Source organism: Bactrocera latifrons, unplaced genomic scaffold (genome assembly GCF_001853355.1).
Source record: "Bactrocera latifrons isolate USDA-ARS-PBARC rearing strain unplaced genomic scaffold, ASM185335v1 scaffold_47, whole genome shotgun sequence".
NCBI lineage: Eukaryota > Metazoa > Arthropoda > Insecta > Diptera > Tephritidae > Bactrocera > Bactrocera latifrons.
This window is the reverse complement of record NW_017537123.1, coordinates 77,711-216,915: the sequence shown is the minus strand read 5'-3', so window position 1 is coordinate 216,915 and position 139,205 is coordinate 77,711. Positions and strand designations below refer to the sequence as shown.

Here is a 139,205-nt window from a genome sequence, read left to right as displayed (position 1 = left end):
CATCGTTCACCTTCACCTTGTGGCATTACTTTTCTCGATGTTTGCGGGTTTTACGACTGTGCGGTGTTTCCGTTATCACTTTTGCTACAATACATCAATACACTAGGTCCCATATCGCTAAGCGATGGTATGAGTGCATCATCAATGTACGTCATCATTTTCTTTTTTCGTTATTTTCTGAGTGTACACTGTGCGAAGCATATTGCATTTACACTGTACATTTTTTCTTCGATTTCAAACACTTAAATTTTGTTAGGCCAACATATTTTACATACACTAACATTAAAAATACGAAATTAAGCGATTATTCAAAATGAATTTTCTATGAGTAAAATGAAAATAGGTAATATGCCTTTGGATTCACAGTGGTCAAATTAGTTGGGAATACCTCTATTCAAACTTTGCACTTAAAGATGCGTTACTATGCAAGTAACTAATGGTATCTATGTAGATTCAAATGCGTTTTCATCGAAACAAAACTTTTAGAATTTGTTACAGTGATAACTTAAAGGCAAAAGATCCGATCAACAATCAATCAATCAATCAATTATGCCTGTTTTGTAGATAATTCTTCATATATATAGTGACGTATCAATGTTTTGATCTTGTCAAAAATCGAATTTTGGCATCCTAAGAAAGTTAATTTTTTTTAAATAATCAACAAAAATAGGTCCACAGTAGTTACATCAGGTTATTTTACAAGTACAAGTCATCAAGAGCAGAGCTTCTAGACGACGTTTCAAAAACATGCCCTGTATTACCTGTGTATTTTTCTTATTTTTTAACAAAATCCATATAAAGCACAGTAACAACATAGTGCAACATACCAAAAAAAGAGAATGCTGTCTCGCCACTTCGATAAAATAGGCGTGCGTGCGCACACATTTTTGCATAATACCGTTGAATGTTGAAGTATTGAATAAGGGGTACAGAAACGAAAGACAGAACGAGAAAATAGTTGTGTATGCTGCAGTGGATGTGCACACAAGTAAATTGAAGGTGCCGCTTACGAAAGTGGCTGTGAACGATTGACTGGGCTCATGTATGGATGCACCATGCGAGAGTACTTATGTATATATGTAAATTTGTGTATTATTAGTTTTAAGGTTGGCAACAATAACTGTTATCCTACGGTGTTGGCAATCAAAAAATCAGCTATTTGCTAAGCTCAGCGTCGAACGGATAGCGCTGGCCATCTCAGGCGCACAACAACAGTAATCTTGTAGCAGCAGCAGCAGCCGTAGCCGTACAACAAAACCTGTGCCATTAGCAACATTTTACTGAACGGTTCATTCGGAATTCTTATATGTACATGGCGAAGTGGAGAGGGGAAAATATGAATATTATCCAACACACATACATATGTATATACCTGTAGATTCATCCATCTAAATATGTATACACATTGGATGAACGGGAATGCGTATTTGCGTATGCGCAAAAAATATGCAAACCATGTTGAATAGGTTGTTGTTGTAGATTTACTGGCTCTTGAGATTTTTATGAAACAAGTTGTGTTTTTTTAATTTTGCTGCATGTTGCTTTGGCCATTTGGATTCTAAAGGATGTGTTACGTACATATGTATGTATATGTACATACATACAACTATGGACAGAGATTTTGCACACTTGCATTGATCATCGTTACTTTTAAGAGAGCGATATTTTCATGAATTTGTTATTAGCAGATCAATACTGCTTCTGTCGCCTCTTTAAATGCGTGGAAAATAGCCGTTATCATTTCCCTTCAGATACCGTTAATTTGTTTTTGTTAAATTTCGTCATAAATTCTTTGGACAATGATTTAGCGCACTTATAGTTTTCGGTCATTAGTTGTGTTTGGTCCAACAAAGAATTAATCTCAGTTGTAAACTTGTATTCAATAGTTTTAGTAATATAACAAATTTTAATAAAATGGCTAGGGGGAAATACTGTTCGATTGAAAAAAGAAAAATTATTTGGGACCTTTACAAAAATGGCACAAATCAAGTTAAAATTGCTCTAATAGGGAAATGTTCAAGAAAAATGGTGTACAATGCCATCAAAAATGTTAAGAGTGATCCAAATTTGTTAAAACAAAACAAAGTTCGTAAGGCACCCCCTCGCAAAACAACCCCCGCGAGGATAAAATAATTCTTAGAAAGTGTAAAGCTGATCCTTTCAAATCCTCACGCGCGATTATGGTCGAAGTCAATGCAGAATTGGACTTAAAGGCGTCGAGTAGACTAGTATGAAGATGTTTAAAGGAAAATAATTTGTATGGACGTGTGAGCAGAAAAAACCGCTATTATCGAAAAAAAATATTAAAGTGCGTTTGTCATTCGCTCATAGCCATAGATCAAAAGATTTAAATTTTTGGAAAAGGATACTTTTTACGGACGAAACTAAAATAAACCGGATTGGTCCTGATAGTAAAACATTTGTACATAGTGAAAAAAACCAAGAAGTCAATCCAAGGTACACCAAAAAGACCGTAAAGCATGGGGGAGGAAATTTAAAAGTATGATGGTCGTTTTCATGGCGTGGAGTTGGACCCCTAGTAAACATAGAATTGAATATGGATAAATTTGCATACCTTAATATACTGAGGAATACAATGGAGCCATGTCCCTATGATATTATGCCTGTAAACTGGGTCTTTAAGCATGACAACGGTCCCAAGCATACAGCAAATCTGGTAAAAAAAAACTGGCTTGCGCAAGAAAAAATTCCACTTCTGGATTGGCCAGCGCAAAGTCCTGATCTAAATCCGATCGAGAACTTGTGGAATGATGTCAAAGAAAAAGTTGGGCAGAGAAAATTTAAAAATTGCGACGAACTTTGGGCAGGAGTGCAGGATGTCACTTTGGGCAGATGTCAAAGGTTAATAGAGAGCTTGCCACTCAGATTTGAAGCGGTGGTAACGAATAACGGTCACTCCACTAAGTATTATCAGAGAAATTTCACGCCACGTGTTAATAATATTTATTTTTCTTTGCTGAGCTTTTAAAGTGCGCTAAATACTTGTCCAAGCCAATTTTGACTTAATAATGTAAACTGAACAAAACGTTGTATTTTTATAATAGAAAAGTAAGAAATTTTGGACTACTTTAGTTTTCAGTGAGGTAACAAATAGTTTTTTTTACATTATAACGATTCTACTATATATTTAACATTATTAAGTATTATATTTCACATTAAGAAAGTGCGCTAAATCTCTGTCCATAGCTGTATATATGCCGAATTGTAGAAGTAAGTGAAGGATGCCATTACAATTGCATCCTTAACGAATTGGTCAAGAACGACATGTTTTAATTATACCGTTAAGTAGATTCACTGGTATTTATTCTAATATCCTCGAATCCACTGAAATATTTATAATTGGATATGCACTTAATTTTTGCGTGACATATTAGATCATCACCAAAGTTGATGTCTGTGTTTGTGGAGATAACAAATAATGAACTAATAATGTGCTTTTATAAAAAGCAAACCAAGCGAATAGCACGTTACTTCACACAATAAATGAATACTTGTATTTATGTGAATTTGTATAAATTCGCGTATTTCATAACATTCGGTCAATGTGAAGTTCATTGAACTTTCGTCATTTTGCGACCAGTAATATTATTTATCGAGAAATACGCTCTTGTCAAGAGTTATACATCATTTGTTCTCCTCATGGAGATAACGGAAGTATTGTTGTTAACAGAACCTTGTGTCAGCCTACAGTAACTTCGGTATTATTCAGAAGTCGGCGATGAAAATCTAAATTTGCCGTGTCTTACAATCCTACATCAGCTGGATCTTAAGCCAACATGACTGACGTTCAAGTAGTACTTGTACTAGTACAAGCTAACTGGCTGCTGATTACGTTGGCGTTAGTCGGCTATGCTTAAAATTTTAAGTATGAATATGTATTGCTAATGTTATCATTATTTTCAATATTTCTACTGCTCGTAAATTGCCTTTTGATATGTTCGGCGCTGATGTAACAGTAATTTTGATCGCATTTTTTAGTGCTGTTAATATTGAAACTTTTCCTTTGGCAATAAAACCTCAAGCACCTGTTCACGCCACATTAAGGTGAACTATTAATTCATACACATAATTTGATTTGCCCAATTTCCACATCAAACTGGAACATCATTTGTAATTTTTATCATAATGTTGCAATGCAGTTGCAAACACATTGTTGTGATATTACCGATTGCTTTTAGCTCAGTTTGAATTTGGTACACTTTAGGCTCTAAGTATATTGCCAATATAAATATAAAGAGCCATGAAAATTTATTGGTTTATGCTCGTTTAGGATTGCCTACAGAGTGGAAGCTTAAAGCCCAGCCGAGTAGATTTTCCCCATTTAAACAACACGGGAATTTACACTATACGTACACCCTAAGCATAATACTAGATTTCTTTCCTCTTTGAGTTCATCAAAGAAGATTTCTACTACATATTCCATTTTTCAGAAAATGTATCCAATGCTTTAACTGTTCTTCTTCCTGAAACTAATTCATAAAATTAAATTATACATCAATGAATTTGCCTAACTCAACTTCAATATTGTGATGGGTATTTCCCCATTTTTATAGCTTTTAAAGATTTTCCCTAACCGTTGTTAAAGTTTTGCCGTGCCCACAGAGCAATTACTTCAGAGTACAAAACAATCATACTTTTTTACTTTAACACAATTCAATTGCTGTTTTTTCAGTTCGTCTAATATACGAGCACTTAAAATTTTTCATATTTATTATGGTCTATAATTTTGTAATAGTAGCCTTGCGAATATTTCCTTGAAAATAGATACGTTTACTCTTTCTTTCGCTTAAATACTGAAACGCAATAACCATGGAAGTAAATATGTACATATACACCACACATGCATACATATGTACATACATGTTTGTATAACTAGATCCATTTGTAACGATGTTTGAGCGCTAGTCAGCGTAATAATAATAGTTACGTGATGACATGAAAAGAATACCAGCAAATGGGAGGAGCTTTCAAAAGCTTAATCCTCTCTCTGCATCTGTAAATTATATTTTTGACAGTTGATATAAGTATATAATCAGTCCTATCAAAAGTCGAAAATGGCAAGCAGATTAAACATTTTAGGAAACGAGATGTGATGACGAGAGAAATTGGTGTGAAAGGCGTTTTACTTCCAATTAGGTATAGGACCTGCACCTGTCTATAACATACATATGTACATGCAGTCCAGTCCCTCTTGCATATGTACATACGTATATATAGTGGCCACCTTCCATCGTCATTACAAATTCAGTGCAGAAAGTGCAGGTGTACATTCACTAATTGACATGTTACGTTCTTCATGTGGCATGCGGCACGCGGCATGCAGCGAAATATTTATGCTAATTAATGGTCGTTACCTCGGTAAATTACGCATGGCAAATGTAAGCGAAATGATTCTATTAGAATGTGGTATAAAAGGCAAGTAAACAACCAGGATGGACCTGTTACATACATATATGTGTATTCGTGCGGTGCCGGATTCTCTCGTCTACCTAGCTGTAATATTTGGGCCGATTAGCAAATCGCCACCGCCAACTGGCCACCGCAAAGTGTTTTATTAACTGCTGATAACAGCCGCGAGCTCATTCAAGATGATCTCGCTCTCAAGCAAAGCAACCACCAGCAACACCATTGCCAGTCATAATTCTTATCTGACCAACCACAGCTATACTCATTTAAAACATACCGTAAGCAAGTTGCAAACCATTTTGGCGCCGTACCGGGTGTTGAAGGAGATGTTACGACGTGGTGAAGCGGTTCAGCCTCCCCATACTTGTTTGTATTATTTTCGATCTTATATACGGTAAGAACTGGAAATGGAAGAGCTTGCAGGCAATGGCAGCTGTCTAATTGTTTCTATTTCTTCGCATAATTTTTACAGTTTACTTGGACTTTGGCCGGCGAAGCGCGATGCAGAGAATCAACTGTACTATTTCTATAATCTACTGATTATGGTGCTTTTTAGCTTCTTTATGGCAACAATCATTTGCGATCTATATGAGGCTAGCAGTGACTTTGTTTTATTGGGAGAGGATTTGGTGGTGGTTTTGGGTGTAAGTATACTCTTGCAGGTACCTTTACATGGGCTACGGATCGCTCCTCGTAAGCAAACCAGAGTTTATAATGCATAATATCCACAATAAAATCATATTACCACTAAGATCATTGTAGATAGCGATATTATATAAACCAGTGAACTTTTGGCAATGAAACTTACAAAAGTATTGCAGACCTACGAGAAACGTGGTAACATGGCAACAATGGTTGTTTATAGTTAGAGCGATTTTTGCTGTGTTTTTGTTTAAAGAGACGGAAGTTTTTCCGTAGTATGGTCTAGGGCGTTATTGTTTGGGTGAATACTGACTACAAAAGTGTGTAGAAGCTGGTAAAAATGTGATAAGCGACGCACGTTAATTTAATTTATGCTTTCAGCTTTATTTGATATTTTTCAAAATGATACTCTTCCGAATGGGAAACGTTGACACCGATATTATAATTAATGAATTCGATGCCCTTCATATTAAACATGGTAGGGGATTAAGTGAGAGTCCTCGAAACCGACGCATCCTTCAGTGGCGAAGAAGCTTCTTTTTCGGTGAAATATGTTTCTTCTCTGGTTTTTACATCCTCAGCCTATTGCTTTTTGCAGCTATGAGCCTACAACCGCTACTCTCACAACAAACACTTCCATTTCGATGTAAATTCCCTTTTGGATTAAATGATCCGGATGAACATCCAATAGCTTTTGTCTGCGTTTACTTTTTTCAATGTTTTTGTACACTATACATGTTAGTGGCCATTGTAGTGATGGATTCGCTAGGTGGCAACTCCTTTAACCAGACAACATTGAATTTACGCATATTGTGCGAAAATATTCGACATTTGGGAATCGTCGCTGCTGGTGCTAGCAGCTCAACTTCCGAAGCGGTTGCGTGGAGGGAGTTACGAGAGGCGGTTTTATTCCATCAAAAAATTATTGGGTATGTTCGAATCATTAATTCAAACTCTAAATATTTGTGATATTTTCTGTTTCAGTTTAATGAATCGTATCAATCAGACGTTTTATTGGAACTATGTTTCGCAAATGGGTGCCAGCACTTTCATGATATGCCTCACGGCCTTTGAAGCTCTTTTGGCGCAGGATAAGCCAATGGTCGCCATGAAATTTCAGACATACATGTTCTCCGCCTTTATGCAGCTATTATACTGGTGCTGGATGGGTAATAGGACTTATTACGATGTAAGTTGGAATGAATTTGTTACAGAGACTAAATGTTTATCTTAATATATGAATGGTTAGTCCATGGAAGTAGCTACTGTGGCCTATGAGATACGTGCATGGTATGAGCATTCCCCTCTTCTGCAGCGACAATTAATGTTCATTATTAAACGTGCTCAGAAGCCTTTGGAGTTTCGTGCAAAGCCACTTTTTGGTTTCACATTCGCGTCATTTACTAGCGTAAGGAGTGCTTGACCGATGTTATTTCGTAATGCACAACTCCTAATTTAAATGTATTTGAATATTTCCAGATCTTGAGTACATCATATTCTTACTTTGCTTTGCTGCGCACTATGAGTGATTAAAAAATATCCTCTGAGCGCAATTCATAAAAAAAAAAAATAATAATATATTAAGTTGTACAAATGAAGAGTCTATATACATATGAATATTCACTGATCCAATTAAGTACACATATTGCTAGTCTTAAAATGCTGGGCTTTACCCGTATGCCGAATATATTTCTTCATCATCAGTGGCCCACTACTACGTTGCAAATGCGCAGTTACTAACAAAATGAATAAAATTGATGGTAAAATACTAGCAATTAATAAACACCACTTTATTGGTAGAAACTGCAACAACGCAACTGTCAAATTTTCGCTGCAATGAACAGATATAGGAATTATATACTATTCTTCGAAAGTAGACATACATTTGACATTTGACTTTCCGCCTCCAATAGAGAGATATTCCTTCTTGCCGTTATTTTAATGAGTTCCATAAAGGTTACTTTAACTGGTTCAGTTCGATCGATAAAGTTATACACTTGAACGCACGAGCAGATGGTGCACTGTAAACCCGTTTAAGCTGTGCCGCAGGGATGTTATAATATGGAACATTGACGTCATACATGTTACATGAGGCGTAACAACACACAGTTATGTGGCTGGCATTGCCGCTATGATGTCCGCGAGCGATCACCGGCGCAACATTGACGGCGACAGGACACCGCAACTTGCAATACCGCACATTTAACTAGGTTGCAATTTCAGTATTCAGTTATTCAAATACTCGCTTGTATGMAACCATGGTACATTTATTTATAAGCTAGAATGGTACATCCTAACGTTTTTGATCTCACCGTGGCGGTGGGCGCAATTTCAATTCAACAAACCGTTTAACCAACATACCAACCAATAGAATAATACAGGGTATCCAAATAAGATGGGTATTTGATGATGATTTTACGCTGTCTACGCCCCGATGATTGGGTGAAGTGTGTGGTTGATGGTTATCTTAATAAATTAAGTCTGTAAATAGAATGATAATCCCTTCACCTGCCCAACTTTGGTAACTTTTTATATACCTTCAGCGACATATATAATGCAGGTTATAGTAGTATAATAATAATAATAGTAATAATAATAAAAATAATAATAATAATAATAATAATAATAATACCCAACGATTACCCTMCTCCCGCCCAACCGACGCGCGGGGCGCAATCCGCGAACGAGCGGAATTAGCCGAGTCATAAAAGGCAAGRGAGTTTTAAGCGTYGCGATCTTAAGCTGCTCAGCTACAGAAACAAAAATTTCAACAGATAAATTTAAGAATTAGATTAGAGTTTATAATTTTTAAACGTTACTTGTTAAGAGTAGATAAAATATTTTTTTTAATGGTAAAGAGAGAATCTGTTAGATCAAATGTGCTGGAATGATAATTGAAATCGTGACATATACGGTGGAATGGTTCGTTTAACTCGAAATTTGTTCTAGAAAATTTTATAAGCAAAGGTTTAAGCTGCCTGGTAGAGCGAGCGGGAATGTTAAAATTAATATCAGACAAGAGAKRTRDGCTRYRGACTGACCCATTGATGAGTTTTACAAGAAATATTATACCAAGCATTTCCCTACGACTAGCGAGTGTAGGGAGATTTATCAGTTATAAACGGTTAGTGTAAGGGTAAGATTTAAACTGGAATCCCAATGCAAATGATTTAAGGCAAAAAGTAAAATTTGTTTTTGAACGGACTCTATTTTCTCAGAATGAAGTAGACATACCACGGAAGCATACTCTAATATAGGCCTCACCAAAGATGTAAAAAGCATTTTCGTGGTAAGCGGATCTCTAAATTCTTTAGACCAACGTTTAGCAAAACTCAGAGCACCTTTAGCTTTAAAAACCATGGAAGATGTGTGAAGATTAAAATTGAGTTTGGGGTCCATGGTTACTCCCAAGTCAACAAAACTGCATACTTGCTCCAACCGTAAGTTTTGTATTACGTATGAAGTAGGGTCTACAGATCTACGTGAAAAGCACATCGTTTTACATTTTTTAAGATTCAATGGCAAGTCATTTCTATCACACCAAGAAACTAGGTTATTTAAGTCTGTTTGCAACTGACATCTTTCACTATTTGAGGTGAATTATTTAAAAAGTTTTACATCGTCAGCATATAATAAAACGTTTGAAAACTTAACAACAGATGATATGTCATTAATAAATAACAAGAACAGAATTGGACCAAGATGGCTACCTTGAGGAACACCTGAAAGAACATTGATTATGTCGGAAAGAGTATCGTTAAATATGACTTGTTGAATTCTATTACTTTATTCAAAATAATTGAGTGGTTTACTTTATAATATTATTGCAAAAATCATATGAAAAGGGGTTATTTGAATATAAGTCTGAGTAGGTTCCGATTATTTATCCCTGCCCTTGTACACTATCTTAACTGTCGTTTTTGAAACACCCTATAGATAAATGTACAACGGCAGTGGCAATTCACATTACCAGTGCGAACTGCTGACACATGTCCAGCTGAGTCCGCTGTCAGATAACTTTTAGTTCGAACGGAGCCAAGTGAACTGTCCGCTCAGAAGACTGTGGTCCAGAATCGACATTAGTAGCAACGAGCCAACCAATCAACAATTCACCATGCTTTTCGCACTCATGTAGCTGCAGCGAGCTTTTCCCGTGCTTGTTTCTATTTGGCTTAAAACATTTGTTTGGTTTGTGGTCAATTGTGGCCACAGTGATGCTCTGTATTTCTTCAGAAACGACGTTGCCATGGTCGTGGGTTTATTGAGAGCAATTGCTCCTACCACATATCTCTTGTTTTTATTTTAACCATGTTTACCGTCACCTTTGCGTAGCGAATAAGTGTGGAGTAGCTGCTAATCAGGAATGAACACACTTGAATAAATATGCCAGTGTGTTCAATTGCTTCTCTGCGATGCAGATTAAAAGTCATGGCGTGTATTTGTTATTGGTTGTAATATACTCGAATGATATTGAAAAATGCATGCATAAATAAATTATGCTGGTTTTGGCATGCCACAGTTGTTTGGTTATTATTGCCTGAGGCTTGCGATTTGTGGCTTGTGGTAGTTTGGCGGTACCCATAAACGCCGACAGAACACCTTTATAATAAATTTGCCTTGGCGGCGAGTTCGATCCACATGCTTTGACAGCTGCTGCTGGGATGAGATGCTCGTAATTCAAATTATACGAGTAGTTTGTGTATGAGTGTCATTTCAAGAGTAACTATGGGTTCTTGAATTATTTTTGAATTTTCTATATATTTTATACCGTTGTTAGGCCACTGTCAATATGAACAGTAAAACGGAAGGTTCTTATTCCTTTCCCCGTCGTACAGTAACCGTTTATTGAAAACTCCTGCCACTACCCTTTGCAATTCTTATGAATCCTGCCTGCTGAGGTAGAAGTCCACAAATTCGTCTACATCCATTCAATTTTAACTTGACCCCAATAAAATTAAATGTATAGCCGCTAACATTTGAAGTTAAATTAAAAATATTTCTCAAAAAGAAATGATGAATTTAACGAAATCAACCAAAAATTTTATATTTTGATCTGACTCAAGACTCAACAAATAAAAACGGTCTCACAGTTATCCTCTCTATTGACTCCATTAAGAAAAAATTTTCTTTTGGCTCAAAGCAAAGAGTAAAATGCGGCAAATATATTCCATTGTCTGAAAAGAATTATTCACACATACAAACAATGCTAAGAAAAGCCCACAAAGTGGAATTGCCGGGACGAAAAGCGCCGTTGTGCCACAAATCGCTGATACAGTTGTGAAATAATTACTTCGCATTTACAGCAACTCGGCAGATTGTTAATGTGTGCAACAGCAATGATGTTATTGCGACATGTGCCACCGTCATTGTTTACACTTTTATTGATGACAAATTAATATGTGGCAAAGAAATAAGAGGAAAACGCTTGAAGCTGGTCCACCGGCGTGATTGCAATACATATTATATTTATGTATATATATATAGCAAATCAGTATTTTAATATACAAATGTGCATAGATATATGTTGCAACAATATTCATATTGATGTGTTGAACACAATGAGCGCGATAGTCTTCATTTTATGCTTTTATTTGTAAAATAGCGTCAGGTTTGTTAGAGCTTTGAATAATTTTACATTTTACATATTAGTGGCATCACCACTCTTCCTCATCTCTCTACTGTCAACTCTACTGTCGTTGGCAAATATAAAGATATATTGAAGTTGGCGAGAGCGGCAACTGTCGGCCTGCAGTTGTGTAGTTGTGCAGCTGTAAAAATGACTGTGTCCATAAGAACTTGTGTATTTTACTATTTGACAGATGTCGTTTGCAGCCTGTCGCACTCATTGTGTTCAATACATGAAGCAGTAGTAGTGCCAGCGATTACTGTTGCAAATTAAATTGTCTTTAGCTCGTTTGTGCTCCCCATTGTATCTTGTATTGTACAGCTCATTCCTTTCATAAAAGATGTTATTGATCTTTTTGTTGACATTATGCTACAATATACATATGTATGTACATACATAAATGGTGATGAATAATGTAAGTAATAGCAACCACAATAACAAGAGTGAATGCTGTTGGATCAACGGAACATGTTATCGCAATAGTACTCATTTCTTAATGGTGAAAACAAGAAGAAAACTTCGAAGAAATAGAAAAGTCACAAACTATGGCAAATTCAACGAGCTGACACATTTTTTCATGAAAAGTTAAAGAACTATTGATATGTATATGTACATGTATGTTACATACATATGCACATTCAAATGTGTAATAATAAAGTATTTTATTCCATACTGAATATTAATACATATATACATCAGAAAGTACATATATGTATGTACATCACATATGTATGTATGTATAAATATGGTATAAAGTCGATCTGTCTATGGAAAGTAATGACCCGCCTTCACTCTTTTCTGGTGCCAAGAGATATTTTTACTTGGAAAAGAGGTTGTCAAAGTTTCATTGTTATACATATCTCCCTTATTGACCGATATTTTTCGTGAACAGTCAGCCATGGGCAACAAGGTAAATACATTTCATATCGAGGAGATAACTAATGATCGGGTTTCGGCCATTTTTAGACGTGATGCCTTGAGGCACTATGTATGTAAAGTTTTATTTTAATAACTTCATTGGTGCTGGTTTATATAATGCAAAATGGAAGAACCATTTTGAATGTAATGTGCGTTATATGGATGTAGTCGTGGTTAGAATTCGCTTACAATTAAATATCTCCAATTTGGTTGAGTCGTTTCTTAAATTTAGGATTTTCTTTAAACATTTTCTACTATTACGATCGCCGTGGCAAAGTACTGTTTTGTATTTTTATAGGTTTTCGGTTAATGACATTTCGAAAAGTTAAGGGATTTCGAAAAGTATGATGCCATAAATGAGAAAGTGAGTAATGTGATCTCTAAATCTAGATTGATCAAAATCGATTTCAAAATCCGTCCATCCGAATGTGCCCATAGAATAATTTTGTTCAAATTACTTTAATTCCGTTATAAATTAAGTATGGTCACTTTTATTTCATATTTATTTAGAACCGATGGTTAATAGGGTCAAGAAAATTGTGTCAGTCACTGTAACAGCTACGTCAACAGCTACGGCTTGCTAGAAACATTCCATTTAATGGTATCGTACTACTATGATAATATCATCATCATAAAGCTTAGTTATCTTTGTTGTAAAAATATGATTTAGTGTGACGAATATGTTATGTTATTTTCGTATTTTTAATCAACATCAACTTATTTTTTTATATTTATAATAATAAATAGATAAACAAATATGTACCATTTTAGTCGACCACTTTTTGCCATTTTTCCGCCAGAGACATTATTTCATCAGTGTAAATCGAAATTTCGAAATTTCCAGAATAGAAGCGAGCGAACCATCGTTAGTCTACACGCTACACACTTATATGTACATCATCATCTCCGTAAACTTCACAAATTTCTTTGGTGGCTTGCGTGGCATTCTTCTCTTTTTTATAAATTTTTTTTTTTTTTCAAAATATAACGATTTTTGCATTATTTTCATTACTTCTTGAAGAACTGTAACTTTTTTTCAACTTTCTCGAATTAAATTTTTTTTAAATGAAGCTTAAGATGTCACGTTTCCAATACTATATGGCATGCACAATATGATTGGTGGCACTGGAGATATACGACTGCAACGACATCTATTGATAAAATGCGAAAAGACTTTTTCGACTACCCAATATACATATGTATGAAAAATGAAAAGTTGCTGTGAACGCTATCCTTTATCTAATTGGTGTAAATGGGCATAATTCAAGAATTCACTCTCTCCTTCTTTGTATTTGAATTTTTCTCTTAACAACGGTTATTCGTCTTCCACGTGCAATTTTATGCTTTTTTTATTTCACAAGTTCGGACATTGCATTTTGTAACAACGTTTATCAGAAAATTTAGTTATCTTATGGGTAAAGAGCTTTCATTAACATCCAAGAATCCCCAAAACTATGTCGAACAATTTATTAATTCCAGACATTTGCATGTTCAGGAACGCCTCACCGACTTAAGTGGTGCAGCCCATGCTTAACCACTATGCGCCCACTCAATGCGGCATGTAGTTTGCGACATGTGGCAAGCTGATACTTTTTCGTATATAAAGCGGTAAGTGCTCAGCAGTAGAAACAACAGGATCGCCACACGGAGAAGTGCCGCAATTTGCTGTTGAATCATTTGTTGCACAAATGCCTTAGCTGTAAGGGGCGGCGTGCTGCCTCTGGGAACATTTGTTTTGCCTTTAATTGCTCCCATTGGCGTGAGGACACGATAATCGAATACTGTAGACATTGTGCGCCATAAAACTAAACAGCGGCACCAACAACAATACTAAAAAACAAACACCATTCAAGTATGCACTGCTATTGAGTTACTTTATGCGGCAATGCAAAATAGAGCTGGAATGGCATGCTGTCGCTGCTGCTGCTCTTATAATTGGTTGACTGTTGGCAATAAAAATTGTAAGAAAACGCCAACATACTTACATAAAAGCAGGTAAGCAATCAAAGGAAAATAGAAAAATAAGCCAACAAAGTATGTGCAATCCAGAAAGTAACGTTTTAAACCTGATAGTACCGCTCCAGAAAAGAATGCCGCTCGTCGGCGGTGAATAGCATGTAAGCATTCTTGATTTCAGTTGTTCGATTTGCTTAGCCACAAATGCTCCTAGTTTTTGTTGTAATTTTTCTTTATTTTTCTTACGTGACAAGACATTGTCGGCAACAACAAACAACATCTAGACCAGTGCCCAATAAACATTTCGTTTTGAGTCAAATAAGAGTTCATGTTAAGAACTAATTTTCATCTCAAATACCGTATCTCCTCTCTGTAGTAGCAAATTTTTTTCCCAATATTTAACTAACTTGCACTCCAATGAATTAATAGTATAATACATGTTATAGCGTAGTCATATATTTGATTTTTTTATTATATATTGCATGAATAAGAGTGTATCCACTCCTTTACCTTAACCTTATTTTTTGTAGTGTATAGCTGACAATATAACTGTTATCAACAAATCAGAAACACAACAAAACAGATTTCTCATCGCAAGAACAATAGTGTTTCGATGTTTGTTGGGTGTGGACTGCGGCCCGAAAAGTAGAAGTGGCAATGAACAGCAGCTGAATTCCGTCTAAATAAGAGCATGCAACTGGTCTCTACAGTTAGATGCGAACGTGCGAAGGCAACGGCAACTAAGAATGTGCTTTGTGGCATGTCGGTATTAATGCGTACATTACTCGATGCAACAAAAATCATCATCGCATAATACATGCATCCAGCGGTACTTATCTACAATTTAATTGAATATTTTATACGTGCATCTTATTGCAACATTATGAGACACAGCAGCAGTTTATAGTAATCGTAAACGAACTGAAATATTGAATAAAAGATAATATTCATACATGAAAAACTGTTGAATTTGTGAAATTGTCAAGGGCACAGTTAACGTTTGACAGCATGTGCAGGATAAATGCAAGTAGTTTTCATAACATACATGCATACATATGTCAACTTTCCATCTTGTGTTTGATACCGCAAAATAATTAATTGTGAGCGTTTGGATAACTATGGACTTATTGACTTTAGAAGTGAATTTTTTTTGCCATACCGTCAGCAACAAACCATCGATCCATATATTGGGCTCGCTCGATAGTTTGTTTCATATCAAATAATGAGCCATTCACTGCCGTGATTATTAACTCTGCAGTTTCGGTTTTTTCAAAAGCAACAATTGGCAATTGAAAGATATAATATTAATTTCGCTTATGTACTACCTGTACAGCAATTTTATATTTCTGGTTTTGGCAAATGTTGAAATACTTAAAAATGCAATAGCGCTGCTTCGAAGCACTTCTTTCTCTTTTTTCAATAATACCACAAGAAAAAGGCAGAACAATAAATTCTAAGTGACACACAACTAACCAGTTGTCTGTCAAAAAATCAGGAAAACCAGCCACCCAAGACTGCTCTCTCATAACTACGAAAATGTTTTGAAAAACAATAAAGCGATTTTCTATGATTATTTTTTGGCCTTTTTTTCATACAAAAACTTCATTTTGATCGATCAGTTTGTAAGACAGCTATACGCCATATTTATCCGAAATCCGACAAATAAGCAGCTTCTTACAGAGAAAAGAACCGGTCCAAATTTCTAAAAGATATCTCAAACACTGAGGGGCCAGTTCGCGAATATTTTAACTAAATCAACTCAGCTACCACAATGATCATTTATATATGTATGTATGTACATATATACTTCATAAGATCTTCAACGTTTCCTTCTGGGTGTTACAAACTGACGTCATGGTCATTTACTTGCTTGGAAAACCGAATATACCCTGTTCAGGATTAAATAAAAACCATTTTTTTTTCTCATGGGAGATCAAAAATATAAGTCAAATTATGGTTTTGTTATCCAATTTGCTTATTATTTACTAAAATAGATTGCAAATTAAATGCATTTAACAAACAAACAAACAAATTTTTAAGAAAAGACAGTGTGTGCATAGTATGTACATGAACGGATAAATGATATGCATATACTCGTAAACGGTGTATGTATGGGTGCGGATTTAAGTACAACCATAAACTTTAACGGCGTAATAAGGTGACGAAATTATCTTAAGACAAACTACCGCCGCCCTCTTTGCCGTCATGGTCATTTACTTACTAATCGATGCGTTCGAAAATTTGTTGCATGTCGCACCAGTCATCTGGTAGATGCAGCACCTGCGCTTAAAAGTAATTTCGTATGCAGTTCGATGTGACGAAGACCCGACAGTTAATTGGAGTAAATATGTATTTTATGGGGACTCCACTGTGTAATGGCTCATATACATGACTGAGCCTGTGCACCAAGGCACCAACGTGGGAATTAAGCATGCGCGCAGTTAGCCATAAAGCTGCAGATTTCAGGAACTCGTGCGGTTTTTCATCATATGTGAATTGCTCTTGGCCGCAATATCCAATAACCATTTACCATATTAGCATATAACCGAAGGGTGTATAAAGTCCATTAAAGAGACGATCAATCAGAATCACGGCTTCAGTCGCAGCTTCAATACGCAAAAAAGTTACTATTGTCGCCAATATGCTCAAAAAGGTAAGACGTACGTATGTATGTATGTGAAGTGAATTTAATGTCTTAATTTGTGGCGTGTTTTGCTATCGTTACTGAAGGCAAATGATTTGCATGTTTTAAGTAAAAATGCTAAAAATATTTAACTATTACTTAGCACAGTCTTAAAATCGACGGTGTATATATATACCCACATACAAGCATATGTATGTATGTAATATAAATTTCGTTTAGTAATGAATGAATTGTTTTTTACGAAAGCTGATGAGTATGTATGTGTAAAACACAAAACATAAATATTTTTAGCTTTCCGTGGTTATGCCTTTTGCAAACGACTCGCTATAATGTATATGTTATAGTTTATGCATCGATATGAGCTTGAATCTAAGCTCGTAGTATAGTTATTGCTATAATTTTTTTGTTGTATGCGAAGAGTCAAAGAATAATGAATAACCATCATTTAACTATTTGTTGCTGTTGCTTTTATTAGCGCACTTGCCACTTTACTCTAAACATCAATTAATTAAGCCGCAACCATCGTTCTTGCCACTTGCTTTAGTATATTGCTCCAATGGATATTATTGCTTTTTGACTGCTACTTAATGGCTGCTAATAATTGCTATGGCATCAAGCCATTGAACACTAATCACGAATTGGGGAAATGAGCAGACGTGGCGCGGTGAGTGCTCAATGATTCATCAATAAATATATTTGCACTGTGAAGTAATAATTGTGAATATCTTGCAAGAGTAGTCAGTGCATAAGTGGCTGCACGCGCCGTTAATTTTATTGTTGTTGCGATTGGTTTGATAAAGTTGGTTAGAACAGGCGGCTGAGCAACGGTGACTACGTCATTACAGCGGTTGGCCTCGTGCAACAGTTATGTGACACCAAAGGCGTCGACGGTAACAATTCAATGGTACTTGCAACACTGTCATTTCCTCTCTATTGATACTATTATTCTGTACGAGTATGTGCTTGTGTGGTAGAAGTGAATGAAGTTCAATATCTTGCAACGCGCTCTTCCTTTTACAGCTTTATTTATCTCTATATTGAATATTTGTAAACGAGTATGTGTGCGCTTTGAGTTATGATGTTGTTTAGCTATTTTTGCCCCGCTGTCGTGCTACCGACTTGAACATAATTCATGGCGTCTTCTTTAACAGCCGGATTTCTAGAAAATTAATAGCTGGAGGGTCTCTTCCTTCGCTGCGGTATAGCGCAAAATTTTAATTATATGTGGAAGAATATTTCATTCGGAACTTACGACTTAATCAAACTCATACCGACAAATTGTGGTGCAGCTTTAATGAGCCAATTGCGAACTCTATTGATTAGAAATTTAAGCAAAGTGTGACCAGTTACATCATAATTATTTCAAAATCAAAGAAGTCACAAAGCAAAGGTAGTGGAGTGGACAGGAGAGTATCAACGTATGATTTAACTACCTCATATATGGATGTATGTATGTAGGAAAATTTATAACTTTCGTTATGTTATAAGAGCTTTGCTAAGCTTTTAAAATTACATAATGAGTAGAAATATTATTTTAAGTAATATTCAGTTTCCTCATAGAACGACAAACTTTTTTCATCTAGATAATTTTGTACTTACTAAGTACCAGTGCCATAAGCCACGTAGCAAGAGTAGCAAATGCTACGGGCCCCGCGCTCCAACTGACCGTAATTAAAATATATCAATTTAGATGGAGCCTAAAATATCCCTGCATGCTTTAAACGCGAAGAAATTAGGCTATGCTTCACTTCCACCTTCCACCTGAAAATCTAAAACTCAATTTCGTCACGTTAAATCGTAAAAATAAGTAGGATATTTTTTATTAATATCCTTTATTAATATCAAAATAAAGTTTAATTTCTGCCGAATAATAAAGTTGTTACCAGAACGAGGTATTGCGTTTAGGGGTGGTGACGAAATTGTTGGTTCAGCTCACAATGGATGTGGATTTAGGCTTGTTGGAATTAATAGCCCAACGTTTTTATCGCTCAACATATTAAAAGTTATGCTAATAAAGGAAAGGAACATACGTCATATTTCTCAGAAACAACTTGTGAAGAATTTATTCATCTAATTGCATCAAGCATACTTATTTGCGCAATTAAGAAATGCAAATACTACTCAGTTTCATTGGATTCTACTCCATATATATCGCCTGTAGACCAACTGACTCTGATAGTACGATAAAATAAAGTTCTTGGACATGGAGGGCCATACTGCTGAACAACTCGCTCAAAGTTTGCTAGATTTCTTGAGTGATAGTAGCATTAAGGGGTTAGACCCCTAACCCTAGTCAGAATTTTCAAAAAATTCATTTCTTGTTTTGCAATTTCCTTAAGTGTAATATCTTAAAAATATTCTTTGAAAATTTCACGTTGATATTAATTTTTAAGTTATTTTTTCATACCTCTGACTACCCCTAACCCCTTAATATCAAAGATTGTCGTGGGCAAAGCTACGATAATGCCAGCAACATGAGTGGGAAAAACCTCGACATACAAGCCCGAATTAAGAAAATAAATAAGTATGTAAAATACATTCCCTGTCTTGCACATTCATAAAATTTGGTTACTAAGTGCGCTGCAGACTGCTGTACAGAAAAAAGTTTTTTCGATTTCATACATTTTTTTCTTCTTATTACGGTGTCGTCTTACGAATGCACTTAAAGATTCTACTTCAAAAATTCCGATTTTGAAACGGTTATCGGCCACTAGGTGGTCAACCCGAGCTGATGCTACTACAGCACTTTTATGTGGTTTTATCACTATTAAGCAAGTATTGGAAGACATTTTCAATAACATGGATCAAAAAGCGGAGTGTCGTAATATTACCGACTACCTTCAACGATGAATAAGTTAGAAACTGGAATAATGACAATTACGTGGAAATCATTACATGGCTACGTCCAAGCAATGCGATCCACTTTTTCAGATATTGAGGTAAAAGCCAAAGATCCAGAAACAGTCATCACAAAAAATTAAATTACGACAATTTCAGCGGCTCTACTACAATCGACGACTTTGTTGAAAATCAAACACCTGGACAACGTTTCGAATTTGAGATGTTTATTGTCATTATTGATAACGTACTGTCTGCTTTAACTAAACGTATGAAAGCATATTATAAAATTGCTAGTGTTTTTTGAAGTATTTCGACAGCTAAAATCTCTTACAACAGAAGAAATTTTGTAAAAACCCTCTAGTAAGGTCAGTGCTTACAAAGATGATTTAGCGAACAGCCTAGGCGGCGAATTAGTGCAGTTCGCAGTTCTGTTGAAAACAAATGTGGGTACTGTTATTGACAGCAAGAAACAGGACCCTCTGGAACGGCAATATTATAAATTTTTATTAAATAATTCTTTAAATCGTGTTTCCCAAACTTAGAAGTTGCTTTGTGAATTTACTTATCCCTCGTGATCACTAACTGCAGTGGCGAACGTTCTTTTTCAACACTAAAACGCATTAAAAATGAATTAAGGAACACGATAGGAAAGAACGTCTTAATGACCTCACTTTGTTAAATATAAAGCATGACTTGCTTAAAAAAGTCGATATTGAAAGTATTATCTCTAAATTTGCCAATAATAAATTCAGAAAAGTTTCTTTGTAACAATTTGGTTTTATTTAATACCCTACACTTGAGACCCTATAGCAAATTAAGGGCCCCTTGACAGGCTTTGCTACAGACCCCGCGCTAGTTTAATCCGGCACTGCTAAGTACATTACATTGCTTGTGGCAGGCGATAGGATAATGAGGCAGAGAGATGAACTCATCTTCACTTTGGCTTTTTCGATGAGTTTAAGGGACCACTATTTTTTAAGGTTGACATAAATATATATTATAAATACATATATATATATGGGTCATGTCATCCGTATGGATGAAAACAACCCAGCTCTAAAAGTATTCGACGCAATAACCGGCGCGGTAAGCACAGAAAAAGAAGACCTCCACTCTGTTGGAGGGATCAGGTGGAGAGGGACCTAACTACACTTGGTATCTCGAATTAGCGCCAGCCTAAGCAAAAGCAAAATATTCCTTCCCATATGTTACATACCCATGCTCACACCCGTCTACAAACACACAATGTTCGGTGATAAGAAAAGACCCGAAGAAATGGCAATAGCACACAGACATTTGATTACCAATCGAGTAATCGAATGAGTTATTATGGTGTGTCTGCCAGATTGTTGCAATATAAATCAAGGGGTATTATGAATTTTACATGCACATTGATGGCGCAATGTGCACACTTCCACAGCAATTGAAACAGTAGAAAAATTGTTTAGTAAAGCATAAAAGATTAGCAACGGCAAAATTCAGTAGTAATGTAATGTGCAACACCGCTCATCATCTGCTATATCTGCTGTGTCCGAGACTTCATTAAAGCAAAAGGCAGAAATGAAAAATAATTGGGATGTGGTTATACCGATTTGTTTACTTTTACGCATTCATCAATTGTGCAACTTGAGCTAATTAATACGCCGCTGCCCTTCGGCGTTGGAACTATTGTTGTGTCTGATACATTTTCATTATTGTTTAATTTCGTAGACTTATTGACAGGATCCACATAAGTCAAATGAATCAGGATGCAAATGCTAAAAATGCCAGACCCCAATATAACCAATATCAGAATTTTCGAACATCCGGCTGACTTTACTCCATACCCTAACCCGGGCAATATTTTATTAGTATAATGTATGTTAAAGGTATGTAGTATTGACAAACATAGATAAAATTGGATCTACACTCATCAGATGTTGTTATCGTTCATGCCTCTGCACCATGTAGTAGGACGGGAATAATGAATGACTTTTAGAGTTTGGTCGTCGAAAGAGGACTTTACTTGTCAATTCTTACTCAGTTCGAAGGTGCACCTGTTGTCAAGAGTTATTCTGCGTTGGATTTCGAGACCGAAATTGTTAATGGTGTTAATACTGGTTCGAGATAGACGAAATTATCTACGACTTCGAAGTTATGACTGTCAACATGGATGTGGGAGCCAAGTCGCGAATCCGCCGACTATTTATTTGATAACAGGAGATATTTCGTCTTGCCATCGTTCATTATCATACCCATTGGTCTGAGGGTGAGATTTAATCTGTAATTCTGCAGTTTTTACCCATTTTCAACATCACATGATTATCGGTAAAATATGTTCCATATCATGAATTTTATTAATATATCTCACATCGTACCCGTCTTTTTTTTTTTTTTTTTTTTTTTTTTTTTTTTTTTTTTTTTTTTTTTTTTTTTTTTTTTTTTTTTTTTTTTTTTTTTTTTTTTTTTGAAAACAGTCAGCTAGAGGCGAGTTCGACTCTATTTGTATGTATTACGGTACGGCTTAACTCTATGTTTGCAAACTTTTATTATCCACTATTTTGGTTGATTCAGGAATTATGTTCTGGAAAGTGATAGCATCACATGGAAATTAAAAATGTGTTGTACAATTATAAGAAGTAGGAGTAGCTGAAATTCGGTTTAAATTCATATTCAAATAGCTTTGATGGCCATGCAAATTCATACCAGTGCGACAAGTAACATACAATGCTAACTATTTAACAGCACTCTGTAAAGTGCTGCTTTAACTATGTAAGTAATATCTCTTAAGATACATCTTCCGAAATTGTCAATATGTTTGTGGAAACAAAAACAAATCACTATGACGCTCTTCACTAAGCCACAAGCAACATTGATCTGCAAAGAGCTTCCAAGAAAGCTTTCTTTGCCATGTAATGTTGGCGTTGGCTTTGAACGGAGTTTTGGCGATGTTTCGATTCCATTTCGTACTAATATCGTGCGTAGCGGACCTTTCGTTGGTGTACATGCACTAGCTAGCTAGCTAGTAATAGCTAGGTGCCGGCGATTAAATCTTCAAATGCCGCTAGCCGCCGGTGGAATGCTGACATCGAAAAGCTATGATACTTATGTACATACATATGTACGTCTGAATCGGTAGTGCGTTGTGCAAGTGCTGTTCTGTTAGCCTAGTCGTTAATGTCCAAGCTTCGATCTTCCTCACTGTCTTCGTACACACATGAATATGTTTATACACATCTCGTTTAGCCACCGTCTTCGTACCTGTTGCTATTACTGCAGTTGGTAAGCGAGTTTGCCTTCGTTCGTCTATGGGAAAATTGAAAATCTAAGCTCGTCGACTCCAATGTCTATACATGTGTGTGTGTGGACCAATGAAGAAGTTTCAGTCGGTCGTTTTCTTGCAGAGGTTTCGTATTTCGTATTCATTCATTCAGAGTGGTGACGGCGACCTTGACGGACACGAAAGCGCGAAATTTGTGCCCAGTCCGGAATATCGATCAAATAAAATCTATTTTCAAAGACCGAAAAAGTGAGAAACTGAAGAATATTGAATAAGAAGTATACAAAGTTTGAACAAAGCAACCGTTATAGAAAACTTTCAATAATTACATAGTTGGTCAAAGTTTTGGAATTTTGTGAAAAATGAGAAAGTGATTGATCATCAATGAAAACTATTTGAAGTATTCAGGAATAAAAATAAAATAAAAAGTAAAGTAAAACAAAAGAAATAAAGTGAAACAAAATTGAATTAACGAAAACTAAATCATACAAAAAATATTTTTGAGTGGAATTAATGGTCAAATTTAACTGAAATAAAATAATATAAAACATATTACTTACAATTTAAAAAATTTCTCCGCGAATAAAAAAATTCTAAGGTTTTAGACAATGGAAAATCTTTCCTTCACAGTAGCGAATCCGAAAATATTAATTTATTGCTTTATGATCAAAACGAAAAATTTCAGTAGTCAGAATGTAGATTTAAAAGGTTGAATCGTTTTATCTACCTTATTCAAGTCTGAAGTATTTTTCTCTATCAGCCTTTGATTAATTATCAAAAACATCCTAATTTTGTGTGAAATATTTCAAAAACAAACTCTTCTATTAGAAGTAAAAATGGCAAAATGCAAAAAAATTATCCTACTTATCTAAAAGGATTTAAAGCTACGTATTCATCTTAGGAGTATTTTGAATGGTGGTATTTTGAATTCCTTCTAGCTTAATGACAAAATGAGAAACCCCTTACTAAATAAAAACATTTTGTCGAATTTTATTATTTGTCTAAATTTACTGTAAATATTTTAATGAATATACAAACGCAGACATTCGCCCAAACGAGCTCCGATGGGCCGAGGAATAGCATTCGTGTGCCAAAGTACTGTGTTGTCAGTACCCATGCGGATGTTCCTGCCAAGTGTAGTGTCTGCAAACCAATTGAGCTCGATTGTATAGAAACCCCCAGTTCAGTTGCTTGCTTTTTTGCCTAACTGCACAGAGGATACAGGCTCGATGGCTAACCGATTCTATTGCTTTCAGTGTGTTTGTGGCTTGCAGTGCTTTGCTCGAACCGATTGAGTTCATGTAAAAAAGGAATGTGTGCTTAAGCAAATAGCCATCGAACAGATTGCGTTTGCTAGTTTTTAGATGGTAAAAGTAAGGCACTCGAAAAATAGGAATCGAGGGGCACACTATAAACTTACATAATACTTTCGATAAATTGCTTGTGAGCGTGTAAAATAATGTACCCACATATCTGTTACTCATCCGGAGTGTACTGTGGAGGCATTACCCTGTTTGATTAGAAAAATTATAGTTTTTTGAGTAAGTCCTAGCTTTCCAATGCTCATGAAAAGGTTAAAATTTTTTTACATTTGTATGTATTCAAAAATTATCGTTTTTTAGATTCAGCGTCTTAATAATACACAAATAAGAAATACATATGTATGTATATACATATGTACATGTATTTATGAGCTAACATCGCTGTGCTAACCGCATGCTGCTCACAAAGCCAGATTGTATGTGGCAAAGGCGTGTGAGAATGCAACAAAGCAAAGAAATATTTATATACATATATGAATATATAAACAGATACGTGTAATAAATGATGCACCGTAGTGCCGACAGACAACGCAGGCTATCCAAAAATGTACTGGTACATTTGTATGTGTATCTAGTATTTGCTTTTTTTGCACTTATTTTCATGATATCTTTCCTGTGCGAAAAATCCACAATGGAAGAGGCAAAACTACGTTTGGTAAAGGCCAATTGCATTGTTTAGACCCGAGGCACACGATTGGCAATGGGAATTTGGATAATATGTTACAAACAGAAGACAGTTAAATAATTGTGAAAAATTACATGCATTGCATTAATGTAACGCTACTTTAACGGAAAAAAGCTATACTATTTTCACTTTAAGTTTTTATCGCCTACACATATACCTATAGATGTACTAAGGATATCCATACCTCTTGAAAACTGTAAGCGTGAAGAAAATAAACTTGTACAGAGAGCGGATAAGCAACTTTTGAAATACGAGAACTACAAAAAATGAAAAAAATTGTTTTGAAGAAAAGTTTAAGCTCGAAAGAATCACTAAATCATCTTCAAGAAAGCAGCCACTGGTAAGTTTAATAGTTATTTATTTTTAAGAAATGCATTTCTAACAATTTATTTTAATTAATTGCCAATACGTAAACTTACCCCAGCTGCATTTAAGATAAAACAATCCGCCACTTCTCTTCGAAAAAGAATGAAATAATTGAATTAAGCAAACCAGAATATGAACATTTTTATTGTATAAGGTGAAAAAACTAATAAAAAAAGATAATGAAGTATTTCATTTCCCTTTCTTCTTTTTAGCACTGTCGTTAACAGCGTCTTCCGCTTTTTAAAATCTAAAATTTTAAAATCGGTCTAATAAAGCTTGTGTAATTTACTTCAACAACCACACACCATAACATCTACTAGTTTCCCATCGGTGTCTTACTTTTATAATTTTAGCTGCGAGTCTATGCATTCGTCTCCAGGTCTCGGTGGTTATCTGACCCCGATATACATATTTTATTTTATAGTGAACAATACTGTTTATACTCTCGCAACAAAGTTGCTAAAGAGAGTATTATAGTTTTGTTCACATAACGGTTGTTTGTAAGTCCTAAAACTAAAAGAGTCAGATATARGGTTATATATACCAAAGTGATCAGGGTGACGAGTAGAGTTGAAATCCGGATGTCTGTCTGTCCGTCCGTCCGTCTGTGCAAGCTGTAACTTGAGTAAAAATTGAGATATCAAAATGAAACTTGGCACACGTATTTCTTGGCTCCATAAGAAGGTTAAGTTCGAAAACTTATAAAGTATCATAACTAAGCCATAAATAAAGATATTAAARTGAAATTTGGCACAAATGATCGCATTAAGAAGTGGCATATTTGGACGTAAGTTTTTTGGAAAAGTGGGCGTGGCCCCGCCCCCTACTAAGTTTTTTGTACATATCTCGRAAACTACTATAGCTATGTCAACCAAACTSTATAGAGTCGTTTCWTTYAGGCATTTCCATATACAGTTCAAAAATGGAAGAAATCGGATAATAAMCACGCCCACCTCCCATACAAAGGTTATGTTGAAAATCACTAAAAGTGCGTTAACCGACTAACAAAAAACGTCAGAAACACTAAATTTTACGGACGAAATGGCAGAAGGAAGCTGCATACAGGCTTTTTTTAAAAATTGAAAATGGGCGTGGCGTCGCCCACTTATGGACCAAAAACATCAGGAACTACTCGACCGATTTCAATGCAATTCGGTACATAATATTTTCTCAACACTCTGATGACATGTACGAAATACAGGTTAAATCGGTTCAACCACGCCTTCTTCCTATATAACGCTATTTTGAATTAAATCTCATGCCTTCTCTGTATAATATATACATTAGGAACCAATGATTATAGCGGAATAAAACTTTACACAAATACGGTATTTGATGCGGGAGTATAAAATGTTCGGTGACACCCGAACTTAGCTCTTCCTTACTTGTTTAACTTCCTGTCGATCGCTGAGAGAGTTTTTATTTCAAATTTTTATGCAACAACAACATTTTCAAAGTCAATATTCTACTTATATTTCAGTTCATTTGGTGGTATGACTTTTCTTGCTTTTTTTCACTGAATTTGTTGTTGCACTCACCCTCTCCATGTTTACACCTGCAGTCTTTTCGAGTTGTGAATACACAAAATCTAAGGAATCAGGGTTTTTAAGAGAAACTTCATCGAAAAGTAGTCCATTATTGAAATCAGTTTTTTATTTTTCAATCTTAAAAGCTACGTTCATGACTTCAAATTATTTTTGTGGTAAAATTCGATGTTGATCAAAGAAATGGTGTTGCGAAAGAAAATACGGATTTCCTCAAACCCATTAGTGATGATACTCAAAATTGTTAAAAAATATTTCATTTGCAAGAATGCTGCAGTAGAATTGAGAAATAATTGCAACTTGTGTTTAAAGTCACTTACTTTACGCTGGCAAGTGAAATTAGAAATCGAATTCATAATTCTCTGGAACAACTTTCTTCGAATTTTCTTTGCATCGGAATTGTTAGCCTAGCCCTAACATAAGTATTAGCATACACATCTTATATACATACATACATACGTACGTATTCAAATAAGTAGCCAAGTTGTAACTATGTGTTTTCGTGAGTGGACGTGATTAAGTTTGTTGGTGTGGCGCTAAAATGTCGGTCTGTGGCGTAGCACGGTCTAATAAATACAATTTCAGTTTTGTAATTCCATTCTTCAAGCCTTAAATTGTGTTATTTAATTCGCTCGTTTTGATTTATGTTCAATCTGTACAGTTATGGTAAGTGGATAAAAAAATTGTACAAATACTCATTAGTGTACGAACGGTAGGCACGAAAGTTGGGAAATATTTATTCGATCGTCATAGAAACATAAAATTTTGTTTCCGAAAGTAAAACTCTTAGCGACCCGAAAAACGTGTTTGTGGCCAATTAGAATGAATGATTAGTGGCAGTCATAAAACGGGCTTCTATGAAACAGATGATTCATCCTGCTTCGATCAAAAAGTATACTCAGCTGAAATATTCCACTTTATTTTAGCAGTATATTTGGCTAGTTATATCTAGACTTTTAACTTCTTATCTGTTAATGTGTGTATGATCCTGTTTCATTCTGCTGCTAATTGGTTATCTTAATTAAAATTAATGGACGTCTGAGTGAGGCACACTTTTTTTGATAAGTAATTATGTACATACATACATACATACGTACATACCACCACAAAATTCAGTATCTTAAGCACATCCAACGCTTTACAGTTGAGTTTTATAGGTTACTACATTTACTACGAAAGCATTGAATATTATAAGAATAATTTTATATACATGTATAACCTATATGAATATAGATAGCACTAGTTCGGACGCCTTTTAATAGTGGGGAAACAAAAGAAATTTTTATTAAAGAAATATTTTTTCCGAATTTCAATAACATATCTCAAAGGTTGGCCGATATCTTCGGCGAAAAGTCAGCCAGACGCACGGGGCCACAAATTCGATATGTAGAGGCTTGAACAGTTATGTACTGATTTTGACAATTGTAAGACTCGGGATGGCGTACATCAAAGCAACTATTTGTGCAAAATTTCATTTGAATATATTCATTGATGTTTGGTTTGTATGCTGGAAGTGAAAAAATCAGATTAAATTTAAAATACTGTTATATGGGAAGCAGGCGTGGTTGTAGTCCGATACCGCCCATTTCCGCAATGTAACATAGGATCATCAGAATAATCTTATGTTATGAATTTAGGTTTTCATAGAATTTATCCTAAACGAATTCGGCAATTGTAGCTTTAATGGCATGAATCGGCAGTATTATGCGAAAGACTTAGAGACCATTGTAAATAAAATCATTTTACCTTGTATGTGGCTTTAGACCTGACAAATCCACCATAGACCATATTTTACAGTACATAAATCCTAGAGAAGACTCTTGACAAACAGATCGACATCATCTTTCACCTTCTTGTCAATATCAAATCCACTTTCAACAGCAATGAGAACAGCTACCTATTCGACGCCTTGTCTAAATTTGGTATCCCTTCGACTCTCATACGGTTATGCAGAATGGCATTCCGAAATCCATCAGCTGCGTTAAAATCGGGAAGAATCGGGCACTGTCTACTCTAAAAGTTCAATGCTACTGGACTATGCAGATGATATTGACATCATAGGCCTTAACAACAGAGCCATCAGCGCAGCCTTTCCAAACCTTGGAAGGTTCGTCTTGTGGTGAACGCAGGCAAGACAAAGTACCTGTAGGCTACATGCATCGATTCCTCGCATCTTGGGAATTAAATCACTGTTAGCAGTTATAAATTTGATTTAGTTAAGGGCTTTGTATATCTCGCAACCAGCATAAATTCCACCAATAGTCTAAGCCTGGAGATCAAGCGCAAAATTAAAACAATTGTCACCGAAAACCTTTTCCAATATTCTGAACGTTTCGGCACCAGAAATTTGATTCCACACAAAAAGTGAATGGAATTTCTTTCTTGAATAATTTCACTACTCTTAAAAATCGCCGAATGCACTTTATATACTTCAGAAGGACAAGCGTGTACTAAACACTATTTTTATATGACATTCCGTACAGTGACAGTCATACCAACCTAAGAAAAAAAAAATATTTCGACATATCGGTTTTCGCGAAAATTGCTACAGTCTGGAGCCGCCTTTTGTAAGATAATGAAATTAGTTCCACAAGCTTTCAGCAGCAACAAACGAAATCAGGGTCAAAATGCGCTCGCTGCCACTAGGCCACCGCTTTGGTGGCGATTAACACAATTATGCAGTAGTTCTAGTTTCACTTTTCCACCAGCAGATAGACTATCAGAGACAAAGCACTCAACATTTTTGCTTAGACAGTTTTGTAATCTTTTCCATTCTTTTTTTGTTGTTTTTTTCTAAACATAGGTTCATGTATTTATTTTTGGGTTATTTATTTTAAGATTTTGTTGTTGCACATTGTTTATGTGGCGAGTTGATTTTGTAATTGCATTTGTGTGTGAAAAGTGAGCACTTGAAAGAAACAGTAAATATTTTAACCTGAAAGCGTTGCAGCACACAATTGCTACACTTGCCGCATTTAACTGCATATTTAGTTGTTACTACCTGCCAACAGCTGTTTTCCATTGGTGATAGCTACAACGGTAAGAACTTTTGTTGACCAAGCTTTACAAGTATGTGTATATATGTATGTAAATAAATTGCTGGAAGCCCTGTTCTGTTCCTAATGTCGTTGTGGTCGTTGCGTGCTTGGTAGTGTCTGTTTTGCAATTTGAGCTTGATTGCCCAATTTCACACCAACAACCGTGTCAGTTGCCTCACCCATCAAGCTGCCTCAATCGCTGACGCCTCAAGTGCTCTGAGTATTTTCATACACATACGACCTTTGGAGTGGCAATTGTTTAATTACTTTACAGTTACTTTTTTCTACTTTTTCAAGAAGAACAACCAGATTGCAATAAATGTACGACAAATGTGCCAGTTGGTAGTCGTTTAAAATTTTTCAATCTTTAAAACAACGCTTGTCTGCGGTCTCACTAAACACACTTTAATTTATGTTCTGACCCATTTATAAATTAATAGAGATTTATTTGAAATCATTCGGCCAATTAATGCCAAAATCAAATTGTTATCACTCGAGGAGCATGAATTTTTTCCTCAAATGGTCAACAAACATTAGCTGCTGGTTGTGCACACATAATTGCTATTATTATTACAGCATTGTTTGTGTTGAATGCAATCGAATCTAATTGTGTTGTGACCATGTTTGCGTGATATACATACATACTAGTCGCACTCAGTTGCAGTTGTAAGCAATTAAGCAAATGATTGGGGCGGGGCATCAGCAGAGCGTCTCGGTGCAAAAGATCTGAAAATGGGTGTTGATACTTACCAGTTGCAACTTTAGTGGAGTGCAGTAGAATTGAAACGGTACCCAAATTGAAAACAACATATCTATGAATATGTACTATGTGCGAGCAAGCGCGTCAAACAACCACAAAAGGTGCACATAAACAGAGCACAAGCTGCAGCAATACCCACAAATGAAATGCTAACGCAAATCAGGGAATGCGATCAGAATGCATAAATATAATTAAAAAGCATTTCACAACATAAATACATACACACCTGCTAAACCTACCCGTAATTGCCGACTGGAATCTCCTGACTAAAATCGAACTAGTCAGAATGCCATCAGATATTTATTAATGTTTCAAACGTTATTGCACAAATTCGTCTATCGAATCAGTATTTAATAAATAAAGATACTAAGAGTCTGAATAAAATACGTACTTTAATTGTTATTCACAATATACATTGACATTGGAATTTGTATCGAACTAGTATGATACTGGTCTATTTCTGACCAAAATCCGGCAATTGGACCACCATGTGCGGCAACTCCGATCAGTGTTTCCGAAGAAGATATTTTCTATCTGCAATTGGGCGTCTTCTTTTTCAAGTTTGTCTACTTTGACGCAATAACGTTTGTAGGCGTGGGATTGTAAAATTCGAGATGAATATTATATCAATAGGAATATGGATTCACTTTTACTTATGTTTTTGAATGAATAATGTTTTTTTAAGTGCAAGAAAATATTTGCTGTGGTCTTTAAAAATGGAATCAGTGCGAGAGGCAACTGGGGAAATAAGTGTATGGAGCTGACGACATCGGAGGTGAGCAACGATACTTCAACGAGCACATACATATGTGTTTATATACCGTTACAAACACATGCGGCAGGCATACGTCCACTCCTGTCTGGCTGCGTAAACAACGTTTAAAAAATTTTATATTCTCTTATAAATTTGCGATACTAATTTGATACAACTAAATAGGAGACTATTGCATGACCGAACTATCTATCAACAAATTTTGCTCTGTGTGCACTCACAAGCGGAACAGTATTTCCATATTTATATATGTACATAATTACATAATGTTTATGTATGTGTATATCCTATTAGAATTAATCGCATGTACTCGTGTTGTATAATTTTGCGAACTCATTCATATCGTGTAACAGACTTTCGTTCAATGATCCTGATTTAATTACGTTATCTGGAAAGTCGGAATAGTTCAAAAATAGTATGTTCTTTCCGGCAAAGCTAACTACACCGCAAATTACACTTAAATAATTGTAAAGTACTACATACATTATTGTCCGCTGCTAATCTCACAATAGAGTGCAGTGATATTCAGCAAATATTGTTCTGACCAATTATTTGTCTTATTATGCTATTAGCGAAGTCGAAAATAGAAGAATCCTTAATTGATTTATGTTCGATTTTGATGTGAGGTTAGATTTGAGGTTTTTAATTGAGCCGAATACGTCATGAATTAATATCCAAAAATTTATTGTAATTCAATTACATCCTTATGTTTTGTTTTGTGTAACATAAATTATCTTAATTTTTTGGATATATGCAAATTAGAACCAGAAAACATCTTAAATCTTCTCGAAAATAAAATCATCGTGAATAAAAAGTGGTTATAATTTGTGATAGCCAAGTGTATTATTTTGCTAGGTCTAAAATTTTTACACTATAAGTCTTTACGATGGTCACTCATCTCTTCGCTATATGAGCATTGTGAATACCTTTATTGCTACAAAATACCGTTGTATGGCTGCAGTGAATATACGCAACCCTCACAATATGTATTTTTACAAGCTCCGAAAAGTTTCAGAATCCTGAAGCCCAAGTATTTATGTCCATACAAGCTTATGTTCGTGGTGCATGCATCTATGGATTTAGTTGGTAGCCGCGGTGTTAAGTCAATATACCTATTATGGTTAATGTTTTCTGCTAATTTATTCAGAGGGTTTAACCATTGTGCACGCTAATAAACAGTGTTAGGTCGTATGAGTATGTAGGTAATTGCAGTTCTTTTCTTGAATGCACTCGGATGCCCCAAGCAGCCGACCGTTCGGCTTTCGGTGCGGTTCAGTGGCGCTGAGTTAGCTTTAAACGGCGTTCATTCTAATGTGAATTTTCGGCCTTTAATATGCAGGTGTTTAACTATGAATATTTACTATGGGTGCTTGGAGTCGTAAACTGGTTGCGATGTGCAGCAGACGGTGAATAGACCTCCAATTTGCTTTTCTGGCGTTAAATACACATATATAGTATACATACATAAACACGAAAAAAGATCTAGCAAATGAATGAGCAGGAAAAAGTTAAATGCAACTCAACGGTTAAAAACAGTTCAGTGAATTACCGAAGAGGCAACATATGGTGATCACATATTCTGCCAGTGCCCAGCGCATTCATAAGTAATTTTTAAGCTATTTTTTAATTAGCAACAATCCAACGAGCATATGCACATGCACTTGATGTTCAGTAAACTTTTAACCTTTTTGGCTACAAAAAAACGGCGAGATTAGATGTCTTAGTGTAACGCGAATTGGACTCGTTCCTTGAGATTATTCATTTACATATGTGCATTCTAAATTTGAATACACTTTTTCATTTTTCATAGCCTCTAAGTACCGATTTCTCCATCTGTTTGTCAAAAGATTTATTTATCTCCGTGTTAGACGGGTTTTTAAACAACGAGAAGTGAGTTTCCCGACTTTTGCAATGATTGATTTTGTTGCATTGCATCAACAATTTGCGGAACGAATATTATTGTGCGGACACGTTGAAAATGTTTCGGAACACCTTTGGTGATCAAACTATTTCACACAAAAACTCTTATAAGAGTTTCGACGAGCTCACAACGGACATAGACGACGTTAAAGACGAAGCTCGAGAGGACCGTCTAACTCTGTCTGGCAAAATCGTTGGCAAAAGTGCGCTTTATAGGACGGGAGGTACTTTTAAGGAGAACTAATTGAGTTAGAAAAATAAATAAAAAATTTACATTTTATTTACCCTACTTTTTTATCACAGGAGTATATATTTTTTATTTTCTCCGACAAATTACTTGGTATAACAAATAAACTAAACTGTAATGAACAAAGGTGGTAGCTTTCCTAGTGTGTTTCTATTTTTATACTCTCGCAACAAAGTTGCTAAGAAGAGTATTATAGTTTTGTTCACATAACGGTTGTTTGTAAGTCCTAAAATTAAAAGAGTCAGATATAAGGTTATATATACCAAAGTGATGAGGGTGACGAGTAGAGTTGAAATCCGGATGTCTGTCTGTACGTCCGTCCGTGCAAGCTGTAACTTGAGTAAAAATTGAGATATCATGATGAAACTTGGTACATGTATTTCTTGGCTCCATAAAGAGGCTAAGCTCAAAGATGGACAAAATCGGCCTACTACCACGCCCACAAAATGGCGAAAACTGAAAACCTATAAAGTGTCATAACTAAGCCATAAATAAAGATATTAAAATGAAATTTGGAACAAAGGATCGCATTAGGGAGGGGCATATTTGGACGTAATTTTTTTGGAAAAGTGGGAGTGGCCCCACCCCCTACTAAGTTTTTTGTACATATCTCGGAAACTACTATAGCTATGTCAACCACACTCTATAGAGTTGTTTCCTTCAGGCATTTCCATATACAGTTCAAAAATGGAAGAAATCGGATGATAACCACGCCCACCTTCCATACAAAGGTTATGTTGAAAATCACTAAAAGTGCATTAAACGACTAACAAATAAAAATGTCAGAAACACTAAATTTACGGAAGAAATGGCAGAAGGAAGCTGCACTCAGGCTTTCTTCAAAAATTGAAAATGGGCGTGGCGCCCACTTATGGACCAAAAATCATATCTCAGGAACTACTCAACCGATTTCAATGAAATTCGATATATAATATTTTCATAAAACCCTGATGATATGTACGAAATATGGGTGAAATTGGTTCACAACCACGCCTTTTTCCAATATAACGCTATTTTGAATTCCATCTGATGATTTCTCTGTATAATATATACATTAGGAACCAATGATGATAGCGGAATAAAACTTTACACAAATTCGGTATTTGAGCTGAGATATCCCTTGTGGAAAAATTGTCGTKATCGGACTATAACTTTTCAAGGTCCCTGATATCGAACACGAAGAACTCAGGGCCTAACCTAACCTGACCTAATTTTTCACCGAAAATATCGGTAAATCTCTCAGATATTTTCATATAATTCAGAGGGCATCATTTTTATACTCTCGCAATAAAGTTGCTAATAACGGTATATATCGTCAGATATTATATATGGTTACATATACCAAAATGATCAGGGTGACGAGTAGAGTTGAAATCCGGATGTCTGTCTATCCGTCCGTGCAAACTGTAACTTGAGTAAAAATTGAGATATCTTGATGAAACTTGTCATGCGATAGTATAAAATGTTCGGTGACACCCGATCTTAGCCCTTCCTTACTTGTTCTGTTATACTGTACTTGCTAAAGTATAGTATTTTGGTTTATTCCTTAATTTTGCCCTATAATTATGTATTGTTACAATTAAGTATATATCATAGTAAACATTGTTATAATCAAGAAAATATCGTGAAATAATGAGAAACATGTTCAACATGATCAACATGATCAAGAAGTTGAAACTGGTCACATATTATCCGCATTGGTAATATACTTCCTTCCTGTTTTCTTCCTACTGTGTCAAAAATTTAGTTCTTGAAAGTAGAGGTGAACAACATTTTATGAACAACAGAAAACTGATTCTTATCAGAGTCTACTGAACTTCATATGAACTTACGTCGTCTTTTCTAATTTTCATAATCAACTCCTTCTGCTATATCCAACAGCTTCAGTGGACAAAACAATTAAATTCAAATTTTATTCATATTTTTTTAAAGCTGTTAAATTAGGTCCCTTGATGATGCATTTCTTTTCGGCCAAGGCCAATCAGTTTGCAACACTACACCATTGAGCATCGTCGTTTTCAATAGTCCATTCTCATCCTCTACGCCGATGTTACAAACTCATTGGACAAACGATGCTTGCGCAGGCCTTTTTGCATTGGCATATTTGTTGTTGTTATTGATTATCTTGCTGCAGTGTATTTTTCCCATTTGTTTTCCAACAATATTTCTTGCTTGTGCAGTTGTTGTTTACGTTATTATTGCCGCCGTTGTCACAGCAGATGTCAATGCGCATCGCACAACAAGCTCACTTGTGGAAAAAATATGTTGCAGATGTTTGTAAGTTGTTGTTGAAATAAAAGCAAAAAACGGAAACATTTCGACGATGTGCTGCACGTACCACAGCAACAGGTTGCACGTAACGCTTAGAAACGCAGCATCTTTCGTAGCAACGCATGTATGGGCGAGTATGCAACGCATCGCATGTCAAGTAGCCTCCGGCGATCAACAACGTACGAAGAGCATAAAAACGATGTAGGAAAGGCAAGCAAGCGACAGCGAAAAATCACAAGAAAATCTGAAGCCAGCCATTGATACTTGTTTCCATGCCACACATGCATATTGGATGCATATACACACACAAATATACTCGGATTCGTATGGATGCAGCTTAAATAAATTGCCTATTTAGGAGACAAAGCAACTGCTGCCATAAAGAAGAACGTAAATTGCTCAACAATAAATTCCAAATTGTTTGTGAATTGTTGCGCTCATCACAGCTTGGCAAAGACACGGAAGCACACACGTACTAAGCAGATCATCGCAGCACTGTGGAGCAAATGATCTCATAGGAACTTGAGACATTTTGCTGATTCAAATATGAACCAAGTGTTGCCCGTTCATTTAAAGTTCCTATTTACAGTACACATACCTTTAAATGAACATGACAAGAATTCAGAAATCTGGTAAGTTTGGTCTTCAACCAAAATTAAAAACTCATATTCTAAGAAGCTTTAATCAAAGCTCAAAAACTCATGTTGTAAGAAGCTTTAAGCAAATAAATCACCCATTTACCATTGGATTTTTTTGCCAGGCGAGTAATCTAATTTATCATCAACCCGCGGCATACGGTTACACACCTCATGTCAATGTCGTAAATGCTGCTCCTATTCTAGGACCATTATCGCATAGCCGAGGCATTGCTGTCATTACACCGTTATCTAAAATATCAGCTGCTGACACTAAGATATGAATTATCGTCGTTATGGCTGTTGCAATGGCATATCTGCTAGGAAAGGCACAGCGCGCACACTGTGTGTGCAACAGAGCCATTGCCCATCAAATGGCTAATTCCTCTGGCACGGCAGGAGCGACTAGTAAACTCGTCAAAAATGTTGTATACGGTTGACAAGCTGTAAAATGCGATGCAACTGAGGTTAATATATATGTCACTATGTTTATAACAATCTATTTTGTTTTTCAATTTCTATCATTACCGTTAGTCCATTGCAATAGGAGCATTTTCACATACTTACAGTCATTACTTACGCTATCAGAGTAGACACCGCTGATACATCGACGCAGTGGCGCGACGTCATTACGACAAGTGCAGTAATAAAGTGGCAGATGTGGCAGAAAGAAACAATTACATGCGTTGCATTAATGCAACAAATATTTTCATATTCACATTTGCACTTGCGGCATCCCAGTTATGTGCGGGCTGCCACTAATCATACGAGTATGCATGTACAGGGTGGCTGATGAATTTAATAATTATTTTTTTTTTTTTTTTATTTAATCAATCTGGTTAATTTTTGTATTTTTATTTTGCAGATTGACTTTTACATTTAACAAAAATGGATAACTGGGACACTGAAACAAGAATTTGGATTGTCCGCCGCTATCACGCACTGGAGTCCGTAGTTTCGGTTCAAAGAGAGTATAGGCGCACGTTTGGCGGCAATCCTCCGAGCAGATGGACCATAATGAGACTTGTAAACAATTTTGCCGAGCATGGGACAGTCAACAGAAGACCTTACCATCGAAATCCTTCAGTTCGAACGGAGGAAACAATCGCTGCTGTAGCTGCCATACAAAAGAATTCACGTGTTTCGACAAGAAGCTTATCTGCTCAAATGGGTGTAAGCAGACAGTCATTACAGTCAATTATGCACAAAGATTTGGACTTATTCCCATATAAAATTCAAATGGCCAACAAACTGAACGCTGCAGACTTGCCGATTCGCTTGGAATTTTGCCAGAAGATGCTTCAAATGGTGGAAGAGGATGGAAACATGTTGAACTATCTTTTCATGTCTGACGAGGCCCATTTCGATTTAAACGGCAACATAAACAAACAAAATTGTCGAATATAGAGCGCTTCCAACCCACAGATACTCCATGAGACGGAATTGCATCCACTTCGTGTCACAGTGTGGTGTGCAGTTTCATCACGCTGCATTTTCGGGCCCTACTTCTTCGAAGAAAATGGTCGCACCGTTACGGTTACTGAAGATCGTTACTTGACCATGTTGAGAGAGTTTTTCTATCCAGAATTACGCCGAATGAGAATTTCTTTCAACTCTGTGTGGTTTCAGCAAGATGGTGCAGCTCCTCACATAACCCAACCTGTAACCAGAAACACCACATTCCGTTGGCCACCTAAGTCGCCTTTACCCTGCACCTGACTTTTTCTTGTGGGGTTATTGCAAACAGGAAGTCTACAAAGCAAAACCAACATATTTGAATGAACTAAGGCAATCCATTCGAGAAACAATTGCGGCTATTCCTGTCTCAACTCTCCAAGCAGTAATGAACAACTTTTTGGTAAGATGCCGCACATGCATCAACGAGCAGGGAGGGCCCTTAAATTCCATTATTTTTAAAACTAATTAAGGTATATTTAATAAAATTGAATGAGCTTTAACATGAATAAAAGAAAAATGAATTCCATACACTAAACAAAAAAATTATTTGAGTTTTTTAATGTAGCAAAATTCGTCAGCCACCCTGTATGTATATACATATGTAAGTATGTATAAGCGATGCTGGTGCATGTACACCATTATAGACTAACGGCGTCTGTTGCAGACACGCGCATCAATTGTGGCAACAAGCGCATGTAATTATATTCTAACTGCACTTGCGCCCAGATTCCACGCTTGTCGATGAGCGAGATGGCAGTGGTGGCGTCAACAGCTGCCGCACGGTCAGAGAAGTCGCCAGCGGTTTAGACTGGCCTGATTGAAATAAGCACAAAAGATTTTATTTTACAAACGCGTTCTTGCATACATATACCTATGTAAATACATGCATGTGTATACATATGTGTGTAAGTATAAGGAATGGTTTCTTGATAGATATTTTTTCTCAAGAAGTTTGTGAACTTTAATGAGTAAGTATGCGACTAGATAGATTATATCAATCGAATTCTATAGAACGGGGGCTGTAAAATCGAGAATTTCTCATAATATATGAACTTGTGGTATAATATATCCCCCTGGATATTACAAAAATATACTTTTATTATTATGCAATTCTTTCTCTCTTCGTCTTTTAGGTGATTTTATTTTAACAATATTTATGGCTCGAACTCTCCTTGAAGCTCTATACACATTAAACAAAGCAACCTTTAGTATATATGTAATTGTGACGAGCTGAGTCGATTTAGCTATGTCCGTCTGTGCATTTACGAAAGAGTCCCTCAATATTTGAGATATTGACAAGATAAACCTTTACATATTCGACTTGAACATGTCTAGAAAGAACTAGCAACCTATATTTACTTAGTGGCTATAAGTAACATACCTGTGAAGGGTATTAAGTATAGGTTCAGTGCAAACGAAGTTAATCCTTCCCTTGTTTCATGCTAGATTTTCATATATGTATATCTTGACAATTCTTTTAATGTGTCAACGTCAGCTTTTATACTATTTTTTTTATTTGATCATAATTTCGATTATAAGTGTTAAGTTAATTAAATCGAATACAGTTACAAATGGCATTTCGACAAGTCTAAAGTAAATAAAAATATCAAGTATTCAACCGGAGATACGCGTACATAACTGTAGTACGTGTAAGTGCTCTAAATATTCAAGCTATTCCTGATCCCTGAATATAATCTAAGTACATAAAGATAACACTTGATTAAATCTGACACGGATTGACAAAAAGATTACATAGATACTAGACTTCTGAGCTAGTACAAGCTTGCCAACGCTTAACGCATAATTCCATACACTTGTTATAAAAATTTCGGTTTTCTCGGTTCGGTTTAATTTTGCGATCCTCATTCGCTATATTGTTGAATAGTTTCGACGTCATATTAATAAATCCACGTCTCGTTATCAGCAATGATGCGTGATCTCCTCCTCTGCTCTCTTTCTGATACCAACACGATGATTTTCAAACATGAACATAAAAAAAATTGTACAAGTATACAATGGTATTAAAAAAGTATATTTTTTAAGGTATATTCGGTTTGCGCGCACAACTTAAATGAACCAGTCCAAGCCAAATTTGATCATATATTAAAATGTATAAGTTCGCTGTCATAAGGCACGAAGGAAGCGGAAAATTCTGCAAATAAAAATTCATTGACATATACTCGAATTCACTTAACCAATAATTAGTTATCACCATTTAATGGCCATCAAACACCTACCGCTTGCGGTCCAGCCGACGACGAAGAGCAACGGATGCAGCATAGCTCGACTCGATGTTGAATCAGGCACATAGCGTTGAGCTTTTGCACATATTTTCTGTCTACCATTAGAATGACTTCTACTACTAAAGAATTAAACCACAGAATGCTTCTAGCATTTGCCTTGTGCCTAACAGCTTACAGTGCGCTGTTTCAGCAGACCATTTCAATAAACGTAGAATTACGTAATGACGCATGGAAAAATGATATAGCATTAATGTGTGACCGCACTAGACGATTCCAATTCATGAAGCACTTAGAATAAGGAGAGCCTTAGCAAACTCAAACTCCGGCTAACAGCTTCACAGCTAATAATTTTAGCCAGCGAGCCGCATGCCCAAGCGCAAATGTAAATCAGAATGTCGACTCAATCTGGCTACTCGTATTTGGCATTTTCCGTCGGTTTGGCGGTATCGTACGCGCAAGCCTGAGCACACGTTATATAAATTTACGCCAACGATAAACTCAGCGATAAATATGGGGTACGTATGCGCGAATTGCTAATTCCAAGCACATTCACACATTCTGATGCAGAGCTGCCAACTGTAAAGGAATAGTAGACCAAATCCAGGTTCCGTGGCTTTAACAGGTGTATTTTAACATTCGTTTAATAATAACATAAAAGCTTCAAATTATTCACTTATTAAAAGTGAATAGTGTTCAAGTACTAAAATAGTGATAATATTAATTATAATAAAGGATGTGATAAGGAAAATAAAAATCGAATTGTTTGCTCCTAAATCCGACTGCGCTGCTGCCATGAGGAATGTTCGACGGATTAGGCTGAAGTATATATATATTCTACCGCAAGAAACAGGTTAAGATACTTTTGTACTTAAATATACGTTCAATCTATTAGATCTGCAACTTTTGTGGTGTTCAGTAGTGAAGTGTTGCGGTGTTTTTGAAATGAAATTGATTAGCAAATGACTCCACTGTAGACTCTTAGTCCCACTTATCAAATGGCGTAGAACTGTTACTTCGTCTTTTTTGTGCTTCAACATAGCCGTAACAACACCTCCTCGTTGAGACAATACTAAATTTGCTGTGAAGCACATATTCAATAACTCAATGAACAAATATATTCGCCAACAAAAGCCCACTCTCTACAAACATACTGGACAGACGCCCACAATACGGTTCACCAGGAAAGATTGCCATAAAAGTCACGGCTAATTGTAGGCGCGAGCTGCAACATTTCCAGTGCGCCCATAAGCCAGCCGTCGAAAAGCGCCAACACCTGCGAACAGCAAAAAGAGAAATCCATAGTTTCTGCACACTTGAAGTTGGCCAACAGCCTCTACAAGTATTGCTGCCGCTCTAAGCTAGGCTCGCTCGTTGACGGACTAACTGGCAGACGTTTGTGCTGACGGCGTAGTGATTCGCAATGGCAAATCGCGTTGCCAATAAATGAGTCAAAGAGGCAGACAAATGGGCAGAAGGAATGGCTGGCTAGCTAGGTGGGCTGTGTGGGTTTAGCAGTTTCATCAACTACTCACTGCTCTGAGGCCTTCATTGCCACGGGCAATTATTTATGTGGTGGCTGATGTTGCAACTGCATTGCTGACATTGACATTGGTATTGCTTGCCAATTTACGAATAGTATGTAAAGTTATTGCCTTGTGGCAAACACTATTTTGCGGCAAAAAAATGTGAGCTTTCATATTATTGTACGTTCAGTTATTTTTTAATCCATTATTTACCTAGCCGTAGTAGGTCAAATGCTACTGCCTGGCAGACAGATGGGCACAGATGAAATCTAGCCTTAGATGCACTTGAAGAAATTATTAAGTAAACATCAAATTAGTAACGAATTTCCCTGGTTAGCTTAAGATCACGTTATTCAGGCAAATTAATACAATTTTACCTGGGGTTGAGTTAAAATCACAGCCTTATTTGGAAATGTTTTTTAAGGAGAACCTCCTCTTCGAGCAAAATGGGTTCGTTTGATCAAATGTACCGCTGGTAGCAAGTTCGTTGAAACTCGAAAAATTTAAAAATGTACGTTTATTGTTCACGTATCAACCTGCACTGGAAATGTTCGATTTATTTAAATAATTTTAAATTTCATTGGTATGCTACGACAATCAGGTATTTCTACCAAGTTTAGGAATTTTTGACATTAGTTCCCTTCCTTAGCTCAGCTTCTTTTAACCAATAACGGCGCTGTAACAGGGCCCATATAAATCATATTGTTTGGAAATATTTAATAACAGCAATTGACATTCACTTCTAAAGAAAACATTTGCATATACAATATTTCCATTGAGTTAGCATAAAAATTTGACACTAATCCAGTGCCGCACTCTAACTGTTCCTACAAACAATAGATGCGAGAAAATAATAGCCAGCAGCAATTAACACAACAAAGTCAACAAAGCAAACGCGTTTCCACTCAGAGACCAACGTACATACAAACATATATTGGAGGTATACAGCTCCGCGGAAAATAAAAAATCAAAGCGACAACAAAGTAGCAGTGAGCTATCTTGGCATCTCGACCTACTCCGGACCCAATCATCAAAAGGCAAAATTGACCCACCTTCTATTTCGTTCATAACTGTTGCTATCGTTGTTGATTTTGTTGTTAAGCGTAGTAAATCGATTCGTTGTGTGAAAGCTCTAATCGAGCCAGTTCGTCGCTTAAGTCTTTTGTTTGACGAATAACATCTGTTTGTTTACCAGCTTGATCATTTGGTTAAAGCAAAAAAGAGTGTTAAATCGCTTAGCGAGCCAACGCCAGAATATGAGTTGATGAATGGAATTGAGCATAGTGCCGTTAAGACGATGAACAATGTTAACGAACAGTTATGCAGTTGACAATAGTAGAAGAGTTGAAAACAGATTTTTCAAAGAATATCTTAATAAGTACTAGCATCACAATGGTGTCGAAATCAAAATATAAATATTAGAAACAAAAACACATAACATCAATGACGTAGAGACAAGAAAAGTTGAATGATCACTACGGAGAACGTCAACAGAAAAAATACCCAAAACGGTATACGTGAAAGAAGCTGCGATATCTAAGAAGTAGAAAAAGGAGGCTAAACCTTAGATTGAATAAATCCAAACAATCGAAATAGGTGGAAGAGTTATCTTAATCTTATTTTTTCCCAAGTGTCTTCGCGAACGAAATTTAGAACTCAAGAAGCTCACTTTTGACGTAATCTACTCCCAATGTCCATTCTGTTTTTTGAATAGCATAGCAAATTTTCGTTTTATTTGTCGTTGTTTGATGACTTGTTGAGTGATGCTGTCGGGCATTTGGCGTGTGGTACGTGTTTTTTTTTTTTTTTTGAAGTAATTGTTACTTGGCTTAAGTAGTTTGGCTATTCGCTTGGGTTCACTCTGACATTCACTTATTTCTTACTTTAATCCCTCTTACTCAGTTCATCCGAGGTGGCAGTCGCTATTTATGAGCTTGAGCTGCTTATGTGAAAATACCTATGCTTGGACTTTATTTCTGTTCGAGATACGACGTCGTTGTGGCTGCTACTTGTTCTGCGGACTTTGTCGTTGACAATAATCATACTGACAACTTAATCCCATTTTGTTGTTAAGTGGTTAAGTTCTCACTTGTATCGGTTAGAACAATTGTTGGCTACAACCACATACAAAGACGACATTTTCCCGTTTTTGTTTAATGTAGTCAATCACTTAGCAGCACCGTTAGCCTTTCTAATCTCTGTTATTCTATATCACCCGTCCTCAGTTTATAACCAGATAATCTGGTATACAAACGACCCCAACTACAAAGAGATAAAGACAAAATAACCTTCTTTCAAGAAGGGTTGTTCATGTAACAGTATCTATTTTACTCTGCGTAAAAAAATTTTTTTTCTTTTATTTATATGAATTATTTTTGCTTTATTGCGACTTTTTAACGGTGTTTCCATAATTGTGACAACTAAACTAATTTTTTTTTATTCATGGTGCTTAGTCTTTTCCTTTCATGCTCTTTTGATATAACCAAGTTCACATGGGGCTTTTGCTAAAGTTTGGAATTTAGATAGCCTTATCCTTTCAAAATGGTCTGATTTCAAGCGTTAAATGTCTCAAATATCAGAATTTAAAGTTAATCTCATTGGTTTGCAGAAAAAAATTGCAGACAATATTTCAAGCAAAAAATAAAATAAAAATTGTTTTCTCTGTATGAGTTAAAATTTTTAGAAATTGATAAATACTTTAGGGTCGTCGGCTTTAGATAAATCTTCTGAGTATTGTCATCTGCTTCTGATTAAAAAACTAACCGCTTAACCCTACCTAAACACGCTTATCGTATTTACAAAATATAAATATGCACCCAAATTCTTAAAGAGTACCGTATGTCTGGAATTATTCTTTGAATTGGACTTGCCTTACGAGTAACCGTCATTTTGACAGCTGTCGTAACAATGATGAGGCCAAAGTTTTACTCACTAATTAAAGCTGAGCTCTGGAGGTCTTGCTGCTGCAGTTGCATATAAGATAACAGCAAATTCATTGAGCCAACGGAACTTATATAAGATTTTTTCGGGCAACTCGGCTGATTTACCAGTTTGACCGGTCAAATAGCGCATGCAACAAGCAACTTTCGTGCTGCAAATTTAATTGACAACCAGCAATTGACAGTTAGTTATGGAAAATCTCAATATGGCCGGACACGACAAAATAAGGCAGTGGAAAATGCCAAGCCACACCGACTATTGGCCATGCAAATAGTGTCTCATGTGCTTGTAAAATCTGGGTGTTTATCCAGTTATTTGTTTTTGGTGTATAAGTAGTCTGCTAACAACTTTTGTTGCTAATTTATATACTTTTTTGTTTTTGCAACGTCAAATTTAGTGATTAAGTTTAACTTTTTAACGGTCCACAGTGAACGCATCCCAACTGCCACCAACTCGATTATTCTTACTTACCGCAAGCAACTAACTCGCTGGATGCCTGTGATCTTCAATGGGTACCATAAATGTTGGCAAATGAAGCGTTTGAACCGACAACAACTACACAAGTATAAAGCTACTGAGTGTGCAACCGCAACCAGTTACGAGAAATTACTTCGACCGCAGCCGGCTGCCGCCCGCACCGCGTTATTGGTATGAAAGAACAGTAAATTACACCAACAAAATTTTAAAATAATATGGGCACGAGTAACCTTGGCCGTGGTGTAGTGGCTTGGACTTGGCGGTACGGATACTCTGGCCGTAACACCACGACCGCCGACACCAAATATAGGCAGTTGTACAACTGAACTGCAAAATTTAGTGCTGTAATGTAATTGTGTGTTAATAATTTTTGGACGGCGCCAACCATGTTTTTTCATTATACTCTGAACCACGAAATTTGTAACACCCAAAAGAAAACGTCATACCCTCTTTATTTATAAGTAGAATTGATTTAGCTATGCTGGTCTGTTTGTTCATCTGTATATATTCTGCTCTATTGTCAAAACCGCCGATATCGGATCACAATAAGCTATAAGCTGCCAAACATACTGATCGACCAAATCAACGTAAACGTACACTTACATATGTGAAGGGTATTATAGCAGGAGCAGCCAAAATTGACTTTTCTTGTTTTCTACAGCCTAGCATTGTTTTTCCTTTTTATTTGCTTCTATCTCTCCGTTAGTTGGTGAATTACCAAACGCTTGGGGTTGTGCGCCATTAGCCGCTTATCCGTGGTAACTTCTTTTAATCGACACACTTTTAACAGTAGGCGGGTAATTTCAGCTCTTAACCAATTTTTAAGCTGGAGTATGAAAATTTATATTAAACGGAGGTGTTGGCTTAATTCAATTAAAGTCGTGCAAAAAAACGGTAAACATTGGACAAACGATGTTTATAAATTTTCAACCACTACGGAAGTCACTCCTACTTAGAATTATTGCAACCATATACAGATGAATTGATAAAACACCTTTTCTAGGTCGCAATAGTTTGGCTTACTGCTGAAGAAAATTTTAGAATGTTTAAATAGGTTGGAAAGGAATCAATAAAAACTAAAACTAACTAACTAAGTTCCTACAAGGTACTTACAGTATTAGGTCCATCACCAACTCGTCCACCCGTTGACATGCGTTCTTATGAATGCACACGGGTCACATTTGCACAGTATCCAACTTGAATTTCGCATTTGTGGTGTGTTGCGGCCCACTAGTTTGCAGCTGTTGAAAAGCTTTTCATAAATTTTGTTTGCAATATCAATGTAACAGTTACGCAGATATTGCAAAACAAAGAAAATAGCACAACAAGTTAATCCAGAGTCCATTGCGGTAAAAACCAACAGATCAAAATAAACTATGAGCATGGAGCGCGTATTTACGGTACATATAATATGCAGCTTCTCCAGTTGCGCTTACGTTGGCTAGAGTGGTCGGTTATGTTCTGGCTGTTGATGTTGTTGTTGACGGAGTAACTGGTTTGCTTCTGGCATATTTCACCGCATTTTTACTGATTGTACGCAGATTGGTCATAAAGAATTGGTAATTTATGCAATGGGCAGACGACACGCTCTCGCCTCATTGCCCACTGCTGTCTATCATCTACCTCCGAAAACTTAATCTTTACACATAAGCTTCCATATACATATGTATATGTGCGCAATCGAACGCATATACCTACATATATATAAACGTGCGCATGTCCATAAAATTGAAGCCTGCTTCGATTTATACAGAGTTGCGGAAATTACTAATATCATCGCTTACTTTCCGCCTAAAGGCATTTCCGATGGTATTAAGTCTACCTCCATACACTAATCGTTTAAAACTTATGAATCTACCTACACTTACATGTCGCAGGGATATGCTTGGCTTTGTATTCTTAGTAAAAATCCTGATTGGAAAGTGGCAGTTCTTTTCTCCTGCCTGAAGTTAAGTTTTATATCGCGGTGCGCTTTTCAAGATCAAAAGCGTTTCTTCTAGATCAAACGGCATATGACATAAATTATTTCTCATTCCCGCAAATTTGGTTTATCTGACTCACTTTTCGAAACTAAAAAGACTATATTGCCTTCTCTCAATATATAAAATCGTAACAATCGGTTGTAACGAATTTTAAAACTTTGACTTCACTAGCTGAACAGTTTTAGATCTCGACCTTTAAAAAATCTCATGCCTTTCTTGACTCGGTTTTTTCACACGTATGCAAATGCGCCCCTTGCGCTGTTTGGGCGGGAGGAGGGTAATCGTTGGATTATTAATATTATCCAGCAATGCAAATGTCACAATTTTCATTAAAATTCAATTTGAAGATGAAATACATTTTCGTTTTACGATTACATTTAACATCAAAAAGTTTTTTCCAAAGTAATCAAGAAAAAGATTTCATGGAGGAATGAATTGAGAATAGTAAACGATCAATAACAACACCAACGACAGTTGGCAACTGCTGAAACTCTCCTAGATACATTGCTTCTATGCATGTGTGTTGGTATTTAGATGTCCTGTTACGTCGGTTGCAGGTATGTACATCTAAGTGTCGCCACTTGCCCGCAATAAAAGAAAAATCAATTGAGAAGCAATTTCACTACAACATATATAAATGTTGAACATGCAATGCGAGCAACTCGCGAGATGACAACAACAACTATAAATGCCATACGTAAAAGGTAAGATACAGGTGCCAATGGTGCCACAACATCTGCTAACGCTTGGCCAGCACGTTCGATGCAATGCACATCTGTATTGCGAGCGGTAAATGAAAAGTGCCGTTTGGCAACTGTCAACTTGCGCCAAGAGTCGCGTTAATGGTATGTTGCATTTGTTGCAAATTAAACAAACTTGTCGTAAATGCCTTCGCTTGCCATTCCTTGCTACTTTTTTATTAGTGCCTACACATACAATATATTCCCGTTGAGCATCGGAAAATTCTTCATCTAATCAGTAACTGCACAAATTGAAAACTAAAATAGGCAGCAAGCCTATCAGATGATTTGCTGCACGAGTCCTAACACATACCGGCGCATGGCATTGCGGGCAGCTTGTGCAGAAATGACGTAATTAAGAGTCAGCGCAGATGAGGGCCCCCGGCAACCGCTGCAGCTTCAAATACCCAGAGAAGTGCTCTACGTATTCATGTGTGTTCAACCCAACATATGTATATATTATTTGTAGGTATATATGTACATATCTACATATGGTACATAAAAGCTGCAACACCAAGACTGGACAAGCTTGGATACATAATACTACATGTATCCAACATTTTCAGGTTTTGCGCTTATATATGAACCAGTTTTAACCAATATTCAAATATTTTTTCACTCTTGTTCCCTTTTATTTCATGTTTCATTCACACCGCTTTAAATTTTCGAAAATGTTGTTGCGTTACTTTGCATTTTAGGTAACGATATATACTTTATAGGGTCTCCGACGCTTCATTCTGGGTGTTACAAACTTCGTGACAAACTTAATACACCATGTTCACGCTTATTATACGTTGTGATGCTAATTCAAAGAGAAGCACCAGTTAGAAGGGTGACACCTAAAAATAATAAAAAATGAGTGTCTCTAATTGAAAAAGCTAAGTTGTTGTTGGAGCATTTTTATAATTAAAATAAAGTAATTGTGTGTGAAGTTTCTGAGTAGTCTGCACGCACTATCATATTGAAATCGACAAAGCTTGCACTTCTGAAAACCGCCTTAAAGAGCAGCAATAGGCGTTTTTGTTTTTGTTATTTCATGGCACCATCTTTGGCTGCCCCGGTTGATGTACGTATTATAGCATTTTTTCTTTCTGCATTAACCTGTACACCGGTGCACTTCAGGTGGCTAATGAAGCGTGTCATCCCATTTTGCTTTGCTGTCTATTGAATGGTAATGCGCCAATATCTGACCATCGACAACGATGTGGGCTTGGTAAAACCGGAAGGCAATTTAACCATGCATGTAAAGCATTTGCATTAATCTAAGATATTTGCGTATAAATGTTCACACATACATTTGCTGAGACAGTTACTAATTAATTACGGTATACAATTTTCAGTTATTCTATTTACAGTTGCAGAAAATCAGACGCCAATATTATAATGACTACGACTGCTTTATAAACGCAATAAGCAAAACATTTTTACATCACATGCCCGTGCGAAGCAAAGCACATTACAAATATGCAGTGTATTTATTTGACGTTTACGAATGTACTGTGTATTGTCTTAATAATAATATAAATAAGTACTAATGAATAAAATGATAACGAAATAAAAATTAAGTATTATTATATAACGACTAGAACTTAATAAATTACATTTCTTTTAATAAAATATATAAGTAATATAAATTACCTACTTCATCGGCGAACCTTACATCTTGAATATTTTCAATGCAATGCATGCAAAACGAAAATCCAGCAAATATTGACAGCTCATGTGCATGAAATACTGTTTTTATACTTTGCCCAAATTAATGCAATGGCGTTTACGAATATTGTACACTGCATGTTTGCTGCCCAAATTGCATTTTCGAAAGCGTCCTATGTACTACGACTATATAAGTATATACGTTTACGTTAAGCATACATACGTTCGTGATCTGACCAAAAAAGTTAAACGATGTAGTTATTTATATCTAGTCCTTGCCGTCTTGTCTTGAAAAGTAACCTCTCACGCACGCATTACAAATAATATTTGCTTACGAGCGATAACGATCCTTTCATTACACTATCGTCATAGTCTTTCTTACTATTAACATTTCGACATAAAATTTTGACAAATTATATATTTTCCTTTCATATGATTGCAAATCATTTCAGGTGCCCGTCATGAATATGGAAAAATAAATAAATAAAGACAGCAGATAATAAGCTGAAATACAAAAAGGATTACATAGCCTTAGGAACAGAGAAAGATTTAAACAAAATTTTATACAAAAAGAAACTTGTCACAATCGCTAACGAAAATAATAACGAATCTGTCAAGCATCAACACAAATTTGCGGGGTGAGCTATGGTCATGGTGTAATTGCACTGACTCCTCTGCCGCTGTGAAATCTAGAATTAGGAAATTTTCCAAAGACGCATGCTTACATCTTTTAAGGTAATAATTTGCTGTGGCTATAAAATGTTGCCAAAGTAACAAGAATTTACAAATAGATTGCAAATACCTCAGCAACAACCTAACGCATTTTCTATTTCAAGTGACGTTTATGCCACACGCATTGCCGACATCGCTCTTACAGGCGCAAGGACGCAATGTTGCCGGCAACATGGGGCGTGTCCAACATGTAGCAACGGTGTTACTGTGCTTGAGCATATGGCAGAGCCGTGCCACATCAATACTAGAAACTGTAGCATCCAAATCAACAACAATAATAGGGATACGTGACCATCATTCCGCTTTTGTCAACACAGACTATGACTCAGAAACGATCGCAGCCTCAGCTGCACTGGATACTACGCATGGTGGCGAAATAATGGGTGCCACATCGTTAGCCGCAGCCGCCGGGGCTGCAGTAGCTACGGCCAGTGAGAAAGTTACAACTGTTGGTAGGAATAACGTCAACTCGGAGGCGCACAACCCGTTAAACATCGTTGTGACTGCTGACAGGGATATTGATGTCGGTCCCTTTGATGTCATTGTTGACAGTCTTACCGATGATATAAACAATTACGATGCAGGTGACGGTACCGCTGACACGGGATCTCTGAAACAAAGTCACGGAAGCAACGAAATATTCAGTAGCAGCGCCAACTTACTGCTCGAACTTACAGCCAATATTATCAATCTTACACGGCAACATAACGGCGATATCTTCCGGACGATGGGTGAGAATTCATTTTCACTATTAGCTCTAATTGCTTCATCAATACACTTATTACTTACTTCTTTTGTAATATTTGTTTGGAAACTTTGTAAAGTGAACATACTAAGGTGGCAGCATACCTACATATACATATATAGTACATGCGTATATGTGAAATCATGCCAGCAGAAAGGCTCTTAGAGCCATTATTCTATTTTTCAGACATCTACATGCCTACTACTCCCAGTAGTTCATCCATCATTACAAGCTCTAAAATTGGCATTTGAGTTGAGAGATAATACGCTCCCTTGCATTGAGATCTTCAGACAGCAATTCAGAATTTTATCTTTAGCTCACATACATACATATGTACATACATCGCACTCGAGCAGCAAGTCTAACTCTTTCCACTACGGCCACTATTCTCCCTTCATGTCGTATGAACCACTCTTTCAAAAATTTTTTCATATTTCCATATTTTCGAAATACTTCTCTCGATTTAATTTATTGCCCCTTAGTCTACTAGTTAAAGGCCCAAATAAGATTAATGCAATTACGTTTTTGGGTGTTCCCTACGGCACTCAAAGGCAATTATATATTAACTTTTAATATATATAACGATATTGTCTTGTGGGTCTCAATTCCTGCTCAAGCAAAATGAAATAAGAAAAATAATAATTTTTATCACTTAAACTAACGAAAACATTGCTGTGCAAAAATAAAAACATTGATATAATCATGCAAACAAGACAAATCTGAAACTTACTTACGAAAACGTTCTACGACCACATACTAGGAGGGAAGTGACAGCGCGTGGCACGACAAGAAAAAACACTATAGACCTTGTTGTTGTTGTTGTTGTGTGTCGCTTAATACACGTATTTAAATTCCGTTACATTCACACAAAGGCAGCAGCAGCTCCAAAAGCCTCAGATGCCACACCGTACTATAAAAAAAGGACTTTTTTGTGATAATAAACCTTCTTGCTGAGCAGTTTTTCTTGTTTTCCTCGTAACATTACGAGTTGTTCACGCACTTGATAGTTGTTTGTTAGCTTCTCTGTTGCTGGCCCACTCGCTCACAGCCCACCTCGTATGTTCGGAGAGTTGACATATATAATACATCACATATTTATACATACATACATATTCTATTTATAACTAAATGACATTTTGTTAACACTTCGGTGTTCGTTCAACAGTACTGTTTGTTGTATTCTTAACGAATGTTTCAGTTATCATTTTCCTCTTTCCATAATTTTTCAAAAAAGGCGTACACACTTGTAATGCGGACACTTGCGTTGGCTTATCGAGCGGTACGGCAGGCGTTGACGTCTTATCTGTAACTGCTGAAAAAGGTGGTGAGTTCAATACACTTTGTCTACGAAATTTCTCTCATAAAATTATCAACTATTCTAAAACTTGTGTGAAGTCGAAAACGAAGATGACCGCTTTAAATTTAAACATGTACGAGGCAGCAGGACTTTGATACATGAAACGATAATAACCCTAACAGTTTACAATTTCCCAAAGCATTATCTAAACTATTTGACAGCATATGTAACTTAAATTTGTGAAAAAAAAATCCTTAAATGAAACATAAAGAAAATGTTATGACGTCTATTAAAATTAAAAATCGTTGTTTTTAGAAGATCTTTAATTAAGATTTATACGTTCATCATTAAATTACTAGTGCGTTAATGCCTCGATTTTCCAAGTTGATCAAATTTAAAGGACCCTAACGATCACCAAACTCACGCTCCATTGCATAAATAATAGGGGTGTTAGCTTTTGATCCTTTAGTCTTAAGTAGTACCATAAATACTATATGAATATTAGTAATTTTTTTTATAAAATTTATTTACTCTTGATATAGGCAACAGTGGCGCTACAATTCATTCTACGGCTGGAGTCGATCACTTCGTTAGAAGACCCAAATTTCAAAAATCTAATCATCGTACTGTTGCAAGCGAGCCGACTGAGAGTTGCCAGTGTCGCTGCTTACCTTATTTAAGCACATATCGGGAGGACTTAGGCATTTGCGTCGATGATGTTCACGGTAAGTTTACAAATTTCCAAAACTTTATAAATTTCACCGAATATAAGCTTTCAACTATCAAGTAAAAAAAAAACAGAATTTAAAATTAGGTGGTGTAGAATATATATACAAATATAAAACGTTAGACCTCCGGCCAATGTGAAATGAGATCCTTACGACAAGTACGACAAAAAGCATATGCCTACATGGTTATTTATAAACCAAACTGCAAGCATTTGATAATTTTATGCTAGAGCAAACTAAGATCACATAAAATTTCACTAAGTTGAATGCAATTTTTACAATCGCATGATGCAACTACGACTGACCATAAAAAGCCAAACTATAAGCTTTATGTCGCAATGCAAAACAAGAATATTGTGGTGAGTTAAAGAAATTTCGGCCCAGGCAAATTAACTATCGATCACAACACTTAATTAACTAGCCACTAATTTGTTGTTTTCGCCGGTGGCAGTGCCTTTACTACTACGATATGTATAATACTTATGAATAAGTATAAGTATACTTTCACTTTAAAATTTTTCGGAGAGAGGTGATAAATAACTTCGCCAAAATACAAAACACATTATAATAATTAACATATTACACATATCGTACGACCATTGTCATTACCCAAAGTCATTAGAACATACGAAAATGTAAGAAATTTTTGGAAGACCTCGATTTGATACCTCTGCGGCAGCCTCAGTATTAATGGATTATGAATGCCAATTGTAATTGCTTTACCTACTTTTTCTGCTGACTACTAACAGGTCTGGCTCTTCGTTTGTCCTTTATTGGCATAACACAAGTGATTTATAAGCGCAAGATAACTGTGGACTTTTTCCAGATATATAGTTGTTCACTGACCTGAAGTTCATGCTGGCCATTAAAAGGTCCCAACCCACAACTCAATAGTTTACTGAGCGAAACGCGTTTTTATGGCGTAGAAAAGCACTTCAACTACGTAAACACATATAAGCTTAGATGGTGATTCTAAAAGTAAACGGGTGCTAGGCAATTGAAAATTTTAGTTAAATTGGACTATCAATCACGAAGTTGCAAGCAGACCACAAGCAGCCACTGACAATAAATTAAAAACAAACTTTCAAGACAGCGGGAATTGCTAGATCCAGTGAAAATGGTTTAATTTTGTTGTTGCACAAAGTGTATATTCTACTGTTGTGTTTATTGTAGAGTTTGTTTTTGCTACTATGGCTGATAGTTTTTACTGTACACTATTTTGGTTGTCTTTCGATACGTAATTTTCGCATGCCGGGACGCAGCGTTTATGCAAACAACTGTTACCGAACATGCAGTTTGATGAAACTGCCAATAGCGCTGTCATTACTACTATGAAAACGCTTATACCTACGTAACTGTGCAGTGTGATTTAGACATGCAAACAGGTTAAAAAAAGGAAGCAAATCATAAACGGAAGGAAAGTATATGTAAAAGTAAGGGCCGATTCTACTTTTTGATTAAATACGATCGACTGTTACCTTAACACCTACATACTTACTTTTATATATATGTAAATGTAAACGATCAGTAAATCTTTTTTCCTCACCCTGAACAGGGTATAATATGTTTGCCACGAAGTTTGTAAAACCCACATTAATCATAAAACCACTTTGGAAAAATATATGGTGAACAGTGCATGGCCTTCTGATGTCGACCATTTGTCAGAATGCTATTAAAGTGTCCGAATAGAGTAAAGCTCAACATAACTCTGCGACATAATTTTCACAGACAACAACAACTGATTAGGGCCAATATGTAGTAGAGTATGCACTGAGGGCCCCCGCAATTTAAATGGATTGAGGGACAAAGGTGTACACCATCAGTTTTGACTTTTATCCGTTTTGTGGTGTCGTGTCACCGAATGCTAACGACCACATCGATGTTAGAAGAAGAAGACGGAACAATATGTGCTGAAAATCGGTGCAGTAACGACAACCAACGATAATAAATCCGTTCAGACGAGGGGAATGTGGCGCTTTAATCACTGTTATTGACAATTTATGTCAGCGGTTGTTGCTTCATGTTGCAACAGTGCATTGCTTGCCTAATTTGTTGCCATATAATTTGCTAATGTTCATACCTAAACTGTAAGTTAGCTGAAGCCAAATAGAAACTTAAACACCTCCAAATTAAGCGCAGACAAGCTTAACAGCTAATGTGTTATTTTTTGCAATTGAAAAGACAACCACGATAAAAATCGACCTCATAGGCGTATGCAATTAGAAAAACCAAAGATTAATGTTCAATATAATTGTAAATACCACGGATAGTATCTTTCTCCTAAACGCAATCTTATTTCATTTTAGAAGTAATTGTTTCACGTTAGTATCGCAAATGGAATTGTTTTTTTTTTTTTTTTTGCCATCAGTAATATCTTGTAATCGCCATAATTCTATGTTGGTTTACAACTTATAGGCGACTTTTAATTAATAAAATGGTAGTCAATGCTGCCGTTAGTCCAACACATCTAACAGTCCCCATCCGCTAGCATCACGTGTACATTTCTATGGCAAGCACATACAGCGGCAACGCATTGCTATGGTTAATTTGCGCAAACTTAGCAAGTCTATAGCAAGCATGTTCTCGAATAAATGGAAGCAGCGGATATCTTTTAGCAGCTATGTATGTTTTTATTTCAGTGTGTGATCAACATTCTAAATGGTCGCAGCGTCCAATTAGAGATGGTAATTTTCGCATTGTGCTTCGTTGCAAAGCCGTGCATGCGCGTATGTACTGTATGCATATATGCGGTCGTATTAGAAGTAAAACGGTTTGACTAATTAAAACTTGTATTAACGGTTTAAAAATGCCGATTTGTGGTTTATTGGCGATGCTGTTCCTCTTAAGATTTTCACTGAACTGCAGTCAATACAAAGGCTTGTGATGCTTGCTAACGGATACAACTGTAATTGTTTCACAATAAGTGTAACGTTAGACAAATTTTCATTACTAAATCCATCAATAATCGTAATATTTCTTCGTATTTTAGTCGTTACTTTAGTGATACTGGCTGTCTTAAGGCAGAGAACCTCAATGGTCTATAAAGTCTGATTCCATGCCTACGAGCAAGATTAACAATATCTGGTTGGAAAATTTAATTATGAAAAAGCTGGGACTGCTACTAACGAACACAAATAAAACAAGTAAGAAAGGGCTAAGTTAAGTGCAACTGAAGATTTTATAGTCTTGAACCTTGCAAGAATCAAAGCCAGCGAAATACTTTAAGGGGCAAAACGTCAAAGAAAGGATAGAAATTGAAGCAATTATATATATAGTACGTACTAGTGGATCCGGCCACGCGTTGCTGTGGTATACATTTTATATTATTCAGCCCTATTCTGCATTTCTATTACGTTACCGCATTCCGCTCCGCATCGATTGGAATTAGGTAGTCCGAGTTACGATGGAATCGAAAGAAAAAGAGGAAGAGCGATAACCTCTTCGAAATCAGATGTTTGCCTTGGAATGTGTGAAATTGAAACACTATTGGTGCTTAAGTAAAATAAATTAAATATATAATTGCGTAATGAAATCGATAGCCGCGGCGATATTTCTTGAGGAGGACGGCAACGCATCCGAGAATGCTGACGCGAAAGTTGAAAGGAGAAGATTTCGAGATATGTGTGATCCTTTTCAGATGAGTGACGAATTGTAAGAAATTGAGTTTGAAAGTGATAAATCTTAATTCATTGATTTCCTTATTTAGATTTAAAAAAAAAACTTTAGATTTAATAAGGACGCTTTCAAGTATGTCCTAGATACTTTTGCGGAAGAAACTCAACAAAGTACTTTGACTTCGTTATCTCCGCTTAATCGCGTAGTGGCTGCTTTGAGATTTTTTGCGGAAGGCAGTTACCAACATGAAGTTGGAGTTAAAGATAATTGAAACAAAAAACTAAAAAAAAACTTTGGGCACAAAATTTAGGTTATTTACTAAATTACTCCGAATCTGATTTATAATTAGGATCTAACTTTAGCATCTGCATCTTTATTTCCACTTTTTCCCTTCCAATTCTTTTTAATTTTATTGTGTCGTTTCTGTTCTTGTTGTTGCTTCACTGCGGTGTCCGCCATACATTCTAAAGAACGATTCATGCGACGTAAATATGTCACCACTTCTTCCATTTTACTAGGCTTCATTATGGTTTTTGGTGTCCTCGTAAAATTCTTTCTGGAGAGATATTTGCTCTTTGAGTAAGGAAGAAGCGCTCTCCTTATCAGTTCTTCTTTCTCTGCGCTGGCTGCTAACTCTGCTGCATGAAGGAATTTCATTTCGATCCTCCGAACATGCGGAAATGTCCATTTCGGAGGTTTGGGCAACGTCTTGTACCTGCGCACTATCGCCATAATCCCGCGCACCTCTTATTCCACTTGTACAAGTTTCCAACCCCGTCAAAACTATAACCTTCTCCACAAGTGGGCTTATACGTTGCAAACGACATTGACCTCCACCTGTGCTCATAATTTCCTTTTTATTTGCAGACAGCTTGCGTTTTATATAGCACTTCCAGTCAATCCACACCTATAACAAAACGTTTGAAGTATTTAAAAAATGTATTTTCAGTAGTACAATACCTTTCTCCATGTACTGGAGTCTTTTGATGGTGGACCAAGTGCATTTAGGGCAATTGCAATTTCCTCCCAAAACTCCTTCACTTCTTCCTTCGGTCGCTGTTGGAAGCCCTGCGCAACATCTTTTTTGGTTGCCATTATATCAGCCAATTTTTCATATTGCTCTCAAATATATCAAAAAACATCATTAAAGCCCAATGAACTTAAATAAATCATGTTGGTGACTTTTAAAACTATCAACAACAAATTTTACTTACATTTTTGGGAAAATTATATTGTAAAAGTACACTAAAACCAAAATATAACCGCTCTCCGCCAACAAAATTTCAACTTACAAAAACGGAACTACGATCGCAATGTAGAATACATAAAATTGGAAATTTCGAAGTTTGATCGAAACTAATCGAAACGCAGAATACCAAAGTTGCCAAACTGAAAAAATTTCGATTCGAGTCAAAATGCAGAATAATCAGCCCTATTCTTCATATAATAAACTATTCAATAAATGAAAAATTTTATTTACGAAAAAAGGTGAAAATGTTATCCGCTTAATAGATTGTACTTAATTAGCATTAACTAATTGTGGCCAATGTGGATTGCTAATGGAAATGTCCGCTTAAAAGAGCGTCCATTTAATAGAGCTTTCACAGCATTTTTTACTTATGAAATTTTTTTACTATCTTATCTTCCAAGTTGGTTCGAACTGGAAACAGTGTGCTAAGTTTTATTAAAATCGGTTCAGTAGTCCTCCTCCTAGTCCATCGCGGGCAAACAACGTGTCACGTAATTTTTATGAAGTTGAACATCCCAAACTCAAGTCATCATAATCCACGAAAAAGCTTCGACAAATCAAATTTTCGCCCAAATTTATCCATTTCAGGCACAGAGACACACTGTTATCAGTAAAACACTCTCTCTCATTTTCATGGAGATATCTCACATGTTGGCTGATATATGCGGTATAAAATCGCCTGGAAGTTCGAAAATTTGTGTGACACATAGGCATATCATTGTCATGAAAATTTTTCCCTGAATTATACATCTCACTCAATGACCGATATTTTTCGTAAAAAGTCAACTACAGGTACTGGGCCCCAAATATTCGGTACCTAGGACTTGAACAGTTTTTATTGGACTTAAAAATTTTTTATCATTAGGTGGAATACTCTAAAAGCGTTACTCGTGCAAAGTTTAATTTCATAACAAAAACTGTTTCTTAGTTTGTGTTTACAGTGCTTTCGACCATTTTTATATCGTAAAATAAATATATTAGAAGAATGTTAAGTACAAAATTTTGTTCAAATCGGTAGGGTGGGTCTCAAGATATGTGAGCCGTGCAACGCTTATCGTCCAATTTTTACACAGGCTCTTTTAAATACGTCTCATACATATCATCTCGGGGGTAAAATTTAGTATCTCCGGCGTATTTACTCATTGACTTCAACTCGGACTTCAACTTTCCTCGTCATCCCGATTATTTGGTTTTTCAAGTTTTCTATCCAATGAGTAATACCTTGAAGCATACTTGCATTCATGTTCTCTCAACTGCTCTCAAACTGTAAAAATAAGGGATGAAACATTTTGAGCAAATCACTTTTCTTCAAAACTTGGTAAATTTTGTAAAGTAAGATCTATTTCTTGGAAAGTTCGTAGCACCTTACATCTTCTTGCCGTAATTTCAAATAACAGCTACATTTCTTTCCAATAATTTTGCGTTTTCCAACAGCCATAAAATATGCAATTTGTTTGCCTATCAATTATGATCACTTTCGAAGCGGTCCCACATCAGCCCCATGGTGCGAATGGGTGGCTTGCGAAAATAGTTGTGAACGCATACGGAAGCTGTACAAGTTGTTGATGTTTGGTCTGTTACATTACCAACTGTTATCCACGCTGCTACAGCCTTGGAATATTCAACAGCAGCACAAGCAACAGTGATATTATCTCATATTTTCAACAGGCAACAACACCTCCATCACAATTTAATGACAACGTGTGGCAACTGACATGCAAGTAATCGCCATTTGATATGCATTTCCAACTTGTGGTTGTAAAAAGTAATTTGCCATTGTTGCTTATTGCTTGTTGTTGCCATTTCAAATCAGCAATATTCACATTGTTTTTGCTGTAATTGCAGTTTTTGCCCACTTTTATTGGCGTCATCTTCCACAACTTCTTCTCGCTACTTTTTACCTTTACACCTGCCCATTTATTTTTCTCATCTAATTACTATAGAAATAGTATAACAACAAAAACCGTAAGACGACGCTGCATGTCGTTGTCATAATTCGCCACAACAAAGCCATCACCAGTTCACAGTTAGCGCCGATTCACGTGCTTTCCATAAATTGCTAACGCAAGCAAAGCATCAAATACGAAGCAAAAAACTGAAAGCGTTTGATAAATAAAAGTAAATTTTTTGCGTTTTGAAAAATATGCGGTAACTACAAAAACAACAATGTGGCTTTTACATTACAACAAGCCGACAATGATATTGTAAAGAGCTCATAAAAACTTGAAGTGAATATACATTACACATTTCAATGTTTATATATATACTTATGTATGTATGTACATACATATATGCATTAACAAATAGCAGGTACAATTCAGCATTTCCCTTTATTAACAACACAACATAGTTTCGCCGGCAGATGAAATATGACGGAAAAAGTTGGGAAGAAATGCGAAAAATTATATTTTTTTTTAAGTTTTTAAAATTTCATTTATTTTTGATAACTTTATATGTTTAATTTAGCAGCACATGGCTTTATTTGAGCTAAATCTAAACATTTTTCATATGTAGGTACCATGTATGTTTGTCATACTTTATCAACTATATTAACTTTCGATTTCATCGTTCTGTTCGCTGCGTCTGCTGCTGATGTTTCAATGGATTTAGTGCTCAAATAGAACAAAAAGTAAAAAGATACGAATATGCGGGTGTGCGATACTATCTTGGTTATTAGTCAAACTACTCTTTCGCTCTATACAGACATAGATACATATGTGTATATGTATCTACAACCAGTATGTTCACTAATAAGTCGTTTTGCTTGTAGTTTTCGTACTAGGCGGCAAACGAAGTAGCTTTCACTGCTGTTTGTCATGCTTGAAAACTAAATAAGCAAAGTAATGCTTTGAGAGAAATAAAAAGAAACAATTAACGCGACAGATCATCAAATGAAGAAGAAATTAATCACATTTGCAAGTGTTAAATGCACTAAGGCATATGCAACAACAACATCTTAATTAATTTCGATTTATAAGTGTGTATGTATGTATGTTTCCAAATTGATTAGCCTGAATGAAACACAACAAATCGATAAAGTAAATATGTATGTATGTTTGTATATGTACATGTATCTATGTATGTAAGTAACGATTCGTACGTTTCTTTTTACCATTTACAGAATGCACTCTTTCGCCGTTTGTAAGCGGTTCGGCGTCCGAGAAAATCCCGTTTGTATTTCTTCCATTGCGCGGCCAAATCATTTACCCCAGCAGAGAAATCAGTTTTCCAAGTAAGTTTACGATCTGTCACATACATACATGCATACGCGCACACAGGTTCCTACCCGATGCGAGCTGTGGATGCTTATGGATAATAGTATTCATGTGGTTTTTTCTCACTTACACCTATTTTTATTATTATGTACATACATATGTATAAGTAACGGCATTTACGTTGATATTTGTCATTATTGCTTGTTTAAATCTTAAAACAAAACAAATGTTATACGATAAGAAATCTCCTATAGCTTAGTATGGGCTTACTCTTACATACGAATATGTTTGACCGCTTTCTTTAGCATTGACAGCGTACGCGCTTTTGTCATTTATTTATGGAAATGTTTTAAAAAAAATTGCAGATATTCGTACACCCGTGTGCGCAGTCACTGGAGCCCAATATCTCACCACCACCGGCTGGTCAGATCTGCGGAACCCGATCGATACAGACTACCCATTCCGTATGTTCCGTGACGAAGGGCGTACTTTCTTGCAGGTGAGTCCCAATTCTACAATTTAGCAATTCTGCGGATGAGCTGCATGAACGAATAGAATTCAGCAAAAATTTATCAGGGAAGCAATGTTACAGGAAAACGCAAACGATTGTGTGACAACTAAATCGTACATGCTTATACACAACAGATGACACACAAAGCAAGAAAACCATTAAAGTGTTAATAACTAGCGCGTGCACCTCCGTTGTTACACTTGCAGCACACATGCTCAGATACCATGCTTGATGAAGAAAATGATTTTTTTAAATCAACTAAATGATCATGCTTTAACTTCAAAAGTACTAACTTAACTGGTAATAACTTCACTTAAAAACCTATCAACTAAAGCATACGAAACTAAAAGGTAAATTTAAAGAAGAAAGATAGCTGGCAAAAATAAAATCGTTGAGCGGCGCGTTGACGCCGACGCGGCATCCCCAAATAAAGCGACAACTTTACGTCAAATTCTTACTTAAATTCTAAAATTAGTACGAAAGAAATAAAATGTAATCGAATGAATTTACTAATAATACTTTCATTCATTTTTACAAGCATTAAAAATCGCACGTAAAGAACTATTTAAGAAAAATAACGAAAATTATTAAAATCGAATTTTTCAACCCTTAGCGTGTCCACCGCGTTTATTTAGTTATGAGCCATAAAAAATCTATGGGCATGAGAAACTTTTGAACGGCATTAAAATTGCAGACTAGAATAATATTGTAGGTAGCATAATGATATATACAAATCACCTACCAACTTATCTTTACTTAGATTTTCCCCATGTCCTGGTTTAGACCCAACCAAAAGTCATAAAATTATTCAAATTAATAGGTTGTCACTAAAACCAAATTTAACATTTATAAATAAAACAAACCCTTCAACTTTAAATATCGAACAAACGTCAGAATCACTTAAACAATGTTTTTCGAAATATGGCAGTAAGTCGAAAAGCATCTTTCGCAAACGTCAGAACGTTATTTCTTTTATTCTCTAAGCTTGAAAACGACTGTAGTAATTTGGGGTGTGAAATTTCTTTAAGACATTTCGTCATATTTTCAAATTACATTTTATCGTTTATCGAAATAATAACTCTGATCGAACGGTTAACGATCACTATCTCAGAGAAATATATATGCTGTGGTCGATTTATGTCATAAATCCCACTATTGACCTATATTCTGGGTGTTAAATAAAAGCTATTGTAGCGCTGCGTCACTTATTTCTTACCTCCGGTGAGGGGTAATATGTAAATGACAGGCACTGCTATTTTACTTGAAATATTTCTTTTTATTTTATTTTACCCATATTATATAATAAGTGCCTTGGTCTCATCTAAAAGTAAACGTTTTAGTTTATCAGCAAATGCATTTGTATACATTTGCTAGTGAGCATCTTTTGCATTTCTATTTGTTTGTTTATATAAGTATGTATGTATGTATGTGTGTGTGTGCGACTTAGGCACTTGAAGATTTATGATGAAGAATACAATAACCGCCATAAGGGTTGTTTTTCTGTATTGTATCTCATCACATATTTTTTTTTTTTTCATTTTTGTATGCTGTTAACTGATAGTGGACTGTATATTATTGTTCAAGTAATTTAAACACTGAGTATTTAAACATTGAAATTAATCGAACAGACCAGACCTTTACTATTAAATATGAATTAAATGTGCTTAACTTTTTCAGTGGCTGGGTGAACCGGATTTGCGCCACAAAATGCAAGGTCGACTCATTGTGGTGCATTTAGTCTGTCGCGACATGACAATTTCTTTGAATTCCACCAGCAAAGGTACGCACACATATTTTGTACATATAATAATAAAAATTCAAAACAGATAATCTAATAGAATTTGAAATAATTTCTTAGAACACATGTTGCCACCAAAGAATGTCTACTCACCTTGTGTTGCCTTTCGCGTCAACGGCACACCAGTTAAATACACTCACAGTAATTATATTCATCGATAGCATTATAAAATCAATCACTTTTGATCTTATTTAAATTAAATCACAACATTTTTTCACTTTTAACCACCAAAAAACAGATGTCTCAGAGGTCCTCTTCCAGTCGGAAACTACGTCAACACTGGCCTCCACTTCGGACGGCATGTCCACTAAAGAGTATGTGGTAATTGCCGTTTGCAGTCTGTTGCTTGGTCTTATTTATGTAGCCTCCGTATTTCTGTACCTGCACATGAAGAAACGAAAGGGTCGTCACCAATCGGCGCACACACGCAACTCTCTCGATGACATGAACAATGAGATAAATTATCCTAAAAATGACCAAGTGACATTCGGCGCGCCTTTCAATCGTAGTGGCAGCATTTACTCAGCCACCAGCATGGGCGCATCAAATGAGCCACGTTCACGCACTAGCATTGGAAGTTTAAAAGAGGAAATGGGCATCGTCAAAAGTAATCCTTTATTGCAACACTTTCCCCAATTGAGCGAGCATAATTCGGGCTTTGCTAGCGACATATCGAATTCGAATTCCGAATGCGAAATGGATGGTACTTTACAAGAAAAACTCAACCAGGTATTTTGCATGCTTTGTGCATTCTCCCTTTTATTATATATGCTTGAGGATATTGAAGCGTTTGCGTGACTTGACAGATGCAGACATCGGCGCTGGTACATCCGCAATTGGGAGGTATGGGAAAGTTGCACAACAGCTCACCGAACGGTTCGCCGAAGAACGCGAAAGATCAGTCGATTGCTGAGACAACACGCGAGCCGACATTGTCATCGTCGCCCACACAAGAGACGGAATGCCTGCCGGTAGAGAATGTTTCGATTGTTGAGGACATGATGAAGAATGTTTCGATTGTTGAGGACATGATGACTGAGGAGAAATTGGAACACTTGAGGCAAATGATGAACGGTAGTGTGCGTAAAAAGCTTTACTTTAATCCCGCCTACTTTGAACCACATTTATTGGCGGTAAGTGTGAAGGAAAAGTTAAAGATTGTCTAATAACTAACTCACATATTTCATTCTTAATTAACTACTTATGCATCTTCAGCAACCTCCACCCGCCGCCATTGAATTCTTACACAAAATACGTGAAGTAATTGCAATAGCGAAATATAAAATGGCTACAAAAAGATACCAACCTTCGCTTATTATGATACCTGAAGAGGGGGCACAACGCTCTGATACAGCCTCTCTGTATGGTTCAAACCGCCAACAGTCGCCGTCCGAGTGCCATGGCTGTGCGAATAATCGTTGCAGCGGCCACGTGAAAAATTGCGGCGACAAGCGAAATAGCATCGAAAAGTGGTTGCAGACGGTGACTAGCAATGAGGGGGACGGTAACAATGAAAACACTCAGACACAACCCTCCAGCAGTGCCAATGAACAGTCACAGACAAATAAGGCTCAACCATTAGAACAGCTCCTAAACGAAAACATCAGATGTCAGTCGCTAAGCAGTTCCTCGCCATCGCTTTCAAGTCTCTCACATAGTTGCAACGTTCAATGTGGCACATTAAGTAAGGAGGTCACGTCTCCCAAGCAGCGCCCTCCGCCACCTCCCATACCCACTGATGGCGCAGATAGAATTGACAATATTAAACGCCACACAGTCAACTCAAAACCGACTGCACAAGGGTCACCTGTAAGTGACATAGATATCATTAAAAGCACGTCGTCGGTTTCCTACCAGCTTTATTGCTCCAGTGTTTCTACAGATAACTCTGTCAATACACCCGTTAATAATAATTACAGTAAGGCATTTTCTGCGCTCTCTGCTGCAGCCAATATATATGGTTTCGCTGAAACTGGCAGCGAGATTTACAATAATCCCAAATTTTCACTTCATGACTCTCCATGCTCATCACAACGTGAACAAAATTTCGCTGCTCATCGATCCAAGTCCAACGTAGTACACAAACAGAGAGATGTTCTTAACATCTACGAGCCATCTTCTGCCAGCAATTCACTTTGCCCTACCGGGCGCCAGCAATATGATGTTATGCGCAATTCGCTCAATCGTGAGTATTTTGCTGCTTTTAATGCCAATACTGGTTTCCATTTGGATATACCAACACCGGACTATGATAGTACAATTGAAAAGAAAATCAAAGACATTTATAACAATACACAGAGCAGCGTACCATCGGTACCAACGCCTGACTACAGTACCCTGAGTCGCAAATCGCTCAAACAATTTCAACCCGATTCGCCGATTTATAGACGCAAGTCACCACAATATCTAATTGTGGATTACGAAACCGATAGTCTAGAGCGATTGGAGGCCACTAAGCGTAAAAGCTCTCAGTCGTCCTCGTCTCCCTCATCCGATGTGAGCTCCCAGCTCAGCCCTAGTCTAAGTACAGCATTACCGCTTGAGGAGGAGTTAGAGATCAGTCACACAGTCTACGACAAATCAAAGGGGTTTCGTCCAGATGCTGGACTGAAGAAAAAAACTTTAAACAAATCAGACAGCGATAGCAGTAAACAGAAAGAAATAGCAGCACGTATTAAATATGACACACCGTTTCGGGGCAGTATGACCATTGAAGTAGAACATGAACCTCAATCAGATATCGAACGCTCTACAGATAGCGATCAATTTGAGCCTGATACATTAGATCGCAAGCCGAAGAAGCAAAGCTTCTGTGATGTGAGCGCCTGGCCGGAACAGGCCTTAAAAAAGATTCAAAATGGAGATCAGCTAAATAATTACACCTCGCTGCCTGTGATGGGCTTGCACGAGACGCATAATGAACTGCATGGACATCAATCATCATTAATGTTGCGTTCAACTAATTCATTTCGAAGTCAAAGTAGCCATGGCAGTGGCTGTTTTCCGGCATACGAAAGCCACGTCTCGCCTCGTACAAGAGAATTAGTCAACGAGCTGAATGGTGAACGAAGGCCCAACGTCAATAGCTTACGAGAGATTTATCAATCGCCATTGGTACGACAAAATAGTCAATCAAGCTGTAAGTGTGGAGGTCAATATGCTAGCGCCCAAGAGCTCGATTTAAGTAATGATCAAGGGCGTTTACTTACGCTCGAGGCTAAACAAAAGCGGCGTCAACAAATCGTTGAATCACCTGTCTCACCACCACCACCCACAAACATAGAGATCTCGAATGCAGCATCTAATAAAACTACTATTAAAATTAGTACACCGAAAGCTCGACGCATTGCAGAAGCTGCAGTAATTAGTCCTAATGTACATTCTCCAAAGACGACGCCGTCCCCACCTCCTAAGAACTTTTCGGTTTCGTCAAAGAGTTTCTACGAACTAACAAAAAATGTAAAAACTCCGCTTACACCAATGCCTACCGCAAGCCGAACGCCCTCACCTACTCCCAGCAGCACCCTGAACAGCACAACTACCAGCAAAGCGTCATCTTCATCACTGGGTGAAAAGAAACGCATCAGTCGTTCACCGCTACCATTGCCTCCACCACCTCCACCAAGTTCCGCATCCACCACATTAACAAGCCAGCGAAGTCACGCCTCTAAACGGCACTCGCATCATGACCAGAACCCCAATCCCCTCAATCGCCAACACTTTGTTCATCACCCCACCACCAGTACAAATGCTACAACAACAGCCACTGAAGAGGAGACAACGAGCAATCATAGCGAATCCACCGAGATCACGGGTGTATCGGATAACCTACCCAACTCAGAATTTGATGGTTCATGCAACAACACGCTCTCTAGTGTTGCACATGATGAGCCAGATAAACCGGACCCAACTGATTCACAAGAATATTTGAGTAGTCGCGTTAGTTTCCACAATGACAAGCATTTAGATTCACCACCCGCAAAAACAAAATCTAAACACATTGGAGATGACTATGGAACAATGTTCAATACGGAAATCAATGGTTTGAGGGGTGACTATAGCCTTACGAAGTACATGAACCGTCGAAAAACTGTAGATCCCGCTGAAGAAGGCCCGATTTGTCGTAAAGATATCGAAACGCAGCTCGAAACGAACAATAATATTAATAATGTGAAAATTTGTGAGTTAGACAACAGTAAATTAGACCTGCTGTCGATCGGTTCACGTTCGAATCGTAGCAGCAGTCGACTGTCCGATCGCACCAAGGAACTATATAGGAATGCTGGAGTACCAGTCGGCATAGCATATCCACAACGAAGCACAGCTTCAAATAGTAATAGTGCCAACTCAACGCCACCACCACCTGCACAGGCACCAATAAGCACAATACAAACAGTTTATCATTGTGAAATCGAGCCTGTGCAGTTGACACATGGAATGCAAATTGCAATGGGTCTCAAAGATCGCGCCAAAAAAACAAAGGATCTCAAGAATGCATGGAAGAAGTTCGTTAGCATGGCTGCTTCCAAATTTAGTCCAACACATAGTCCAGCACCTCCTTATGATAAAAAGCCGCTTGGTTTTCTGGAGGTGCTCGACCGTGACGAAGGCATTTCCTCGCTTATTGCCGAACATCCACGAGTATCTTCCCCAAAAAGTAGTTACTCTGCACCTGGCTCTCATAACTATTATGGACAGCGATTCGGATCACGTCTTCAAGAACTGGACAGCGGTTACATGAGCGCCGATTCGGGTGAAGTACACAAACGTAGCTTCTACGATCGTTACAACTTTAAAAAGATGTCTGGTCGTGATCGCATTATACGCATAGATACAATTGAAGATAATTCGGATGGCGACAGTACTTTAACCGATCGTCACAACGGTATGACGGCATCTATGCGACGTGGCAGCATATTAGATAGCAATCGGTTTGAAGATTTTGAGCACATGAGTGAGCCACTGGAGGGGGAGGTCTCAGTAATGAGATGTAATGCCACAGCCGCGCAAGATTCTCCGGATGCAGACTCAAGCGATGCCGAGTCTGATAAAACACTGACTCATTCGAGTGGCACTAACTTGGACATAACGCATATGGATGCTTTAAATGTATACTCATCTGAGGAGGAAGAGCAGCGAAGAGACAGAAAGAGTCCATCATATGGCTCCTCGGAGACAGATGGTGAGACAAATGCAGAAGATATGTGGGAATCGGGTGCGGAAAGCATTGAAACTCATTCTGTACTGTACAAAAATGTGAGAAATAGCTGAACATTTTTACGTTACATCACGCTTAAGGGACTATTCTAATCTGGATGTCTAAATTTGAAGCAAGTGAAAATGTGTCTTTGTCATTATGTTTTCTACCCATGATATCATTTCAAAAATGTCCAGTAATGGAAGAATAACTTTTTCTGAAAAAAGATTCATAAAATGGAGCCAACTCTACAATTAAAAATGGTCTACACGATAAAAAAATATTTAAACAGTATTCATGCTAAATCTCAAAGAAAATTGATGAAAGGATGATAAGAACTTGTGATATCGTGACGACCGCATCAAAAAAGTAGTTTCGATAAAAACGTGTTTAAAATTTCGGCATTCGCTTCAACCAGACTAGAACATCCCCTAAAACTATGTGCAGAACACAATGTACAAGAATTAAATTGAAAGTCTAATTTCAAGTTTCTTGTTCTTACTTCGTTTAGTTTAAGTTTAAATTCAAAAATTAAAAAAACCAAGTGCAATAACAGAGGTCATATCCCTCAGGAGGGTTAGACATCAGACTGTAGCCCAAATGTGTACAATTAAGTTAGTTCGTTGAGAGAAATAGTTGGTAGTGTGTACTTATTGTAGAATTTAAACGAACAATGTGATATCTTCCGTTGTCTTTGGCCGGAAACGTGCAATCAATCTGTATCCACTAAGTGCAATAAAAAAGATGTATCAATAATAATTTCTTATTAAGAGAGAGTACTGATATAAATGTATTTAAAAGTAGGCATTTATTGAAATAATTAAAATTATAATTAATTAAAATGAATAGATAATGTAGTTTATACAAACAATGCAGGCGCAGCTATGAATTCCAAATAGTCCAGTTATAGGAGTGAATATTGGCTAGTTTATAAAGATACTTATAGTAGTTATACCATCAACAACTCACTATTTAATAATGAAATTTTAATTTTTAGTGCAATTGGTTTTCTCTTATTAAAAAAATAGAATAATGTATAAGTTAGCACATACGGCTTTGATATTATGAACGTTGAACAAATTTCAATTAAATATTATTTTAAAGTACTAAAATAAAAAAATTTTCAAATGAATTCATTAAAAACCAATTATAATAAAATGTTGATTTTAAAGATTTATTTATATTACTTTTTAGAAAATTATAGAATAAGATTATAAGTACAAAAGCCGGCATGTTTTGGCAAAGTCTTTTTGTGATGTCACAGTTGAAACCTCATTATTAAAACCAATGGAACTAGGTAAAACCACCGCGGCGTACCTCCATACAGTCGAACCCTTAACCGTAAAATAAAAAAAAGTTTTCCAGATACACTTCATTTCAATCGTTCAGTTTTCGCGGCAGCTATATGTAGTCCGAAATCGACTGTTCCGACAAATAAGCATATTCTTGGTCAGAGAAGGACTAATGCAAAATTTCAGATTAATATCTCAAAAAATGAGACAAGCAGAGGGACATTGCTAAATCGAACCAGCTCGCTACGCTGATCATTTATATATGTACATACATATGCATTTTTGGGGGTCTCTGACGTTTCCTACCGGATGTTACAAGCATGGTATACAACTTATTATACCCTGGTCAGAGTATAAAAAGCACTTCTAGATTAAAATTACTTTACGTCAGTTTTTAAGCATGGCTATGCTTTTAGAGTTAATGATCCAAGATAAAACAACCACTTTTCTACCGGACCTACTTTGCTCATGGATAACAGTCTCCGTTTGGAAAAAAGTGTAAGCTTTGAAAGGTTGTGGCGTTGACTACAAGAAAGCTTTCAGTTTTAGCTAATACACCAACCCAGTGTGGCGGAAGTTATGTACATTTCGCATATCAGTTCGTCAAGACATCAAGATAAATTGTTTTAGTGGAGGTTGAATTAAAATTCATTAGTCTACAATGATTAAATAATGGATATCTGATTCATTGGTTACTTCCAAAGAAATATACATACATAAGTATATTTATAAAAGAAATAAAATAGCAGCTTCTTCTTTTCTATACCTTCGCCTACTAGAAATTTGCTTAGAAATTCACAAACCGCTAATGTTTACGTGACTCATTGCGCATTCAATATGAACAAAGCGCAGAGTCGCGCCAATCTATAAGCTTTACAGCTGCTTACAGCAACGACCAGCTTTCCAGCAACTGTAGAGAGAAATATTTTGAAACAACCGCAAATGCGGTTGACATTAACACAAAAACATTAACAAAATATAGCTGATTATATTTTGAGAGCGTTAATCTGAACCTCTGAGCGCTACCTCTAAGTAAGTCCCATATAAAGCAAACTTATGTGGGAAGTGGTATCCAGTATATGGTAGTTTAGAATCTTCAATGTTACTTTGTATTTCTATGAAAATAGAAGCGTTTGTACTGTGAATCATCAAGTGTAACATAAATCTAAATATCGGGTGATTTTTTTGAGGTTAGGATTTTCATGCATTAGTATTTGACAGATCACGTGGGATATCAGACATGGTGTCAAAGAGAAAGATGCTCAGTATGCTTTGACATTTCATCATGAATAGACTTACTAACGAGCAACGCTTGCAAATCATTGAATTTTATTACCAAAATCAGTGTTCGGTTCGAAATGTGTTTCGCGCTTTACGTCCGATTTATGGTCTACATAATGATGAGGCTCATTTCTGGTTGAATGGCTACGTAAATAAGCAAAATTGCCGCATTTGGGGTGAGGAGCAACCAGAAGCCGTTCAAGAACTGCCCATGCATCCCGAAAAATGCACTGTTTGGTGTGGTTTATACGCTGGTGGAATCATTGGACCGTATTTTTTCAAAGATGCCGTTGGACGCAACGTTACGGTGAATGGCTGTCTCTTATACACATCTAGATGTGTATAAGAACAAGATGGCGCTACATGCCACACAGCTCGCGATTCTATGGCCATTTTGAGGGAAAACTTCGGAGAACAATTCATCTCAAGAAATGGACCCGTAAGTTGGCCACCAAGATCATGCGATTTAACGCCTTTAGACTATTTTTTGTGGGGCTACGTCAAGTCTAAAGTCTACAGAAATAAGCCAGCAACTATTCCAGCTTTGGAAGACAACATTTCCGAAGAAATTCGGGCTATTCCGGCCGAAATGCTCGAAAAAGTTGCCCAAAATTGGACTTTCCGAATGGACCACCTAAGACGCAGCCGCGGTCAACATTTAAATGAAATTATCTTCAAAAAGTAAATGTCATGAACCAATCTAACGTTTCAAATAAAGAACCGATGAGATTTTGCAAATTTTATGCGTTTTTTTTTTTAAAAAAGTTATCAAGCTCTTAAAAAATCACCCGATATAAAAGAAAGTTGTTGTTAGTTACACCATTTATAACTCAAGAACGGCTGAACCGATTTGGTTGAAAATTGGTGAGGAGGTAGCTTAGAACCAGGGTAAGGACATAGGAGACTTTCTATCTTTTTATGTCAAAATAAAATACAACTCATAAATACAAAAAATTATATTTTAAATCATATGCATTTGTACAAAATTCACGTTTGTAGGAATCATTTGATTATATGCGTATAATTTTAAACAGATTCTTCCTCAAAAATAATACAATTGCTAAGTATTTGGAATATTAGAAAAGAAGTGCAACCAAATATGAAGTGAAATAAATTATAACTGGCTCAGTAATCAGTCATTGAGTATGTATTATTATATACCACGTGCACGTACCATACTGATGTCATAATCTTTCCAGTCGCCTTTTTCGTCTTTCCACGCCTGAGAACAGATTCATCATGTGCAGACCACTAGAATGACTGTCGATTGGACTCCAGTGGAAAATGATAGAGCTAGGTTTCTATCACCGAGGCAAAGATTCGGCTTTATTCCGATTAGAGAGGACTCAAACACTTCTGAGAATCAGTTATTCGTTCTTTTTGTTGGATTATGGACTTGCGAGGCACCCACTTTACATAGAGGTTTCGCCTCTTTAAGCTTAGCAAATATCTTTTCATCGGTGGATTTCCCTGAGCCCAAATTCAACAGTATTTTCCTCCAAAAAGAAATGATTTATTAACACTCGAAATGCTCTATTACCCATTTCTTTGTAAACTAACACAAGTTGCTTCAGAGAAATGCTATATCTCATTAACTGATAATTATAATCCAAGTAATAGAAATCATATAGATGGTAGTAGTCAGCCATAGTGAAGCGTGGTCATGTCCTCTATTATTTATTAAAATTAAAAACTTAACGGATTGCAAAACAAAAACCACAAGAAAAACGTAAAATTCGGTTGCGCCGGAGCTATAATACCCTTCATAGATACAAAAAATTCCCTACAAAAACTTGCTTCCGATTGTTTACTTCGTATGACAGCTATACGATGTAGTTTTCCTATCCAAACACTTCCTTAACAAATTGTATTCTTGCCTTAGACAATCCTTGCCAATTTTCGTGGCGATGTCTCATCAAATGAAACAATTTTCCATACAAACACTTGATTCCGATTGCTTTGTTTATATGGCAGCTAAATGATATAGTTGTCCGATATCGGCGGTTCCGATCAGCGTAAGCAGCTTCTTGGGGAGAAAAGACGTGAGCAAAATTTCAGATCGATATCTTAAAAACAGAAGGACTAATTGCCTATATACGCACAGTCAGACAGACGGACATGGCTAAATCGACTCAGCTGCTCATTTAGATATGTATTCTATAGGGTCTCCGACGTTTCCTTTGCGAGTTACAAACATCGTGGCAAGCTTAGGGTACAATAATATCAGCAATACACTACAATTTCAAAACCATTTTTGTTAGGTAACAAGTATTTACCTTCGAACTAATATTTTTGTTAGGTAACAAGTATTTACCTTCGAACTAATAAGCTGCACTTATTAAAACATCATTATACCCTGAACAGGGTATATTAAGTTTGTCACGAAGTTTGTAACACCCAGAAGGAAGCGTCGGAGACACTATAAAGTATATATATACATAAATGATCAGTATGTTGAGCTGAGTCGATTTAGCCATGTCCGTTTGTCCGTCTGTCTGTCTGTATATATACGAACTTGTCCCTTAGTTTTTAAGATATCGTTTTGAAACGTCATTTTCTCTTCAAGAAGCTGCTCATTTGTTGGAACTACCGATATCGGACCACTATAACATATAGCTGCCGTACAAACTGAACGATCGGAAAAAGTTCTTGTATGGAAAACTTTTGCATTTGACAAGATATATTCACGAAATTTGGTATAGATTATTTTCTAAGGCAGCAATGTAATATCCGAAAAAATTGTTCATATCGGATAACTATTGCATATAGGTTCCATATAAACTAAACACATAGTTATTAAAAGAAATGTAAGTGTGAAGGGTATATTAACTTCGGTACAGCCGAAGTTAACGTTTTTTCTTGTTTTTATTTACAGAATACTACTTACTAAAAGGTAAAAATAAGGGAACTACCACTTTTTCGCCTTCTTTCAATGAAGACGCTATAAGAGGTCAAAGCCGTATCATGGAAAAAAATTTAAACAAATATTAGCCTAATTGTGGAAATTTTGATTCGTTTGGAAGTCCTTTCTTCGGGTATGTGTATTTATCTAATACCGAAAAATTACAAATAGAACTTATAATCGAATCTGACGACGAAAGCAAGTCATTATCATGGATACCCTACTAACGATCATTTGGTTTCATTACAATAGTTAAATTTGTACTCTCATCTGTATATATTCGAACAGAGATACACTGCACGCTCGTCATAAGCGAAAGATAAAGCAAAATGTAAATATATCATATAATAATCATAGCAAATGCATTGTATCGTAAAACGGTACGACAGCGCCAAAACTTCCGTCACCAATCGAATCCAACGACTCGCGATCAACATCTGTGGCGCGAAGCATTTAGTTGGTGTTCTGAGTTTGTGCATTGCGGATCGGTAGTAGGAAAGCTTTCGCGGAAGCGGATAAATGAAGTGGTCGCTGTTATACGATTGTGTTGTAGTAGTTGTGATTCAAGCTAAGCTTAATTGAAGAACTGAAAAACGCGAGTGAGTTGTATAAAAAAGAAAGCATACAGCGCTATGCCTCTATAAAAAGCAAAGACTCGGCAAAGCCTTGCGGTTAAATTGAATTGAATGTGCAATCATTGTTGCAAAATTGCAACCACAAGGAAATTAAATCAAATTAGCACGACATCAAGTTACTTAAAAAGTTAGTAGATGAATAAAAAATTAAGTAAACCCTACATACATCTGTAAATGAAAATTAATATTTGAAATAATGTTGCATTTATAAAATGAATGCAGTAAATGTGGTATTGGAGATTTATATACTTATACATATTTATAGATATAAGTAACCTTCCCCGCTGATTCATCACTGGTCAGACGATCCAGCAGCAACACTTTGAGCTTTATTGTTGTGGCATTAATATTGCTGGACTGACAACTGCAGCAAACTGCAAATACCTGTTTTGCAAAAATGATATATAGTTGTATTACAACAACAATCATAACATTACAAAGCAATTTTAATAGCGTCATCAAGTCAGAACGAACTTTTTTGCAGTGTTGCCAAAAAACAAAAGCAACACAGCATGCAGGTATCGTTAATCAGCGCAACACTTGAAAGAAAGTTTTAATATTTTGAAATAACAATTCACTGGTTGTGGTTTCATAAATACGTTTTCTTTAATTTTTCGAGCTTTTGTTGCAAATTGCATGAAGAAAATCGAACTCCTGCCCGTTAAGACCCACGGTTACCTGACCCCACCCAGTAACATTCGGTATTAATGTGAAAGTAAAGCGTCTTATTCGGTCGCGCTGCCGTTGAGTAAAGAATGTATTCCCACTGTGTCCCTTAGAAAATATTGCCGCGTTTCTTTTCTGAAACGTATATTTATTATTGTTGTTCAGTTTTTGCAAACTCAAATTTGACCTATGTGTATATGTATATGTAAAACGCGGTTGCGCTATGCAGTTTATTCAGATGATGTCACATATGTATAGAAAAGTAAACGTATATGTAAATATGTAAATAAGTGGCTACGAGACCCACTTTTGTTTTCAATTCTATGAAATTTATTTCAATAAAAAAACACTCAAGTACATGCATATAAACCGTACTCAAACAATATATATATGTACATATGAAGATACTCATACAAATGCGCGTATTTATCAAATATGGAGTGGCAATGGCCTGTGGGCGTGCAGCACTGAACAGGTTAAAACAGTGCTGAATATAAACACAAATGGATAAAAATAAAGAATGTACTCATGTGAATTGCCAACTTCCAAATATACATACATACATATGTATGTACATTAGTCTCGTCATTCACAAGGCGCTTATCCGCATAGAATTGTGCATTGAAATATTCCATATTTCAGGAATGCATTGGTCAGACGGTCGAACTTTGTGACTTCTAACGTAACATGCATATGGCTTTGTTGTAAATATGTAAAAAAAACTTGGGGTTAGGTTAATTGACTAACGAGCTGAGGTTTGAAGCTGATCAGCCCCGACCAACACTTGCACACACATACCCCTGTCTGCCACATTAGCCAAAATGCGTCTCTTCTTCTATATTTAATTAAAGTTTAACGCTTTGTAGCTGTGCTGACATGAACTTTTTCTCTTTTTCTACAAATTTAATTATGTTCTTTCTGCCTACTTTGTTTTGAGAATAAACAAAAACGAAAGAAAAATCTAAAGTAATCCAGTGGCGTTTTCATAGAGCTTAACAAACAAGTGTGTATAGTATGTGTTTGTAAACAACATAAGTAATGTGCTTCGCTGAATTTTCAAATTTTTCTATAACATGCACTAACAACACTAAATCAGGCGCTGCCCACAAATGTTGCTGCCACATATTGCTAGCCGAAACAAAGTTAATAAATTTTCAACGATCGAACTTTTACGCTTTATAAACAATGAAGAATATAAATTTGTATGCCAATACTTGCGCCTTTATATTCTTAAATGTACAGTATACAATATTGAGGATGAAGAAAGCAATTGACTAAGTGGAGGTATTCACACCTGCTTACACAAAACGGAGGTTCCGTTGTTGGGAAAAATTTTCCAAAAGACCAACTCTCTGACTTACATAAATGTGTAAGGAATTAAAAGCGAAACGTCCAAGATGATTGTATGCGCATCGGCTAATTATTTTCTATGAGCCCAAGATTATAATCCAGGAGCAACCGATCAACCGTGCTCAATTTTTTGCGCTTGTTTGTCCATATTGACTATGACAAATGTCTGCCTTCATACATACCATGTCTCTACTCTGAATAATATAATTGACTTCATGTTATAAGCAATTGCCATTAGAATTGTCCATTAAATGTTTGCTTTCTTTTAATTTGCACATAAGCTGTGTGTAAACAGATTTTACTGCTGTGCTTCGTACACTTCTTGTTATACATATGTATGTATGTTCTTGAGTTTGCTTTTGCATTTTTACATTACCAAACTGATTCACAATTTTGTATTATACAATTATTCTTTTTTTTTTTTTTTTTTTTTTTTTTTTTTTTTTTTTTTTTTTTTTTTTTTTTTTTTTTTTTTGATATTTGAAATTTGGCCGTTGTGCGAAAAAGCTCAGTCAGCATTCACTCGTTTCCCGTCTTAAGCTTTCAAGCAGTTATTTGAGTACATATAAGCAAATCACACACACACATACATGAGTTGCTCCCGCTAGCGGATTGGATGGACGTTGCGCTATATATGTAAATATGTATTAATGTTAGTAAAAAATAAAATGGCTACCATTTAATCTGTTTTTGTAAACCGCAGGAAATCATGACGCATCAGAAATGAATCTAATACCCCGAAATACTAAATAAAACAAAAATAAATAAAATCCATGGAGGTGTGAAAAGACTGTATAGGAAGTAAATATTGTCCGAGTATGTATGTACATATGTATATACTCATATCCACAATCGTGCTTAATTTATACACACTTTTCATACATATTACCTGTGTTCGTATTGGCAATAATGGCAATAATTCGTTCACAAATGGTCTAGATATAAAAATGTAGATATATTCACAAATATGGGAGGAGTCTCTAGGCGAATAGGTATGTGAGTGGCCTACGGAATTAATAATTATAAAACACTCAGTAAATGAAGTGGATATTTATAGTTGTCTATAATAACAGTGCATAACACACGGCTAGGTACTTGAAATTATTTCGATTTGGAGTACAACTTCGAGAACCCAGAGTACTCAGTATGAAACAAGCTGTTTGGTCTAATATTGTTTTTTTAGATAAATAACTAAAAACCAAAGGGTGATCGATCCTAATAGCTTAATATTGTGCAGAACTTTGGGTGTGTATGTGTCAATATGCAAAACTTGAGAATATTTGTATACTTCTATACTTAAGGCTAATAAAATTCGTTTCAACGAATTTCGGCTATATTTCAAATATATTTTTTAATTATAAATATGGTTGAACACATACTCATTGCATATAGTACTATTGCTCAGGGAAACGAAGTAAGCTATTTGCTACTTATATCCGATACTTATATCCGACAACACACTTACACACGTGCCTGTGCGTTCAGCTACTGAATGAAACTTATTCAGCGTTTTAGCCATCCAAAACAAACACCAACATTATTTTTTGACCAAACAATAATAATTAAAAGACAAACAAGGCATGAGATGAGCATACCAAAAGTAGCAAAGCAAAAATCAACAACCAGAATCAACAGTTCAGAGAGAACAACCACAAACCAAACTATGGAGTAGGCAAATATTAAATATTCATTAAATTTTCTGTTCTTGGCCTTTTGTTTTATTCTGTTAATTTCTACGTATGTAAATTCCTTAAGTAAAGCCAAAAAAAAATACTTAACTTTAGATGTGGGTGAGGCTATAACGATGGGAATAGAAAAAGAAAATAATAATTTCAACTTAAATATTTCGTGGTCATTTCATGAGATAGGAAGCATATGTACATCGTACATACATAAATGGGTCAAACAATTAAATCGACAGTGCGACCAGCAGCTCACCTGCGTGCTTAGTGTGGGCTTTCATTTACATTTTCCCACACTACTGTCAAAAAGTCGCTTCATGATTTGGTGTTACGTTATGTTTTTTATTCAACTTGAAATAGGCTGCCAAGCGGCGTAGAAGAGTGCATAACTCAAGGTAGGGCTTGCCCATGGTAAATCACGTTTTGGATATAAAATTTATCAAAAAATTAAAACTTAGAACTTATTATCAGGGAGTAAAAATAATCTCTCAACTTTTAAAAATGCTTTGTTTTATTGCACTGACACTTTGATTGTGAATTTATTAATTTTTTACTTAAAGATTTTGGTTTCTTATTACAGTACATACATACATAGAGTTAAGTAGGTGTATATTTTCATCTATCTCCAGGTCGAACGTTTAATTCAGAAGTTTAATAAAAGTAAAGTTTGACTGATTTTATATTTGGCTCGATCTTTTCTGGAAAGTTTCGGGAATTGTGTTGTATGGGAATTAGGCGTGAATGTAGTTAGATTTCGCTCACTTTTCCAAAATTTTTAGCCCACAGGTGAAACTTACTACTGCAATCCGCTGTGCCAAATTAAAGCTCTATATCGTATTTTAGTGCTTTGTTACGGCACTTTATGATTTTCGGTTAATGGCGGTAATTTCGGTTGTGTAGCAAAAATTCGAAATTTTTTTTGCCAACGAAAGCTAATATGATATACATATATAAATATTTACTCAAGTTACAGTTTGCACAGACGGACGGACCGTCACCCCGAAAGTCGGCTCGTCTCTTATCCTGATCATTTATATATATATGTATATATAACCCTATATATAATATATCTCGCTTAGTTTTATGTGATACGTACAACCGTTAGGCGTGCTATTATACTCTATAGCAACATGCTGCAAGAGTATAAAAACTTTTGCCTCAAAACGCGTACAGAGTACAAACGTATGTTTTTCTTTGTATATATGAGATATATTTCACATTACATCTTACCTGTCTACAGACGAGATTCTTCGGTGGAAAAACAGGCATTCGTTTCACTAAATGGTTTCAAAAGATTTACTGGAGCAAAGCTAAGCATCCGCGTGCTTCACTGCTCGTTTAGTTCGTGTTACTCTTTACAGTGTAGCCTATTTTACATATTCTATTACTATATATGCTTGTGTATGTACGCATGTCGTTATGACGTATAGTTTCACAAAACCGCAGTTCTACTTGCGAATACGACCAGATTGAAATGACAAAGCGACTACATACTTAATGACATTGCACAACCGGATGGCTGCACTTGAGTCAGTATTAAAAGTGAACGAACGCTCCCTAAACGAAGTGTTTTTTGAGAATTTTCGATAAAATCCTGACTTTAAACAGACTCTACAATTCTTGAAATTTTTAATTAAATTACAATTTTTTTTTGTTGACCTCTGTACAAAATGCAAATTTGCGGTCATAGCGTATGCCACAAATACAATAAATTTTATGCAATTTCAATGTTGCACTCACTTGATAAGCCACTATAATTTACAGTGATGGACATTCAGTGTAGATCGAGCTTAATAGCAATTCGACTTAACTAATTATACTGTTCTCTCACATTCTAACCTATATAAAGCAGGTTTGTCATGCACTTAATCAGATGATTTTTAGTGAGTTCCATTTGGTGGCCCTAGGATGCTGTCACAACAAATCCAAATGAACCATTACCTTGGATTCAAAAGGAATTATCCATCTTACTTGAAAATGAGATCTAACCAAATAACACAATAAACCGGCAATCACATTCCTCAGGAGTTCCTCAGGAGTTGTCCTTTCAAAGTAATGTCTAAAAGCTGGTACTATTCTGAATATTTAATTTTTAAGAATGGTCGCAGTCTTTCTATAAAACATATACATATGTATTTTTCCAGTTAGACCAGCGTATCACCATTTCAATGTACGAAAGTCAAGCTCTGATGTATTCATTACTCTATATACTATATATACATACTTATATGAACTTTATATACATAATTAAATCACTCTACGTTCACCATGTTCGCTCATCTTCAATTGCAAATTGGGGTTTACTCTGTTTAATATACAGTGAGCACAGTTGGCGTTGGCGAAAGTTTATAAATCTTTTATATACATTGTGACAAAAACGTACGCAGAAATTAAAAATAAAACGCAAACTAGTCGAGTCGAGCAAAAAACGCGTTTCATACCCAAAATATCCACCAAAATCATTGAAACGGACTCGCGAGAGATGTCGAGCTGTCTAACACTTACCTGATGATTTTCAAGCACCATATTCTTCACCTTTTTATACTCTCGCAACAAAGTTGCTAAAGAGAGTATTATAGTTTTATTCACATAACGGTTGTTTGTAAGTCCCAAAACTAAAAGAGTCAGATATAGGGTTATATATACCAAAGTGATCGGGGTGACGAGTAGAGTTGAAATCCGGATGTCTGTCTGTCCGTCCGTCCGTCTGTCCGTCGGTCCGTGCAAGCTGTAACTTGAGTAAAAATTGAGATATCATGATGAAACTTGGTACACGTATTTCTTGGCTCCGTAAGAAGGTTAAGTTCGAAGATGGGAAAAATCGGCCCACTGCCACGCCCACAAAATGGCGGAAACCGAAAACCTATAAAGTGTCATAACTAAGCCATAAATAAAGATATTAAAATGAAATTTTGCACAAAGGATCGCATTAGGAAGGGGCATATTTGGACCTACTAACTTTTTTGTAGATATCTCAAAAACTACTATAGCTATGTCAACCAAACTGTATAGAGTCGTTTCTTTTAGGCATTTCCATATACAGTTCAAAAATGGAAAAAATCGGATAATAACCGCGCCCACCTCCCATACAAAGGTTATGTTGAAAATCACTAAAAGTGCGTTAACCGACTAACAAAAAACGTCAGAAACACTAAATTTTACAGAAGAAATTTCAGAAGCAAGCGGCATCCAAGTTTTTTTAAAAATTGAAAATGGGCRTGGCGTCGCCCACTTATGGACCAAAAACCATATCTCAGGAAGTACTCTACCGATTTCAATGAAATTCGGTACATAATATTTTCTTAAAACCCTGATGACATGTACCAAATATGGTGGAAATCGGTCCACAACCACGCCTGAAATCTCGATTATCACTTTATCATGCGAGAGTATAAAATGTTCGGTGACACCCGAACTTAGCCCTTCCTTACTTGTTAATATTTTCATTAGTTGAAGAGGCCTAAGATTGCCCAGAACATGACATGACTTCAACAATCTCTCGACAGTCTTTGAGGGCTTTGTACACCCGTAGGGTTGTGTTTATGATAAAACTAGATATTTTTATCCATTGAAAAAATTACAACACACTACTGGGGGCACCGACTTAAGCAGCTGCTGTAAACAAACTGGTTGACAGATCGCACTCATATTTGGCATAGTAATTAAAGACAGTGCTACCAACTTAGAAAAATAATGTTCATTTATCCGGTTAATTTAATTACAATTCCGGGTGCTTTTTTGTCTTGATGTATATAGTAATATGCGATATGCTTTTCTCTCTCTCTTTTATTTTTTCGTTTCACAGCGAATAGGCTAACAAAAGAATTAGGTGATGTCCGTATCCGACGAGTCATTTAAATCGTACTATCAAACTAATTACCACATTGCTGACATAAATACAAAAACAAATACTACAAATGATCGGTCAGTTCTTTTGCACGATGTGTACTATTTTACTTTTATATTGTATGTATCTATATTTTATATGTATGTATGTACGTAAGTAATTGTGTCGAGTATTCATGTACATATAGTATATTTTATATGGCTGTGTCCATTTGTCAATGAGGTAATGATCGCACGTGACATCCGTTCCTGTGTGGAAGTTAATTGCTTAGAAATGTGTTTATGGTTTCCATCGGTATTTAACCACAATTACGCGCAAATATTAGTGCGTTTTCAGATACCGTCATTAGCTACATAGCCCACTAGCTTCATTGTTATACTTGGCTAGCTTTTAGGTGTTATTAAACATTTTTTAGGTATTGATAATATTTATTTTCGTTTCTAAATGGATTAGGATTGCGTTATAGAATGAACGCCAATGGTTATGATTTGCAATAACAAACGATAAGAATAAAGCATTTTGGAACATGGAACTTTTAACCAAACAGTCGAGGAAGCTGGAATTAACTGTGAACTCCATCTAAGAAATCCACCTTAATAGCTAAAATATTAGTAGAACAATCAAATGATTTCATCCAATTCAATATTATGCCAAGCAAAAAAAGATATGTATTTAATAGAGGGAAAGGAAATCATATGGAAAAATATGTACATATATGTATAGATATGTATATATACATATCCTTACACCCAACTTTGCAATATATCTCATATATTAGTGCATATTTTACATGTACACATATCTATATTTGATTTTATGTGATAAAGGAAAGTATGTTGTTCGACAGTTAGAGGTAAGGAAGAATATATGTATACCGATTTTTCAGAAGTCCTTCTTTCAAAGAAAGTATCTACATTATCAAGTCTACTATGATATCGCATATATCAAACGGTGCTAAAGAGATACATAACTTATTCAATTGTAATATTGGTTCAAAATTCACAGTTTTCTATCATTTTAATTTGCTGCCAGATCAAACAGAAATCCCGAAGTTTTGTTCATTTACAACATCCAACGCAATCGGATTACTATTAAAATTTAATATGCTATAACATACATAAGGAAAGTTTATTATGCAAAATAACTAACGAGAGAACAATAATTTTTCTGGTATATTAAAACAACAAGTTTTAGAAGTTGCTATATAAAATAATGTTAAAAATGTTAATTTTAGCAGGATGAGTTTGTAATTGAGGTTTAACTTTAAATATGTTTATGCAAATAAATTTTATTGTAAAAATTAACGAATTTAAGGCTGCTTTCTGGTTACCAACCTTTCTGTTCAGTTAATAGAGTGGTCTGCTTAATAGATTGTACTTAATAATTGCATGGTTAATGGAAAAGTCCGCTTAATAGAGCGACCATTCAATAGAGCTTTCACAGTATTTTTTATTTATGAAATGTTTTTACTATCCTATCTTCTAAGTTGGTTCAAATGGAACACAGTGTGCTAAACTAAACTTTACTAAAATTGGTACGAGGGGATCCGGTCACGTATTGCTGTGGAATACATTTTATACTATTATTCAATACTGTGAACATTTTATTTACGAATAAAGACGAAAATATTTTTGTCGGTATAAGAATCCAAGTGATTGTAGGTGAGATTTAAATTTGAATATGTTCATACAAATAAATTTCAATAGCAAAACTAACGAAATTAAGGTTGCTTTCTCAATGTCTGGTTACCAGTCTTTCCAATAGAGTTATCCGCTTAATAGATTGTACTTGATAAACATCAACAATGTGCATGATTAATGGAGATGTCCGCTTAATAGGGCGTTCATTTAAGAAATCTTTCACTGTATTTTCAAGTTTTCAATTGTTTTAACTATTATATCTTCTAAGTTGGTTCGAATTGGACACAGTGTGCTAAATTTTACTAAAATCTGTTCAGTAGTTTAGGAGTCCATCGCGGACAAACAACGTGACATGTGATTTTTATATATAAAGATTAGACTCGTAGGTAGGAACTGACAGCGTTTGATCAGACATTTGTGTATGTGTTAATTTGTCAGCACTAAAATAAATTTCTTGCAATAAGTGCTTAATTTACTCCAATTAATTTTTAACGTCGCTGAAAAAATTTGCCCTCCCTTTTCACAGCCGGCAGTTCTATTCGCTCCATGCAAGCTTGCACTCATAGATACATACGTCTGTATGTACAAACTTACGTACTATATGTACAGAATCATAAATGGATGATCTGAGAAGTGTAAAAACGAGGAAAAATAAGCTAAAATATCAAATGGAAAACAGTAATGCTTATACTCAACCAATAAATAATCGCATAAATGGTGTTAAAAGCGAAACCAAAAAATCATATTTTATGCTCACCAAAAACGAATCACAGTTTATTATAATACTTGCTAACAATTATAGAAGTGATTGAATTGCGAGTCAATTTGAAAAATGGTCCAATTTTTTCAAGACGAACCATTAATAACTGAGTTAGAAAAATTTGTCGATTAAGTATGAATGTAAGCATGCATGTATATCTACATATCTACATACATGTATTCAAATGTATGTATAGTTGCAGTTGCTGTTGTGGCATGTGGCTAGAAATATTTCCGATTACTTCGATCTCTGTTCACCACTTTTAACTTGCTCACGCACAGTTGATCATTAATGGTGTGTTGGCTGTGCACGAACGAAAATTATTCAATTGTGACAGGCAAACACTTACAAACATACATACATTTAATTATATATTATAAACAGCTAATTGCCTTTTTTCAAAACTCTGGTACTTGAATCCATTGGACGAAACAGCCTCAAGCTTCTGCATCTGGCTACTGACCGCCCGCTTCTATAGTTAAGAAAGCGGTAAATTTTGTTGATGGAAACGTTTATTCACACTAACATTGAAAAGTAATTAACAAAAATTAAAAAAGCCAAAAATGAGAAGCTCTCGTGCTGAGTGAAGGTTGTCGGTACCTCAGTATCTACTGGGGTTGGTACAACTATTCGTGTTATTATTGAGTTCTTGAAGCTGAGTGTGTAGTTTATTATAAAATTATTTAATTATATTTTTCTGCACTCAAAGCGAAAATTTATGAAGTTTTTATAATATTTACCCGGATTTACATACTCATATCTTTATACATACTTTCATAAATTTATGTACCACGTACGTACAGTTAATTTACGATGTTTCTCAACATTGGGAAAATACAGGTACAGGAAACAAGTCTGCCACTATTAGTAACTGCAACATAAAATTTATACACATTTCCTTCCAGAACTCGAAGTCTTTCGAAGTTTTTTTGTGAATTATGATGATTCGAGTTAGGGACGTTTAACTGTACTATTTTTTTTTGAAATGTGAGTTACAACTTTATTGAATACGAAATGTGAAACGGGAATTTTAAAATTTCGCGAGTTTGTAGAGTTCATTTGTTAAAATTTTTGAGAAAGGTTATACGACTCATTAGGGCTTAATAACAACCAGAAGTTTACGATCTTTGTAGTATCCTCTACCAACAAACAAGAAAATAACAATAACACAACTATCGATATGTAAATGTGTATAATTTTTTGTCAGAAAAAAATATTCGAAAAGGCTGAAACAATTATGCAAATTCTTCGTCTGGTAATATTGCTAATATATTTGCAGTTGTGCACATACATATATATACGAACAGCAAATTGGTTCGTTTTGTTAAGCTAATTGATCAGCCAGTAAATAACAATTGTCGGCTTCGCTTTTGAAGTGTAGTTTTAGACACCTTTTAAGCACCGCTCAACACTACATCAATGAAGCATCAATAACCCCAATCAAATCTAAAGTAATAAAAAAAATAAAACTACATACATATATTATTATATGACACTCAGACCCTCCTCCAAATGCTAAACCAGCTTTGTATAAGTTTCAAACGGCAGTTGGAACAACACGCAGCCACTCGGTAGTCAAAATATTGACGTATTCAAATTAGTTTGATTTATTCCGTTTCCGTGACACATTCTCACCATTAATTGAACAGAAATGCAAATTCCCATTCCTCCGATACAGAACAACCGTGAGAAAAGATCTTATCGTTCATAATAGATCTTAAAAATTCTTTAAATCGTCTTCACAGTCTTGTTTTGCCCATTCTTCTTTGTCAAAATTCTGCCCACTATTTAATTATATAGAATCTTTTCGTTTCTGACCTTCATTTTAAGTAAAAGTTATCAAATGCACATTCACATACGAGGTATGTTCAAAAAGTAACGTGTTTTAAATTTTAATCAAGAACTATTTGCTGCTCATCCATATTTTCTTTCCTTTAGAGTAACCGTGAATTATTTGAACAAAACATTACCCATTCAATCGAAAGTTCGTAATATCGAGCATATTATGTCCACAAACAAAAGAAATGAGAACTGCTGATTTGAAGTTCTACCAATAAAATTCGATAGAACGTAGGCCGATAACCACACTTCTGAACACTCCTCATATTCAGATAATCATTCAGAATTTTTCTTTCATATTTTCATTAGATTTTTGGCCGCAATCGCCCAATTCGCTCTGGCTAATTGATTACTTATAAATTTTGTTTTTGTGGGCGAGACTTAATTTAGAATTCATTATATTAAAAAATTAATCGAAACATTTACAACGTTTTTTTGCTCTGAGGTTAAAGCAGGGCGTACAATTACTTACATATATATCTACATATATGTATTGTTCTGGGGTTATATGTTTTCACAGGAGCTAAAATATAAGTACATCATATCGACGGGTAAAACGAAAACAGTTAAATAGAGCTGGAGTAACTCATTAACAACGTAATGTAAGTATTCGCTATTGCCCAAGGGGAGATGGAAACCATATTGGAACAATGTATGATTTTGTGTATAAATTTTAGTAGATATGCCATTCCTATTATCAGTGATGACAAGACTATTGTCTGAGGTTAAGAGAAATATAAAAAAGATAAAATATTTAGTACACTCGTTAGCACAAAGAAATATTGTTACAACTTACATTTTAATGCGTTCACATCTCTTTTAGTTGTCTGACAATGTCAACATAGACTTAGCTACCAATTTAATATTTAAAAAAGTGAAGTAGTACACACAAAGCTTACTTGAATTTTATTAAGTGGTTGACTGAAGGAATAACAAACATAATTACAGCAATAACATTAAATTTAAAGAAAGACCAAAATTATGGTAATGGGCAAACTGTCAAAAGACAAATGTTTTCATCAGTGTGTCGGGAATACATGTGTTAACTTTTTTTTATATTTCTGAGTTCTTACTTCTTGACGCTGAAACAAGAAATTATGTGGAAATATAGTTGATTCAACCAAAAAATTTGTATTAATTGCTTTGTATGAAGCGGAAGCTAAAGAATGGGCTTCACACTACTTCAGCAGTAACAAACTTGCTTTTAATTATTGTTAAATGTTCCTTCTCTAATTTTGTATTTATATATGCCGTCTCAACTTAGTGAAATGAGGGCTTGAGTGTCATGCTGTCATTGTACCTTTGTTATAAAATTGTATATTCTTGTTATATTTGTAGCTTCTACTGTTTTAAATCAGAGATAATAACACATAACTGTAAAATTGCGAATATGGTACAGAATTTCGACACATAAAAACATATTTTCATACAAGTATTTAAACATATCTAAGTCTCTTTGATGGAGCAATTTTTTCCCGAAGTAAAAACATTTTAATAACCTCTTAGTTTCGAACTTTGCGATTTCTAGGGCATGAACAAGTATAGTATAGAGCAAGTATAGAGCAATTTAGCCATTTACAATGATAGAATGGTTTTAAATCGTGTAAAACAAAACTAAGTAGCTTCGAAGATGTCGAGAATACTGCTTTAATATGGTATCCCCATACTATTTTGTATCAAATTGACACCTTTGTKGTTGTTTTTTCCCCAAGAAAGCAAACCGCAAAGAAAACGAGCAGAAAAATGGCGAATGGAAAACAGCTTTTCTAACCAAATCACGTGAAACACATATTCAAGTTTCCGTTACAAGGACTTGATTTTGATCAATCAGTTCGTATGACAGCTATATGCTACATTGGTTTGATCTGAACAACTTCTCCGATAATTGTGATATATCTTGTAAAATAAAAACGATATCCTTACAAGAACTTGATTTGGAACGTTCAATTGACATGGCAATTATATATATGCTACAATAGTCCTATATTCCGACAAATGAGGATCTCCTTCGGGAGAAAAGGACATGTGCTTTGTGTCACATGTGACATGTGTTTCAGGTCGGTCAAAAACTGAGGAACCAGTTTGCATGCAATTAATTCGCCATGGGGGTCATTAATACGCACAATGTTTCACGGTATAAATATTAAAATATGGTAGATTATCAAGCCAAAACATTGGTCCATTCGAATCATGTACATATGTTTATTATGTTTAAGAACTACGTTTTTGTTTCGTTTTGTAAATTGTTATCCATTTCGCAGTTATCTGTATAGCAACAAGACAGCCATTGGGAAAATCAATGAGATTGCATGCAAATAAGTGGATGCATGGTATAAGTACTCAAAGCCTAAGTGACATCTAAATGTTCCCCTTCCAAAATTCAAATCGCTTCATCGCCATGTCCGTCGACTCGAAGTGACGCAACCATTTATTTATTTAGCCTGCAAAATAAATTATGGAATAATTTACATTTACATTTAATAAGTATATAGGAAGTTATATATATATACATTTGCATCATATCATTTACACCATTCTCAACTTTCAACAAGACATTTTCCAGTGATTGAAATTGGAGAAATTTTATAATTTATTTATTCGTGTGATCATCCAATCACAAATGCTTCATTGTACCATTGAGATAGCCGCACACCGAATCAGAGTGACAAAGATGAATAGCTCCAGGAATATCTAATACAACCACAAATATTATATTATCATAAAAATTACCACAAACTTAACTCAAATTTCATTAAATGTTTAGTAGTTCCATTAAACTGGAACTCTTCAATTTTACAATAAATAGAAATTTGATCATGCTTGACTTACACATTTATATAAGTGACAACGAAAGAAAGAATACACCAGAATGTGCTACATTGCGTAGAAGATATGTGATCCAATTACCATTTTGAGATCATAGGTTAGAATCATATACTGGTACTTTAACTTTGCATGATATCAGAGCACTCTATTTAGTGCCTGTATTTAACTGCATTCAAACCTATCGACGATTGTCAAAAATAAGCAACGATCGTAAGCAATAAGTTGTTATACTAGTAGATGGATTACTATAATATGAAATAATAGTTGTAACAAATAAATAGCAATTTAATTTAATTTTTTGACCGAGATGAATATTTTAAATTACTGTAAGTTACTGACAAATAGCGGTACTACTTGGTTAGACTTTCTTAGAGTATCAAGCGAAAAAATATTAATTTTTTATATCCCTCTAATATAGTACATACATACATATGCACCAACGATATGTTGTCATTATAGTAAGTCTCTTAAATTATTCAATTAAACTCAATGACACTGCAACCCTAATGGAATGTGGTCATAAATTGAAGGAAATTTTCACCAAGCATTTTCGGTAGTAAAACTTTCAGTAAACATTAAAAACATAAATGGACCAGGTCTTAATTATATATGTATTATATACATATACTCAGTCATTGTAAAGTTTAGAAGCTAATAAACATAAAACATTTTCTGAAAATTAAATCCCCTACTTTAATGACATTTATAAATTATTTTGTTATCAAAATTTAATGCAAGCAAAATAACCTTACAAAAACTGTTAAATATGTTCACGCTGTGACACATCCGCTTACCCTTACAGATTGATAGACCATTTGTCAGCAAAATTGGGAATTGACGAATTGACAAAATGTCCAATAAACCATACAGTGCGATAAGTATAACCAATTGCGGATTGGATGACCCACAGGTAATGGGCACATGATCGATTACTCTTTACAACATAATAATGGCTTACAACTTGATGTCTAATGCACATACTTGTACTATATATTTCAGAGTGAGCTGGGTGTCGCCTTTGCTAATAACAACCTAAAAGAATTTCGAATTGCTCTCGATAAAGGTGCAAACCCGGCTAGATGTGATGACAAACATTTCAGCGTTTTTGAGTTAGCTCTGAAAACGCATGGCCGCGCTGCATTTGTAGAGGAATGTTTGAATCATGGATGCAGTCCTAATCATGTAAGTAAATGTATGGAGAAGTTGGTTAAAAATTGTCGGTAATGTTACTTTCTCAATAACTATAGTATAATAGTTTTGTTCACCTAACGGTTGTGGGTATCGCCTAAAACTAATTGAAATAGATATAGGGTTATACTATATAAATAATATATATAAGGACCACGAGGAGAAGAACCTGGCTTCGCTTGGAATATCTAATTGGCGCCACGTAGCGAAAAAAAGAAACGACTGGCGCGCGGTTGTTAACTCGGCTATAATCGCGTAAACGGTGACTACGCCAATCAAGAAGAATATATAAGTAAATAATCAAAGTGACGAGACAGTTGAAATCCGGGTGACTGTCTGTCTGTCCGTCCGTTCGTGCAAGCTGTAACTGGAGTAAAAATTAAGATATTTTGATGAAACTTGGTACACATGTTCCTTGGCAAAAAAAAGTTAGATGGAGCTCTTAGATAGACCACTGCCACAAATAGCCATTAAAGTATAAAGTGTCATAACTAAGCATTCAAGATAAGAATAAGATATAAAACTCAAATAGGCGTGGTAATGACCACTTTTATATAAATACATATATTACCCCGATTTCGACTAAATTTTGTAAGACACATATTTTTGGTACGCGGCATGTTAATAATATGTGGTACTGGCAAAACTATATCTATATATATATCTATCGGAACAATACAAACCCCATCTCTCATATTTTCCCGAAGAAATTTCTCGGACTTATATTCTTGCAAGTTGAAAGGTATAAAATGTTCGTTTACACCCAAACTTAGCCCTTCTTTACTTGTTTCAACCATTTTTTTTTTACTTTTTAGTTAAACCAACATTGGAAGAAATCAGCAATCAGTTTTGCCGCAGATTCCCTGGATCCAGAAATTCTCAATATACTCCTGCGTAACAAAGATGTACAAGTAGATCGACCCTATGCCAAACTTACACCTCTTAATATACTCGCCAAAAAATTGACTGCAGAGAATCAGAACGATGTATTCGCTTGCATTAAACTTCTTCTGGAATATGGCGCCTCACCCAACAAGCCTGACGACCGTGAAATGACGCCATTGAACCATATTTTGAAAAACAAAAAGCTGGACAGTCAAATTAAGCGAGAACTTGTTGAACTTTTCACTTCTCAGCAAGATTTAGATGTCGATAGCTTTCGAGATGGCGAAGTACGTGAATTGTTGAACCGTGATTACCCCGAAATGTTGACAAAATTGAGTGCAGTCGACGTAAGCTTAGACAGGCTTTTTTCACTCCTTCGTAATGGTAACGAAGAGGAATTTGTCCAACAATTTCCAAAATTCAAAGCCAGAATGATTGAAAAAGAAAACAATGCGAACGAAGTAGAGAAGCAAGAACTTCAGCTATTCATAGAGACGATAAAGCGCGGTACACACAAAGCTTTTGATTTGCTCATAAATTACACCGTGAATATAAATGGCACCTTAGATAATCAAACACCCATACATATTGCAACAATTTTTGGTAATTGGCGAGCTCTAAAAATATTATTAGAACATAATGATCTCAAGTTGCGCCGGCAGGATCAATTATTAATCACTGTCATTAGTCACTTAGGCGATGAGCCATTATACGATTTTGTCAATTACGAGAAATGTCTCTCCTTTCTACTAAATTCGGATCGCGTTGATGTGAATGAGACAGATCCCAGTGGCTCAACGCCACTTCACTATGCCGTTAAGTATCGCAATCGCTTAGTTATCCAAGAATTACTACGTCATGGTGCCTACATTGGCATGCGCAGCTCCTTTAATGATTTGCCCATCGATGGAATATATCCGGAAGTGTTGGAGGAACACTTTGATGATTGTGTCACTACAAATGGTTATAAGCCTGGTGATAGTGACTTTGAAATATTAGTCAATTTCAAGAATCTCATTGCACATCCGCGCTTGAGTCATGCAACGAAATTGCGTGCACAAAACTTCCACGAAGAGATGCCACCGATTGCGTATATTGCTGAATCAAAAGAATATCGCCATTTGCTACAACACCCACTTATCACCAGTTTTTTGTTCCTCAAATGGCATCGTTTATCTGTCATCTTTTATATTAACTTTCTCTTGTACTTCTGTTTTGCCCTAAGCATTATAATACACACCATACTGAAATTTCGTGAAAGCGAATACGAAGCTCTAACTGTGTTATTCGGGCTCTTCTCATGGGTTGGCATCATTTACCTCCTTATGCGCGAAATAATACAATTTGTTTTGGCTCCAATGAAATATTTCTGTTCGGCGATTAATTATATGGAAGTGGCACTTATTATATTTTCAATTCTGACTTGTACAGAGTCCAGCTATAACCTCGAAACCCAGAGAGTAATAGCTGTATTCACGATACTCCTCGTCGCTATGGAGCTTTGCTTGTTGGTGGGTTCATTGCCAGTTCTTTCCATCTCTACACATATGCTAATGCTGCGTGCCGTATTAAAGAGCTTTATCAAGAGTTTTGCTCTTTACTCAATATTCGTAATAACATTCAGTTTGTGCTTCTATATTCTATTTGGCAAATCATCGGAAGTCAACGATATTACGAACGGCACCGACGCCGTAAGTGATGGTGGCGAGTTCAACAAATTTGCAAACCCATTTACAGCGGTTATCAAAACTATTGTAATGTTGACAGGTGAATTCGATGCTGGAGATATTGAATTTGATACCGTCTACAGCTATTTGATATTCTTAATATTTGTGGTATTCATGTCAATTGTGCTTTTCAACTTGCTCAATGGTCTTGCTGTTAGCGACACACAGGTTAGTAACTGAACCCTAATATATATAAGATAATCTGCTAAGAATTCCATACTTCCATAACCAATTAAGCTATGTTGTAGTATGTTGCGGAAAATGATCCGGTTGTATCCAAAATATATAAAATATTTTTTAGGCATCCACCAACAGTAAAAATTCAAATTTTTGGTGTATGAAAATCAGACAGTATATCTGTTATATACATATGTACATATACTATTTTCTTTACAGGCCATTAAAGCGCAAGCCGAACTAAATGGTTCCATTTGTCGAACTCTTCTACTCACACGCTACGAACAAGTCCTGACTGGACGCACCGGACATGCCAGTTTCATCATTAAACATGAACCGTTCCGCACAATATGCCGCCGCTTAATGAATCTTGATTCCAATTATATTGTTGGCAGGCAAATCGCCATTCTACCGAATGACCACAATAAAGTATTCGTCGGTGTGGCCAACGGAGATGCCAGTGTAGAATCGAAATACAATTTCGCCCGGACTATTGATGTTCGCAACTCGAAATCACAATTTTTACCATTTTCAGAAGAAAATACCAATCATCAGAAAAAGTTGCTTGATGCACCCGTTTCATTCTTGCCCTGCTGCTGCACCTGCATTACCGGAAGATGCTCTGAAATGGATAGTCGAACTGTAAAATTAGCTATGGCAGTAATCGAACGAAAAAACACATCACAAGAAGATAAGATGCGTGAAGCGAATACGGAAAGAAGACTGAAGAATATAGAGGAACGATTGGCACAGATGACGGAACTACTGCAGAAATTAAGTCAAGAACAATAAAGATGCCAGTTCAAAGTTGATATCATTATCAGTGGCTGCTATATTAACTTTTCTAATAATTGTGCAAACTTTAAGTGTCCTTTGGGTTATTTATTAAATTTTTTTTTTTTTTTAACAAATACGCATGTATCAAAATATGTATGATAACTTCTAATGCAATATAAAATGTCCAAAGTAATAAGTGAATGTGTATGCATGTATATGTAAGCAAAACTAGTGTGCGGTGCCTTGTGCTGAGAGGATCTTACGTTGCGTTGGATAGATATGATTCCATTTAAACAGCATTTTCTTAATAGAAAAAAAACTCAATTCAATTCTGTCCACAATAAATAAGACAAGAATCTTGCAACTCACAATTCGATTGATTTTACAACATCCCCTGGAAGTACAAAAGCAAATTGACTCAACATTTTTACAATTTTAGTAGACCAAAATATGTGCATATTGATGGCAAGAGGACACTTGTAGAAGAAAATTTTGAAATGAAATGAAAGGAAATTTCTAAGTGTATTGCAGTATTTGTCTGCCCAATATAAAATAAATCTACATTTCTGGAAATAATTTTTTATTAAAATTCAATAGAATTTACAAAACTGATACATTCTGTAAAAACATTTTTACTTTTCTACTTATAAATCCCTTATACCAGATGTTATTTTTTCTTCCATTTCATTTTTTCTCAATTTGTTTTATAAATGTTTGAAGATTGTATTTTACTCATTTACCACCTATTTTGCATTCTAAACGTGTTTATATGTGTTGTAACATTTATTTAGTATTTTCAACTCAAAAAAACATTATTGTTGCTCTTTACTTCTGCTTTTTCAGTAATCTTCGTAGTTTGGAAAAACACATTGTAAATACAAATACGTCGTTTTTGACTTAATACTATATACTTATTACGTTCTTGTTTCACATTTAGTAAGAAGCTTGCAGTATATTTGACGTCAAGTTCAGTGATACTTAATAATGTTGTCTCAAGTTTCCTCCAAATTAGTAGGTGCAGAAAATTTCATATTCACTTTAGGCATTTGAATTATATTATTTAGATTGACGTACGTTTGTATACATGTTAACCTTAGTTTAAAAATTCGTTAAATAGCGAACTTCTACTAACAATGGTATAAATATATTATTTTGATACATACAAAACTACATTTGATTGGTCTATAGTTGATATAATTCTTTGCAAAAAGTATATTAATAAATATATTTCGGATTTTGAAAACTTTAATTCTACAAATATTTACTAAATTTTACAATCGGGTAAACTACAATACCGTTTAAAACATACTTACATATATACATATGCGAATATAATTTATTTAAATATATGTAGTTGCATACATATAATATATGTACATGGCATAAAAAACTAATATAACTTCTTTCAAAAATACTTCTATCACTGCATTTTTCTCGAACTACACAATTTGGCGTTTTCTTATTGTTTTATGTCAGTTGAGAAGTCCAATGCTATGCGAACACGTTTTTTGGATTATCATGTATTCCATTTCCCAGGCAAAAGAATAAGCTCATTAAATTTTTTGTTTTCCTTCGATACATATCTAGAAAAAACAAAAACAAATCGGAATAATGGCTTTAATGCCTAACCGAAATTGCATAATTTTCAGCATTGTTTTCACTGTCCTCGTTAGCTCTAAAAGAACTGTTGGCAGAAAAATGATTTTGACACTATAAGTGTAAGTGTAATATTTCTATAAGCCTAAGTTAGGGTTTCATTGTTGGCGAATTTCTTTTAAACTTCAAAAGGTTTAACATCTGTTTTGCACTATCCATTACCAATATCCAAAAAGTCCAAGCAGCTCCTTATTTATACAAATATTGAGTTCTCAACCACATTGTCTTTACTAGCCTTCGTTTATACCCTTCATGTCATAGTGCATGAGTGACGCTTTAATGTATATTTATGTGATGGATTTTTTATGGTACGTGTTATTCCTGCTGCTGCGCTGCTATAGGAAGGTAGTGATTGCCTTCGTCGCCTCACGGCAGGACTTAGATTGTACCGAATATTCGCTTGTACCAACAATTCTTTGAAAATCTCTACAATGCCTACATTCTCCTTAGCCGAACATTCGATGTAACCGCATTTCCAATCCTCACATACAATCATTTCAGTGACCTCATGCTGCACCTGCCGATCGGCTTCGTTTATGTCCATCTTATTACCAACGATGACAATGGGCACCTTGAGGCCACGCTTTGCTATTATCTGTAATGAAGAAATAGTTGCATATGTTAATCAAATTTGGGCTACAGCATTTAGAAGAGCAAGGTCAATAAATGTAAACATAATAGCTAATTTTTATTGACCTTGAAATTATTGTATGTATGTTTGTGCTCTTAATTTCCGTTCCCTATGTACTATTTTTATTATGGTTTTCAAGGATAAACTTATACATAAGATTTTGCTAACAGCACCCATCTGCCATCTCTCTCCAACGACCGGCACTCACCAGCCATTACGCGGCGTGACGACTCAATGAGTCGCCCATTACGACGCCGTAGAAAACAGACACTCCAGCCACGCACAGACGACTCTTTCTCTTTTACTTCAACCACTCGAGGGAACGGACCATATGTTTAACGCTCCGCCGTACTTTCATCCAACTTTATCGTCAAACATTAAAACGTAAAATAACTATYTTTTKGATAAGACGCTGTAATAAATATAGTGAATTTTGTAATAAATGGACAATCTTATGATAACTTAGAATACGATTACTCCATAGATGTATCCATAATGTTCTCTTCTCTACTCTTGTATAATGAAAAGGAGATGAAATAGCAAGCGTTTTTAAATAACAGTTTTTCTCTTGATTTGATTTCAACCGCATGTACTTTATATATTAATAGTACATAATAGTTAGGCGTTTGATAAAGGATTTAATACATAGAATGTAACATTTAAATTGTAATCTTGGATATATTCTGCAAATAAGTGCTTTTTTTTTTTTTGCTATTACTGCCACACATATATACATTTTTTATTATTTCGATGTCAATCGCATGATTCATGCATTTCATCATAATATTCAAAGAATCAACAATTCACCCACCTGTTTCCTTAGTCTTTCCACCTCAAACCATGATTGCTTATCATCAACCGCATACACCAAGATGAAGGCGCCCGCTGCTGATATCGACAAAGTACGCATTGCGGGGAATTCATACGAACCGGATGTATCTAAAATGTCTAACGTTAATGCCGAGCCATCTGGCAGCTCATATTCCCCACGATGCAACTCCTCCACTGTTTGTTTGTAGCGGGCTTGAAATTTATCATAGAGAAATTGTGAAATAATGCAAGTCTTTCCAACACGTGCAGCTCCCATCATGACCACACGTCGCTGCTCCTTGCGTATTGCAATGGTGGTGTAGTCGGTGGTAGAAGCGCGTGTTGTACGCATCACCGCCGCCAAAGAGGGTAAGCGGAGGCGTTGACACGGCCCTGGCATGATAACGTTAACGGCGATGTTGAAACGACCACTGAGTGCCTCTGTGACTGCTCTCAATTTCTTCGTAGTCACAAATAACTACACGTACACTTATTTGCTCTCCTTAAAGTCCTGGCGCGCTGGCAAAATTAAATTGGTTTTTTCTTTATTCGAACATGCATAGACATACCTAGTTTAGATTTTACTTCCAATTTAATGGCATTGAGAAGCAAGTCCAACGTCTAGTATACTCTGTCTGTTTAAATTTAATTTAAATCCATAAATCAAAAAGAAACTAAAAACTGGTAGATGTTTCTAAGAACCCTGCGAAAGAAATAAACATCACATTGAAGTATTCATCAAATATGCCTTAAATAATGAAGAACTAACTTATATTTACAAACAGTGATTTCGAAATTAAGACAAAGCATGTCTTAAGATTCACCTAAATGTTAGCGAAATATGGTGTATTATATGTTAACTACTAGCTATTGCTTGTAACACCTAAAACTAAAAGAACGGTAACTCGCGAGAAGCATTAAATTTAACAGCAGAAATGATATGGTAGTAGGCATTTGTATCAGGTTAAAAAGTGGACAATGGGCGTGGCAGCGCTCGTATTAAGCTGAGATCCCATATTTTAACAAATACTCAACCAATGTCAACCAAATTTGGTGCAAATCTCAAGCGAAGACAGTTGCCCAACATTTTCCTACCCTGCGATGTGAACGAGCATACATCGAACTTATCGAAGCAAATGTCTGAAGCAAAGTAAAGCGAAAATTCTATGTGACTCAACCATTATGGGAAGCACAAATGAGTACAAGTTTGCACTTCGTGTATTTATTTCTGTATAGAAGTAGCTAAGAAAATTTAAAACCGTTTTTATCCCTATAGTTTATGTTCAATTATAAAAAAAGGTTAATTATACAGAAAAAATATCAAATTTTAAGAAGTAAACAAATAAAATTAAAACCACTCACGTATACGCCATTATGCACCCGTTATGTTTGCAAAAAAAAATTATCAAAGTTTGTTCACGACTTAAACAAAATATTTAACTGATATTGAGCTATTGCCTGGTAAGAACTTTTTTTATTATTGCATTAATTTCTTAGCTCTTCAAAATAATGAAAAAACTATCTCCACACATTGAGTGAAGTATTATAGTCATCACAAAAGTAGATCTTCCACACGAATAATATATAAAGTGCTTAGAATAAGCCCATCAGTGGTCATAAGCTTCCAGAAAAAAACTAATTGTCCCAAAACACAAATCATGGACCACAATAAAATTTTGACGGATGCATGCGAACGTTTCATGATAAAATATACAACAAGGAACAAGCAACATTTATGGAAATAAATAAGTTTGTTTGTAAACGGAATGCCAGAATGCTCTGCGGCATGAGCTACATCGCAGCTGTAAAAAACAGAAACTGAGAATCACGTAAAGAATGTCAAGGTACGATCGAAATTCGCCAGAGATCGCCGAAATTAAACAGCAGATGACTGCAAACTATATATATGCTATATCCCCCAGGGAGACCATCACTAAAACAGCGAAAGTATAGTGGAGGGGCTGTTTTGATATCGAGTTGCTTCATATGGTGACATGTTATACCCTTACAAAAAATCTATGGATAGGAGAGGAGCGATTGTCTTAAAGAAGAAGTCATATTTCAACAGGATGACGACCAAGAACATGCTGCACAAAATATCTTATTGATGTTCTCCTCCCTCACCGAATCTAAACGAGCTTTGGTAGCGAGTACAGCGAGAATGGCATACTTTTAGAATTTCAAATGAATTTGTACATAATTTAATGGAGATTATACCAAGCCTTGTACAAAGTGTTTTGTGTAATAAAGGGTTATGTATTAATACTTAAAATTAGCTAATTTTTTCAAGTTTCTGTAAGGTGCAAAATATTTTTTTTAATTTTTGTATTATTAACCATTTTGCTTAGAATTGAACATGAAGTAAAGAAGTAAAAAACTTTGAAATTTTCTGTGTTAAATTTATTCTTAGGCAGATAAAAGGACTTTCCACTGTGTGTGACAAATTTGGGAAAATACCTTTAAATATTTTCCATACAAGGGGTGGAATTTAATCGTTGAGTTTGATCGTCTACATTATAGGGTATCCGATGTTTCTTTTTGGATGCTGAAAACCTCGTGACACATTTAATATAGCCTGCCAGCGTATAAAAATACTACAAGTGAATTTAACTCAGTAAAACGAGACATTCTTTTAAAGAAATTATTTAGGATTATTTTGCCAAATATCAATTGAACTTTTATGAACGGCAATATACTAAAGTTTAATTTAGTGTAGAAAAAAGCGATGCAGTTTATTCTATTATAATCTATAAATGCTGTGATTATAAAATAGTTCCATTCTCCCTTCTTCTTAGGTGCTTTAATAACAGAGACATTGAGTATTTTACTATTAGAAAGATTCTTTTATGAGCATTGAAAAATATAACATAATCTAAAAAGGTTTCGGACGGGATGTCAAGAATTTCTAAACTCGATAAGTGGTTTCGATGGCTAAGAATAACAATAATAGATATTTAAACAGTTTTTCTGAGCATGTACTTTTGCCCTTCACTACCGAATATGGCCTAATTGAATATTTTAACAATTCTGTAATATTGACATATAACTTCGAAACTGAGACGGATTGTTTATGACAATCACTGAATTCAAGTTACTCATACGTAGCGTCAAACATACAGTTCAAGGTTCTACCTATGGGACCATACTGTCTAAAGGCAGTATGTATCTTTATTTTACTATAATATTATGCATTAGAAATTTGTTTAGACTTTTGATCCAGCCCATTATTTACAAACTTCATTATATGTATATATAAGTATTTCCGAGATTGACGTTAACGGAGCTATACAGGATACGTATATTTTGTTCTATTTTGCTGTCAGCCCGACAACATGCAATTTATGCTCGAAGTCGTTTAGCTTACCGATTTATTGTTTACTTTTCTGTCCCTTTATAAATTTTCCATAAGAACTGTAACGTTCTATTGCTTGTTACTGCTTAATGAGGCGTAAAATCTTTTAGTGCATCCACAATTATTGTTATTAATTTTCTGTTGTCCTTTGCATTAACTTGCTTATACCATTTTTTATTTATTTTTACTAGAAACTCATTTTGGATGCAAGGGTTGAATTTCAGATGTTTTTTTCACTGAGACTTAATTAGTCCGATAATAATAAAATTTATAAAGAAAGAGCACAACCGTTCGCACCCAAAGCTATCGTTTATCTGAAGCTTATCACTTGGCACCCATCCTTTTATATCGAAGTAGTAGTATGACTATATAAACACCAGTATGTATGTAAGTATGTGTACATTCTCCAAACGTGTGCGCAACGCTCATTGATGTGCCGAACACAATGCTCGCGACAGACTGCAGCAGCACGACAGTGAACTGAAAATGGCGCTGTGAATCCTACTACATGAACAAAACAACGATGTTGTCTATTTTGCATGTACACAATTTCGATGTGGCCATACTAATACCTTGCACTTCAATGAAATTTTAATATTTTGTTCAAAGTGAAATGTTTTATACAAAAAATAAGTAAGTAGGTAAATTTATTTGCTTTAAATTATCAATTGTTATTACAAATGATGTAACAGGGCTATTTTATGGTTTTATTTGTAAAATAACGTCAGGTTTGTTAGAGCTTTGAGTAATTTTACACTTTACATATTACTGGCATCACGACTCTTCCTACAGTCATTGGCAAATATAAGAATATATTGAAGTTAGCGAGAACGACAACTGTCGACCTGCAGTCGTGCAGTTGTCAAAATAGGTCTGTTCATAAGAACGTGTGTATTTTAATATTTGACAGATGTCGTTTGCAGTCTCTCGCGAGCATTGTGTTCAACACATGAATTCGAAATTCTCGAAAATAAACAACGTTTACTCTCTCAATTTGGCCGAAACTACCAAGCTCGTCTACTTTGCCTTCGCTTTGCTTCAGACTTGCTCTCTTTCAGATAAATTCGGTATACATCATTTGTTTGACTACATTCACATAAAAATTATTCGAAACGAAGCAAAATTTTTGGCAACTCTCATCTTTTTATGTATGTTTTGACAAGCAGTTATCAAGAAAAGGAAGGAAATGTATGTCTAAACGTGCCATAATCAGATGAGCACCCCCGTTGTTGTTTACAACCAATGCTTAAAAATTCGGGGTCATTTCATAGAGTTGCTCAATATTATTCATTTTATTTTATGACTTTCCGTCCGTCCATCCGTTCAAGCTGCAACAGTGGTAAAAATTGCGATGTTCTTAATGAAACTACTATATACACATGTTTTTCGTCATCGCAATGCAGTTGGTATTGCAAATGGGCTTAATCGGAATGCTGTGCTCACTAAGCGAAAATCTATAAAGTGTCATTGCTAAGGACGAAGTTCAAAGTTATACATTATTCCGCGCATACACTCCGCGAAGAAACGGACTTTGAGTAAGTTGCAAGTACAAAATTTGTAGTTCTGGATCCGCCCCTGATTTTTGGTAATGGTATGTGAGGTATGTTAATGAATCTCAGTTAACATTTTAGTAAGTAGGATGTGACATGTTTGGGACGATATTGCCTCCAACTCCCAAATAGTACAAATGTTTAATGACTTTCGTTTTTCTAATAAGCTCTATTTCGAATACGTCGGTCTGTGTATGAGTTATATATACTGCTTAGATGCCGATCCTGACGTTTTGCACTTTAAGGTATTTTCCTAGCTTTGATTGCTGTCAGTTGCAAGAGTATAGAATGTTCGGTTGCACCTGAACTTCGACCTTCCTTACTTGTTTAATTTTTTTTAACATTTCGTCATCAACAGAACATAACATTCGTGTGAGGGCCCCATTAAATAACAAATCAATAAAAAAATTGTCAAATACGATAAAAGGCTACTGATTTCTGTGAATGAAAAGTTTTTTCATTTCCTCCTAGACTAGTCCGATGAAGTAACCAAAACCCGATAGAATACGGCCGATGCTAATGTATGGCTCCACATTTATTGCTCTCTGCAGCTTTCACACTCTACTTCTTTTCGACATAACTCTCTTACTTTTCCAGTCAATGTTTGCGGGAATAATTCTCTTCAGTTACCAACTGTGCTTACAACAGTCAGCTGCTCAGCGTTGTTCTGCCGAGCAGAACACGTTCATGTGTACAAATGTGGTTCCAATACACATCTTTCGCACTACTGTCGACATGTGCAAGACAGAAGCAAAGAAAACTCAATAAAAAAGATGACAAACAGGCACATTTTAACGAACTTTTTCAAAGAAATTTGAACTTTCCATTGGCGCATTGTTGACACTGTTACTGCGCTGTGTTGCAACACCCAGGATAAAAACGTGTTGCTTAAGTCGGCTGGCAGCACATGTGACCGCGAGTACTCGTACATAAATAGTTTTTAGAATGTTTTTTTTGTATTGTATGAACTGACCTAGACTCAACATTTAATATAATCAAGAGAGCAAACAAACACAAGATAGCCAGTACACCACAATGTCACTATCAGCAGTCGTAAGAGTGTTTCTTTATATCCGTCTTTATATCCTTATTTTGCAAATTGGTTTATTGCCCAAAGTCAGAATTACAATTTTGCATATATATTGGTCACGCTTCGTTAGTACTTTGGCAGTAATATTTTTTTGATGTAAGAGTTAGGTGATTTATTTATGTATGATTAGCAACAGCTGAATAAGGGCCTAAGTCTCAGATGGTCCATTCGCTGAGTTCAATTTTCGATGACTATTTCGAGTATTTTGCTCCAACTTTTAAATCTATGCGATTATCCGCATAGACTTAAGACTTTGTGTATCTCCGCAGAAAAAACTCTAAGGTGTATCACACGATCCTGATGGCCTATCGACCGGCCCAAAACGTGAAATAAATCAATTTATTGATGTGATTTCAATCAATTTCGGGTATCAAATAGTCAGTTTTCATGGCGCGATAACGGTCGCCATTGATGGTTATGGCTCGAAAACGACGGATCTTCTTGGAACTTTTCTTGCGGCTTCAGATCTTGCACAAGATATATTTTGTACGCTTTCAATTTAATATCTCGACGAAAAATGCGTCAAGTTGTGCCCTACGTCAGTCAGCTGCTACATATTCTTCACTGCGTGCTGGACATGATCTATTCGGCCGAATATTTTCCTGTAATGAATGCTGGGTCTCCGACGTATGTTGACCATAAGTTAAGCAAAGCGCGCGAAGTTGAACAATTTGTAAACGTTGTTCAAGCGTAAGCATTTCTACGATAAAATGTCAAACAATACGGAATAAAAATAACATGACAAGTTGACACGACTTAAAGGTAATGTTAATCTGTCAAAAAACGGCTAACGAAAAAAACTCAAAAACAACTCTTAGAAGTTTTTGGTTGTGTAGCAATATAAGAGCTCTGTTTGGCTCCGAAAAACCTATTTTTTGGTGTGACGACGCCGACTTTTATACTCTTGCTACAGAGTCAAAAGTTTTGTTCGCTAACGGTTGTTTGTACAATCTAAATATAATCGAGTTAAATATAAGGTAAAGAAGAAAAGAGTGAAAACGTCTTCGTAGAAGGATGTAATCGGACCACTCCCACGCCCACAATTAAACTTAAAATCCCTTAAAACACCTATGATGATACAAGAGTACTTTATAGAAGCTGAGGTCAAAATTGGACAATGGACATATGTCGGCGAAAATCCATATCTCAGGACTAACTAAATCGATCTCCACCAAATTTAGTACATAATATTACTTTACGCTTTTTATGTTACGCTGTAAAAATGAGCGAAATCGGATAGCAAACTCGTCTACTTCCCATATAACAGAACTATAAATTCCATTTGAAAATATCGGACAATCTGTGAAATATATTATATAAATTCTTAGAGAATCCTTTTCTAATATTAGTATGCCTTTTTGTCAAATAAGGGTTGAATCGGATCAGAAGATTTTCGAACGTCCGCTTAACTTTATGAAGGATTTCATACCCTATATATGGGCAAAATTTGTAGGTTATAGTATTAGTAAAATTGAGAGAACGTGTTTTTCTAATAACGGTTCCTTCTGGTGCTTAAAATGGATAAAATCAGGTGAAAAAACGTTCTAACTTAGAAGATCATGAAATGTTCGATTACAACCAAACTTAGCCCTTCCTTATTTGTCAGTTTTAGTTAACTTTCTCTGAATAATAGTCAATACTTAATAATAATGTGGCCAGGATCAATTACGTAGACAAGATTAATTACATTTAACAAATTAATAATGTGGTCTATTAAACAAAACTGTTGATTTGAAGAATACAAAAGAAATTTAAGGAAATATAAGAATATATATTAAAATTACCTCGGCCGATAGCCCATGATGCTAGTGCTGCGTATTTTCTTAGTTTGTATAATAATTGTGTTATTATGTAAGCTTTTATAAAATAAAAAAAAAAAAATAAAAAATATTAAAATTAATTCAGCCCTATCTTGCCGCCCGTTGTACACTTCAATGACACAAGAGCTGTTTATGTTTAATTTAAATTTCGAGTGAAACCCCATTTGTAGCAATTCAAAAGACTCAAATGATTTGTTTCCTTACAATAATTCATAACACCAAACCAATATCCTTGCCTACACGCATATACGCATTTCCTGGCCCATAGCTATTAGAAGGTGTGTGAAAATTCATTTCGAACACTGTTTTTGTTGCCAGTGAGATTCGCATGCTGCAATCACAGAAACGTGACGGCAAAAGTAAATGCAAATACATGTGACAACTTAAACAGAAATGTGCTAGTTGTATCAATATTGGGTAACTTTTATGTCCATATGGTGGTATGTACGTATTTGCAATTGGTTTAAAGTGGAAATTTTTAAATTTCAAACCGCAGTATAATTGGACTGTAGGTCTAATCCCCATATATCTAATATAGTGGTTTCCGTTTATCTGATTGACTTTTCGCTGATATATTCAATAAGCGAGTATCTTTTTTAATACTACTGATATCAAATATGATTGTAACTCATTCTCGAATTTGTCAAAAAAAAATGCAAAATTCTTACTCAACATTTCTTATCTCAAGTTTTGTCAATACCTGAAAGTACTTGTCTGGCTTTGGGCGTTGCAAATTGCAAGAGTATAAAATGTTCGTTTATGACGTGGTAGTTTTTCCAAATACCGCTTTTTAATTAAATGTCTTATAAAATAAGATAAATTTAGAATTGGAACCTAAAAGGAGGTTTACCACTAGTACGAACCACAAGCCCAACAGGCAGTGGACTATCATTCAATATTCAATAAATTAAGAAACTGTAATTTGGTACAGAGGCAGCCGCAAAGGTCGCAGGGCGTATCCCCGCCCACTAATAGGCATTATTTTAAAATTCCTATGTCACAGTGTGAAAATGGGTGACATCGTGTTATAACCAGGCCTACTTCCCATATAACACAATTATATATTCCTTTTGATTATTTCACTTTGGTTACACAAATCAAGAAGCAATTGAGGATTGACAATAAAAAACTTTGCACAAATAATGCTTTTAATCTGTGCCGCCTTATGACTATAAAATATTCAAATCGAACCCGTAGGAACCGAATATGCGGACACAAAACAAATAGCTAAGAAATTTAAATTTCAAGAAACTTAAAGTGGACCTGCAGTCGCTATTTTATTAAATTCTTTTGGGCCCTCGGGTACTTTGAAGAAGGTTCTTAAAGTGCTTAGTTAAGAACACTCAAGGCAAACGGTAAAATAATTAAACGCTACAAAAGAATTAATAACGTAGTGAAAAGATAGCATGAGTGTCAAGGATGAATTGTGGTGTCGGGGTATTGTTCCGGGCGTTGAACCAATGTATTTTACTAAAAACTATGAACAAACACCTTTACGTCCAAATACTTGAAGAAAAAATATTAATTTTAAAATTTTTTTTGTCTTTGGCCCAATATTTACATCGAATAACATTTAATTGATTGATATATTTTAGAGCTCTTTTAATTTAAATTTACTTTTAAATTTAATATTTAATATTTTTTCATATTTGTAGTGGATAATAAGATTAGATATAATATTTGAATTAATTCGTGTAATAGGTACTGCCGAAAATCGGAAGGGATTACCCTATTGTGTTGTTCACAAGAGTATGTACATAAACCTGGATTAAAAAAGCATTCTATTTTGCTGAGTGAGCAGTAATGTGGGAAATATTGCCAAGTGAGCCCGCTTTACTTAAGTTACTAAAATATTATTGTTGCAGGAGTATCCTATGTATATTAAAAATATGAAATTCTAAGGAAACAAAAAAACGTTTACAATTTTATTGTCAAAATAATCGTTCTCCAATTTCAACTTTTCATACGCTTTTGCCACTTTGTGGTCGTAATAATTGTTCGCCGGTGCTCGGTATTGTTCAATTATAAAAGTAGGAGTATACATTTTCTTCAAGTGTCAATAAGACAAAGAACCACTCGTAGTAATGAAGATATTGCTGCCGTTCAGGCAAGTGTTGCTGAAGATCGCCATTATTCGATTCCAAGACGTTCTCAAGAATTGGGACTGTCTCAAACCACAAACTGACGGGTTTTGAGAAAGGATTTGGACTTGCATCCATATAAAATTGTTCTCATTCAAGAGCTCACATCATTGGATCACCATAAACGTCGTAAATTTGCTGTTTTACCTTATAACATCTTCAAACCGATTATGTTTAAAAAAAAATCTACGATTCTCCATTCTCTGAGTGGTGCTGTATATAATCAAAACTGCCGACTCTGGTGCGAAGAAAACCCACAAATTATTCATGAACAACCATTACATTCAACAACCGAATCGTGACGAGAAAATATTGGAGTTCCGATTACTTTAAGAAATTGTTAATTTGAAAGTCCTCCAAAAAATTGTAATTTAACACCATTAAACTACTTCTTGTGGAGTTATTTGAAGTCATTTATCTTTAGCAATAAATCAGACTCTCTTCCAGCTTTAGATGTCAATATTGAACGTGCTATTCATGACGTCTCATTTGGTGGAAAAAGTACTCGAAAAATGGGTTCATCGATTTCGTTCCTGCAAGAGAAGTCGTTTCTCATATTTAATATGCCTCGAGTTCGGCTGTACAGAGATTTGTTGCTCCCTTACGTTTTTTCTAAATGAGCGCTAAAGAATTGCTTTTGATCGTATAGGAGGTAATATTCATGCATTGAACACATAAATGGCGAAAAGCGACTGGCGGCATATGTCAAAAATTAAAATACACATGTTTTTAAGGGAACAGTTATTTGGACAACAGCGCAACTTCAGGGGAGCAGGCTTGCAATTGTCGCGGTCGCTAAATTAAAACCATTTCTAATTTTGCCGACGATAATGCAGTGCTGTCATTAAGATTTGAAATATAATATAAAATTATTCAAAGCTTTAACAAGTCTAACGGAAATCCAATGGAAGCATAAAAAAGCTCTAAACTTTCATTTGTAATAACAGTTTATAATAATAAATCTATAAACGATTACACCTATTTTTTTATTTTTGCGACAAAAAATTTCACTTTGAACAAAACATTTAAATTTCGTTCCAGTGAACAGTTTTAGTACGGGAATTACGAAGTTGTGTACGACATTTGCAGCCAAAAAATTTCACTGTTGTGCAGTCGTGTCGTGCCGCTGTCTTTGTATTCAAAGCTTAATACATAAATTTATTCTCGTACACAGCCTCATAAACGGCACAAAATGAGAGCGGGTAGTCTAAAAGCATTGTCAGCTAAACATATCGCCTTTCACATACATACATACAACCAATGTTGCCATTTAAATCATTATTATAAATTTTACCAATATTGATTAAAAGAAGTTCCGCAATATTTTCCTTATTTTGGACTTACAGAACTATGTAATATCGATAATATTCTGGCGGGAAGAAAGCAACAATTCTGATGTATTATTTAATTTTGCCCTTGAAATTGTATCTAAAAAGAACACATGATTTTTGATTTTTATTTTTGCTAAACTGTTTTACAAGTATAATTATTCAGTTACTCTAAATTTTGAATTAAATTAAATTAAATAGGCATTTACTCTTGGATTCGTTTAACCGAAATTTCGAATACGTACTGTTGTCATTCAAACATGAAAACATGGCAAGACTACTCACAAACAAGTGCGATTGTATGACCATATGCCACAAAATTAACATATAAATAAACATATGTATGTATAACTTAGTTTGTTTGTACTCGCTCTGGACTCCAGCATGATGCGATCGATTCTTCTTTATTTAGTTCTTTATACAGGGTCGACAGGGGTAAAATAAAAGTTAGTTAAAGAGTATTTTTCAAACGTTGCAAGCGCTTTGGGAGTGTGAAAAAATTAAAAATTGAAAGAAATTACCTAGAGTAAAAATGTCAATCAAATAAAAATTAATTTAAGTGTTCAAAACTTGTGAGAAATATTAGTCAAATAGGTGTCAATATAGTCTAAAAAAAGCTAAAAAATCACTTTTAAAGTGTGTTCTTTATTTAATCTCTGTTACTATTGAGGTCGTCTTAAATGTCGAATGGTGATAAGTCCAGAGAGAATCCATGAATAATAATTTTGGACATACAATACATGTATGAATGTATGTATGTACTACATTTATGTTTGTATCTAGAGTATAGTTATTTATGTGAAAGTTTTGTACACATCCGTTGAGAAGTATGAATTGCACACATACATATTGTATGTATAATACACTGATTATAACAAACTTACATAATTTGCGGGTTTGTAAAACTGTTATGATAATAGTAAAAATGTATTGAAACAAGACATTAGAAGGAAGGGCTAAGTTCTAGTGCAACCGCACATTCTATACTCTTGGTAGAATAAAAAGCAGAGAAATACCTTAAGGTGTAAGGCGTCAACCAGAGATCGAAATCCAAGCAATTTTGTACTGCTGTGATCAAACTGAATGGTGAATTTTGTCCACTTCATTTCCTTCATAGAAATCCAATCCCGCTGCAATACACTTATGCTATTGGAAAAATCCTCCGTCGTGATGGCCATCAGAGCCTTCTTCGATTCAGCTTTTATATCCTCAATTCAGTCGAAACGGTGTCCTTAGAGTGATCATGTGAATTTGCTGAATATCCAGAAGTTACACGAAGATAAATCAGGCGAATGAGGTGCTTGCGGCATGGTATAAGTTGAAAATGTGGCGAAATGACCAATGCAGGATGAGATGGTGCATTACGCACTTCTTCGCTCAATAAATTCAGAGCCAATTTTTACTCAAGTTACAGCTTGCACGGACGGACGGACAGACAGACATCCGGATTTCAACTCTACTCGTCACCCTGATCACTTTGGTATATATAACCCTATCTCTAACTCTTTTAGTTTTAGGACTTACAAACAACCGTTATGTGAACAAAACTATAATACTCTCTTTAGCAACTTTGTTGCGAGAGTATAAAAATTTCAAATTTCAATTTGACCACAGTAGTATATGCATATACTATATAAGTCATACACTGAAACTCATTATATGTAGTACCATCACGAAGGTAAAATTTAATGTCTATGTTATTGGTTTGTTGCGCTTTTAGTTAGTTAATGGCGATTTGTGGGCGTGACAGCGATCAGATTACACCCATTCTCGAACTCGTAATTTTCCGTCCGTCCGTCCGTCTGTCCGTCCGTCCGTGCAAGCTGTAAAAATTGAGATATCATAATGAAACTTGGTACGCGTATTTCTTGGCTCCATAAGAAGGTTAAGTTCGAAGATGGGCAAACTGCCACGCCCACAAAATGGCGGAAACCGAAAACCTATAAAGTGTCATAACTAAGCCATAAATAAAGATATTAAAATGAAGTTTAGCACAAAGGATCGCATTAGGGAGGGGCATATTTAGACGTAATTTTTTTGGAAAAGTGGGCGTGCCCCGCCCCCTAATAACTTTTTTATACATATCTCGAAAAATACTATAGCTATGTCAACCAAACTACATATATAGAGTCGTTTCTTTTAGGCATTTCCATATACAGTTCAAAAATGGAAGAAATCGGATAATAACCGCGCCCACCTCCCATACAAAGGTTATGTTGAAAATCATTAAAAGTGCGTTAACCGACTAACAAAAAACGTCAGAAACACTAAATTTTACGGAAGAAATGTCACAAGGAAGCTGCATCCAGGCTTTTTTTAAAAATTGAAAATGGGCGTGGCGTCACTCACTTATGGACCAAAAACCATATCTCAGGAAGTACTCTGCCGATTTCAATGAAATTCGGTATATRATATTTTCTTAACACCCTGAAATCGGTTCACAACCACGCCTGAAATCTCGACTATCACTTTATCATGCGAGACTATAAAATGTTCGGTGACAGCCGAATTTAGCCCTTCCTTACTTGTATATTATAACTAACTTGGCTAGCGTCTATATACCGAATAAAATGGTCTCCCTTGTCTCTGTATACATTATATCATCTTTTGTTCAATATTTGAAGTATTCTAATGGAATTTATTCCGCTTAATATTGCTATATGAAACTAAATATCAAGTACAAAGCATGTTTCTTAAATATTTATTTTGTATCATTGGCATCGTGATAAATTTAGTTATTTAAACATATTTTTGAAAGATTTTACATGCTTGTGATCTTATTGTTGTAGAAAACTTTACCCAAATTTTTTTGAGGAATGCTGCCCAATTGACAGTGCTTAGCCGAATCAAAATCCGGATTGGTTCTGGTTATGTAGACCTGTTCGCCGTGAGGTATACTGATAATTTGCTTATCAAATACGTATAACATATTCCTATCGACCTTAATTACTTAGTAAAAATATATAAAAATACGATATTTCTCCAGGCAACATATACTCTAATCACTACTGATCTGAATTCACACAAACCTGAATTTGTTTTGATCTTAAACTGATATCATCTTATTTTGCACTAATTTCTCTTTTTCAGATTAAAATGATATACCAAAAGTTTTTTCTGCCAATTATAATTCTGCGTTCGCTTTCATGGAATCTAGCCGTGGTCGACGGAGCTAAAATTCTTGGCTTATTTGCACACCCCAGTGAAAGCCATTTCGCAGTAATGCGAAGTTTAATGTTGGAATTAACAAAGCGGGAACACAATGTAAGATAGCTCAATATGCTTCTAATTTAAATCGTTTCATTTAAAAGCTTTTTTATTTAAGGTTACCGTTTATAGCAGTCACCGCCTAAATGAACGTTTAGAAAGGCTACGAGAAATAATTGTTGAGCCGGAATTTCCTTTTTGGAAGCAATGTATGTGATATGATTACTGATGATACTTATATAATTTATATATTATATATTAAATAACATGTAAACTTGTAAATTAAATACCACAGACATACATACATATGTATATGTCTCTCTAAATATAATAGATCTTCGGAGTCTCTCAATCTCTAGAGCATTCTTTGCAAGCAAATTTACAAAGTTGAACACCAATTTGATTATTGCTTCTCAAAAGAGCAATTCATGAAAAAAGGACAAGAATTGACCTGAGAGTTCTTAAGTCACTCGCAAATTCGATGCTACGACTTCTAATATCAGTCGCAATATCAAACGGATGACATACAAGCTATTAAATGTTTCCTTAACCCCGATTATATATTTAATGTTGCCCATATATAATTATATATGTATATTTCCTTCTGCGGTCTGTTGTAGTATTTCTACAATAAAATACTGAATTAAATTTCTGAACATGTTGCTTTCTTCGCTTATTTGAAGGCTAACAATGTTTCATTGATAATTTTATTATAAAATACAACCCATTTGTTCAGTGTCCCATATAACGATTTCGCTCAGTGCATGTATAACTCGTTTATATTTTCATGTCTGACAAACCATTTGCCAATCACATCGTGACATCGTTGTAAAGTGGACAACATGACCTAGCCAGCATAGCCGCTGTCTTTTAATTCGCTGAACTATGTCAATGTCGTCATATACATATCTCATACAGCTCATCGTTCCTTCGAATGCGATATTCGCCGTGGCCAACACGCAAAGGACCATAAATCTTTCGCGGAACTTTTACAGAAATTACACTCTATAAAATTAAAAAAAAAACTCCAACTTATATTTGTTGGGGATAACCTCGGATTTATTCTTGCGCAACCTTCATAACATTATCATTACACTTTATCTTCAGTTTTAGAAATAACGGGGAGCCAAGAAGGAGGCCTCCTTAAAGCTAGCAAACTAACCGAAAGGACAATACAACAGTCTCTGGCCACTACGGGTGCCAATGCGGTTAATTACTTCTTGTCAAATGAAGCCGTAAAGAAATTGCTTAATTTACCTGTCAATGAATTTGATTATGATTTGATAATAGTGGATTTATTCTATACCGAGGCTTTGCTGGCAGTGGGACATTTTTTCGACAAGCCTACAATTGGTATTTTAAACACGAATTTTGAGAGTTACATGGATCGTGTGTTAGAGCAAATGGTACCGGCCGCCTGTTCACCTATCAGTTATGAAACTTACAAACCAGAGGTGGGTTATTGGAATCGATTAGGGGTCATCCGTAATTGTATGTCACGACGAAAACAATTTATTAAAGACAATTGGGGCGCACAAGAATCAGTGATGCGAAAACATTTTTCACAATTTAAAGGTAAATTACAATAATATCTAAATTCATATGTACCTGTTGCAGAGCAAGTACGTTTATGTAGTATGTTTTCACGTATTGAATTAAATATGTCTATTAATTTTAAAGGCGTGAACGAACTCAACATCGGGACGTTACAAGCTGAGTTGACAATATTGTTGCTCAACAGTCACGTCCCATTGTTACGGCCTCGACCGTTGCTATTAAATACCGTAGCTGCCGGCGGTATGCACATACGACCACCACGTGAATTACCTTGGCCACTTCGTCGCTTCCTGGATGAATCGCGAGCAGGCGTCATCTACATGAACCTTGGCAATGAACAACTCTGTACAGACGTACCAAAACACATAATGCAAATACTCCTAAATACACTGGGCAAACGAAAAGAGCGTGTGGTGTGGACTTGTCACGATCACACAGCGTTGAAAAATTTACATACCAATATAATGGTCCAACATGCGGTGCCACAAGCAGATATATTGGCACATCCGCATGTGCATATATTTCTTATGAACGGTGATTTACTTAGTACACAGGAAGGTATAATGCGGCATGTGCCTATGATTTCTGTGCCTATATTTCGAAATGAAGTGCGCAACGCGGAATTAACAGTGCAACTCGGTGTTGGAATTCATCTGAACCATAATAACTTAACGGAGACGGCACTCAATTGGGCGCTGCAGACCATCAAAGAGGACAGCACATATCAGTTGACAATACGTCAGGTGGCCGCTACCTTCCGTGATCGGCCGTTAGGTGCTGTGGAAACGTGCATGTACTGGATGGACTATGTATTACGCCATAAGGGCGGAGCAGATTTAAAAACCTTTGGTGGGAACATACCTTTCAGTCAATTACATCTTTTTGATTTATTTATTTACTATTTCGCGGTTGCATTACTGAGTGTAGGTGTGCTAGCTGCTATCATTTATGGTATTATAATAATAATGAGAAAACGTGAAATAGGAAAAATGTATTCAAAACTAAGTTAATATATGGAATTTGGTAAAATGTAAACCAAATATGTTGTTTAATTAATTGATTTTTTATTATCTGGCCAACAAAGGTAAATGCATTCGATGCAACTTTCGCAACTTCTATAGTAACTTATCATGAAATTTATCTAATCTTGTTCACACCTCAAACACAAATCTGATAATGCTTCGAAGAAAAATCTTAGTAGAAGTTATGATAAAATAATTCTTGCCGACAGAATAAATTTTTAGAGTGTCTATTGGCAAAAATCACTAATTTCTGAATACACAATCTAATGATCAAAATCAGACTCCCCTAGTCGCCATAATTCATAAATTCTCATAAAATAAATAGGCATATTAAAATATCTTGATGAAACTTGGTAAATGGCATTAATCTATATATAAAAAAACATATAAAGAAACGGGTAGTTCGGTAAATCGAATCGCCGTAGGGGTGTGCATCTGCGGTTTAAAAATATTAAAAAGTGGGTGTGGCTCCGCCCCTACTAAGTTCAATGGAAATACCTCACAATGCACCAAAGCTACATGAACCAAATTTGCTCTAGACGAATCTGTTCAGCACTTTCTCCGATGGTGTAAAAATGAATGGAGGTGGATGATAACCCCGGTCACACCTCATTTAACGATTATGTGGAAAATATATATGATGCAGAAAGGTCTCAAACAAACCGATAACCGAGTAAAAATTGTGCAATCATATATTAAGTAAATACTCGACCAATTTCCACCCAATTTGATTCATTACATTATTTCAACGTTTTCATGCCACAGTACGAATATAATGGTAAAATCAAACAACAATCACGCCTACTTCTCATATGTATATAAATAAGACTAAGTCCAATGTTATTCCTTAATTAATGGTAAACGAGAGTTAATGACGTTGTGGAAGTAAAACTTTGCGCAAATAGTACCTCTAAGTTATGACATATCACGCCTAAAACTTGTGGAAATCAGATCATAACTTGTTAATCTCCAAATACTGAATAAATGAAACCCAGCGCCTACGGCTGACTTTTACCGGAAACATCGTTGAGTCTGTTAGATATTATTGAAATACGGATAAAATCTTTTGCTGACAATAGTATGTCCTTGTGTCCAAAATGGGAAAAATCGGGTCAATACTTTCCTTAGTCCCCATGTACCTAATACAAAGAAATTTGATTAGTTTTATATCAATGTCAATGAGCTATCTTAATGAAATTCACAGAGCGTAATTTTCTTCTTATTTTCCTTATGCTTCAAATGGATAAAGTTGAGTGTTTTTATGCTGCAAAGGAAAATTTCCCGTTAAATCAATTTTTAATGCAAAAGAAGTCCAGGACTCTATTCTGCTGATTACTCTAAACAACGCAAAAACAGTGATGTACCATATTTACCGTAAGGAAAGGCTAAGTTCGAGTGTAACCGAATACCTTTTATACTCTGGCAAAACTTTACATTAAGTATCGACTTGAGTTTCGACCCGATTTTTTCTATTTTTGTCAATGCCACATACTAAAAAATGCGTCCTGTTTTTCATAAAGTACCACACATCTTGATATTAGTTATATGCGGGTAGGTCAAGTTGTTGTCTAATTTTATCTATTTTATTATCATTTGGATAACTTACGTATTGGCCGATATATGCGGTTAATCTCCAGCAAGCCGGAAGTTCGAAAATCTTTGTATTAAGTATATAGAGGCTCAGGGAAGTTTTGATCCGACTCTACCTATTTTTAACTGTGAAATGAAAGTTTCAAATGGAATTTGCCATTGTTTTATATGGGAAGTGGGCGTGAATGTGGTCCGATTTTGCCAATTTTTAGACTGTATGTAACATAAAAATGTCAAAGGAATGTCATGTACTAAATTTGGTGGAAATCGGTAGCACGTGTCGCGAGAAATGCGATTTCAGCTAAAAGTGGCCGGTTGCGCGACCATCGTTCAATTTTACGTCGACTCCGCTAAAGCCCTCTCATACCATTTGGGGTGTAAAATTGTATTCATCTGGCATATTTAGTCATTGTCGCACTTTTAGTAGTTTTAACAGTACAGTTATATCATCCGATGTCGATTTGGTTATTGTAGCTTAAATCGTTTAGGATTGATATACATTAAACAAAATAGAAGGCAGGACCACAATGTCCCTTGCTACTGCGATCCCTTGTGCCAAATTATTTGAGCTATGTTGTGAACTTTTATACGAACTCGAATTAATTACTGAATTTAATTCGCGCATTAAAATTTATCAATTGCAAAGAAACACGAAAAATCTAGCGAACAATAAATAATTCCACATTTTCTCTTACAAGACATATATTTACAACCAGAGTTAAAGCGTCTGACACTAAAAGTCGTGTATTAAATTACATCCTCTCTCAGCCAGATATATTGAGTTTTCAAGTACTTCACACACGATCAGAATGGGTAGTCCGTTTTCATTTCGAATTAATAAGAACATTATTCCAACTGGAATGAAAGAGTGGAAAGAAGCACTAGCATATATCTACTGTGGAGCCCTTTTTATTATTGTAGTGTGTCTAGGTTCAATGCAGTAAAAATTAATAAGTGCTTTGTTAGTGTAAGGAGTATTTCATATAAGTATCAAATAAATATAATATTTAAACACAAGAAATGATACAATTTTTCATTTTGACTTCGACTTGGCTGTTGACTGAGGAGGTAAGAACGAAAATTTAGGTATTCAAATATTTTAAAAAGAAAGCTAAATTCAATGGATTTCGCCCACAGTGCTATGCGGACGAATTGTCAAGATTACCCAAATGAATCGTAAGTTAGCAAATAGAGCAATAGTTATTACACATATACAAATATACACGTTTGGACATCCATATATACATATATCTTAACGACGGTTTTACTTAACATAGCCACACATACTATTTTTACTAGGCCCCTCAAATTTATTGCCGCTTTCCGGAGCCATTTGAAGGTCAAATTTCGGATGAGTGCCACAGGCTTCACAATGAATTCGGGCAGAGAATCAATTATATAATCTCACATAAATTATAGAATCCTTAAATAAATTTGTTTATGTCATAATTAAGTGCTTTGTAGAATGCCTCTTTTAACGAGCAGACATTTGTAGGCATGGAAAATGTAGTTACCCGCGAGCTAAGAAGTATCTCGATTATAAATTTGTGGTAAAACAAACTATTTTTAAAGATATTTATAAAAGCGCTTTCAAAAAATGCATTGAAAATGTCAATATGTGAATATTTCTGCACTACAACGCCATTACACAGATTTGTTATAAAAATTTGATTGGATTATTTGTATAGGTAATGGCTTACTAACATCTTTTATAGAACGTTTTAGGCGCAATGGATTTTAGGCGTAGCCAGATCCTTCTCCACCTGCTTCTTCCAACGGAGTTGAGGTCTTCCTCTTCCTCTGGTTCCCCCGGCGTGTACAGCGTCGAATACTTTCGGAACTGGAGTGTTTTCGTTCATTCGGACAACATGGCCCAGCCAGCGTAGCCGCTGTCTTTTAATTCGCTGTACTATGTCAATGTCGTCATATATACCATACAGCTCATCGTTCCTTCGAATACGATATTCGCCGTGGCCAACGCGCAAAGGACCATACATTTTTCGCAGAACTTTTCTCTCGATAAACAAGCCTTTGCACCATATAGCAGGACTGGAATTATGTGTGACTTATAGAGTTTGGTTTTTGTTTGTCGAGGGAGGACTTTGCTTCTCAATTGCCTACTCAGTGCGAAGTAGCACCCGTTGACAAGAGTTATCCTGCGTTGGATTTCCAGGCTGACATTGTTGGTGGTGTTTACGCTGGTTCCAAGATAGACGAAATTATCTACGACTGCCAACAGTGACGTGAGTGCCAAGTTGCGACTGCGCGACAGTTTCGTCTTGCCCTCGTTCACTGCCAGACCCATTTGTTTTGCTACCTTGTCCGGTATAGAGAAAGCAGAACCAACGGCGCAGGTGTTGAGGCCGATGACATCAATATCATCGGCATACGCCAGCAACTGTACACTCTTAGAGAAGATGGTACTTTCTCTGTTGAGTTTTGCAGCTCGAACTATTTTCTCCAGAAGCAGGTTGAAGAAGTCGCACGATAGGGAATCGCCTTGTCTGAAACCTCGTTTGCTATCGAACGGCTCGGAGAGGTCCTTCCCTATTCTGACGGCGGTTTCGGTGTTGCTCAACGTCAGCTTACACAGCCGTATTAGTTTTGCGGGGATACCAAATTCAGACATCGCGGCATAAAGGCAACTCCGACTGTACTTTAATCTTTCACACACTACGCTCGATAGAACCTTATATGCCACACTGCCAGACCCATTTGTTTTGCTACCTTGTCCGGTATAGAGAAAGCAGAACCAACGGCGCAGGTGTTGAGGCCGATGACATCAATATCATCGGCATATGCCGATAGGGGAGAGGTCCTTCCCTATTCTGACGGCGGTTTTGGTGTTGCTCAACGTCAGCTTACACAGCCATATTAGTTTTGTGGGGATACCAAATTCAGACATCGCGGCATAAAGGCAACTCCGACTGTACTTTAATCTTTCACACACTACGCTCGATAGAACCTTATATGCGATGTTGAGGAGGCTAATCCCACGGTAGTTGGCGCAGATTGTGGGGTCTCCTTTTTTGTCCATTGGGCATAGCACTCTAAAATTTCAATCGTTGGGCATGCTTTCGTCTGGCCATATTTTACAAAGAAGCTGATGCTCCTTAACAATTCTTCGCCGCCGTGTTTGAATAGCTCGGCCGGCAATCCATCGGCCCCCGCCGCTTTGTTGTTCTTCAGGCGGGTAATTGCTATTCGAACTTCTTCTGGGCATCGGGGACTAGATCACCTTTGGGGGTTCTACAAGAGTCTACTCCGGTCTTGAAACTTTCTGTAAGCCGCCGCATTTTTTCGTAGAAAACTGTCGCCCAGCTTATCAAGCTCTTCGTACTCACGCATTTCGGACTCTTACTTTTTCTGTCTGCAAATGCGTCTCGTTTCCCTCTTCAGCTCTAGGCAGCCTGTTTTCTCTCTGCTGCGACACGGCACTCCTCGTCGTACCAGCTGTTCTTTTGCACTTTCCAAAAACGAATGGTTTCGATTGCAGCTGAACTGCCGTCCCACAATTCCCTTATACCGTGTTGTTGACGAAAGCTCTCAGAGAGCAGGATTCAAGCCGAGTAGAAAATGGTTCGGCTGTCTGTGGTGATAGCAGCTTCTCGACGTCGAACCTTCCTTGTGTTTGTTGACGTGCGTTTTTTGCTGCACAGAGGCGGGTGCGATCTTGGCTGCAACAAGATAGTATTCCGATTCGTTGTTAGGGCCTCGGAGCGCACGCACATCTCAAACACTAGAGGCGTATCTTCCGTCTATCACAACATGATCGACCTGATTGGTGTTTTTTCGATTCGGAGACAACCAAGTAGCTTGATGAATCTTCTTGTGCTGGAATCTAGTACTACAGATAACCATATTTCGTGGCCTGGCGAAGCCGATCAGCCTCAACCCATTTGGGGATGTTTCGTTGTGGAGGCTGAATTTTCCGACCGTTGTACCAAAGATACCTTCTTTGCCCACCCTGGCGTTAAAGTCGCCAAGCACGATTTTGACATCTTGGCGGGGGCAGCTCTCATAAGTGCGCTCCAAGCACTCATAAAAGGCATCTTTGGTCACGTCGTCCTTCTCATGCGTAGGAGTGTGGGCGCAAATCAGCGATATGTTGAAGAACCTCGCTTTGATGAGAATTGTAGCTAGTCTCTCTAGTCTCTTTCCCACCACTAATCCCACACCAAACTTGCTCTCTTTTATATGGCCACTGTAGTAAATGCCACAAGGACCTACTCGTCTCTGTCCTTGTCCCATCCATCGCATTTCTTGGATGGCGGTGATGTCAGCTTTTATTTTCACGAGGACATCAACCAGCTGGGCAGCGGCACCTTCCCAATTAAGGGACCTGACATTGCAGGTGCATGCCCTCAATTCGTAGTCCTTATTTCGTTTGCCACGTAGATCATTTTAGGTTGAAAATGTTTATCGTAATACAGGAAGGTATTAAAAAGAAAGAAAATATGTAAAATTTCAAAATCTAAATACATTCAATGTATATAAAAATTATTGCTTTTGGTCCAACTAAAGCTCGAGAACTGCTGGACCGATTTAGCTAATTTTAGTCCTAAATTTTTTGTGGAAGTTTGAAAGGATAATATATATGGAAATGCTCAGATCCTTTTGTTTTTCCTCTGATGTGTCGTCGAAGTGCTCCTGTGATCCTGGAACGAGAGGCATTCCACTATGATCCGACAATAGATTATTGTGCCAAGAAACAATTGGGAAATTAAAATAATCTTTACCTTCGGGCGTCAGAAAACCATCATATTTTTTTACGCATCAAATAACAAAACATAAAATACATATATTTTATCAGAAAACTTTAAACAGACTGTATCATTACTTTGTGTCTGTCAATATCAAATTGAAACTTTATGAATAGCCAATATTTCAAGAAAACTCTGTTTTGTAAGTAAGCAAAATCATGTGTAATTAATCGAAAATAACAATAATATCTAATCCATACCGAGATTTGCTTTATTAATTACGGAATCATCTTGTTTGTCTTAATTTTATTTTATACAATAATTTAAGTATTTTATTTATCGATTGATGCAGTACAAAGTCTACCGGGTCAGCTAGTTGACTATAAATACTACTTTGAAATTACATTATTTAATAAGTATGCTTTCAACTTTGCATGAATTCATAAAAATTCGCTACGGAAATTGATATCAATAAATATATAATATAAACCTGTGTAAATATACATATGTACATATAATATTAAAAGTGCTAACATACATCTGTAATAGCTACGTACATGTACATATGTATGTATATACAGAGAATAAAAAACAATGAGAAGGTGCAAATCGAATATCCTACGATGCTCAATTTGACGGCTAACTAAAAAAGTTCAAAGGGGAAATTCACCATATTCGCTGCCATTTAGCAGATACATACATGTGTAAAAGAAGACTGTTTATATACAGATGAACGTCCACGAAACAAAAAAATTTATTGTTGTATGTTCTCTGGCTCAGCTTAGCAGTTAAAAAATCTCCTTCCGACCTAGCAGCAGTGAAATCCGCCCATGATGGTTTGTATCAAGGTAGTACGCAATTAAATCTTCTCTATAAGTTCTCTTAAAGCGTGTGAATTGTCAAAATCTAACAACAACGATGTACGGATTTCACCGCTTTTAAGTTACATTATTTTATTTTTGATAATAATTTTTTGTAAATGAATTAGACACTTTCACTTTAAATAAATGTACGATATTTTTTAAGTTAAATGTGAGCAATATCATTTAGTTAGAATTTTCTCATTTTCTAATCATCCCTACACAAATAACACCTCTGTAATTGGAATTGTGAATTTGACATTTCAGATCTGCCAACTTGACGCTAAAATAAAAAGCATTTCTTCCTTTCCTAAAAAATCGTGTCTGTGTTAAAGACGTGTTTAAATACTTTTTAAGTGTTTTCACAGGTAACATTTTGATTAACTCACAGTAAATGCCTGCGAAATGTGACCGCTACTTCTGCTTCTCGTATTGAATGTTTGTTCTCCGAAGGAAGCATATTTCTGTGTCTTAAATACACGTGTGTTTCTAGTCATATAGTACTAACAAATGTCAAGCGAGACACATTTTGTGAGGTTATGCTACTGTAGATATATGAATAATAGACCTGATATATGATTTCATCTCTTTTAGTACATCTTCAAAATGTCTGGTACCACCGCAACTATTCGCACCCGCAAGTTCATGACCAATCGGCTATTAGCTCGTAAACAAATGGTTTGCGATGTTCTGCATCCTGGATTGGCTTCAGTCAACAAAAAGGACATCCGTGAGAAATTGGCTGCTATGTACAAAGTAACTCCCGATGTCTGCTTCGTTTTCGGTTTTCGTACCAATTTTGGTGGTGGCCGTTCAACTGGGTTCGCGCTTATTTACGATACTTTGGATTATGCCAAGAAATTTGAACCTAAGTACCGTTTGGCTCGTCATGGACTATTCGAACAGAAGAAGCAGACCCGTAAACAACGCAAGGAACGCCGCAACAGAATGAAAAAGGTGCGAGGTACTGCGAAGTCCAAGATTGGATCCGGCAAAAAGTAAATGCTCCACGAAAGTAAAAATTAGAGTTATATTCTGACATTCTTCAATATTTGTTGGTGTATTAAACTTTTTTAAAATACAAAGTAAAAATAAAATTAATTTTTATTTTGAAATAGAGGTACTATCAGTTTTTATTGGTAATGGAATAAACGTATACGCATTTCGTAATTTTTCATGCATAAATAAGTAAATATCAACTAAACGAACGATTATACCAAAATTGAAGCAAACGCAAATGGTTAGTACCAATATGCACTTAGGAAGTACTTGTACATATATGTATGTATGTGAGTATAAGTATTTACGTACAATAAAATAACTATTACTGAAAACAGTATTCACATCAACTTAATTAGCAATTATGTTTAACATTGAATGAATTAAGTTTATTTCACTTGTTTACAGAACTGTTTATGTTTTTGTTTGTTTTCACAGTTTTTCAACTTGCATACTCGCATTCTATAATATATAGCGCCATCGTTAGTCGGGTGTCGCAATCTAGTCTCATATCATTCTTGATTTTGATATTGTCTGTCACACTCTTTTAGCGTTTATCTAGACCATGTTTTGGACTTCAAAGCGGGAAATCCAAAAAGCGTATAGTTTCGATGGTCTGAACCATATGCAGAGGGGCATTAAATGATTGAAATTTCCCAAGTATAGTTAGTCTCTAAACATGTTGGTCGCTGACTACCAGAAATTTCATAATTAATGTTAACGCGATGTGAAATATGCTCATCTCTTTATGCTCTTCTACGGGAATTTTTATCGTTCTCTAGTTATTCTACCAAATTCCGAAATATGGTAAGTTAATGGCAAGCTGGAATTTAAGCAGGTGAAGACGAGTTGTTATGAAAAATGTAATAAACGTTTCCCACCACTGTGGGGAAATGCGAACAAATGTTCAAAAGTTTTTAAATCCATGCGGACCAGCAGCTGTTGCATATAGTTGGTCAGTTGTTTACATTTTGGTCCGAAAAATGCAGAAAAAGGAAGTAAGTCCATTTGCCACGTTAGGCTTAAGGCCTTGGTTAACAAAACAAATTCAAAAATTGGGTTAGTAATATGTAACAATATTATATACACTATGTATGAACGACGAATTATTGAATACAATAATTATCTTTCAGGACTTAAAACGGCCACACCAATTCAGCAGAACTGCATTCCAACAATACTTGCCGGCCGCGACTGCATTGGAGCTGCTAAAACGGGATCTGGTAAAACATTTGCATTTGCATTGCCGATTCTCGAAAGACTGAGTGAAGAACCGACCAGTCATTTCGCGTTAGTGTTAACACCAACGCACGAGCTTGCTTATCAAGTACATTTCCTGGTTAAGCATGGGAGCATTATTTCAAACAAATCTTTTAATCCTAGATTTCGGAGCAATTCTTAGTTGCAGGGCAACCGATGGGGGTGCGCGTATGCGTAGTCTCTGGAGGTACTGATCAAATGATAGAGAGTCAGAAGCTTACACAACGCCCGCACATAATTGTTGCCATGCCTGGACGGCTAGCTGACCACTTAAGTGGGTGCAATACTTTTTCCTTTGATAATCTTAAATATTTAGTTGTTGACGAGGCGGATCGTATGCTAAATGGGGATTTCGATGAAAGTATGGCCATAATCGAAAGTTGTTTACCAAAAAAACGACAAAATCTCTTCTTCTCAGCTACAATGAGAGATTTTATTAAGGAATCGAGTATATTTCCCATCGCGAAAGAAGTATGTACTTATTTATTTTATTTTTTGTTACATTTTATTAATTTCTAAAATGTACAAACATATTTAGTGTTTTGAATGGTCAGAAGAGTGCGAAATTGCAACGGTGGATACACTTGATCAACGTTACATTTTATGTGCAGATTATGATCGGGATATGGTCTTGATAGAGGCGCTTAGAAAATATCGAGAAGAAAATGAAAACGCAAATGCAATAATTTTCACTAACACAAAAAAGTAAAACAAATATATTATTATCTATTTACACTCGTTAGAAAATGTAAAAATTTAACAAAACAATTATTTTAATTTCGTTATATTATATATTCTATATCCAATTTAATTTATTATTTCAATTTATGAAGATACTGTCAGTTGCTGTGTATGACTCTAAACCACATGGGTATAGATAACGTTTGCTTACATGGTTTTATGCGTCAAAAGGAGAGAGTCACCGCTTTAAATCGTTTTAAATCTAATTATGTACGTACACTGATTGCTACTGACGTCGCTGCACGTGGTTTGGATATACCAAGTGTACATTTGGTAATTAATCATCGCTTACCGCGTACACCAAAAGAATATATACATCGCGTTGGTCGTACCGCCCGTGCTGGACGTAAAGGATTAGCAATATCTATACTTCGATTTCCACGTGACTTGGAATTGCTCGGTGAAATTGAAACAAAAATTAATACGAAATTGACAGAGCATCCAATCGATCGTAAATATTGAACCAATTTTTCTTGTTTGCCTTTCTAATAATCTTTTACTATTTGGAATCTAGAACGAATGGTGGAGCGAATTTTTATGCAAGTCAATGTAACACGACGTGAGTCAGAAATACATCTAGATAACAACGATTTTGAAGAACGCGCTCAGAATTATAGGCGTAAACAATGGATTTTGGAAGGCAAAGATCCTGATGTAATGGAAGAATCGTAAGTATATCGGTTTTTTATATAAACTACATCTTAATTTTATATGGTTCTAATATTTAAACGTGCATGCACCGTCTATGTTTCAAGTTTTCGTAAAAATCAGCGAGATAAATTTTGTGAGTTACGACGGCAACGGAAAGAACGCCGAAAGGAATGGTCTGAAAAAGAAGAAAAATTTACACAAGATGAACGTTTCAAAGCAATCGATGTTAACAGATTTGAAAAACGTAAAAAGGCGAAAACAGGAAGTGGTAATAATGGCACCATTTGAAACTAACACTGGAAGTTCTGTTAAACAAAAAAAAAATTAAATTCAGATACCAAGTCAAAAATTAAAATTAAGCGTAATCCAAGAGCAAATGTAAAACATATTAAAAATAAAATAAAAAAATAACCAAAATTTTCATAAAAAAAAGAATAGTAATTAAAAAACGGCGTTTCCATGTACAAGATATTTGTACATACATATATAAAATTAATATCTGTATATGCAAATTTATTTGTTTATTTTCAACAATATAAATAAATGAATATGCACTAGGCAGACACACTTTACATTCATAGTAGATATGCACTTAAATCTATTATCTAATAATCTAAATACATACACATTTGTATAATTATTATAGTTTTACATACGTACATATATACAATATTATTCAACATCATAATATTTATGCCTTATGCTAAAAATATAAATTTCGATTTAATCTAAGGATATGGTAAGTAATGAATCTTCTGGGTATACTTCCAACAACGCCTTCGCCCCATCATTGAATGGATATGATATGCTACCATCAATAACAAGATCTGAAAAAATAATAAATCGTTAGCAGATTTATTATATTTGACACCTGAAATGATATTTTAATCACTTAAAAAATTTTACAAAATATAAGAAACGATTGAGAAATATGTGAAAATAAGTGTCAACTGTCTGAATAACTAAAAACATGTTAGATAAACAACAAGAGAAGCAGTCATCATTTACTAAATGCAAATCGCTTTTTAGGGTAAGCAAACTCGTAAATGCGATTATATGTATGTATGTATTTAATAATTTCGTGCAGGATCCTAGTTTGCTATTTGAATTTCAAACCGAAACAGTAAAACTGCTTGTGTACAACTTCGCCATTGTATTGCTGATTGCAAATCAAGATGTTGGCTGGAACTATAAATTCAATGGTATATTGTGGCTCAACTCTCAGCAAACGAATTTAAAAATTGCATTTTTATGTAAAACGAATCATTTATGAATAATTGTAGGGAATGAAATAGCAAATCGATTTGGTCAAGAACTGATCGAGCCGACTATTTTATCGAAATTTGGGTTCTGTTTTCGATTGTTGACAATCATATTAAACACATTGGCCGTCAATGTCATCATTTATCCGGTAGGATATTGAAAGTAAAATATTTTCGCCTATAGTGTTTAAAATTTCTCTTATAGAAACGGAATAATCGCACATTTCTACTGCCATGTATACTTTGGAATTTTTATAGTATTACTTCAGTGGCAGAAAACATTATGGAAATTATATGGACCATGTACCTACTGGAGGTGCCTTTTCACTTATTCGTTACCATTTCAATGGTTGGTATATTTATGATTTGTTTACAAAGTAAATTAACTCTGCAAGTGTTACGTTTCTACGAGTATTTAAATTATGTATAGTAGGTATGTTTAGCGGTTGTCATGGATATATAGGAATTGTAAAATGATATATGTATGTAACATTAAAAAATTGAAATATCATGGCTATAAATATGCACTTACTAGCATCAATACAACGGGACTTCACAAATAAGCTGTTTACAAATTTGCGTGCTTTAAAGTTCCTTGGACTGGGCCAAACTCCCACACATATTTGCTCACGGATCGAATAACACAAGCGTGGATCATCTGAATCAAAATCATGTTTCCGCTAAGGATTAGTATGTAATGTAGATATTTGTAGATGTTATTACCTGGACTGAAACGTAAATTTTGATTGTACTGAGTAGCGATTTCGTCTGAATCAAAAATTGGCTTTGGTTTAGCATAGACGGGGTCAGGAATTGGTAATATGCTTAATAGGTCCTCTACTTGTTGGGATGTAATGCGATTTATGCTGAAATATGGGAAAGAAATAGATCTTAAGATATAAACTATAGCTCCTTTATTAAAAACAAAACACATTCAGTGATCACGGTTCGTTAAACACGAAGAATGTTTAAGCTACTGTAACCAATAAAGAGAAGAAATTTCATTTGCAACCTGCCTTCAAGGGAATCGTAACATTTAAGTTTTAACAGGATAACATCTGTTACGGGAAATCCTAATAAAATCTATACATTATACGCATTTACCTTGTGTGCCATGAAGTTGATCCTGTGCCAGTACTTACACATAACCCCGAACATTTTGTTTTATTATCTACGTTCTCGTGATTGATAACTAATTGCAAATGGGATACACGCGCCGAAAGTTGCTCCCCAATGAACACCTGCAATAAAAAAAGTTAATCCCATATATTTTAATGTTATATAAATTCTTAGTAACCTCGTTTAGCGCCAAATATGGCAAAACTCTTTTCATTTTGGCCTTATAACGTAACGACCAAACTTTGCTCAAATATTCTGGTTCAGTTTTCTCTTGCTCCATTTTGGTTACCGTGTGTCGATATAAGTCGGTGGATTCGGGTATTTTGCCATTACTGCCTAATATAGATGTACGGATGCGAGTTCGATACATCCATTGAAAATCACCCTGTCAAATAAAATTCATCCAAGCAATTAAAAACTGTAAAAAAAGTTTTAAATTTACCTACGCTTTTTATTTTGAATACCGCATCTGCTGTATTTTCTGTATAATGTTTTGGCAACATTAATCGTCCTTCTGATCTTTGGGGATCTGAATTAAAGCCAACAATTGGGGTTTTCTGTTGACTTTGAGCAAAAAGTGGACTTGCCCGTCCCGCTGCTAGCAAAAACGTTCCATCACCGCCTACCGGTACAATCAAATCAGCCCATTTCATGATCTCTTTGCTTAGAGAGCTTCTAAATTCGACTCTAATTTTAGTAAATTCAAACATTCATCAATCATTCAAACAGATGCAAACACATATGTATGTATGTAGGTATGTATATATGGGGATAATTTAAAAATTATGAAATCTGCTAAAAATAATCTTGCAAATTAATAAATTAAATATGTAATGAATTTATCGGTACGGAATGCAGTATAGGACCAGTTATTGTCAAACTGCAACCATGGATCATGGATTTTTTCATGGATTAATTTCTCTATATAGTGATAGTTCTTCGAACCAAATACAGTCAATGAGTTATGATTTGCAAGTACAGTCGACGCACACAAACCACTATTTTTAAAATGTTTCCAATTTCTGGAAGTTTTTGCTCTATATATTGTATACATATATATATATATAAAGCTATAAGTAATTGAATGCAGATGGCGTAACATTAAAAACTAACATATAGAAATACATTGAGGATTTCCCTATAGCTCAATTATCAATAGCAATAAACAATTCAAATACGCTGAACATTTTTAGGAACATTTAATTAGTGACGGTTCTAGTGTATTAAGTGTAAATGGTTTCTCTAAATATATTAATATGAAAGATGTCGGCGAGAAAATGCAACAATCAGACCTACATGGTATGTATATGCAATTACCTATTAGCCACCTTCACTTCACAGCCCACATTAAGAAAACTTTGCACCACATTTCTTTCAAAGTCCTTATGTAAATTGTGTAGGTACATGAGCATTTCAAAGTCAGTGCCACGATCGCGCAACTTCTTCTCCAATTGTTCTCGGCTGAGCTGTGGATAGCGCATCTGTTCGAATTCATATCGAGAAAACTTGGTAATGATTAATGCACGTTGTAATTTAAATTGGGTTGATGGAAATTTAGCCATACTCCCGTTGCCCTTGTTATAGCTGCTTATTTTACGCCACATGCGATATTCTAAAAGAATTAAAACATACATACATTGTGATGCATTTACTGATATCGGACAATAATTCAAAGAAATAAAACTGAATAACGGGTAAGTTGACCTGAACGAACGAATTTATAGATTATTGAGGATGTTTTCAAAATTCTTATAGTACAAAACGCTACATTTAGTTTGGGCAAATTGCTTAGTTTTAAAGAAACAGGATCAGATGGGACTTAAAGCTATACATATCGGGTAAACTCAGAGTTTACTCAACCAAATCTGATTTACAAGGTTATATTCATTCGTACAGTTAACTCTCCACCGTATAAATCATTCAATAGGGAATATGGGATGTCTTTAATAAAGGGCTATATTACTTGTAATAAAACGTCAAAAAATTATGAAATCGGTCCAAATCCATAGAACCAGTTTGATTTTATGTTGTTGTTGTGTGGCAAAATCCGGGTCAGTTTCGGTTACGTAGACCCGACCGTCGCAGCAAAATTTAAGAAGAATGTTTTGCTTAATATTGCTAATTTGTACCAAAAAATTAGCAAAACTTTCGCAAAGGGGAGATGTTATTGGCGAAGTCTCTTGTTCTCGGCCCAGACCGACTCTTGGTTGAAACGCCAAAGAAGATATGAAAATATTTGATTTTCACTTTTCCACTCTAGCACATATAATAAATGAATGTTATGTGAAGTTATCTGACTGCACTAAAAATTAAATAGTGGGATGAACCTTGAAAGTATACCATTAAATTGTATTTTAAAGGAATTTGTATAACACCTGGCCGATTTTGATTCGCGTGTGGTTTGTACTGCAGTTAGTGAAAAATCGTCAATTAGGATAGAAGAATTAGACGAATTACTTAATGCTAAGTAAAACATAATCAATTTGACTTCAAAATAAAAATTTAAAAATAACCATTTGACGGGAAAATATTTTCTGGTATATTTACCGAAATATAAGAACTAAAGTTCGACGGAAATTTGAAATTCACTATACAACATTTTAAACTAAAAATATATTTTCACGCTATTTTATAAGGAAACTGATTAATTAGAGATAGTTAGAAATAAGAAAAATGTATCATTAATTATTTAAAGTTAATTAGAAATAACGAAAAAGGTTATTAGTCTAAATATAATAAAAAAAAGAATCAGCCATTGGGACTAGAATACGAATATCCCATATCTGGGACTGGAAAAGATATTGATCGATTTTTATAAGAGATATCTGCAATTGTATATACGGAAAGACTTTTTCGACTACCCAATATGTATATATACATGCTTAGATAGGATTAGATACTGCACAAATATAATTAGTAGTATATTTTTATTGTATTTGCTCACATCCGACTCTACATAAGCTATACAAATATTTTATACCTAATTATATTTTTAATCTTTTTAACTGATTAGTGCCCATGGCTCTGTCAGTTCAATAGTTGATAAGGTTTTAATTTCTTCAAAGATTAGTTTTCAAGTTTTGCTTTATTTCCTTTTCGGATTGTTCTTCTTTCAAAATAAATGTCTTATCAACAAACTTATCCCTCTTAAATATTTGTAAAACATTATACCTATGTATACATATGTTCTATAAAAATTGGTATTGCACAGTGTGAACCAATATTCACTTGTGTTTGGATCTTTTTATCTCTGCCTTAGAAGGTCATAGATTATTATTTTCTTTTTATAGAATTGTATTCTCACGAATTTGACAAGTTTGCAACAATAAGCTCAATAAATATATAACAAAACTTAAATTATTAAATATTATTTTTAATTTTAAAAACAAATAATACATATAAAACAATTAAAATAATTAATTTTACTAAACAAATAGTATATTTATATATACTTACCTTTTGCAATTTGACGAGTCATTGTTTTTGATTTCAACATTTTTGTCACCTATTTTCTTGTATTTTTTGCTATCCAACAGTTTCGTTTCTCCCAATGTTAATTACTATAGACCACTCCAAAGCAAAGAATGAATCCAGTTAGGCTTTTATACTATAGGATAAAGTTTTTATTATTTAGTTTCAAGTGCATTTTTTCTACACTTTCATTAAGGTCGATTAAAGTCTATGAGTATAATAAACACAACAAATTTTCGGCATTAAGTTAAGTAATTACATATAAAAATATATTTGTATTCACTACTTCTTTTTAAATAGCTGCCGAGAGAATATATGTTCTATGTATACTCGTTATGTATGTATAATCATATACAAATTATGTATATTTACTGGATTTATTATAAGGGAAGGGTTTTAAAATTACTTAATTTCAATACAACAATTTTACATTCTTTTGGTGCCCATCTATATGTGTATTATATTTGCAACACTAAAATTGAAAATTAATGTTTACTTTCAATTCATTACACCGGTTATCTCAAAAAAATATTCTCGCTTTGACTTATCGGACATCACTGATTTTACAATACTCTAGTTTATGTTACATATGTCAATATTTTATTTAGCTACGTCAACCATTATAATTTGATTATCTCTGTTGAACACGCTGCATTTCAAAGTATTAGTAACAAAGATAATTAATAGTCGAGTCGTCCAATTTATTGATAAAAGGGGCATATATTTGTTAAACTAAAATTACAATTGCTTCTTCTTTCCACACATTGCGATCACAATAAAACCATATTTTCAAAAGTCGCCCCTTTTATTCGCGACTCATCGTCCTCTAAAAATGTAAAATAAGGTAGCATTACCAAAGACTATACAAAAGAAATCAATAACGATACGAATATCAAAATGTTCCAATTGATTTTTTCACAAATACATCTATGAAATTCAACTTTAATTTTATAATCCATTTAAAACATAAAATAAAAATCCATAACAAAAGCAGAAAATAGAGAACTTATAAAAACCTCATTTCAGTATAAAAAAGTAAATGTGGCCAATTTTTTTAATAGATAGATGTTAAGTTTCTTCTAACTATATGTTTAGCCAAACCTATAGTTAAGTGTTACTCCACTTGAATTCGGTGTAACTTTGCAATTATCAATTCCTGAACCGTCGGAGCTTACGACCTCACCACTGGGACATTTGTAAAGTAAGGATTTACCCTAGAAAACAAAAAAAAAAAAATTTTATTTTAAAAACAATAATAATAGCAATAAAATACCTGTAACTCGTGAATTTCTTTTTGAATTTGCATATCGTATATCGGTTTGTGAACTATTTGTTGTTGGCCGGACTGAAATAACTCCAACAATTTCCCAGCCCACATTGCCATGGTATCAGCTTTCAAATTACTGTCATTGACGCCTAGCAAAGCTTTTATATCAATTTGTGCATGGTTTGCAGGTGGTTTCAAAACTTGTTGTGGATTGGTTTGTACTACTCCTGTTGTTACCCGTCCAGTAATACTTGGACATTCAATTGTCAGATCACGAACAGGGCCGACCTGTTTATTAAGGTAAACTGAATTGTTACTGTTGATTTGCTCCAGTACATTTTTGATTCTTTTACTACAAAACAAAGTGTTAAAATAAATTAAAAATCACAGAAAGGTCCTATATTTAGAACTTAAGCCATAATTGCATGAAATCTTGAAAATATAAGTTATCTAGATATGTATGTTCCGCGTAAGCTCAAAAATATTAATTTTAAATATATTTTTAATTAGCTTAATTCTTATTTTATATTTAAAGATGACTGGAAATGCAGAACCTAAACGATAATTTGATTTCATATTTATTTAGTTTGGGGGTAAAATGTTTAACGCCCGATTAAACCTAAGCTGACCGTTATTAGTTTTGATTATTTAAATTTATTTGACACTAAAAATGTGACTTTTAGTAAACATTTACGTACTTCAAATTATCTTCATTGTTTCGTTGATTAAAACGATGAATACGTCCATTATGATTAATAGGTAAAATATTTCCATTATATACTCCACTACCACTTCCTCCGTTACGATTCTTACTCCAAATCTTATTTTGACTTTCATTATTCATATAATTGTTTCTTCGATTGCTGCATCCATCTTTTTTGCCCCTACCGACATTCTGATTTTTATACCATCGCCGACGAAATTGTCCACTGCCTCCTAAAAACGACATTGCACTTTGTCGTATTTCCGTAGTGGAATTAGACTGGGTGGTTTTTTGTATAACGTTTCTTTCATTATCAGTATGATAACATTGCTCACCCCCTTTAATAGTACTGCGGTCAATTATTTTACTGTTTTGAAGCAGTTCGCGTAAATCATTGGGATTCTTTACTTTCTTGTTTGCTTCACTCGATAACTGCAATTCTGGATCATTGAACATCTCATCAAATTCATCCTTCATATAATCCAGATCAATATAATTGGTTTCGCAACTTGGACCTCGCCAAATGCCAAATGTCTTATTTAATTTACCACTAGAACTCACAGGAGCCCTTTCATCAGTTACTGATTGGAAATTTTTACTCATAACCTCACCATAATCGTTAGCATCATTGCTTATTTTAGAATTTCGACTTTCAGCTTCAAAGTTATTCGAAGTGTTGATACCTGCTCGTGTGCTTTTTTTATCAATACTGTGTAAACTATTTTTCCTTGTTGCAATATATTCATCTAAATTATATTATTTTATTAACATTGGGTTTTTCAAAACAAACGCATTTTTACCTAACGACATATCCATAAAATTTTCCACATTGGAAGCCATCGTAAAATTAGATTTTGTCAGTTGTGAAAATCTGCTGTCAATTAATATCAAATTTCTTAAGAGGCATTAACACCTCCTACTACTCTTCTCATAAATCAAACGTTTAAGAAAAGAGATGTTAATCAAAACTCGATTAGATGGTATAGTCTAACTTAGATAGCTTAAAGAATAATAGAAAACAAGTAGAATATTGTTACCAAACAGAGCTACTGCACAGTTACCAATACCGTTATTATTCATATGATGACATGCTGCCATCACTTTTATATCGCTAAATTTTTTTTTTTACTAATTTCACTTATCCCAATTCTTCCAAAAAATATTTTTTTTTTTTATTTTCAAGAAAGCTTTTATTTTGTACAACTATTGTACAATGCGAAAAGTATTGCACGTGTAGTATTCCCTCGGTATCCATCAGTCATCAAAATAAATCGCAATCCAAATTTCACAATAAATATTGAACGAGAGGCAGGCCCCATTGTCATGACAAAGACCACACAAAAGCCGTAATAATGAAGACATATTGCCACGGAGTTATAGATAAATCGTCCACCTTATAACACACCCTCAATATAATACAATATGCACTTATCTTTATTTCTAATTCCTACAACTTAACGCATTATTGATTAAAATATAAGCAGAACTTTGTACTTATACCTCAATTTTTCCTTACACGGCAGCACTCTTGTCTGCTGCACAATCCGGCAACCTTTATATTAAATATTTCTTTTTAATTAATTGCAGGCAAAAAATTGTGGTAACCATGCCTTTAAATATTATACACTAGATGTCGCGCTTATTTTAGTAAGTAGTTCGCTTCCTGATGCTTTAATTAGTTTTTGGATTTCGATCTAAATGAGAACACGTGCAATGGTGGTTTGGAAATATTTGTCTTCTAACATTGAAAAAGTTCGGGTGAGTAGTAGAATAAATGTATTATTTGAAGGCAAGATTTATATACCTTTGGTGGAGTATTTGTTCTTTTCATCAAAGGACAAACGTTTTGCCAAAGGAAAAAAGCTGTTGCTCTGGAAACTTCAAAAGTATAATTGAATGCACAAGTTGCAGCTACAATTTAATGTACATTAAAATAAATGGCAGTTTAATATAACTATAATGTGATCTATATTTACGTGTTGCATTGTGGAACATTCAATGACTCGCCATGTGGTTGGTTTGTATGATAATATGAGCCATGTGGTCTAGAAACATTGCAACACGTGCCTTTTTAAGAATTGTGTTAGTAAGCTTTTATCTATTTGTATGATAAAGACTCACTGATTTATTTTTTCAGTCTACAGCTGGATGATGAAAATGTCTAGTTCAGTACGGGATAATGCTTGTAAGTACATAATATCGATTAATTGAGTATATAAGTTAGTCGAGTACAGAGTCGCTGGTTTGAAGAAAAATTACACTTACTAGTGCTTTTTATTTACTCGCAAAGAAACTTTCTTCACCCAAGCATAATCCAAATTTGACTGTAAATTTGCGATGCATATTTTTTTTGTGAAGCAAACATTTCTGTATATTGATTCTTAATCATATTTTGAAACTAACAAAGATATCTTAATGTTTCAGTTTGGAAAAGATCAACATTTGGAGACTAACTGAAACTACACGGGAGTATGGAATTCAACTTGAGAATTTTTATAAGTAAATTAAAAAAGTAGTTATTTAAATTGTAAACATGGCACTGATGATAAAAAATATTTTCTTTTCTGACATCTCTTATGAATCAATGTGATTTCATTTGTTTTACTGATCGATTTCAAATAACTTTTATAATTATAAAAGTAAAGCATTTTGTAAGAACTGTATTCTCTTTTCTAGGATGATGAAAGTCTGGTGAAAAGACCATTCCTCATATTTATATATTCGTTGTTGGAAAAATCAGCGAGAGAATTAAAAAATCTCCAAGAGGTAAAAAGTTGTGGATTTAGCATCAATATACAATATTTCACTGTGATGATATTATAAACCATTCACAGACAACCATAAAATGGTACAACCTTGAATGAACTGTTTCAATATTTTTTTGAAATAAGTTTGTTCTGTTGTGCCATGTATGGATAATGGTTATAAAATGGCACTGACTTTCATATTTAGGTTCAAATTTATATATGTATATATATACCTCGATTTAACTTTTTTTTTATTTAATTTTAGAAACTACCATATGGATCAAATGTTAGCTTCTGGCGTAGTTTATACTACTAAAAAAAATTGGATCTGTTGGTATAACCAGGATATTGAAGACCGAGATGAGCATTTATTAGTATATGAATAAACAAAAGTGTATTGCATTCAATAAAATAACAAATATATGCAGCAATTACTTTAAACCTAACAAAAATTTTTTTTGTATTTAGGAAACACCAGACAGTAATAGTTATTTCCCTTATGAATTTTGATACGTTAAACTTGTGATGGGCGGAGTGCCCTATTAGTTTAAAAGCATTTTCAGGGAGTTTTTGAAATATAGGGCGTATACATACAGCTACGAGCTGTGAAATAATAGTGGGTGTTAGAGCTTTACATATCTGTGAGTTATGTAAAATGCCAAACAATTTTAACATCCATTGAAATGCAAAAGTGGATCATATTTTTCAGACTATGTTTATTACTAAAAATATTTAGATTTGAATATGTACAAGATATGTTCATTTACATGCTTATGTATGAAAATTGTTGGAAGCAGTAAAATAGTAGTAAAGTACGAAAAATCAAAAGAAGAAGCACTGAAAGATTTTTGCAAGTTTTGTCTATAGGAGATCTTATTACTTGGTAGCATGATCATGACTTTTGATAACTGCACTTCATCGCTTCTTCAGAGAATCTACGAGACTGTGGCATATTAAGGGTGGTACTATCTACCATGATTGCTGCACTACGGTCCACAACTCGTTGTTGTTTTTGGGTTTATCCTTCCACACGGCTTTCTTGACGTCTGCCCAACGGTTTTCAATAGGATAGAGGCCAGGCGATTGAGCTGACCTATCCATGACATCAATTCCATTGACCCGAAACCACTCCTTTGCCACCCTACTGGTATGCTTCGGGTCATTATTCTGCTAAAATATCTTTTTCAGCGGGATGTCTTCTTCAGCAAATGGTATCATAATATACTGYATTATATCCACGAATTTGTGTCGGTCCGTTATGCTAATAATCTTGTGAATTGGGCCTGTAAGAAAAATACACCAAACCATGAAATTCAAACCGCCAAGCTTCATAGTTTTTGTGCTGAATCTGGGGTCGTACTCTCTATTAGGGCAGCGTCTTAGATACTGACGGGACCCTTTACCGCCGTATAGAGTAACTTTTGACACGTCTGTCCACAAGATGTTGCGCCATTTCTCAATCGGTCCTTTGGCAAATTTAAGACAACTTGCTATATGATTTTTTTTAATAACGGTACTTATCGAGGACTACGGAGATATAAATTATGTTCATGTAAAAGTCTTCTCACTGTATGAACACCGTAGGCCACGTTCAGTTCACTCCGAATCTCTATAGCTGACATTCTAGGTTCTAGGTTCTAGTCCTGGCACATCTTACAACTATTGGTGTAAAATTCTCGGAAAGAATCCATATTGCTTTTTTCGTCTTTTTTTTTATAAATAATTGCATTGTGAGTCGTTGTGGCTTAACACCCAACAATTCTTTCCACTCCCTTGTAGGATTTATCGTTGTTTATGACAGAGTGAATCCATTTCCGTTTTTCTGCTTTTTACATTGAATAATAAATAAAAGATCAGGAAACTTACTTTTTGTTTGATAAAATTAAATTTTTTTAGTGAGAATTATCTGTTTGCAATCAGCTCACCGTTCAGTACTATTCTATTGCTCGCTCATAAAAACAGATATACCAATAAAATTGACTTTAAAAAAGTAACGGTAAGTGTTTCACACTTATTGTTATGTATAACAGGACCGTTTTACTTCAGAGAATATAACTAAAGTAATGATCGACGGCAATATTATAAAAGAAACAAAATTTAAAGCAAAACTCTCTTTGCCAATAGGCACTACTATTTCAATGCTAGCAACTGTAACTTCCGTCGCAGAACAGTAACATATATTTAGATATTGCTGATCTCTATAATTTACATACATATATAGCCCTCGACAATTATGTCTACATAACCGGAATTGTTGTTCTAACGGTATCTCAATCCCCGTTGGGATGGTAAGGGTTATCTGTGTTGTCGTCGACGTCATCTAACGGGAGGCCCAGGAAACGGAATTATTAATATTATCCGCCTAGGGCCTCAAATCGGTAGATTTCTGCTGCCACAACAACAATCACTTGCCTGCAGAGTAGATTTTACGGATTTAACTGTCGATGAATAGCTGTTTTTGTGTCATAATTATAAGATTAAACTAAATTAAAAGTATGTTTTGTTTTATTTAATATCAGAAATCATTTTTAACTAAATTGGCACGTTCCCTTAAAGCGAGTTCTTTATCTTGTTTCAATCTCATTCGATCTCCTTTAGATTTCTTCCCAATCCCTAACTTAGGGAGGCCTCTATTTAGTCCTTCTAATAAAATGCAAGCTTTACACGGTTGCTGAGATGATACGAATCCGCAGCGTTCACATATACCTCGAACTGGTTTTTTAACAGTATCTTTAAAAAGTAATTGCTCCCCAGAATGTATTATATCCATAATAACCGAGGGACGAACTCTTTCCAAATCTTTTAGGTATGCACGAGCATGTCCTCGGTATGCGTTGGGTGCGAAAACACACTCGGTTGAAAAGTACACCAATTTTTTAAAATGAGCATACATAACAATTTCCTTCTCATAAGTATATTTAAGAGGTTTGACGCGAGGAATCGTGTTCTCTCCCCCACCTGTTCTTATATCTGTGCAACGTCTTAAACGAGCGGTATCGCCACGCAAAATATTCATCAAAACGGTTTCTGCAATATCATCGGCATTATGTCCAGTTGCTATACTATCTACTTCAAGCTGTTTTGCTCCACGATCCAAAGCTTGTCGTCTAAAGACTCCACAAAAGGTGCAATTATTTGACCGTCCAATTTGTCCAACAATACGATCCATAGTCCAACCATACAGTTCATCATAAGAAAGAATTTTTAGAGGTATTTGA

At 35.4% G+C, this 139,205-nt stretch overlaps 11 protein-coding genes and 1 long non-coding RNA gene across 28 annotated transcripts in view; 8 read left to right on the top strand and 4 right to left on the bottom strand.

Moving 5' to 3' along the window:
* The first annotated feature begins 5,609 nt into the window (after window positions 1-5,609).
* On the top strand, window positions 5,610-7,602 carry LOC108973228 (odorant receptor 47b). Its single transcript, XM_018940299.1, has 6 exons — window positions 5,610-5,821; window positions 5,900-5,993; window positions 6,451-6,998; window positions 7,054-7,258; window positions 7,319-7,477; window positions 7,549-7,602. Exons 1-6 carry the CDS (start codon window positions 5,610-5,612, stop codon window positions 7,600-7,602), a joined length of 1,272 nt encoding a protein of 423 aa, XP_018795844.1.
* A 15,879-nt stretch (window positions 7,603-23,481) lies between these two features.
* LOC108973330 lies at window positions 23,482-70,036 on the top strand. 2 transcript variants are annotated; one of them, XM_018940546.1, is made up of 13 exons: window positions 23,482-23,562; window positions 25,484-25,660; window positions 50,342-50,624; window positions 50,726-51,352; window positions 52,601-52,690; window positions 53,206-53,388; window positions 61,377-61,487; window positions 61,836-61,969; window positions 63,659-63,761; window positions 63,840-63,920; window positions 64,018-64,508; window positions 64,586-64,912; window positions 64,995-70,036. In XM_018940546.1, the coding sequence occupies exons 4-13, from the start codon at window positions 50,734-50,736 to the stop codon at window positions 69,048-69,050; spliced, it is 6,195 nt and encodes a 2,064-aa protein (XP_018796091.1). In that variant the 5' UTR covers window positions 23,482-23,562; window positions 25,484-25,660; window positions 50,342-50,624; window positions 50,726-50,733; the 3' UTR covers window positions 69,051-70,036. The 2 variants fall into 2 exon arrangements, with proteins under 2 accessions (XP_018796091.1, XP_018796090.1); XM_018940545.1 differs by having other exon boundaries at window positions 23,482-23,741.
* Window positions 70,037-74,922: 4,886 nt separating this feature from the next.
* Window positions 74,923-94,646, top strand: LOC108973286 (transient receptor potential cation channel protein painless). 2 transcript variants are annotated; one of them, XM_018940447.1, is made up of 5 exons: window positions 74,923-75,213; window positions 90,499-90,606; window positions 90,696-90,878; window positions 91,700-93,664; window positions 93,893-94,646. In XM_018940447.1, the coding sequence occupies exons 2-5, from the start codon at window positions 90,547-90,549 to the stop codon at window positions 94,463-94,465; spliced, it is 2,781 nt and encodes a 926-aa protein (XP_018795992.1). In that variant the 5' UTR covers window positions 74,923-75,213; window positions 90,499-90,546; the 3' UTR covers window positions 94,466-94,646. The 2 variants fall into 2 exon arrangements, with proteins under 2 accessions (XP_018795992.1, XP_018795994.1); XM_018940449.1 differs by lacking the exon at window positions 74,923-75,213 and adding an exon at window positions 87,448-87,472.
* Window positions 94,647-95,836: 1,190 nt separating this feature from the next.
* On the bottom strand, window positions 95,837-101,183 carry LOC108973288 (GTP-binding protein Rhes-like). Its single transcript, XM_018940459.1, has 3 exons — window positions 100,912-101,183; window positions 97,549-98,250; window positions 95,837-96,701 (listed from the first exon to the last, which is right to left on the bottom strand). The coding sequence occupies exons 2-3, from the start codon at window positions 97,945-97,947 to the stop codon at window positions 96,357-96,359; spliced, it is 744 nt and encodes a 247-aa protein (XP_018796004.1). The 5' UTR covers window positions 97,948-98,250; window positions 100,912-101,183; the 3' UTR covers window positions 95,837-96,356.
* An 8,017-nt stretch (window positions 101,184-109,200) lies between these two features.
* On the top strand, window positions 109,201-114,644 carry LOC108973287 (UDP-glucuronosyltransferase). 8 transcript variants are annotated; one of them, XM_018940456.1, is made up of 6 exons: window positions 109,239-109,578; window positions 111,618-111,720; window positions 111,919-112,092; window positions 112,154-112,244; window positions 113,143-113,610; window positions 113,716-114,644. In XM_018940456.1, exons 3-6 carry the CDS (start codon window positions 111,925-111,927, stop codon window positions 114,600-114,602), a joined length of 1,614 nt encoding a protein of 537 aa, XP_018796001.1. In that variant the 5' UTR covers window positions 109,239-109,578; window positions 111,618-111,720; window positions 111,919-111,924; the 3' UTR covers window positions 114,603-114,644. The 8 variants fall into 8 exon arrangements, with proteins under 8 accessions (XP_018796002.1, XP_018795996.1, XP_018796001.1 ...); XM_018940455.1 differs by having other exon boundaries at window positions 109,239-109,582; XM_018940457.1 differs by lacking the exon at window positions 111,618-111,720 and having other exon boundaries at window positions 109,201-109,274.
* Window positions 114,645-122,030: 7,386 nt separating this feature from the next.
* Window positions 122,031-122,886, top strand: LOC108973213 (40S ribosomal protein S24). Of its 2 annotated transcripts, none has more exons than XM_018940284.1 (2): window positions 122,031-122,135; window positions 122,362-122,886. In XM_018940284.1, exon 2 carries the CDS (start codon window positions 122,374-122,376, stop codon window positions 122,767-122,769), a length of 396 nt encoding a protein of 131 aa, XP_018795829.1. In that variant the 5' UTR covers window positions 122,031-122,135; window positions 122,362-122,373; the 3' UTR covers window positions 122,770-122,886. The 2 variants fall into 2 exon arrangements, with proteins under 2 accessions (XP_018795829.1, XP_018795828.1); XM_018940283.1 differs by lacking the exon at window positions 122,031-122,135 and adding an exon at window positions 122,274-122,298.
* Window positions 122,887-123,673: 787 nt separating this feature from the next.
* Window positions 123,674-125,795, top strand: LOC108973218 (probable ATP-dependent RNA helicase Dbp45A). Its single transcript, XM_018940289.1, has 7 exons — window positions 123,674-123,825; window positions 123,900-124,093; window positions 124,150-124,497; window positions 124,565-124,731; window positions 124,860-125,218; window positions 125,282-125,435; window positions 125,523-125,795. Exons 1-7 carry the CDS (start codon window positions 123,750-123,752, stop codon window positions 125,704-125,706), a joined length of 1,482 nt encoding a protein of 493 aa, XP_018795834.1. The 5' UTR covers window positions 123,674-123,749; the 3' UTR covers window positions 125,707-125,795.
* Window positions 125,796-125,916: 121 nt separating this feature from the next.
* Window positions 125,917-132,002, bottom strand: LOC108973310 (NAD kinase 2, mitochondrial). 7 transcript variants are annotated; one of them, XM_018940514.1, is made up of 9 exons: window positions 131,701-132,002; window positions 131,256-131,406; window positions 129,117-129,411; window positions 128,246-128,474; window positions 127,978-128,184; window positions 127,785-127,921; window positions 127,404-127,546; window positions 127,213-127,338; window positions 125,917-126,289 (listed from the first exon to the last, which is right to left on the bottom strand). In XM_018940514.1, the coding sequence occupies exons 2-9, from the start codon at window positions 131,293-131,295 to the stop codon at window positions 126,147-126,149; spliced, it is 1,320 nt and encodes a 439-aa protein (XP_018796059.1). In that variant the 5' UTR covers window positions 131,296-131,406; window positions 131,701-132,002; the 3' UTR covers window positions 125,917-126,146. The 7 variants fall into 7 exon arrangements, with proteins under 7 accessions (XP_018796059.1, XP_018796056.1, XP_018796055.1 ...); XM_018940511.1 differs by having other exon boundaries at window positions 128,246-128,486; window positions 131,677-132,001; XM_018940510.1 differs by having other exon boundaries at window positions 128,246-128,486; window positions 131,701-132,001.
* LOC108973313 lies at window positions 126,331-127,203 on the top strand. Its single transcript, XM_018940518.1, has 4 exons — window positions 126,331-126,448; window positions 126,506-126,620; window positions 126,702-126,829; window positions 126,886-127,203. The coding sequence occupies exons 1-4, from the start codon at window positions 126,389-126,391 to the stop codon at window positions 127,108-127,110; spliced, it is 528 nt and encodes a 175-aa protein (XP_018796063.1). The 5' UTR covers window positions 126,331-126,388; the 3' UTR covers window positions 127,111-127,203.
* Window positions 132,003-132,241: 239 nt separating the features above from the next.
* On the bottom strand, window positions 132,242-134,285 carry LOC108973312 (uncharacterized protein DDB_G0287625-like). The gene is made up of 4 exons (XM_018940517.1): window positions 134,041-134,285; window positions 133,236-133,986; window positions 132,544-132,889; window positions 132,242-132,484 (listed from the first exon to the last, which is right to left on the bottom strand). The coding sequence occupies exons 1-4, from the start codon at window positions 134,078-134,080 to the stop codon at window positions 132,362-132,364; spliced, it is 1,260 nt and encodes a 419-aa protein (XP_018796062.1). The 5' UTR covers window positions 134,081-134,285; the 3' UTR covers window positions 132,242-132,361.
* A 600-nt stretch (window positions 134,286-134,885) lies between these two features.
* Window positions 134,886-136,418, top strand: LOC108973222. Its single transcript, XR_001993713.1, has 5 exons — window positions 134,886-134,998; window positions 135,378-135,425; window positions 135,665-135,739; window positions 135,917-136,006; window positions 136,253-136,418. It is a non-coding gene; the product is annotated as an uncharacterized LOC108973222 (long non-coding RNA).
* A 2,056-nt stretch (window positions 136,419-138,474) lies between these two features.
* The window catches only part of LOC108973215 (cytoplasmic tRNA 2-thiolation protein 1), a 1,338-nt gene continuing 607 nt past the window's right edge, over window positions 138,475-139,205 (bottom strand). The window contains exon 3 of the mRNA XM_018940286.1: window positions 138,475-139,205. This exon is cut by the window's right edge and continues 281 nt beyond it. Within this exon, the coding sequence (XP_018795831.1) occupies window positions 138,503-139,205 (703 nt within the window). The 3' untranslated portion in view covers window positions 138,475-138,502.

Excerpts from the sequence above, each read along its gene's own strand:
- LOC108973288 (XM_018940459.1), bottom strand. The coding sequence starts at position 97,947 with ATGCCAGGGCCGTGTCAACGCCTCCGCTTACCCTCTTTGGCGGCGGTG. Across the intron at positions 96,702-97,548 it reads TGGAAAGACTAAGGAAACAG|ATAATAGCAAAGCGTGGCCT; the intron begins GTGGGTGAATTG and ends TCTTCATTACAG.
- LOC108973312 (XM_018940517.1), bottom strand. The coding sequence starts at position 134,080 with ATGGCTTCCAATGTGGAAAATTTTATGGATATGTCGTTAG. Across the intron at positions 133,987-134,040 it reads TTTTATGGATATGTCGTTAG|ATGAATATATTGCAACAAGG; the intron begins GTAAAAATGCGT and ends AATATAATTTAG. Across the intron at positions 132,890-133,235 it reads AACAATGAAGATAATTTGAA|TAAAAGAATCAAAAATGTAC; the intron begins GTACGTAAATGT and ends TTTGTTTTGTAG.
- LOC108973330 (XM_018940546.1), top strand. The coding sequence starts at position 50,734 with ATGCCACACGCATTGCCGACATCGCTCTTACAGGCGCAAGGACGCAAT. Across the intron at positions 51,353-52,600 it reads CGATATCTTCCGGACGATGG|GCGTACACACTTGTAATGCG; the intron begins GTGAGAATTCAT and ends TTTTCAAAAAAG. Across the intron at positions 61,970-63,658 it reads AAGGGCGTACTTTCTTGCAG|TGGCTGGGTGAACCGGATTT; the intron begins GTGAGTCCCAAT and ends TAACTTTTTCAG.
- LOC108973286 (XM_018940447.1), top strand. The coding sequence starts at position 90,547 with ATGTCCAATAAACCATACAGTGCGATAAGTATAACCAATTGCGGATTG. Across the intron at positions 90,879-91,699 it reads ATGGATGCAGTCCTAATCAT|TTAAACCAACATTGGAAGAA; the intron begins GTAAGTAAATGT and ends TTTACTTTTTAG. Across the intron at positions 93,665-93,892 it reads TTGCTGTTAGCGACACACAG|GCCATTAAAGCGCAAGCCGA; the intron begins GTTAGTAACTGA and ends TTTTCTTTACAG.
- LOC108973228 (XM_018940299.1), top strand. The coding sequence starts at position 5,610 with ATGATCTCGCTCTCAAGCAAAGCAACCACCAGCAACACCATTGCCAGT. Across the intron at positions 5,994-6,450 it reads TGCTTTTTAGCTTCTTTATG|CTTTATTTGATATTTTTCAA; the intron begins GCAACAATCATT and ends TTATGCTTTCAG. Across the intron at positions 6,999-7,053 it reads TTCCATCAAAAAATTATTGG|TTTAATGAATCGTATCAATC; the intron begins GTATGTTCGAAT and ends TTTCTGTTTCAG.
- LOC108973287 (XM_018940450.1), top strand. The coding sequence starts at position 109,658 with ATGAATTGCACACATACATATTGTATGTATAATACACTGATTATAACA. Across the intron at positions 109,724-111,918 it reads CAAACTTACATAATTTGCGG|ATTAAAATGATATACCAAAA; the intron begins GTTTGTAAAACT and ends TCTCTTTTTCAG. Across the intron at positions 113,611-113,715 it reads ACATTTTTCACAATTTAAAG|GCGTGAACGAACTCAACATC; the intron begins GTAAATTACAAT and ends TTAATTTTAAAG.
- LOC108973310 (XM_018940511.1), bottom strand. The coding sequence starts at position 131,295 with ATGTTGAAATCAAAAACAATGACTCGTCAAATTGCAAAAG. Across the intron at positions 129,412-131,255 it reads GACTCGTCAAATTGCAAAAG|AATATCGCATGTGGCGTAAA; the intron begins GTAAGTATATAT and ends TAATTCTTTTAG. Across the intron at positions 128,185-128,245 it reads CGGTATTCAAAATAAAAAGC|GGTGATTTTCAATGGATGTA; the intron begins GTAGGTAAATTT and ends TTTATTTGACAG.
- LOC108973313 (XM_018940518.1), top strand. The coding sequence starts at position 126,389 with ATGTTAGATAAACAACAAGAGAAGCAGTCATCATTTACTAAATGCAAA. Across the intron at positions 126,449-126,505 it reads AATGCAAATCGCTTTTTAGG|GATCCTAGTTTGCTATTTGA; the intron begins GTAAGCAAACTC and ends AATTTCGTGCAG. Across the intron at positions 126,621-126,701 it reads CTGGAACTATAAATTCAATG|GGAATGAAATAGCAAATCGA; the intron begins GTATATTGTGGC and ends GAATAATTGTAG.
- LOC108973213 (XM_018940283.1), top strand. The coding sequence starts at position 122,278 with ATGTCAAGCGAGACACATTTT. Across the intron at positions 122,299-122,361 it reads TGTCAAGCGAGACACATTTT|TACATCTTCAAAATGTCTGG; the intron begins GTGAGGTTATGC and ends CATCTCTTTTAG.
- LOC108973218 (XM_018940289.1), top strand. The coding sequence starts at position 123,750 with ATGCAGAAAAAGGAAGTAAGTCCATTTGCCACGTTAGGCTTAAGGCCT. Across the intron at positions 123,826-123,899 it reads AAAACAAATTCAAAAATTGG|GACTTAAAACGGCCACACCA; the intron begins GTTAGTAATATG and ends ATTATCTTTCAG. Across the intron at positions 124,094-124,149 it reads CGCACGAGCTTGCTTATCAA|ATTTCGGAGCAATTCTTAGT; the intron begins GTACATTTCCTG and ends TTTTAATCCTAG.